Below are 144,179 nucleotides of genomic sequence, written 5' to 3' on the forward strand. Positions count from 1 at the left end.
TGACACCAGCCAAGAAGCAAATGACTGCTGTGTCGTTCCAGATTTGCAGGACATACTGGGAGCAGGGTCGTAAAATAAACCGGGCAATTACATCCTCAGAAATATTATCATTGTGTCTAGGCTTGGGTTCCAAAGTACACCTTTTGTACATCCTAACTGGAAATCGCATTCAATTTGTATTTTAATTAAATATAGTTTACTAAAAAGCTCATATTTGAGGAAACTGATGATGATTTCACATTTTCCTCCAAACAATAGCTGGTAGCTTTAGGGATGATTTCTTCTCATTTAGACCACTATGCACTGTTTTAGCAATATACATTTTTAAAGAAATATTGCCTGGATATGCTACCTCACAGTTGAGACAGACAGGAAATATGAGTAAAGACTGAGGGAAGGGGGTCCCCGAACAACAAAGGTCCCCTGCTGGACCTGAACCAGGGACACTGTGACCATATGGCACGAGCCCCAGACCACAGGTCCACAGGGATGCCTTTAAATTTGTGTCTTTCAAGTCGAGTGTCAGTTTATATTTTGCCTGTAACTGGGATGTGATGAGAAAGACCTACAGTAAGCTGGATAAAGAGTATATTTTCCCTCTCCAGGTGAATCCCCTGACCCGAACAGCTCCCTTCCTTTATATCCATGTATGAATAAGTGAAAACAACATCAGAATCCTCTTTTCTCTTTTCAACTTGGCCATTTTGCTGCTCTGCTGGAACTGCACACAAGACATCCACACGGAGAAGACACGTTTTCATTTTCTTGCAGCTGAGAGTGAAAGGGCGATGTTGATGTAATAAGTAGCCTAATAGGAGCTTTTCCTGAATTATGCCTTCGCCATCAAAGTAGAAAAATAAGAGACTGCTTGTTCTTTGTGTGTGTGTGTGTGTGTGTGTGTCTGTGTGTGTGTGTGAGAAAGAGCTGGCTGCATATTCTCCTATACGTTTGCACTGAAAAACACAAGTACAATTGCACAGTCAGTGCTATCTCTCAAACCCAGTGTAGTGTTTGTGTCTCTGGTTGAGAAAGCTTTAAAAGAAGAAAAAATGTCCTGCTCATTACTAATAAAATACTATAATAGCACATTGTTTTTATTATTTCATGTGTTTACAGTGCCAGCCAGTGGTTCAGATTTCATCAGATATCATGCAGCAGGCATGTTCTGTCTCATTCTAAACCTGAACCTTAATGTTCTGTTATTCTGTGTTATTCTATGCTAATTAACTACTGCAGGTCATGGAGAAAATACAATAAAAAGCCACTAACAGATCTAAATACTACTTGGAATCATCAAATCAAACCACCCACATACATGCATCTTGAATAGCAGCCACCTTAATTCATAGAGCCAGTTCGCTCTTACAATAGATGACAAGAGTGCTGCATAATATGAGGTAGCTCCCTGAAAGGACTATACCAGTATTATTGTACACATATGTTTTCCACTGTTTTTCATATTTATGCTGTACAGTTTAAAAAGTCTGGTTGTGTTTTCCCACTAGTTTGCATTCATTTCAATATGGTAGGACATTTATGAGCAGAAACTGGAGTCTTGGTAGCCCTGATTCAGGACCATCAGACTGCAACCCTGAATCCAAAAAGGTCAGAACGTTGTGTAAAACATAAATAAAAACAGAATGTGATAGTTTGCTAATCCTTTTTGAGATATACGCCATTGAAAATGATACAAACAGACAATATATTTAATGTTTGACCTCATCAACTTCATTGATTTTTGTAAATATCTGCTTATTCTGAATTTGATGCAGCAACACGTATCAAATTAGTTGGGACAGGAGCAACAAAAGACTGGGAAAGTTGTGGAACGCTTCAAAAACACCTGTTTGGATCATTCCACAGGTAAACAGGCTGATTGGTAGCAGGTGATAGGATCATGATTGGGAATGAAAGGAGCATCCTGGAAAGGCTCAGTGGTTCACAAGCTAGGATGGAGCGAGGTTCACCACTTTGTGAACACATGATTGGATAAAGAAGATTACTGCATAGACTCAGGAACACTTTGTAAAACCTTTATCGGTAAACACATGTGATTGCATTCTGTTTTTATTATGTTTTACATAGCATCCCAACAGAATCAGTGTTGTATTTATCACAGTCCCAGATCACCACCTCACAAGTGGGACATTTTAGTTACTCAGCAGCTCAAAAAATGTGTTTGAAGAAAATACAAAAAATACCAAATGGTTGCAATCTCCTTAGCAACTTGCAAGATGTGAAAATACAATGTCAAGAGGTGAAAAGGGCCAAAAACACGATTAACTCCTATGAAGAAAGGTTGCTTCCTTTAAAGTCAGTACAAACCACTGCCACAAACTGCCAGTGATGACCTGAAGCTGTATCACTGTAGCCTGATTTTTCTTCACTGGTTAAGAGCCTGTTTTCTTTATCATGTGGATATATGAATGGAAACAAAGGATTGTGTGGAATGGTCTGAAACACATCAGCATGGTTTGCGAAATGGCAGCTGTAAAGCACAACTAGAAAATTCCCCCTGGGAAATTTTGAAAGGGACACGGGGTGCGTTCGAGCCGACAAAATTATCTACGTTTTAAAGTTTGAATGAAGTCTCTAGGAGAAACTATGGCGAAGCAGCGGACAATTGAAAAAGGCTGCAATGTGAGAAAACGGCAGATATCAGAGGCAGTCAGTCCCTGATTAATGAATTGCTCTCAGCTGTGTTTCTGTGGCTTTCTCCTTGTCTGTCTCTGTTGATCACCTCAGCTGTCTGTGTCTGCTTCTCTCCTCTGCTTTATGTCTCTGTTAACATGAATTAATGAACTGAATCAATAAACATGAATGGAGCTAATGCTAACGGAGCTAACAGAGCTAACACTAATGGAGCGAACAGCTAACGGTGCGAATAGAGCAAACGGCGCTAGCGCAACCAGAGCTAACTGTGCTAACAGAGCTAATAGAGCTAGCGGCGTTTACAAGGGGGCGGGGGGATGGGGTTTTCATTATGCATTTGTCTGTGTGTGTGTGTTTATGTATCTGTCGTTGTGTGTGACTGCGTATGTGTGTGTCTTCGTCTGTTTCTGTGGCTTTCTCCTTGTCTGTCTCTGTTGATCACCTCAGCTGTCTGTGTCTGCTTCTCTCCTCTGCTTCATGTCTCTGTTAACATGAATTAATGAACTGAATCAATAAGCATGAATGGAGTTAATGCTAACAGAGCTAACAGAGCTAACACTAACGGAGCTAACACCAACGGAGCGAACAGCTAACGGCGCGAATAGAGCTAACGGCGCTAACGCTAACAGAGCTAACTGTGCTAACAGAGCTAATAGAGCTTACGGTGTTAACAAGGGGGCGGGGGGATGGGGTTTTCATTATGCATTTGTCTGTGTATGTGTGTTTATGTATCTGTCATTGTGTGTGACTGTGTATGTGTGTGTCTTCGTCTGTTTGTGTGTGTGTGTCTGCTTGAACTACACAAGCAGCCCAACCAGCTCCTACATGGAGATGTGTATAGTATATATGTGTCTGAATGTGTGTGTGTGTGTGTGTGTGCGTGTGTGCCTGTGTAACTTCTGCCCCACCTGCTGATAATTACCTCTCTACCTCTCCCACTTTTTACCTGTTCCTGTTCAGTTTTGACGTGCTTGTTTTTAATCACTTTTTAGCTGTTGGTTAGCCCTTTTTGTGTGTGTGTTTGTGTGACTACTGTCTCAACCTTTTTGGCAAAGCGCTTGGTGAAGCTGAGTTTAACTGTTTGTTGGATGGAGATTGTTTTCAAACAATGCCCTTGTTTTGACTGAGCTCGTTAAGATAATCATTCTCAGGCTTGTTGTCCTGCAGATGTGTGTGCGTGGGTTATTGACCGGTGTGTGTGTAAATGACAGTTGCACCTGTTAACTGAAAAGCGGCTTTTTCGCTGTCGGTTTCTTCCGAACAACTTGCGATTGTGTCAAAACCGTAGCTGCTATCAAAAAACCGATTACACTGTGAGATGCGGACAAGTCTGGGCCAGATGTACGTGTGTTTTATGTCCAGATATTCTTTAGAAAAATGACAAAATGGTCGACTTAAAAAGACTCTGCCACTCAGAGAACAGGAGTTTGTATTGTATGCAGTGAGATTTGGGTTCGGCGAACCTCCTGAACTAAATCCTCTGGTGAGAGAACCGTACCTCGTATCAGAGTGTACTATAGATCATCGGACTCCCGAGAACTTCCTGAGTCCGACCATCATCTCGTTTTATTCCTGACACAACAACTTTTCGTTTTATGGCGATCTAAAGACAGGAGGCATTTCTGCTTTGCTCACAAAACAGCTCTGAATTTTAACATGGGACTTAATGGGAGAACAGGAGGGCGCTGGCTGCACAAAACGTCTCACTATTTAAATTCAGTAAGTCTCTCGGCTTTTTCGAGGACATCACACGAAAGAGGACAAGTTTGTCTACAAACTGATCCCAAAATTATGCGTGTAGAGTGTAATTTGTGGCCGTAGCGACGAGAAAAAGAGAAGATTTTCAGATCGTTTTTAGACTCTGTGCCACTCTAGCACGCACTCTAGCACGAACATTCCGCGCAATACACACCCATTATAATCTCAAAATTTCCCGCCAAACGATCACTGTCATTGAACAGTGACTGATCAAAAACTATAGGACCAATCAAAATGTGGATGAACACACCAATAGACCAGACTTGGGTCTACATTTTAAAGTTGAAATGAAGTCTCTCGGTGAATGTATGCCTGAGCTACAGATGTTTGAAAAACTCCAATTTCAATCTTGTTTTTTTCGCCCGTCTCATTCATTTCTTATGGGAAATTTATCGCAGTTTTTCGCGTCTTACGACGCGAAAAACTGCGATAAATTTGAGAAAAGTAATAGCACACCGATCCCGAACAATACGCACATTTTGATATATAATTTGCGAGGGTTTTCTCAAAGCTGCGGGGTGAGTTTGAGGACGAAAACTTGGAGGAAGATGAAAAATAATAATAATAACTAGAAAATTCCCCCTGGGAAATTTTGAAAGGGACACGGGGTGTGTTCGAGCCGACAAAATTATCTACGTTTTAAAGTTTGAATGAAGTCTCTAGGACAAAGTATGGCCGAGCAGCGGACAATTGAAAAAGGCTGAAATTTGAGGAAATTTCCCCATTCATTTCTTATGGGAAATTTATCGCAGTTGTTCGCGTCTTACGTCGGCCTTCGATGGTCATAGCTCGAAAACCGTAAGAGATATCAAAATGTGCCGAGGGTCATTTGGAGCCGACAAAATTATCTACGTTTTAAAGTTTGAATGAAGTCTCTAGGAGAAACTATGGCGAAGCAGCGGACAATTGAAAAAGGCTGCAATGTGAGAAAACGGCAGATATCAGAGGCAGTCAGTCCCTGATTAATGAATTGCTCTCAGCTGTGTTTCTGTGGCTTTCTCCTTGTCTGTCTCTGTTGATCACCTCAGCTGTCTGTGTCTGCTTCTCTCCTCTGCTTCATGTCTCTGTTAACATGAATTAATGAACTGAATCAATAAACATGAATGGAGCTAATGCTAACGGAGCTAACAGAGCTAACACTAATGGAGCGAACAGCTAACGGTGCGAATAGAGCTAACGGCGCTAACGCAAACAGAGCTAACTGTGCTAACAGAGCTAATAGAGCTAGCGGCGTTAACAAGGGGGCGGGGGGATGGGGTTTTCATTATGCATTTGTCTGTGTGTGTGTGTTTATGTATCTGTCGTTGTGTGTGACTGCGTATGTGTGTGTCTTCGTCTGTTTCTGTGGCTTTCTCCTTGTCTGTCTCTGTTGATCACCTCAGCTGTCTGTGTCTGCTTCTCTCCTCTGCTTCATGTCTCTGTTAACATGAATTAATGAACTGAATCAATAAGCATGAATGGAGTTAATGCTAACAGAGCTAACAGAGCTAACACTAACGGAGCTAACACTAACGGAGCTAACAGCTAACGGCGCGAATAGAGCTAACGGCGCTAACGCTAACAGAGCTAACTGTGCTAACAGAGCTAATAGAGCTAACGGTGTTAACAAGGGGGCGGGGGGATGGGGTTTTCATTATGCATTTGTCTGTGTATGTGTGTTTATGTATCTGTCATTGTGTGTGACTGCGTATGTGTGTGTCTTCGTCTGTTTGTGTGTGTGTGTCTGCTTGAACTACACAAGCAGCCCAACCAGCTCCTACATGGAGATGTGTATAGTATATATGTGTCTGAATGTGTGTGTGTGTGTGTGTGTGCGTGTGTGCCTGTGTAACTTCTGCCCCACCTGCTGATAATTACCTCTCTACCTCTCCCACTTTTTACCTGTTCCTGTTCAGTTTTGACGTGCTGTTTTTAATCACTTTTTAGCTGTTGGTTAGCCCTGCTTGTGTGTGTGTTTGTGTGACTACTGTCTCAACCTTTTTGGCAAAGCGCTTGGTGAAGCTGAGTTTAACTGTTTGTTGGATGGAGATTGTTTTCAAACAATGCCCTTGTTTTGACTGAGCTCGTTAAGATAATCATTCTCAGGCTTGTTGTCCTGCAGATGTGTGTGCGTGGGTTATTGACCGGTGTGTGTGTAAATGACAGTTGCACCTGTTAAACTCCTCCCTTGAAAAGCGGCTTTTTCGCTGTCGGTTTCTTCCGAACAACTTGCGATTGTGTCAAAACCGTAGCTGCTATCAAAAAACCGATTACACTGTGAGATGCGGACAAGTCTGGGCCAGATGTACGTGTGTTTTATGTCCAGATATTCTTTAGAAAAATGACAAAATGGTCGACTTAAAAAGACTCTGCCACTCAGAGAACAGGAGTTTGTATTGTATGCAGTGAGATTTGGGTTCGGCGAACCTCCTGAACTAAATCCTCTGGTGAGAGAACCGTACCTCGTATCAGAGTGTACTATAGATCATCGGACTCCCGAGAACTTCCTGAGTCCGGCCATCTCCTCGTTTTATTCCTGACACAACAACTTTTCGTTTTATGGCGATGTAAAGACAGGAGGCATTTCTGCTTTGCTCACAAAACAGCTCTGAATTTTAACATGGGACTTAATGGGAGAACAGGAGGGCGCTGGCTGCACAAAACGTCTCACTATTTAAATTCAGTAAGTCTCTCGGCTTTTTCGAGGACATCACACGAAAGAGGACAAGTTTGTCTACAAAATGAGCCCAAAATTATGCGTGTAGAGTGTAATTTGTGGCCGTAGCGACGAGAAAAAGAGAAGATTTTCAGATCGTTTTTAGACTCTGTGCCACTCTAGCACGCACTCTAGCGCGAACATTCCGCGCAATACACACCCATTATAATCTCAAAATTTCCCGCCAAACGATCACTGTCATTGAACAGTGACTGATCAAAAACTATAGGACCAATCAAAATGTGGATGAACACACCAATAGACCAGACTTGGGTCTACACTTTAAAGTTGAAATGAAGTCTCTCGGTGAATGTATGCCTGAGCTACAGATGTTTGAAAAACTCCAATTTCAATCTTGTTTTTTTCGCCCGTCCCATTCATTTCTTATGGGAAATTTATCGCAGTTTTTCGCGTCTTACGACGCGAAAAACTGCGATAAATTTGAGAAAAGTAATAGCACACCGATCCCGAACAATACGCACGTTTTGATATATAATTTGCGAGGGTTTTCTCAAAGCTGCGGGGCGAGTTTGAGGACGAAAACTTGGAGGAAGATGAAAAATAACTAGAAAATTCCCCCTGGGAAATTTTGAAAGGGACACGGGGTGTGTTCGAGCCGACAAAATTATCTACGTTTTAAAGTTTGAATGAAGTCTCTAGGAGAAACTATGGCGAAGCAGCGGACAATTGAAAAAGGCTGCAATGTGAGAAAACTGCAGATATCAGAGGTAGTCAGTCCCTGATTAATGAATTGCTCTCAGCTGTGTTTCTGTGGCTTTCTCCTTGTCTGTCTCTGTTGATCACCTCAGCTGTCTGTGTCTGCTTCTCTCCTCTGCTTCATGTCTCTGTTAACATGAATTAATGAACTGAATCAAGAAACATGAATGGAGCTAATGCTAACGGAGCTAACAGAGCTAACACTAACGGAGCTAACAGCTAGCGGTGCGAATAGAGCTAACGGCGCTAACGCTAACAGAGCTAACTGTGCTAACAGAGCTAATAACGGCGTTAACAAGGGGGCGGGGGGATGGGGTTTTCATTATGCATTTGTCTGTGTGTGTGTGTTTATGTATCTGTCATTGTGTGTGACTGCGTATGTGTGTGTCTTCGTCTGTTTGTGTGTGTGTGTCTGCTTGAACTACACAAGCAGCCCAACCTGCTCCTACATGGAGATGTGTCTGGTATATGTGTGTCTTAGGGCTGGGCGATAAATCGATTTTATCGATTAATTCGAATTTGTACTTAATCTCGATTTGTTTTCATGAAAATCGATTTTCTTATCAACATCCGCCACCAACGCCTGCCTGCTGGACTCCCGTAGTTCAGAGTGCGCGCGCCCCCGCCCCCCGTGCTTGATACACAAACAACATGGCGGCGAGCGGTGCAGATCTCACCCCGAAGAAAGGAAAGATAACTTCTATGATTTGGAATTGGTTCGGCTTTGTGGCGTCAGACACTGAACAAACAGCACCTCGCTGCAAAGTCTGTTTAAAGGCTGTCGCTACAAAAGGTAGCAGTACGACCACTTTACTGCAGCACCACAAACAGAAGCATGCTGCCGAGTGGGAGAGGTGTTGCTCCATACGAATGGATCAAGACCGCGGCAGCCCAAGCACCGTCACCAAAATAACAAACTACCGTATTGGAAACATTGACAAACTGTATCCCGTATGATAAGAAAGGAGCCCGGTGGAAAGCTGTCACGGATGCAGTCGCGATGTATATTACGAGAGATATGGTGCCCATATACACCGTGGAAAAGCCGCGATTTATTCACCTGCTGAAGGTTTTGGACCCCAGGTACGTGCTACCAGGCCGCAAACATTTTTCTGAAGTTGCCTTGCCTCAGCTGTATAACAGTACATGCCAAAGGATCGCTACAGAGCTGGAAGAAGTTCCTTTCTACTCCGCGACAACCGATCTGCAGTCCAGCAGAGTGATGCAGTTTAACGGTGCACTTCATAAGCTGAGAGTTTTGTTTGCACTTTATTTTATGTTTTATTTTTTCAAGTTGGTTTTAGAGTGCATTGTGTCATTTTGAAACTAGATAAAGCTCACTGAAAAGTTACATTGTCACTGTTTACGATGGTAGGAGGGCTTGCCATCTCTTTATTGTGGCTTGTTTATGTAACTTAAACCCCAGAAGGGAGACTTTAAACAAAATAAAATTGAAACTTGTTTTGAACTATTTCTTTGTCATCTGCAAATTGATTTTAGGTAGGGGGTGAAAAAAAAATCGATTTAAATCGTGAATCGGGATTTTTTGTGAAAAAATCAGAGATTTTTTTTTTAGGCCATATCGCCCAGCCCTAGTGTGTCTGAATGTGTGTGTGTGTGTGTGTTTGTTTGTGTGCGTGTGTAACTTCTGCCCCACCTGCTGATAATTACCTCTCTACCTCTCCCACTTTTTACCTGTTCCTGTTCAGTTTTGACGTGCTTGTTTTTAATCACTTTTTAGCTGTTGGTTAGCCCTGCTTGTGTGTGTGTTTGTGTGACTACTTTCTCAACCTTTTTGGCAAAGCGCTTGGTGAAGCTGAGTTTAACTGTTTGTTGGATGGAGATTGTTTTCAAACAATGCCCTTGTTTTGACTGAGCTCGTTAAGATAATCATTCTCAGGCTGGTTGTCCTGCAGATGTGTGTGCGTGGGTTATTGACCGGTGTGTGTGTAAATGACAGTTGCACCTGTTAAACTCCTCCCTTGAAAAGTGGCTTTTTCGCTGTCGGTTTCTTCCGAACAACTTGCGATTGTGTCAAAACCGTAGCTGCTATCAAAAAACCGATTACACTGTGAGATGCGGACAAGTCTGGGCCAGATGTACGTGTGTTTTATGTCCAGATATTCTTTAGAAAAATGACAAAATGGTCGACTTAAAAAGACTCTGCGACTCAGAGAACAGGAGTTTGTATTGTATGCAGTGAGATTTGGGTTCGGCGAACCTCCTGAACTAAATCCTCTGGTGAGAGAACCGTACCTCGTATCAGAGTGTACTATAGATCATCGGACTCCCGAGAACTTCCTGAGTCCGGCCATCTCCTCGTTTTATTCCTGACACAACAACTTTTCGTTTTATGGCGATCTAAAGACAGGAGGCATTTCTGCTTTGCTCACAAAACAGCTCTGAATTTTAACATGGGACTTAATGGGAGAACAGGAGGGCGCTGGCTGCACAAAACGTCTCACTATTTAAATTCAGTAAGTCTCTCGGCTTTTTCGAGGACATCACACGAAAGAGGACAAGTTTGTCTACAAAATGAGCCCAAAATTATGCGTGTAGAGTGTAATTTGTGGCCGTAGCGACGAGAAAAAGAGAAGATTTTCAGATCGTTTTTAGACTCTGTGCCACTCTAGCACGCACTCTAGCACGAACATTCCGCGCAATACACACCCATTATAATCTCAAAATTTCCCGCCAAACGATCACTGTCATTGAACAGTGACTGATCAAAAACTATAGGACCAATCAAAATGTGGATGAACACACCAATAGACCAGACTTGGGTCTACATTTTAAAGTTGAAATGAAGTCTCTCGGTGAATGTATGCCTGAGCTACAGATGTTTGAAAAACTCCAATTTCAATCTTGTTTTTTTCACCGGTCCCATTCATTTCTTATGGGAAATTTATCGCAGTTTTTCGCGTCTTACGACGCGAAAAACTGCGATAAATTTGAGAAAAGTAATAGCACACCGATCCCGAACAATACGCACGTTTTGATATATAATTTGCGAGGGTTTTCTCAAAGCTGCGGGGCGAGTTTGAGGACGAAAACTTGGAGGAAGATGAAAAATAATAAGAAGAAGAAGAAGAAGAAACGCGCGGGATAGTAATAAGTGACTCGGGGCTACGCCCCGAGTCACTGGCTCCTGCAGCTATGAAATAGCTGTAGGAGCCAGTGACTCGGGACGTTGCCCCGTGTCCCTAATAAGAAGAAGAAGAAGAAGAAACGCGCGGGATAGTAATAAGTGACTCGGGGCTACGCCCCGAGTCACTGGCTCCTGCAGCTATGAAATAGCTGTAGGAGCCAGTGACTCGGGACGTTGCCCCGTGTCCCTAATAAGAAGAAGAAGAAGAAGAAACGCGCGGGATAGTAATAAGTGACTCGGGGCTACGCCCCGAGTCACTGGCTCCTGCAGCAGAGCTGCAGGAGCCAGTGCCTCGGAGCGTGCCCCGTGTCCCTAATAAGGGAGATTCAGGAGAGCACACCCCGGCATTTTCCCCCATGACACTGACATTGCTTTTTTTTAAAAACAAGCCCCTTCATTCACCCTGCAGCCATTAAATCTTGTTGTGTGTGACAAATTGTGCTGTGTCATGGCCACGGCTGGTAATGGCTGAGACCTTCCTCTCCGCTGTTCAAGATGGCTGCCCTCCAAGATGATGAGGGAGGGGGAAAATGGGAGCGGGGGGATCGAGGAAAGGTCATCAAGCCGTAGATACAGAAGGACGAATTATCTGAAAGGTAACTGCAGTTCATAGTTTTAGTTGTAAAGTTACAGCTAGTCGGTACAGCATAGTACTACAAATCTTTATATCATTCTCCTTCTTCCTCTCTCTCTCTGTGTTTGTCTGTTATAATTGCTGCACACACACAGACTTTTTGCCTGAGCCCCCCTGCAGACTCATGAAATTCAGATGAGTTGAGTCTTCCTTTAACTCAGCTGTCAGATCAGAGGCTACAGCTGTGTGGAAGGCAGCTCCCACACCCTGATCTCTCTCTTTGTCTCATCTCTTTGTCTCAACATGTTGCTTTTTACTTCATACTTATTTTTCACATCTCATTGTCATTGCCCTTGATGTTTCACATTTTATTGTGTTGTTTTAAGTGTGCACCTTGTGCACACTCAAACATCCCGTTGGTGGTGGGGGAGTCCCTTTTTGCATATGTTAGCTGATAATGTCTTTCTCTCTGTGTGTGTGTCTCTCTCTGTCTGTCTCTGACTGAAATGATTACTGAGAGTTTCTCTCGTCTTCACTGAAGTTGGTGAGGTAGGCAGTTTTGGTAGACCTGTATGTCCTTGTTTGTGTATTGTATTACATATTTGGATTTTCTGAACAGCAGCTAAGGAGTTTATATTATAGGAAGTTATATTTCACAAGGCTTATTTTTTATGGAAAATACTGTTGGAAAACATTTTAGGTAAAGCATAAATCCGACCTTGGTGTCACTTGTCCTAATAAGTTCTCTAGTATTTTCTAGTACTAGGGGGTGTTTTTCCTCCAATGGCAACAATGGCAGAGGAAAGCCAAGATATTTTTTAATTTGCACCACTGTTATCTTATTTTGTCATTACATTAAAATTTTGATGCATTTTATTTAAAAATAATACAGCTATTGCCAAGGGGGAAATGTTCTCAATATGACCAAACCAGCAATGGTATTAACACAAACAAAAATATCAGTGGCGGTTTGTCATTAGCCTTGTCATTTTGAACATTTACTTTATATCTAATATATTTAGATAAAAATACAGCTAAATTAATCAACTGTTGGTGAGTAGCTAGCTAGCTAGCTATCAAGCTTGGGCTAGCCTGCTATCTTTCTGACATTTGATTTTCTTGGCTAACTTTATACTTTAACTTAGCACCGTCAGCTGAGCTTGGTAAGTGTGTTTAATACTGCGCTTTGTCCCTACTTGGTAACAGTGTTACCACAGATACAGGCTATGGCTACCACTGAAAAAGTATTAGATGCTATGCTAGCTGCTTAGCACCCATAACCACAGCACTGGCAGCTCTGTCATTAATCACATATTAACGGTTTGCATACTCACACAGGTCATTTCAGTTAGTAATGCAGGCCGGATCAGCTGTTCTTAAATTCAAAATTAGCCATAATGTAGTCTCAGTGTTCAGCTACTAAACTGACATTCATGCTCAACACTTTGTCAAAGCTAGCATTAGCCTGTTGAGTAACAATGACACATTTCTACTGAAGAGTCTAAAAGGTCGTGGAAAATGATCGACATATCTGATGCCTGATTAAAATGTTGTTTATGTACAAATTAAATACATGGTGCAACCAAAGTCTGCATAGTTTTATTTAAACATTGTGTACCTTCCTTGTTGTGTATTTTGTTTATATGTCTATATATTGTGTATATTTTAATCTTATGAGCCTGTTTTCTTATCCTGCTTCTTGTGGTGATGATGATCCAGGTAATAAAAAGAACTAAACAACATTATGTATAATGTTTTTGAACTAAAAGTACTCTTGAAGCTGAATTGCTAAAAGCACAAAATTACTAAGTGTTTAAAATTGATGGTGGCAGAGAGACAAAAAAAAAAGAAGCTCTACTGTGCCTGTGATGTGCATGTTGCAACAATACACCTTGATTAAACCACAAATGGTCAGAACGACGAACACAGAAAAAATTGATAGGTCATCTGTCAATAGTCTCCAATCTAACTCTTCTTTATTCTGTCTTCTGGGCTCATAAGGAGAAATGGGAGGTCAGGCTAATAAAAGCCTCTTCCTAAGAGGGATTGACGTGCTTTCCTTCCCAGTAATTGGCTGCGGAAATCGTGAAAGCGTAGAGTAATTGCATGTTGCTGTGTTTTAATTAGTGCTGAGGCTTATTGCACGCTGCTTCCCCAGGTGGCCTGCAAATTCGCCACATACAAAACCAAACAGCCACCACTGGTCTGTGGAGCAGAGCTGTGCATCACCTTACACTGAACAAATGATCGCTGGATAAAACATTTTGCATCCACAACCCATAAAACCGAAACCTGCACACGGCCATCTGTGGCCTGCAGAGAGGAAAGTGAAGAAGCTAAATGTCCGGTGATGTATTTTTCATGCATGCATCGCAGTACATATCTTTTCTTTGTGTGTCCTTCACTTTACATTTCTCTGATGTCTGCACCAGCCATTTAAGGCACATTTAATGTAGTGGAAAAATGACCAGAGTAATTATCTACTCATATGTGGTCAAGCAGATGTTCATGCTGTAGAAATTCTCTGTGATTAGTGTTTGAATGATGATGCAGTTTCTTGTGGCTATATTTTCATGTTTTATGCATACCCATCAGAATAGCACTGTGCCAAAAACTCCCTGCTAATAAGTTGTGGCAAAATGTATTACATTCAATCACAAGTGCACAGCTGTTGTCCAGCAACCAAATCCCAACATACTGGAACAATGATAGACTAGACATTGACTGCACACGAGCAGTTATAGTTAAGATAATGATAATCTTTATTATAATCTGTTTTCATGTCAAAATAATAATAATATGGTTTCATATTGTCAGAAATTAGATGTTTTGGACAAAACAAGGCAGTTGAGAAGCTATTTTTGACTATTTTCAGACATTTCACAGACTACAAGTTAAAATTGATGAATTGATTGTGAAAATAATCATTAGTTATGGCTCTATTTTGTATGTTAAAATTAGTATTTATTCAAGTAATTACATTTTTTGTACCATGCAGATAGCAGATGCAACAAAGAAACTTAGCAGAGATTTCATAAGATTTCAGCACCTGTATTGATAGTACTCAATACTGTAGTTGAAGCTCACACCCTTTCAGCATGATCTTTGCATTGATCATCTGAGCACAAACAAACACACAAGTTCATCTTTTCCAAGTTCAAAGCTCCTTTATTTGACCAGAGAACTGAAGGATAATAAAAAATGCAGCAAGCAATTTACAGCAAATGCTTCTGGCCCTAAATAACATTCCAGCGAGGACAAACGAGGTCTGCTCAGAAAGCCGTATTAGGCACTCGTCAACATGCTTTGTAGTGTTGAAATCAGAAAGAAAAAATGAAAAACTCATGTAGTCTTCAACTAAATGGGTGTCAAGTAAGGCCTAAAGAATGTGCTTTTATAATTCAGATTTATTCATTCAAATTTGGTCTCTCCACCGTTGCCCGTTGCTTGGCGTTGTGCCGGGAAAGCGATGTGTGGATCTGCCTGCCAGATTATTTCTTGCCGAATCTCTGGGGTACAGCCATGCTCCAGATCTGACCGGGGGCAGCCTCCCAGTCACGGGATTGAATCTGATCCTCCGACACCACCTGCCCTCTGGAGCCGCGGCCAAACCTGCCAGGGAGGAGAAGCTGATGTGACTCAAAGTAAAATATAGAGAGCCTATTAATTTTTTTGGATCTTTGCAGGAACAACCACACAGAATCATGGTTTCAATAAGGGAAAGACACGGACACATACAGTTCATAAGCTGCAGATAAAACAGAATCATGTCTGTCTTACTCTTGTGTTTGTCAAACCTGAACTGTATTTAACTGGTCAGGTAAAAAGTTAAGCGATGTGATGTATTCAGCCCTCAAGACTGAGACCGCTAATTAGTTAGGAAGGGGGTGATTGGCTCCTGAACCTCTTTCACTAACAAGCTCAAGTACATGATATTAAAAAATGGTCCGTATAGTACTTGTGTCATTTTAAAATTCAGATATGGAAAACAGCTGCAAACGGGAACATGGATTGTCATTGTATCTGCATTCAGAGCTGCAAGGATTCAAGCCAAAATGGCAAAAAAAACAAACAAACAAAAAAAAAAAAAACGTCTGAGTCTAGCTTTAAAAAACTACATTTGATGACGTCACTTTGACTTATAAGAAACTGGGATGAGCTTTTTTCACTGCTTTTTTTATGTTTTATAGGCCAAACAATTGATCGATGATGAAAATAATCACTAAACCCTTAGATTCCCCTAAGATTAATTACTGGTGACAACAGTCATCACTGCGTCTTGGATGAAAAGGTTGGGTGGGTTTCTCTAATAAGCCAGAGAGGCATTGGTTTCCATTTATATATAAAGCCCTTAAAGGCAACATGCTGTCATACTTCCCTTATTGAACTGGTCTCATATTCATCATTTCAACACAAAAGCACCTATATGTCCCCTTGAAACCGTCATTACAAACTAATGCTCTTGATTGTAACTGTTTTTAACTGTGTTCCAGTGTTGTTTGTTTGTTTACTAGTTTATTACTTTCGTGAACAACTGAATGATTTATTGGTTGCAGGGCTCTGTCAGTGAAACATGCATCGATAGTTTCAGACATCAGCGTTACTACAAAGTATTAAAGGTTTGTTTTTTCCTGACACTGGGCTATGCAGCAAATGTTATTTTTACCCAAACTGAGTGAGCCTATAGTACTTGCATTTAATGTCACATGTTTCTGAAGGAAAACTGGAAAATACTTGGTTTTAAATGAGTGCTGATAAGAAACTGCTGGTTTAAATTTCTTGTGGGAAGGTTTTTATGTATCTGTGTGTGCGTGTGTGCTAAACCCAGGCTCTGTAATGGTACTGACCTCTGTGGCTGATGGAGGACAGAGTTCCTGGTTTCTCTCTGAGACCCGAGCAGCAGCGCTCTCAGCACTGCGGTCAGCAGGCGATCATCGATGCTGTTATCTATGTTTTCACTCTCCTGGAGCACAACAGCATACGCACAAACACACACACGCAAAGCCTTGGATCAAAAAGCTTGCATTCTGTTTTTAGATTTAAAAAAACAACCCACGAAGTGTCTCGGGAACAACAGGCGCCGTAACTGCGTTCAATTTTCGGTTGCAACCGAAACCCTGGGGGTTGTAACTCCAGCCAGTCAGTCCTGCTGTGGCAAGAGACCTTGAAATGTGGATATCAGTGTACAGCGGAAAAGGACTGCCGCTCATGCACAGCCAAGTATCCATCCCATCTTTTCTTTATGCAAAATAAAACTCAGATCTGTCTGTCTCTGCACGCCACAATGGGACAACATTACATTTTTACCTGTGATCTGAATCCTCCTCCTCTATCTTGCCCTGACTGTCTGTTGACCCCAGAATATATTACAGTGTATTTCACACTCTTGCATGAAGAGGAGCACTATCTGCAATCTAAATGGATTGTGTGATTTAGCTTGTCTCACTTGATAAAAGGGCTCATATCCAATTTACATACTTCATCACATGGAGTGACAGACTTCTCTGGAAATGTTGGCAGGGCTTCTGGTTGTGCACAGAATTTTTCATTCAGTCTAACGTGGCACAGACAGTCCATATTTATATCCTGCCCTGAGACAGACAGTATATTTTAACACATAGCCATGTGTGCCTGAGATATGTTTCATAATTAGATTTTTATTTTCAGATGCCAGAATTATTTTGGCAGGTTGGATGCAGCATGGATGATGTGGTAAAACAGCATTATTCTACTCATATATTTTCATGCCACAGCTACAGACACATCAAAGCGTTAAGACGATAATTAAATATTAAATTAAAAATCTGCAGTTCAAGTTTGTGAGTAGTTCTCTGTCTCACCAGCCCCAGCAAGTGGTCGGCCATGTTCTCCTCTGAGCCTGGCAGGATGTCATTTCTGTCCAGACTGCCTTGGATGTGAAGAGCCCGACTGACGCCAGCCATCGTCATAATCAGAGCCAGGAGAGTCACCACCGCAGCTGTGTCCATGATCTCAAACTGGGGAGGGGGTCAGATGAATGCTGATGACAAAGGGGAGCTTTGGGTTGTCCGGTCACACCTGTTGAGTTCAGAGGCTCGGCTCCTGGAGGACAGAGGAAAGACTCGTCCCGCTCAGGGTTCAGCGTCCTCTTTGCGCAGCTTCCTGGGTAACTTTGGTGGTGGCGACATCCTCGCCTGGTCTTTTATACACCTCACGATCCCCGGCTGGAAACCCCCAGGAGAGCTGGAGAAGGATGCTTCTGAGCAAAGGGGAACAGGGGACAGGATAGAAGAAGAGCCATCCACTAATATGAGACTTAACCAGGTCCATTTAGCGGGATCAGGACATTAGTGATGACTGAGCGCCAGAGTGCGTTATTATGTGGCCCTTAGGGTCGTGAAACACAACTCTCCCAGTTATTAAACAGATAAATCCCTGCAAATGGACTCTGATCCACCAGTCCCTGTTGTCCAGCAGTCCACAGCTCATGTACATACAAACAATATGTGAGAACACTCATTACCCACTTAATTACGCACCAAAATTAAACAGATTAGTCTGGACAACTCAAGTGATCTATAGGCAGAGTAATGAATCGAAAAACAAAGCAGAAACAAAAAAAAGGAAAAGACCAAGAGTGTGAGACATTCACTGCCTGTTCGTTTTTTCATATTTTACTAAACCAGAGAACGCCTCCGGTTTACAGTAATGTTACTGGTTCACTCATCAGTGAAGGATTCACCTCAGAGTTTGCGTCTTGTATCTCAGGTTGCAGTTCAGGTTGAATTGTCCTCGATGATGCTGAAGAGAGCGTACGTACTTTTAATTGTCTGTTGTGTCTTTCTTTTTTTTAATGCATTATCAGGACTATAAAGGTTTCACTGAAAATACTTCACACGTGCTCTCGCCAGATGATTACTGTCACACATGCAAAGCACAGAAGCATTATGGGGGTCATCAAAACCTTTGCTTACACAGTGAAAGAGACTCTTTGAGCGTGTTGATGAAGGGATTTCAGAGAGAAGCTTCTCCCGAAGGAAAGAAAAACCTTCATTTGTCAAACGACATCTTCCATCATTTTGTTAATTTCAAACGAAGACAACTTCAGGCTTGATTTGTGAGAGTGACACTGGCTTTATTAGGACCACTGTGTGTTCACTTTGTCTCTGTCTTTGACTCTGTGTGTGTGTGTGTGTGTGTGTGTGTGTGTGTGTGTGTGTGTGTGTGTGTGTGTGTGTGTGTGTGTGTGTGTGTGTTTGTGTGTGCGTTTGTGTGTGTGGTGTAATAATTAGTCACTTCTTCAATACTGGATGAGACATCAACAGATTTAGCTCATCAAAGTGCCTAATGGGTGACAATCCGCTTAAACTGCAACAGACACACACACACAAACACACACACACACACACACACACACACACACACACACACACACACAGTCTAACTGTCCCGGTTTAACTGCCATGGCAACAGGATGACATCTTAAGGATTCTGAGGGGAATTAGTTTTCATTACTATAATAAGATCATAAAACACGCGCTTTTGGATTAGACAAAAATCTAATTCACTCACTCTGACATGATTGAAAAAAACACATTCATGTTTAGTCCATCGTGCTCAACATGAAGTTACTTTTTGACATGAATACACACTGACTGTCCTTTATGAGGTCCACCTGTGTCCTGCCATAATGGATCATCTTTTGATGGCTGTGATGTGTGTGAGGACGTTTTTGTGGACACCGTCATACAGGTGTATGTTGAATTGCATTGAGGATCATAGCATTATATTGAGAAGTGCTTGTAATATTCTGCCCCTGTCAAGTAAATAGGACAAAAAAACAAAACTAAACAAAAAAAAAAACACAGAATAACCTCTCAATGTAATGTAGTCCAGTGGTTAATACACACATTTCCAACAATATCAACAAAAACTGAACAGATTATTAGCAAATTATTAGCAAAGCTATTGTACTGAATTTCAATGGATTGTAGTTAATTAAGTACAGGTGAGCCAAAGCCAACAGTACAAATGCAATTACAGGCCACATAATTACCATCAGTGATGTCTTTTCTTTTTTTTTTTTTGAAGACCTCACTTGTATATCAACACAACAACCATGCCATGATATGAGACTAAAAAAAAAAACTTCAGCAAGTCGAAGAAACGCACTTATTGGATTTCTTGCCGAGAGTAAGAAAAATGGACTGATACCATTGTAATATCTGTCCGTTCAATATAAAGCTACAGCTGTTTATCTTAGCTTAAAGACGAGGAGCAGTGGGAACCAGTTAGCCTGGCTCTGTCCAGAGATAAACACAAGCTGCCTGCCTGGGCCTCTAATAATAATACATTTTATTTGTTAAAACACACTCAAGGACACTTTACAACACAATGAATATCAAACAACAATACGGTAAAACACAATAAAATAAAGAAGTGATAAAATAAATTAGCGTAAAATTTGACTGACCAGTTAACCTCAAGTAGGATAAGCGATTCTAAACAGGTGTGTTTTGAGTGTGGATTTAAAATGGGACAATGAATCAATGTTTCTGAAGCTCACAAATCAACACTTTATATCTCATTAATTTAATCTGTACAGAAACTGAAAACTGTAAAAATGTTGTTTCTACGCTGTGATTTCTGTCCTAGCTGTTTCCCCCTCTTTATGCTAAGCTAAGCTAAGCAGCTGCTGACTGACGAGTCATATAGAGAAGACAGACACAAGAGTGATATAAATCTTCTAATGTAAAGTATTAATAAAATGTTAAACTATGGAACTGTGGAATGAACAGTTCAGGTTTTTGTCCAATCAGGCACATTTCTTTTCTTCAGACGATCTCATGCAGCCCTCGTTTAGATCATTTGTCTGAAAATGATGCCTAAAATATCATTAGTGTATCAACAGCAAGGTATTGAGTCAAAAATAAAATAAAAAATGTCTCTCTCTCTAAACATCTGAATAATCCAACATCTTCACAAATGACGCTGGGTGCAAGACACCCAGTTTCATATTCTTCCATTGTACAGCTGAGAGATGCATTCAGTCCTCCCCCTCGTTTCTTTTTTTTTTCTTTCTTTATTTCTTTCCTGTGCTGCAACACTCATTCAAAGTCAAACATCTCTCCCACACACCATTCCCGCTGGTTCACATGTTTGTGGCTACGAGGATTTTAACTGGACCTCAAGGAAAACACCATGAATGACCAGTTTAATCAAGTCCCTGCTGGCAGCCAGTTAGAACAGGGAATGAGCTGAGGATTTAAAGGTCATGTCTGACCTGTAGGTTTTGTTTAGTGAACCAGAGCACAGAGTGAGGTCCATGACTCTTTCATACCCTGATGATGATGATGATTGTTCTTGAACCACTGTCAGTTTCCTATTCACTTGTTGTTGTTTCATTTTAGTGACAAGCTCAAACACAAGATCGATATATTACATCCACAGACACAAAACAAAATACATTTAGTTCTTCGTCTTCCAGAGGATTTACATCCAGAAGTAAAGTGTTTGCAAAATGCAGCAAACCCTTTCATTTATGTGCCATTGATTTCTGTCCTTGTGGCGTAATATGTCTCGCCTCCTGTTGACAAATTGAAGTCACGCTGCAAGGTTATGGGCAACATCAACATGAAATTAATGCAGATTCATTCCATACAAGTGCTGCTATTGTAATTATTTCTGCTCAACACTTACGATGGAGATATTTACATGTTTTATCTTTTTAATTTCTCTAGTTTCACATAGAAAAAAATCTCAGTATTATAGAGGCGAAAGACGTATTTCCGTTTCCAGCGCTTTGCTTCCATCTAGTGTTCTCCGAGTGAACTGCAGGTTTAACAACTCAAGCTGGTACAACCGGCTAAAATTTAGCTTAGAATGACACGACTCATGTTATCTTACGGGTTTATTTTGTTTCCTTTTACTTTATTTACAGTGTTAAAACAGTGCAGCCAAACATAAAATAAATAAAACAACTGAGTCATGGAAAAAAAAAAAAACATGGGGGAACAGCAACAGGAGCTTCATGCAGCAAATACAAGATTGTCCAGCAATACCTCAAAAACAAGCTGACTCTTCATGCTTTATAGCCACTTCATCCATCCAAAAAAAGTGTGTCCGGTTCCTTGCCAACATATTCTGCTCTTCTGGAAATCTTCTCTCCTCTCTTCATGTTGTCTAAGCGTTGGAGGGCTGTTTGTCCACAGGTGTCCAACAGATGCTTCAGGGCAGCATGATCTCATTTGCAAGTTGCCTCCTGTTCTTTACCAGCTGCTCACAGTCTGCCACTATTACCATAAGGCACTTGTATGCAGTTAGAAGTGTCAGTACTGAAATTAATGTACTATCCTCGCCCGGCTGGTACGACTGGAGCGCTCTACCAGGAACAGTGTGAGAAGCAGGTTTATATAATGTGAATGAAAAGTCTGAAAACTGTTTATGCAAAGGTCATGATGTGTCCTGCTGAAATATGTTTTACATCTCAGTGAAAAACAGACAGGTGGTGTTGCTTGAAAGTCCCTTAATTTAAATTTACCTAATTCAGTCAGTTTTCTAGGTTTTAATTTGAGACCATGTTTTTACATGTAATCCTTTTAGAAAGTGGGAGAAATTAGCCCTAATGAGTCTGGAAATCCATTTAAAACTCAGTTTTTGGTTCAGTAATTGAATTGCTTGCACTTCCATATGGGCAGATCATATTTTAAATATTGCTTCCTTTTTCAGACTTATGTGGATTCATGCAACAGCAGTTCTATGGCCGTGGCTCACATAGGCTGTACGGTGGTTTTGTTGCTCTTATTCAAGTTCACTCAGGCAATAAACTGTTGATGTACAGTACATTTGACTGACGTATTAACAAAAAACGAAAAAGATATTGACACAAAAAAGTCTCTCCTTGAATAAGGATGTACAAAAACCATCAGGTGAACTTGAATGGCTTTTTCAAGCCAGCCCAGAGCAATCAGCAAGTCCAGAGAACAACACATTAAGTGTTACTTACTTTACTTATCATACATACACTGACATTTTCCCAATGTTTTACCAGTGCTACTAAAGAAAAATCCCAAAACATCGTTTATATAAAAAAATGCATTTTTTCATTGCCCATATCAGTCGTCAGTCTCACAGTAGTTAAGGCAAAAAGTAGTCTTTGTCGCGGACAGTGGCTTCTTCATCAACAGCGTCCAGTGTGTCTGTATGCGTCTAACATTAAACTGTATGTTTGTGCATTCATGCATGTAGTTGAGTTGTGATTGTTTGTCCTCCTTTGTTCTGCCAAACTGATGACAGACAGTGAAGTCCATGTGAGCATCAGCGCTCCTTCTGCAGGCTGTAAAACACATTGAGCAACTACACTGGTTCTAATTATTGTTGCTGGCCTTCAGCATTTACTGTAAAACACTGATATAGATGCACAGTAGAAATAGACTATCCAAGGCCAGCCATCAGCGGGCTACAGTATGGGAGACGATAGATCCAGTCACAGTGTAACAGGCCACCAATGTGGAAGTACTGACACAGTACAGAGCGCACAAGATGTCATGATCTCAGTCTATGTGCACTTTTTTAGTCTGTTAGCTCCAAAGCAAAGACAGAATGAGTGCCACACGTGGTGATTTGAATTAATTCAGTCAGTCAGTGCTCCAAGGGGAGTTACGAGGTCCCGTCGCTCCAGTGTGTGGCCCATTCCTTTTTATGGACAACTCCTGACTTCTCAGTCTGGAACTGTGGCCGGTCCTCGCGAGGAATCTTCACCGCGTGGTACTGAGGCAGTTTGTCTTTGTAGTGGGCCCGCTGGAAGAAACCGCACTGTCGGCGGGAAAAAAGAGGAAGGCAGGTAGGAGTGCAGACAGAGGAAGAAAGGGAGGGAGGAATGGAGGGGCAGAAAGGAAGGAAATGAATCAAAGAATTAGCTGATGGCATATATAAGAAACTATCTGCATTTCCCCACCATTTTTTCAGAAGATAAATTGGTCTACTTTCTAATAACACGCCTTGCAAGACATGTATAAAATGCCATTTATCTTGTAGTTCATCTCAGACAGTTGAGAGGAAAAAGTGATTACCTGATGACCTTGTGCAGTCAAGGTGACTTTTCAATAAAGAGGCACATCAACACAAAAAGCACATGCGCATGCTCGGCATTTTTAGTTCAGCATCAGTCTAAAGTGCCCTTTATCAACACACCAACACGCTGCCAAAGTGCCATTATAAAAAACTGCACACATCAATACGAACCACAGCACCGACTTATATTAATGAAAAGTTGGTTCTGGCACCGGAAAAGTCCACTCTGTCATGTGATGCAAGTCAACTAGGCGTGTTAATAGATTGAAAAGTGCGTGACAACTTCATCATGAAAATGAATAGTTGTCATAGACTAGTGCCAGAATGAACAAGCGTAGATCATTAAATGGTAACGTCGAGAGCAGAGGCACAACACACAGCACAGCAGGCATCTGAAAGCCCTGAAGGAGAGAAGGCTTGATGGTGTTCAATATGCATGGATAAAAAAGAGAAACAATGCTAAATAAAGGAATCAGTTTGGAATTCATTTATACAATAAACAGCACATTTTCGCTATTCATTACGTAATAACAGAAAGCACCACAGTGGTACAGTGTACAGGCTGTTTCAGCAAGTGCCTGAAAGGTTAAAGAGACTTTGTAAACAGTATGAATGAGCACAGCTGGATGAATTGACACCATAAACATAAATGACCATTCGCTAAACCCCTCCCACAAACAGTGATTGTCCAATCATAGCTTAGCAACCATAACTAAGCACAGCGGTCAGTCAAACTTTGAATTTTCCGCAGATAGTTGAGGTATTTTAGCCTTTCCAAAACAAAAAGACAGGCGAAAGTATAAAAAATTGACTTAACAGCGTCTTTGTCTGCGGTGAGCTGCAAACTCTTGCATGCCTGGCTAACTGGCTTCAAATGAAGACATCGTTAACACTAACTAATTCTTGTTACCTACATTTTGTAAACACAAACCAAAACAAAAAAAGGCCAGTCCGAGACTAGCACATTCACTGTATATTTCCTCACTGTGTGCTAAGTATTCCTTGATGCTATCAGTGTTGAAGCTAACGCTAGCAGCTCTGTTTGCTCCTTGTTACTTTTCAAGTTTACACTCCAGCAACCCCGGCCAAACGTTACCTGGGATAGAGTAACATACACCAAACACACTGGTTAGTTCTCATCCGAAACATACTTAACACTACTACATTTCTTCTGGAACATCGACTGGGAAACTCATTTTCAAACCAACTCTTAGAGCTAGTGTTAGCTTAATTGGCGAGTCAGTTAGAACTGATGACATCTGTTAGCATGTTGTCATTTTAGCCAGCAAAATCGATAGACACCAACTAGAAATGAAAAGCTTTCTTTTGTCTACCTCTGTTTGCAATCAAGGACCAATTCTTTCCAAAATAACTAAGAATTCCAAACAACTATGAGGCAAAATCTGCCAACTTCTCACTGCACATGTGTAGTGCCAGAACTGAGTGTTTGCCAAGCATGGCAACAGTAACTAAGGGGGGGCGGGGCTTAACAAATGGTCAATTATCTACCATCCACTGCTACTCTGTGTGTTTTTGTTATTTAGAGTGGCAAAATGTGCCAATATCTCATGCTATAATGAACACCACCAGACACATCAGAGTGGTTCAAGGAACAAAGGGATTGTGGTTGAGTATTTTTACCGCTTGGAGGGAGAGGAGGAGGGGAGAGCAGGCCAGAGTGAAATATTCTTTATATTATAGTTCTGACGCCTGCTTCTCCGCCTCCGAGGGTTGGACCCCCAAATGGGCACGGTAGTACTCCGTCTCATAGTGTCGGCGCCGCTCACTGCGTTTGAAGAACCCAAACTGGGCCACGAGGAAGTGGGGGGGGGTAAAACAGCGGAAAACAATGGGAAATGAAATAGAACAGGGAGTTAGGGATAGAGAGTCCCCAGATGGAATCGAGAGGAGACAAAACACAAGGGATGACACACAGAGGGCAAACACAAGTACAACAGAGGAAAGGAGCAGATGAGAGTGAGCTGGAAGGAATAAAATGATTATAGGACAGAACAGAACAAAGGGAACAGAAATAATTGGACTACCATGGAAAATGATGAGAAAATGCCACAGTAATAATGGCCAGTGAGGTGATCAGGGATGAAGTCAATGAAACTATACGGACATGCTATATTTAGGCCATTGAACCGTATTTATCAATACTTTTATTAAAATAAATGTTAATGAGGCACAAGTGTTCATGTTACTAGTCCAGCTGGAAGATTTTCAAAATGTTTTAAAGACAAAATTTACTGTTTTGGGACTTTGCAACACAGAACAGAAGGTGTGTAGAGCACAAGCACAGCTACAATTCGATATCCTCCGTGTATGTGTGTGTGTGTGTGTGTGTGTGTGTGTGTGTGTGTGTGTGTGTGTGTGGGTGGGTGGGTGTGTGTGTGTTTGTGCGTGTGTGTTACCTTCCACAGTATGCAGACCAGTAGAGTCAGCAGCAGGATGCCTGCCAGGACAGCTATGAGGATAATCCACCAGGGGATCCAGTACTGGTCAGCAAGACCAGGCTCAGGATAGATCATCACTGGAACCTGGGGGGAGGGGAGGATGCAATTGAAATGGAAAAAGAGGAGATATATATACATATCACTGCTGGAGCGAGTCGAGCCACAGTCACACATGCCTGTAATCATAACATTCAAAAAGAGTTTATGTAAAGACATTTGAGTACCTGACAGTAATACAGATTTAGTGAACGAACTTGTGAAGTGTGCTGAGTACCTGTGCAGCTGCATCCTTGAGGACCAGATGTTTGATGCTGGACTTCACAGTGATGTTGGCTCTGACCAGCAGCTCCAGAGCACTGACTGCCGGAAACTCCTGCGAGACAGAGAGACGAACAATGATGACAATGATGCAGCATGAACGTTTCAGCCAATAACATGTGATCATAGATTTTAAGTGAACCCATCACATCTTATAAAACCTTTGCACTTGAAGGGGAAATTCTGTTCTATGACCTGGTCTTATTTCAGTAGTTTTCACTGACATCTGAAGACCGCATTATTGGATGTTCAAGGACAAAGCAAACACTGTGTCTGTTGGATATTTTTTGTTGAATGTGAAACTTGCAGCTGCAGGTGACTCAGTGGTTGAAGCTGACAGCTGTATTCACAGTTTCTGGCTGCCTCAACTTCAAAGCTTCCTTCTGTAAATGCACTGCAACAGTTATCATTCATTCACTTGCTGTAGATCAGTGTGAGCAATGTGTAGTTTTGTTTTTTTTTACCTCTATGAAACTGCTGTTCCACAGCCTGGCGTGGATCTTGAGGACAGCCTGACCCGAGAAGCTGTGGAGGGGACACTGAAACAGGACGCAGCGTGCTGATCCCAGGAGACAATCCTGGAGGAAAAAAATGACAGCTGAGCACTCTGGGGATTTTTTCTTTTTTTCAGATAAACTGGAGACAGACGCAGCTATAAAAGTAGTGAAAAGCAAATGTAATTAAGTATTTTTTTGGTGCATCTATATTTGAGGTGCGTTCAGTAGCCTCACCACGCAGTAGCCAGAAATCATTAAAACTATATTCCTCCTTACCAGTTTACGTGACTTGCGTCTCTCTGACGCTGCCACAGCTGGGGTGGTTTGTCCCATGCTGCCTTTTGTCATCACTTGACCTTCATCCTCCGGGTGGGAGCGCCGCGTTCGCCCCGCCTGGTGGAAGAGGCACATTCATGCAGGCAGAGATTAATCAGTCTATAAAAATGGTCTACTCATGCTCAAAAAAACATTGAATTGCTAGTATAGACATGATGTTGCAACGAAAAAATAAAGAACAGGAGGATGATGTCAAAGTCTTGATCAATTACATGCTGCTGCATTCAAAAATGAAATAAAAAAGACATCGGCTCTCCTTTTCCAGCCACTTTTCCATGATCTGGATGGAAAATGAGACAAATTTAATGAGAAAAGGAGTGTTTTTGTCATCTGACTTTAGTATTCCAGCATGAATACTTTAATTCTCTCCAGACTGTGAATAAGAGATTGTAGGCCTAATGAAGAGATTTTCTATTGCATTGTATGTGTGTGTTCTTTATTGGTTGTGTTGACAGATGATTTCTTACCAGAGTCTGGTATGAACTCAGCTCTGCTTACCATGTGACTGACGCGCTGTGGAAGCTCTGCAGGTGAGGTGCTGTGCAGCTTCAGGGGATTCAAGGCTCCTGATGGGGTGCACTGCGTGTCCGGGTGACCCTCGAACTTCAAGCTGGAGGGATACAGGAGCCATTTCTCATTGGGCAGCTCGTACGGCCACATGATGTTGAGGAAGGCCGAGCCGAGCGTCTGCAGAGCCTGCCCGGGATTCGCAACCTGATGGAGAAAAGAAGCATGACCTGTGATGGCGGACGGTTTTCTTAAGTGAACTTCAGCACGCACGCACACACACACCGGTTCCTCACCACAAACTCAAAATCCACAGGGCTGCCGATGTCCTCCAGACTGGTCATGGCACTCTCTCCCTTCACCGCCCCGCTGAAGAACAGCTGGTGAGGACGAGCAAGCCTGCAGCAAAAGCAGGATGACATCAGTGGGCTGCACAGCTGCACACACGCTCACACAGCTTCAAACAGCTGTGTGAGTACAGTAGCTGTGCTTCTTAAACCCTCAAGCAAACCTGGGATTGTAGCATGAGTCATAACTTCCAGGGAGCAAGATGACTTGATTTAGTGAAAAAAAAAATTATCTTTATTAGATACGCAAAGTTTAAAACACCTTAAACACACGGTAGCCATATATACCAAATACGCCAGGCTAGATTTCGGGGAAATGTGTTTAAAAAATGCATATGATATCTAGAACATGTGTTTTACACTCATAGGGATGCTCCTAACAACTAATTTCGTAGACGTGTAAACAGAAGTTTAAACTTTAAACTAAAAGTAGCAAAATACTCACAAAACAGCTAAAATTGAACACAATCTCATAAGAGCCTGCAGAAAAAAATATAAACTGTTAATCACATTCTTCTGCAACCAAACTGTGCTGTAAATGTCTGGCACTTTGCTTTACGAGTATTTTATCCTGTAATTTAAATGTGTACAATGATCAAATAATAATAAAAAGTTTTTAAAAAAAGAGTTGAAAAGTGGGAACAGGCTGCTACAGAATATGTGTGACACTGTCAGGCTAACATGGAATAAAATGTTCATGTTTAGGTAAGATAAAGATAAAACAGGAGTTCTGAGTCACATCCACTTCTAATCATCGATGGTGAAGGTGTCACTCACCCGCTGACAGACAGAGGGAGCTCTATCACAACTTTAGCAAAAGCTGTGACCGGCGTCAGGTCAGGCTGCTCACTGATACTGAGGACAAAACCATGAACAAACACTGCAATCAGAGACGTATTAAATCTGAACTAGTCAATTATCTGCAGTTAAATATCTGCAGTCCATCCTGGTGTCAAAGTAGGGGGCTTACGTTGTCAGTAAGAGATCTGCTGTCAAGTCAGTGGTCTCAATTGTGATGTTAGATGTGCTCAAGTTGATGGAGAACTTCAGCTGAAAAAAGTAACATTTGATATTTCAGACGCAATAAGTGAAAAGACAAAATCATTACACATAATTCTGCATAATGCTGATGAAGGCATGACTAGTGGCAAATTATGCTGACGTTTTTTCACACTGTGGGAAAGAAACATCAAAAGTTGTGAAAGTATAAGAAATGATTTAACAATTCTGTAATCTTTATGGCAACAAGTTTCATCTTTAATCCTGACAGTCCTCCGCTGCCGTGTTTCCTTACCTTAGTATCTCGTTTCACTGGGTTCCCCAGGTCACATTCGACTTGGGAGCCATTCTGGTTCGCTTGGCATCTCATCTACAACCAATCAGAATATCAAACAAATACTATCAGCAAAAAAACAGAAATCCAAAATCTTGCCAAAAAAGATTTTTCCTGTCGCATACCTGTGGCGGGACCCTGGAGCCGGCATACGACAGAGTGTTCGGAAGGGAGATGAGCAGCTGAGCGGCATGGGCGTCATCCCCGTCCTCATCAGGGCGCAGCGGGTCAGAGGGCGTGTTGGTGACGGTGATCTCCAACACCACCAACCGCTGGTCTGACAGGGAGAACACCTGCACGTCATCCTCATCTCTGCATGGGGGGGAAGAAGAGGGAAAACACACATTTAGGGAAATATCATAGCAGTGGTTGTATTACCACTGCATACACATAATCGTTTGTGTTGAGGTATGGGTTGCTAGGCGACTGTCCCACAGGAAACAGTTTACATCATCGAGGCCACCAGCTTATGCAGATCGGGCTCTCATACTAACTTTGGCAAAGGGGTGAAGAGGTCAGAGGTCAGAGGTCGTGTTCCAAACTGGTAGCTCAGCTTCAGGTTGCTCTGGCAGATTTTGTCATTGCCGCATCCTTCTCGCAGGAAGTTCACCTTCGCAGGGAAAATGAGACGACATGAGGACTTGAGGAATCAACTTAACATCAATTAGCAACTAAATTATTTTTTTATGCAAAAGTGCCACAAATTCACTGGTTCCAGTTTCTCATGTCTGGACATTTTCTTAAAAGTGTCACCTTGGTAACAGGCACTTTTCTTTAATTTTTAGACATTTTAGTAAGTAATCAAGAAAATAATGAACAGATTATGAAAGACAACTATTGCAGCCCTAGTTGTGTCGCACTTTCCTACATCTGAGGAAACTTCTCAGTTAACTGTGCTTTCTGTGCAGCAGTACTGTATCTAACTGAGGTGCATGTGAAGTAACCATCTTTTAATAGCAGAGTCAAACCCAGAAATTCAGAGGTGACACCAGTTTGAACCCCCATATTTCTACAATAATCTCTGTCTGTACGTTTATCCATGTTTATGCTGTTAACCGAAATTCATGCTTTCTATGGCATATCTTTGGCTTTAACTAGCCCTGACAGGCCTAAATGTGTCTCTTAAAGCTCCATGCGTTTGTACAGTGATCTGCGGGCAAGTGGAGTCAATTAAAATCAATCCCGAACATAAAATTCTTGTGCTTCCTTTTAGTTACAGACCTCAGAGTGCAGTGTATTAGAGGGCGAAACATTCAGCACAGGCGCCAGCTTCTCCAGCCTCTTGGCACCTGAGTGTCTGCGTGGTGGCACGGGCTTGATTGTGTGGGTGATGGCCAATGAGATGGGACGCAGTTTGTCCCGGATGCTCTCCTGCATGGACAAAGATGGGTGGACAGAAGAAAGGGTCAAAGAGTTTGTTCATGGTGCAAAAGAGTGAGGAATTATTGCAGCATTTTGCCTGCTATATCATCACTGTCATAAAAGACAAGAAACAAGATCAAGAACCAACAATCATTTTTTACAAATTGAGCAAAAAATGAAAGATTTATGATTTTAACAACACAATAAAAACTGCAGTTGGATCTGGGCAATCTGAACAAATCGCAGTTACTGACGTGGAGCTGGAAGACAGCAGTGGTGCACTCAGGGTGGCGCTGCCGATGCAGCTCCACCTCTTCTGTCTGAGTGTACTCCGGCTCCAGGGAGCTGCGGCCCAGGAAGGTGACGCGGTGCGGGAGGCCCAACTTCCTGCGCTCAGTGTCGGCTTCAAAGTGCACCACCAGGGCTTGAAGGGAGTGAAACGGGAGCGATGCGTGAAGAGAGGCGGAGGGATTAAAAAAACGAGATGTCAGAACATACACAGAAAGAGCACTTAAAGAACCCACCAGGGGCAGAGCACATATGAAACCTCCATCTAAGGGAATACAGTATTACGCAGCTGTGATTTAATCAAAACAAAGCCTCCTGTTCAACCACAGATAAGGTTTCTTTCCACTGTAAATAGAAATAACTGCTGTCACTAACGGGGTGAGCTGAAGTCCCACATGAGAGAAGAACAAAAATGGCTGTGACTTACTAATGTGTGGTGAGTAGTGTTCTGGGTGGGCTATGAAGGTGAAGCAGGCCTTGACCTCCACGCTAAAAACAGCAGACGGTGGAAAGTGAAAAACAGTACGTGTGTTATGGTTCTTACATCAGTCTCATTGATTGACGTGTTTTTTTTTCTTTCTTAAATCTGGCTTTAGTTCAGTGATCCTGAGCGTTTGTCCGATTATCGATCTTACCAGACTCCCTCTCTGCCCTTGCAGTTGTGCTGCTCCAGATCAATGTATTGAGGGCCGATAGATATTTCCCTGATCACATGGATGACTGGACGAGACCTTAGGGATGCACAAAAACACAGAGAGATGTGTAGGCAGAAGAAATCACGACTAAATCATGCTGAAAATCAGACTGTGGACGTGCATTATTTATGATAAGGCTGTTTCAATTTGGAATTTTCTAACAATAAAAATCTGAATACCAGGTCTTTATGGTTCCTGTCAAATGTACCTCATTTGGATTTTTAAACACTTTATATTAAGGTATATATATTCATTATTAACTAGTTGCTCATTAGCATTCATATTAATAGCATATTGGCTCTTTATTAGTTATTATAAAGCACTTATTAATGCCTTATTCGGGGGGTTAGGGTTCGTAAGGGTTAGGAGAGGTTATTAAAATCGTACTTCATGTACAGCAATGTCTTTACTTACTGCTAATAAGCAGTAATTAGGATGCCATTGAGGGAAAATTCTGGTCAAGTAGTTGCAGAATATGGTTATGCAGAAAAGGGCATTAATAAGTGCTTTATAATGACTAATAAAGAGGCAATATGCTGCTAATATGCATGCTAATAAGTGACTAGTTAACGGTAAATATATGTACCTAATAAAGTGTTACCAATAAGTTTTTTCTCACCTGAAGAGAACCACTGAATCATTAAGAGAGCCCACTGCAAGGTCTGGATACTGGTTATTATCAATATCCAGACCACCTGAGATGGAGTATCCAAAACGCTTCACATCAAAGTCACGACCATCGAGCACCTGATCAGATAAGAGACAGCCATCAGTCATCATTCAAGCGGTCAGTCGCTCTTGTGTTTTTATTCCTTTCCTTCAGTTCTTTTCATCTTTGCTTCCCTCTGTTCGCTCAGTCCTGAGCTGCTGTGTGAAACACGTGACTCACCTGAGCAGGTTTAGTTTCAATGCCAGCATCTGAGCCCCTGTAGATGAAGACTTTGCCGTCTCCGTCAAATGGTGCCCCCACAGCAATATCTGCACAGATGATTGAAAACATTAGACATGCAACTGCTTTAGTAATTATCATACAGATATTCCATTATACTTAATATCAGACTGATGGCGTCAAGCTTTTAGTGTATCCACGAGGTCATGCCTTTGTGTGAAAAAACACTGTTCTCACCTCCGTATCCGTCCTGGTCCAGATCTCCGATGTTGCTGACCGTCATCCCAAACATGGAGTCATAGGTCCCGTTGAGACGGATGGGCCGAGCCTGATCGTCCCAGTGGCCGAAGGGGTTCAGGTACACATACACGGCTCCACCAATCTCTGCTTTACGGTCAAAGAAATTAGGAGCTCCAACAATCAGATCCATCCAGCTGGGGACAGGAAGAGAGACACAGAGTTTAAAAATGCATAAAGAAATTTTTGAAAACTCAGAAGTGAGTTATGGGAGCCCCCCAGCTATACTTTATTTCAGTTTTTCTTCTTTATGATGCAGTGGTAAATGTTGCACTTTTAATTTTCTCCACAGCTGGATTTAATAGTTACACTTCAGATTTTCCAAATATAAAATATCTGATCAATTCATAAAATCTGATGCACTCAGTAAAGCACAGTAATATGTTAATTGATCTATAATGACTGTCAGTAATAAAGATATATAACAGGGCCCACTGTGCCTAACAAGCACTTTTAGTTTTGATATTTTTAATAAAATATTCAATATACTTTTACTAAAAATTAAGTAAAATTGTGAATGCAGGACTTTTTCTGTTGAGTGTTTTATATATTTATATGAATGATCCGAATACTTCTTCCACCCCATTTATCTTCTCATCCGGCGTTTCCTCACCCGTCCCTGTTCAGATCCGTCGTCGCCACTGAGTAGCCGAACGAAGACGCCAGCTCCTCCCCCCAGAAAATGTGCTGTGGCACCAGCCGGTACACATTGTCCTTCCTCAGCAGCACCACCGCCCCCGTGTGATTGGCCCGAGGCGCACCCGCCACGAAGGTCAGCTCCCCGAGGCTCATTATCCCCATGGCGGAGTCCACAGAAAACCCTGTGAGACAGAGACGGCAGGACGGAGGGGAAGACGGGGGCAGGAGGAGGAAAGGTCCTGGGTTTAGTATTGACCGTGAGGCTCAGAGGTTCATCTCCTCTCAGTGTAGCATGTCCTGCTCATCTTCTTACTAATGAAATGTGTGCCTTAAGTGACTATTGATTTTATGTCAAACTCATGATGGGTGTAAATGTCCTGCGTGCCGTGTTCGCTGGTGGAGGCTGGCGAGCTAAAGGAGATGTATGGGGCTTCACCTAATGTCTCATGAGATTCATGATGCTGCTGCTCTGTATCAGTCGCCTCAAGAGAAGGCAGAATGTAAACACAGTGGGTGGATGTTAATCAGATTTATAACCTAAAGCAACTCCTCTTGTGTGTGTGTGTGTGTGTGTGTGTGTAGGAATGTGAGGATGCATATAAATCAGGTAGAGGAAAGGGGTGAACAAGTGGAAGGGGGAGGGGTGTGTGCGTGTTTGCTTCGTAACAAGATTGAAATTTTGGTATCAGGCTGTGAAAAACAGCACATCATATCAAACATTTCACCTGATCGGAAGCAACCACATGCATTTGCTTCACCAGGTTTAAAACATGCAGAGGGTGTGAAGAGGAGGGGAATCGATCAGGACACGGGAGGAGAAGAGGAGGGGGTTTGTTAGACCTGAGTAAACATGCAGAGGGAGACCACAACGAGACAAACAGTGGACAGCTCCATGGTGGCAGGTGTGGAATGTAACAGTCTGAATGGCAGGTCCTGTAAAAACCAACGGTCGGAGACAAAGGTGCTACTTTCTCCGCACTGGGTGGTTTTTAACACTCAGGCTGCTACAAGGTCGTTTCCATTAAACTAAATAAGGAAGCTTGAAGTAGCAAAATGTTTCCAAAGAGGCCCTCAGTCCAGCTACTACTTCAGGTCTTTGCACTGTAAACATTACCTTAAATATCTACTGAGTTTTCATGTAACTTACAATTATTTATTTCACTCCACATTCTATCGTCATGATGTTCTCTAAGCTCTTAAATATTATTTGTATTACCTTATGCCACAGGGTATACAGCTTGATATAATTGATATAAATTTGGTTAAGGTTTGCTAAGTCATCACTTTAAACACTTTATTATTTACTCCTCTTATTTCCTATTTTTCAGAATTTCTTTTTTTGACTTTTCCATTTTTTGGTTTTTGTGTGTTTTATCCCATCAACTACATTTATAAATTACTTTTACACACTCCTATGAGCAATTAAAACAAAAAAATGTTTAAAAAAAGGCCTTTTTTTGGTTCTTGTTATAGCATTTCTTTTTACCTAAGCAGCATGTGAACCAAATCAACCAATCTCACATTTGTTTTTTTTTTTGTTTGTTTTTTTAATGACAACCTGAACAGCCTTTACAATGGCTGCTCCTTCACTTGGCCTTGATGGAGGAAAAAAGATGTAGGCTTTAATCAGCAAGAGCTCCTCCTTAAAATGTAATTTCTGTATCTAACCACAACACAGGAGACAACTTGAATCCTGTGACATATCAGATCGAATGACAGTTTCAGAAAAAAAATAATCCGAAGCAGCTACAACACTGTCTCACTGTCATTTTTAGTAAGCATGCATAGGTGTGGCATATCATCTGGTTAGGATCAATGGAAGCATGTGAGTAATAAATGAAGGCTAAAAGGTCATGTGGGAATTAGTGTTGTCAAGGAGACGGCTCAATATGGAGAGCGGGAGGGTAAGCAGGCTTGGAGGTATGTGAATAAAGAGATTTACGGAAAAGCCACACGCTTAGTGAAAAGTAATGACCGAAACCCCACAATAACAGTAACTACATCCTGTTAAGCAGGTGATGGGTTGGTACACATGGAAACTAAACACTAACAGATTCATAACAGCACTTCAGATTTCCTTAAAATAAGAAGACAAAAAAAGAGCAAATTTTAGTCCAACACTCATCTAGACTGCAGCGTCTCAACTATCTGATGATTGTAAAGACATTCATGGTCCCCAGAGGATCAGTCCTGTTGCCTGATCTCCAGACTTTTCCAGCAGGTCAAAGTTGTCACTGATTCAGTGAAATATCTCTACGTGTAAGAGATGGATTGAAACGGACGCTCATGGTTCCCAGATAATGCATCCCGATGACAGTGGCGATCCTCTGACTTTTCCACTAGCGCCACCCTGATGTGGTTTTGAATGAAATATGTCCACAGCTATTACACAGATTGCCATGAAATTCTGTACAGACATTATAATAACTTTCATGGTTCACTAGCTGTTTATCCATCAGGAACTTTTTATTTATCCAGAACTTCGGTAAATACTTGCAAAACTAGCTACATTTCAATCAGCCTCAGCTGTACTTTGTGTTTAGTGCTAATTAACAAATGCTAGCATGCTAGGAAGCTAATCTAAGATTATTAACATGGTCAACATTACACCTGCTAAACATCAGCATGACAGCATTGTCATGTCACTGCGAGCAGGTTAGCATGCTGACATTAGCATCAAAAGCACCGCTGTGCCTCACAGAGCTGCTATCGGAGCTGCAGACGCTTGTTTGTTAGTTAAACCTTTGAAATCAGTAAAACGATTTAGTAAAACTACAACAGCTGACGAGAAAACCACCACCACCTGGAAAGCTTCATACCGACACACATGCAGACTGACTCGACACACTACAGACGACAGATATCTACAGACAGAACAGACAAACACCCTGCTGCTACTCAAAGAGACAACCATCTCCTTACCAGTGACGAATCAGCAGCTAGTACCAGAGTGGGAAAAATAATCATGTCAAAAAGTTTTATTAAATCAAGGATGGTTGCCTCTTTATAACAGTAAAGGTGATACGGTCCCACGTGGTACATAGATTACACATTAAAAATCTATATACGTAGACACGAGGTGGAATTAGCAGAAAGGATTAAGACGAAGACGAAGAAGAGGGTGGGACTACTTCCACTACAAGCCCAAGTCCGGTCCAAACAAAGACACCTCACGCCTACAAACCTAAGTAGCTATTATGAGCTACATCCTCAAACGGTGTGGGCTGGCTGGAGGGCTCCAGAGTTTTGTACAGCAGTGCATCTTCAATGGGGCTAGCCATGAACAAGAGCCCTATGGCCCAAGACAGGAAGAGAAAGACAGAGAGAGAGACAGAGTGTGGGAGGGGAGTGATGGGGTGGTGAAACGTGAGGGGAATACAAGAGTGAAAAGAGAGAAAAAAGGGGAGAGGGAGGTGCAGGTGAGACAGGCTGTGATTGATTGTTTTTTTTTTTTTCTGTCTTCGTGGTGCCACAGTGGTTTTTTGCTGTAGGACCACTGGGTACCTGGAGGAGAGACAACGTTTGAGGCTCAGACTCTACCCTGACAGGTCCTACGCCACCCTCATCAGAGTGTTGACATGTTTTCTTATGAAATGAGGAAGGAATGAGAATAACGTCATTGTTGCTGGGTTGATCTTTTTTTGGTAAATATTTCCAGGCAAAGAAAGGGAGAGGCTCCAAACCTTAGCAAATGTTGGCATCATAAGAATTCATGTCAGCCCTGGATATTTTTCACCACCCTCCACCCACAGTCACATGGGAAAGTGGAGTCATGTTCCGTGCGCATCACACACAGATCAGGAATGACCATTTGGCGGCATTTTGCCACTGCTGCTCGCTCCCGTGGTCGCGGCAGCCATGTTGGGGTACAGTCTGAGCCCTGGTGTCGCCCCTCCTCCGGCCCTCTCTTTCTCTCCTGTGCACAGGCAGCAGTGAGCAGGGAGGGCGAGTCCTACCCAGGTAACTGTGGTAGGGCACAGGGATGAGCTGGGCATTAAGCTGTTTCTGATCTGCCACCTCGTAGGGTCCGTCGTCATAGAAACCGAGGTCAAGCAGAGTCTGGTTTAGGAGCTGGACGCGCATCTCACCTGGAATGGAAACGGGTGAGGGCCACAGAAAGACAACACTGACACACTTTCACACACAGCAGATACTCATGTTACTATAACACACATGTCCCAATTCTGTCCTATATATCATAGTCTGAGCAGTTAGAATACAAAAACAATCAATATACTTGACCAGCCTTTATACTTTATACTAACAGGAAGTGATAAAATGCACATGTAATGTTGGAAGTCGTTCAGACTGAGACTTTTCAAAGACAATGCAAAATTAAACTTCGTTTCCATTTATTTTCTCAGCTACAAGCAGCTCCTCCATGTCTCTTATGCGTTGTATTGTTTGAGAGCAGCGTCCATCAGCAGCAGCACACTGAAAAATCCACCCTATAAAGCATGCATCCTGTCTGGCTTGAGTCAGTCGACAGTACACACACACACACACACTCACACTTTCCATCCATCTAAACACATGTTCTGTGTTTTGGACACAGAGGAAACAGTCTTACAGGCTTTATAAGATAACACTCAGTAACATCAGAGCAACAACAAACACATCAATCAGAGAAAATGCAGACTTCAGTGTTTTAGAATATGAATAAATTAAGACTCTCATGCAGTGCATTGATCTCAACGAACCACAGCATTGATCTCAACAATGCCAATACAACATAAATCAATCCACTGCTGGATCAGATAAATCTCAGTGCTTTCTTTGATTAATTGCTCGCCGCTGCTCTGCATAATTGTCCAATCACTAGATTGGTTTATAAATCAAGTAGATTTTCTTTAATCCCTAACAGTATTGTCCTGTTAATCATGCTGATTTAATCAGACCATTTACATGGATTGGCTCTCTTCTCCAGCTCACATTAGTTATGACAATATTTCTTTATATCCACTGTAAATTGCCATAGTACTCAATAATGAATACCCTCCTTAAATCAAAGAACAATAAACATGTTGCACATTGTAATGGTGAAGCACTACTGAAGGCAAAATGGGGGTAATCAATACAGACTAGTGAACATAATTTAAAAACAATTCCTACTTTCTTTCGTTAATCTTCACATCTGTCTGCTGGACGTCTTGGCGTGCAGTTGTTCATGAACAATTTAGTCAAAATAAAGTGGATATCAGTGCTTTAAAATGTGTGAAACACAGGACGGCCTATGTTCGAAGACCATCGATTTGGATAAAACAAACTGCGCTTGTCTGCTTGTTGCTGCACCTAGAGGCCAAAAATGATTAATTAAGCTTTAAAGCTGCATCAGCACATTGCTAAAAATACCCAACAGGAAGTAACATGTCTGTGTAGCCGCCTTTTCACAGCCATGTTTGCGTGATCCAGCCTTCTGCAGCCAAATCAGACACCTTACCTTTCCAGTTATACGTCCCCGGGGCCCCAAACAGAATGAAGTTGTTGTCCGGGGTGAAACTGACAGAAAGGCCCTGCTGACAGAAGCCAAACTGCTCATGTCCCTGCGGCCGGCCCTCGCAGAACTTCCACTCTCCTCCGTCCAGGTCATCGCGCTCAGTCAGATCCTCGCTCAGGACGTAGCAGCGTCCAATGGGGTCGCGCGTCTCTGAGGGTTGACTTACACGTTGCCTGAGCTCATACAGGTGAGCGCAAGTCTGATGAGGGACAGGAAGTGAATTTTTTAAGGGATATCTGTTGGACTTTTGAACAGCAAGATGCTCTAAACAAAGCTGTTAACAAATCATCAGAACAATGACTTTATATAAAGATGGATGACATGACTGCTCCTTAAAAGTGAAGCCAAAATTTCTAGATCGCCCCCCTGGTGGCTGGCTGCAGTATAACTCATAATCTCGCCCCCTTCATGTTAGCTGGGACAAGGGCCAAACTAAAAACAAATCAAGAAGATGCTTTCTGACATTTTAGGGTGTTCTTATCATGCTGATGTACGCTGAAGTGTTCGTTTTTCTTGTGTTCATTTGATAACTTTATTTTTGATTGGTTATTTGATGCTCTAAAAAGTGGATGCAACGCCATGATTGACAGGTAACCCTAACCTCATTCCGTGTTCTGCAGCTTCCTGCACTGATGCATTTACAGGATGCGTTTACTTACCACCACTTTCCCTCCGATCCCCTGACTCTTCACAGTGACTCCCAGCCACTGGTTGTCTTTGCTTTCTCTGTTCAGACTCACTGAGGGAGAACAAGGAAGGAAATGGCAATCATAACAGTTTCCATATTGTAAAACAATTAGGCTCTGAGCCACAGTAAGAAAGCAGCACTTTGTTATTGAATTGAACTCAAATTCATATCATAGTTTACTTTTTTCTAATGCAATGCCGAGTTTTTGCGAAGGATAAGTATAATTTTGAGTATGTACATTTTAATGCTAACATTAGTTAGAAGCCTTTGAATGCAAAGGAATAATTCACAACCAAATTAATCTAGAAAGGCTTATTCCCCTGTTACAAATTAGTCAGAGATGGAGCACAAAGCTGATGATAATCTCTGTGGAAAATTCAAAAAAGAAAAAACAAGCAGTCCAAGTGACTAAAAATATATCTGGTGTCAACAAATCTATTGTTTCAGCTCTCCTACAGTGCACTCACCATCTCCATCAATATCCACCCTCTCACAGTCGTACTCCTCTGGCGTGATCGGACACCTGAACAAGGCTCCTGGCCGACTGCCCCTCAACAGGCCCTGCCCTGCTGCCTGCGGCGCCCCCACAAGGATCCTGAAGGAACATCAGTGACATTTATCTGGAATGGTGCATCATTGTACATCACCTGTTCACATTGTTTCACACGTCACTGGTGGCTAATTTCACACAATAGCCTCAGCTAACCTAAGCCACCAAAACTGTTAAGTACAAACCCCTGCAGCCTCAAGCAAAACTATCCAAATCCTGCCGAGACCACCTACAGTTCAACATGTTATCTTGACTTGAGATACCGTAGCTATCACCAGTCATCCCACACTATCAAGGCAAGGAAAAAGTTTTATTCTCAGTGAGGTGGTTGCTGATATTTTGGGGCCAGTGTCACTGCCCTCTGCCTTATTAGGAGCGGCCGATTCAGGCTAGGATGCTATTTAAAAACCGAACGTTGAGCCACATTCCACCCAACACCGTCAGCCATGGCATATGCATGGAAGCGAGACACGGGGAAACAGAGGCAGAGGAGGAAGATCGGGGAATAAAGTGATTGAAAGAGGAGAGGAAGGCAAAAGTGACAGGGATCAACATTAAACAGGTGCCACAACAATAGCAATATTGCTGCTGCTTACATATAATTATAGCAATAATGTTGGAAAAGGAAATGCTCGGCTCAAATGGCTGACAACTAGCAGCTTTGCCTGTGTGAAAAGCTCCCGTCACCAGCCCCCCTCATATCTACTTTGTTATGTACACACTTAAATTAGAGCTATCTCTGTGGAAGTATTTTGCCTATAAATACAGTGTAGCAAGCTGATAGCAAACAGACAGAGAAGTAAGCGTCTGAGTGGTCACAGACACCAGCCAGCCATAATAAGAGCGCTGGTGCACAGCAACTCATACTAATTTTCTCTTGTGCCAGATAACTGAGACTGTTGCTGGATACAGCACATCATGTACGTTTTATAATACTGGCTCTGTTCCTGGAAAAGGGTCAAACGTGCTGTATGTGCCTCCTTTATTACTAATCTTCATCTTTTATAGCTTTGCCAAGTTTTTAGCAGCTCTGGGAAAAGCTATGTCGGTTAGTCGGACAGTCGGGTGAAGGACTTGGCCCAGTGTAAAAAATCTCACTGTTGAACTGATACTGAGATCCCTGAGATCCCCAGAGGACCAGATCACCTGAATCTATCGCTAACGTCAGCGGCACCAGTTAAACTTTTCACTCGTCCAAGATTGTCATGCCGAGATATCTTAAACACTGCTGACCAAACTGCTACTTGCATGGTAGCATCAGCATTTAACATAGCTAACAAACATGGGCATGTAGCTACACATGTACAAATACAATACAAATGCAAATTTAAGTTAGCATGCTTACTGTATGCAGCATACAACATAACATGCTAAACATTAGCATGTGCTAACGTAGCCCTGTTCGTCAGCTCAGCCGCTAGTACATTACTCTGTGATTTGTTTGCATGGTGTTTCCTACACAAGAGATTTTACCTCTCATCCTGCAACAGGTCACATCCTCAAATGCATTTTTGGGATTCACAGATAGACGGATTATTGTGGGCAGACAGATACCTTTAAAATCTGCTGTAATAAATTTGGTCTGCGAGGCAGGGCCATCGCAGTCTGTGGAAATATTGGTTTTAAATGGTTTTCACCCAGAACTCATTCCTAGCAGACTGCAGGCGTCCGTGTTATTGTGAAAGTCTTTGAGGATGCACCTTCGAGAATTGTGGCACTTGGTTAGGATTGTGCCTCATTTACATGTTGCTTTGGACAAAAGAGTTCGAGTCATCTTACTAATTTTACACCGTGACAACAGCTGCCACCGTGACTCAACATCTTTTCTTCCAGTAAAAGAAAAAGCGTTCCATCTTAGCCGTCATAACGCCACACAGCCAGAAAGTACCGCTGATATCGCCCAGACTGCCTGACAACTCCACTTTCTATTTTCTACTTCTGGCCTCTCTTCCCTGACAACCGCTTCTGTCGAAGTGCAGCCGTGCATGCCTCAGGAATGATCCCCCCTCACCTTAATGAGCCAGGAGCCCAAACAGCCACCCAAAGTCGAGACATCTCATGAGAAGTAGTGACTGCCACACATCACTGGTGGTCCACATGAGAAGCCCGACCAAACAGTGTTGAGCTCAAGCAAACACGTGTTAAACAAAAGGGATTTGATAAAGAGGAAGAACATATCAGTGAAGAAACCCGATGAGACCTGATCCCTCTTATAGCTCCACATTCCAGGGAGCTCTGGTTTATGTTTAGGAGTTAAGGTGATACCTATTTTCCCTCCCGCACGTGCAGACACACAGGCAGGTGTCAGGGTGTAAGGTGGGAGGTCTGTTAAACTATCACACTGCCAGTATTTGGAGGAGAGGGTTGGATGCCCCCATGTGCCTAGACTCTATAATCAGTCAACACTGACTGATTCAAATGATTCTTTATTGAGAAAAGCCCTCAGAAGACACTGAGTATCCAGCAATGAAACAAAATGATTTGACCTGAGCCACCTCTCACCAAAAAGTCTCATAAAATCACTGACATGACAGGATATGCATGCATTTGAAATGGAATATAAGAGATGTACTGGTATTATCAGACTCAGTTAATATAGATGGTGCATAGTACTTCATTATCATTTAAACAAGGGGTGAAACCAACATTTAAGGTATTAATTAATGGGAGAAGAGAGTGAAAGTTTAGACTGTGCAATAGTACTAATCATTACTTTTTACTAGCATAATACTTGATTAGCTACAATTAGATAAAATGACTGGCAACTATATTATTAATTAATTATATTAAGATTTTCAATTATTTTTCAGGCAAATATGGCAACCATTCACTATCTGCAGCTTTTTTCTTCTTTCTCTCATGTTAATAGTTAGTTGAATATCTTTTTATTTTAGACTATTGGACAAAACAAGACATTTGAAGATGTAACTTTGGGCTTTCAGAAACCATGACTGGGTTTTCGCTGCTTTCTAAGATTTTAGGTCAAACAATCGATTCATAAAGACATAGTGAAAACAAGTGAGTTGCAGCCCTGTTTGAGACGATTCGTCCCCTTATTCTCCTAAAATGAAAAACATCTTTGTATGGAAATGGAAAGAGTCATTTAAAAATAGATTTAAGGAAACAAGGACATGTTGTTTGTGGGTCCCCAACAATCAGCACAGCCCTGAATGTTATGTGTGAATCTTTTTGTATGAAGTTAGTGATTGAATTAGAGTGGAATAAGGCCTGCACACACAGACAAAAAAACGTAAAACGTCATGGCTGAGTAATACTTTCATTTGTTTGCCCTTTACCACTTCTGAGCTGACTTCATTGTTCAGGACTGAGTCAGAACAGCATGATCGTGATCTCCGCTACCAAGCTCATCTTTCAGTAAACCCACATTTGACATGGTGTGTGTGTGGGTGGGCGTGTGTGTAATATGAGTGGCTGTATTTATGTTTTTGCCACTGCACACCGGGCCAGGAGGAGATATCAGGGTGCTGAACGTGACGGTGATGATGTTTAGTGAAATGCCTGCGTAAACCCAGACGCCACAGCCGGCACCAGCATAACTTAAGTGTGTGTGTGTGTGTGTGTGTGTGTGTGTGTAATGTACATTGCTGGGTTGCATACACAGATTAGATAATGCACCTGGACAACACCTGCATCAGCCACCCCCCCAACAATCTGATTAAAGCAAGACTAAGAGTTTACTAAGAGGCCGTGCTTAGACACCGCAGTGCTATTGAGCTAAATGCTAATATCATGCAAACATGCTCACAATGACAAGGCTAAAATGCTAATGTGTTTACCATGTACACCATCCTAATTCAGTCTGTTAGCATGCAAACATTGGCGAAGTAGCATTAAACAGAGCTGAGGCTGATGTTATGTCCAGTAGTTAGAGCCACAGATACTGCTGCTCATCGAACCATGGCACTATTAGCGCTGCTAAATATATAGAACATAGTCAAATTCAGAATGTAAGCATGAAAAACATGAACTGATAACAAATATAGACATCTTGCATTACCTGTTACAAATTAGTAATGTCATGTCTTTCCTGGTTAAATAAGGTCACATTGTTATGTTATTATTATTATTCTGTCTTTTTAGGTGTGCTGTATTTTCATTGTGTGTGGTTTTGATTACCTAGGGACTGTGAGTATCGTATACATGCTTCAGGATACATTTATGAGCCACTGTCGCTGAAACAGTAACAGTGTTTTACTCCACATCTCCAAACCCCCTGAAATATGCCTCCGCTTATGTCATAGTGATTTATAAGCCCACCCTCCAGTGTTATAAAATCATCCTTGTTGTTCCAGCTAATCATCACAGACCAAGTCACACACAGGACCTCATTACGCTACACTCATACCCATGTGCTCATTGAGGGGAGCATGTGCAGTGACCCCAAGACTCATGCTCCACACGATCCTGACCACCCCTCCCCCATCAACCCCCCCCCGTCAGACACACACACACAATCCCATTCTCCTTCACTCCTCCCCCACTGTCAGGAGTCACATCCCTGCATGCTGCTTCCCATACAGGCAGCGAGACACAGACCGGACAACAATACATCACACATGTACCAATATTCAGGCCGGAAATCGTTCACTTCAGACGATACTGCAAAAAGAAAAAGAACCTCCAAGAGAGTTGATCCACCGGATCACCTGACAACCTTAAAACATGTGATCAAGTCATCTTCACCCTGTCCTCATACACTTGCACTTGCAGTTTGTAAAGTCCCATGTAATCAGTTTTCATGTTTTCTATTGTGGACTGCATGCTGCTCGATGGGTTGACTAAATTCCCAAACTCTTGTGTGCTATAAAAGTTTTTAAAATGTTTATATGCATATTAATATTCTAAAGTCCACTGACAATAAGCTAAAAAAAAGACTGCTTTTTCTTTGTTACTGAAAAACTTGCCCACATGTGAACACACAATCAAACAAGAAACACAACATCTGCAGAGAGGTATTTTGCAATCAAACGATAATTCCTGAGGTCCGGTTTTGTTTGTTTATGGAAGGAGAGGAGTTGAACTCCATAAAAAGGCATAAAAAGTAGAATAATCAGAGATAAATGATGTATGAGAGAGAGAAAATACTGGACGTTAATGTGACGCCCACATAAGCCTGTTTTGTAAAGGGCCTCAATGAGCCCACATCGACCAAACAATACAGTATGCTCAAGGGGACAGGAGCTGTTTCACACTTGAAAGTTTACAGAGCAACTGCAACTTTTAACAGATGAAACTTTTTTATATACCCATCCCTTCCCTGGAATTTTCCAGGCGTGGACCTTCGAAGGCTAATAAAGTTTCTGAAATGTTGAATCACATTTACCCTAAACCTTTTCCAATATTCAGTTTCTGGACCATTTCAGCTCATCCCTCCTAATCTGTCTGCTCACACCCTTTAACATCTGCCCATCGGACAGCAGCGTGAGGCTGCCGCTCTATAGACGGTGGCTCTACAGGATCAGCATGGGGGCCACAGGGTCTTTAGGCCTTCTGTTATCCTGAGGCAAGACTGTGACCTCTGACCTGGACACACAAACACGCACACACAAACATACACACACATATACATGCAAAGGAAAACATGTGCAAGCATGCAGACATTAATAGAGGCATGAGTGTACAAATGGAGCAGAGTATTTGTTCATAAACACAACACGTGCAGCTATGCACCAGACAACAGAAGGCTGTTGAACAACTGTGTAAACTACAGCTCAGCACACTGCAGCCTGTCGAACCACGTCGACTGTGACCATCAGTCCCATAAAACAAAGCTAAAGGGCCTGTTTCAGAAAGTGCCGGATTCACACCTGACTCCAGTGTCTCCTTTCAGTTTTGCTGATGGAAAAATGACAGCTGAGAGGTGACCGAGCTGTGAATCATCATGTTTTTACCATCTCGGCTCTCTCCCCTTTCCGGGCAGAGGAGAGGACGGGTTGGGCAATGCTCAATAAAGGGCAGAAAGAAAGACAGAAGCAGCTGCCAGGCCACGCACAAACCCCTTTGGGATATTGTGGTCCACTGCCCACGGATGTGACTCAGCTTCCTGCTTAAACGCGTTGTTCAAGGAGATCACGAGGGCAGTTTAAAATCAATTTCAGAAACAAACAAACAAAAGCAAAACACTTCAAATTTCTATTCAACACCTAAAAGTATATATTTCAGGAAGAAGAAGAGTACAAACACTTTGCTTTTGGAGGAAAACTGTAACCCCATCCTCACTTCACATGCATCTTTAACAACCCCTAAGCTCACCACCTGCCCCACTACTGATCAATAAGTAAATGGCCATTTCCAGACAGAGAAGAGGTAATGATTGGCCCTCAGGTCCAAAGTGTAAAGAGGAGATAACCCCTATACAATGCCTCCCCTGTCCCATTTTATTTCCTCCTTGTCTTCTCCTCCCTTATCCACTCATCCATCTATTGATCTGTCTATCTAGATACACTATTATTCTGCCTCCATCTCAATTGCTCTTTCTTTCCTTTTATTGTTTTCTTTCTTCATAGTACGACATTTGTAATTCTGTACAATTTGTTGGCAGTTAAGATGATGCACATGAGCTGTCATCCATCCATCCAGGCACATTCATTAAGTCAAACCCAGGTTCAATTCAGAGTTTCCAGGTTACATGACCTGCATCTTTCCTGGAGGGAACAAATCGTGTGTGTGTGTACGTGTGTGTGTGTGTGTGTTTGTGTGATCATGTGATACGACAAGACAGACACAGAAAGACAGAGAGCGAGAGAGAGAGAGAGAGAGAGAGAGAGAGAGAGAGAGAGAGGAAAAACAGAAGGAGTAAAGGAAACAGAAACCTGAAAAAATCACTGAAGCAAAGAAAAGAGGAGATTAATTAACAAAAACATTAAGAAAAGACACAAGTGAGTCGCTGCTAATTGTTTCCTTTCAATTCTAGTCATATGAGCTCCTGTTCGGCTCTCTTTCCGCATTAGTAAGATTAAAGAAATGGTGAAAACAATCATTATAACGAATGACTGCCAGCCATGTTGACAAGCCCTGTAAACAGCCATATTACCTTTATTATAATTCAAATGTGATCTTACGGCGTGATGTATAACTAGAACGTCACTTTAAAGGTCATTTCACGTGTCATGGCTCTGCATTTTAATCTTTTCGATGAGTGAGTTTTTAATGTGCAGGAAAGGATGAAGTCATGTTGCTGGTCATAGTCAGGTGACCTTCCAAAGTGCGACCCAATTACTAACGACTCACAAGTTTCAAATGAGTGATTCACTAAAACGGCACCATTAAGAAATGTTGAGGTGGAGACTTGTGTAAAGTCGATGTAGCATCGCAAGATAAGCAAGTGACAATGATGACTCAAAGGGCATCAGTTTAAAAAATGTTTAAATGTTCAATCAATAAGAATGCTTCAAAGACTTTTCTCTGTAACCAATCAGCAAATCTCTTCTAATAAATACAAACAAAAACTCTCTCCTGTAATTTCCTGTTTCACGGCTTCTTTCCGATCTCAGTTCCGTATCAGCTTCTGTAGCGCTGCCATCAGCTGATTAAACTGCGTCCTTACCAGAGTCAACCCAATTGCCTGCAAATGGACACACACACGTAAGCATGGACACACACACACATATATAATCAAAGGGGAGACCTTCCATGATTTATTCATCCTTGCAGCTCCCATCCCCATCACAGCCTCAACCCCTCCCCCACAGACTGATCATATGATATTCGCTTTCAAGTCAAGGTAATGCTTTAGCCGCTGAGTTTTTATCAAATACCCGGCAAAGCAAACGCAAGTCATTAACACCAAAGACGATAATCGTGTGTATCGTTAATGCAACAAAATGCGAGAAAACTTGATCCTCTCAGGACTTTATCTGCCAACTATCTCTTTAGAGCAGATGCAGAATCAGCTCCTGCCCCCTCTGCACTGCCAAACTGTGCATTTTTTCTGCACCTCCGTCAGATCTAAGTTGTATGTTTCCCCCTGACTCTGCAGATTGTCCCTCTCCCTCCAGTGAGCACGTGGTCCGCAGAGTAATATTCCTGAAAGCTCTCTGCCGGGCAGCGCCGCGTCCCACCGAGCTTTTGTCGAGGCCCCGACAGCCCGGTGTGGAGGAATGGAGCAATGCTAAATAGACAGAGAGTAAGTGGGAGCAAGTGAAGAGCATTAATTGTGTGTGTGTGTGTGTGTGTGTGCATGCCAGATTGTATAGCCCATGCTATATACCCTTTGCTCCTTCTGATCACTCATATAAATAAGCTCTGCAACAGTTCCTACATTTTATGAGGCTTTCACATGAATGGCATCTAGGAGATTTAGCAAAGAGAGAAGGAACAACAGAAAAATCAGGAATTGAATGAAGGATGGAAAAGGGGGAAGGTTCATTCTCAACTCTTAAGCTGCGGGTGAAAAAGCAGCTTTTATTTGGCTATTTTAATGCAAATTAGCTCATAGAAGTTCTTCATTGTGTTATGAATGTGTGAAGCAGTTATGCTGGGCCCCATTTACACACACATATGTGTAATCAACAAAAGAAATGGCCCTGGAGGGTACAGAGGATATTTTGTTTGACTCATGGAGGCAAAAACCAAAATGTACTGATGAGTTTCACAATTTAACCTCATAGTAAAAGTTATCAACTATATTTAAAAAAAAAAAGACTTTTGGAATATATGCAGATTTGCTTTCTTGCAGAGAGTTAGATAGCTAGCAGCCAGTTAGCTTATCTTAGCAAAAAGACTGGAAATGGGGGGGACTGCTCGCCTGGCTCTGTCCAAACCAGTGGCTAAAGCTGAGCAAATAACATGTTTTACCACATTTATTTAAAAGGAAGTTACTCTGACCGGCCAACTTTTAGTTTGGCACATGAATGTGGATTTTGTTAGCTTTGAAAAGAGCCAGGCTAGCAGCATCTTCGTTGATGTTACTAGACCTAGCGTTATCGATCGTAATCGGTGAGCTGCTTCCCGACAATCTCATCTTTCTAACGGTGTGCAATATGAGTTCAAACGTGAACGTGTCCAACGCGTCCAGTGCAAGAGCTTGAGGGGAAATTACACAAAGATGAAGTTATTTTAAACAACAAACTATTCAGGGCTGGAGCCGAAGACCACTTCTCTTGCAAACCCAAAATCCCTTCCACGCTCCATTCGTGTTTTTTAAACTCTGTTAATCAAGCCTCCAGTCCAATGAGAGGATTTGTTCAGCTTCAGAAAGCCCTGTTTTAGATTCTTAGTCAGCCAGTGAAACCAAACTCCAGACTAGATGTCTGGGATTATATCGGCTACCTGTGCCCCCGCTGGCATTGAGGCTGAGGACCTCTCCTCAGAAAGGAACCATGGATAAGACCACGATAAACATGAACCTTGCTGCAACCTGACACCTTCTGCTTTCCCTGTGACAGCAATGCAGCACAGCCGACTCCACGTCTACTGACATCAACAGCCCGACCGTCTGATAAATCACAGCCTAATAATGTCGTCAGTGTGTGGCTGTGCTGCACACAACAAACAAAATGTCACAATTAAAAACGACATTACGTCTTATTAATTTGCCAAGAAAAGAAATGTCCAGAAAGAGGAAATTACTGCCATGATTCAAAACATAACACAAAAGGAAGAGTAACAATTGGATCAGAATAGAGGACAAACACAATGGATGTCTTTCAAGGCCAAATAGAGATCCTTCAAAAGGGAAACAATAACAGATGATTTGTGATCCAAATCAGAACTGCCGTGCCCTATCTTTGTCAAAAGACTCCAAAACAGCAACATTCAATCACGTGGCTGGGATCGATATAAAGAAATTAAACTGTAGGGCTCAAGGTTTTCCTGCATGTTGAATTCAGTATGATTTACAAGCCTTTGGCAGTGAGCTAAACATTTATATATGCAGTACACTTGCTACATCATGCTGTCATGGGTTTGTACTAAGTATATTGATGCATGACACTAAAAGCTTGCAGTATATAGAATCAGCCGATCCTGAATATAGACTATCAGCACTGCGGCTTGGTGTTTTTATTAGCTCTGCTAGCAGTGGCTCTAGGAATGGCAGTGAGGGTCTGTCAGTTGATCCACCACTTTGGTCCAGACTGACAGTGTCTCAACTACTGGATTGCCATGAAACTCTGTGCAGACATTCATGGTCCCCAGAGGATGAGCTGTAATAACTTTAGCGATCCCCCTCACTTTTAATTAGCTCCACCATCATTAATTTGCCCTTGCATATTCGCACTTTTGCCACATACACAGCCACATACCCTCAAACCTAATGACATTCCCATCAGCCTCAGCTGTGCCTTATTTTTAGTGCTAATTAGCAAGTATTAGCATGCTAATAAGCTAAAGTAAGATGAACGTGGTAAACATTTAACCTGCAATACATCTGCATGTTAGCATTGTCATGGTGTACATGATAGCATACTGACATTAGCATTACATTAGAAGAATAAAGCTATAAAGTCCCTTTTATGCACCTTTAGAGCGTTTAGTACTGTCTCGTAGGTATGTAATAATATGATAATAGTACAATATTTAATGTAAAGATCATACCATAAGGTTGGGTTTTGTTTTTCTGGAGTTTATGTTATTGCATGTAAAAACAAGCAGTAGCTAAATTAAGGGAGATTGGCAGTGGTGGGATTAAGCTCAGGGGCTTCCTGTCTTCACCAGGCAGTGAACTATTAGCGGAAGCACTTCTCATAGGAGTATATATAGCAGACACACACATAACTCAGACTGAAATACTCTCATCTCATCCTCTGTCTGGCATCAGCAGAGCAGCAGGAGAAGCCCCCTAAGTTCAGCTTGGGGCCTCTGCTTCAGGACAACAACAACCAAGACAGATCATACGGAAAGTTTACAGAAGTTCAGGAAGCCAGATTCAGAGTCTTATCCCCATCTGAGCATGGCATACTCTTACTTCCTCCCATCATGTCACCGAATCAGCTCATCAGTCAGTATGAGGTCATTGTGTCACATGGGTTGACCTTTGCCTTGGCCTTTGCTGCCATACTGAAAAGGAGCAGTAGGTTTGCAGGAGCCATACGTCTGTACTGAAGAGATACTGTAAGACTGAACAAAGAGACATTCATCCCATAAACCTGCCAGCTGTATCTGAAGCTGAGTGTCTGAACCCGACATTATATCGTCCTGCTTTTGAAGAAATCCACATAGCTCCTCTGATGCTTTTGAATTTTGTCCAGAGCCTCCAACAAACGGTGCAACTCCAAAACCAGAGAGGATGAAACTGTGTGACACTATGACTAAGCTGATTTCTGTTAGCACTTAAACAATATGGGCTGTGTGATGCAGCCGTGAGTACGCACAGAACAGAGCATCAAAGCACTAATATCAGTTTCACCACTGAATCCAGTGGCATAAAACACAATGAGAGCAACACAGTACGGCCACAGGCGACAGTAACCCAAATCTTCACGATATAAAGAGAAAATGAGTCAGTAGCATCTAATTACAATAAGTCTGAGGCAACTTGTTTCAAGACAGAGGGACAGAGATGACAATGGAAACTAAACTCCCAAATCTGAACTGCAATAACCAGAGAGGGCACGATCATAAAGCTTAATGGAAATGTATTATTCAGACTGGAAAGATAATTGCTGTGTTGCTATCTGAATAATACATTTCTCTAACTGAAAGTGCAATAACATCAAGTCATCTCATGCACATCTGTGCATTTGAGTTCATGATCTCTGCATATTTTTTTTTTTTTTAGAATTTGTGGATTTGAGGAACCAGCAAATTTACATTCTACATACATATCCTTGTTTTTTACACTCAGCATATTCAATATATATATATTTTATCTCAGTAATTACATAGATCAATTAACTTTGCATACATAATCAATATTTTTATGATAACAATACATCAAAATACAAAAACAAAGTGTCAATGTGAGAGAGGTCATTCATAGTGATGAACCTACAGAGATTTATAATCTGAATCTGCAGCTCGTCTTGGCTTATTTGGCTTTATAGCAACTTTTGGCCCATTGTTTAGTTGCCCAGCTCACAACTTTCCTGTCTAGGTTCACTCCCATCACACAGGAGCTCGTTTTCGCGGCTGTTTTCTGCAAAAAGTCACTAAAAACACACTGAACACCACTTACACACGACGAAACAGCAGCCAGACACAGTTAGCGACTAGCTGACTGATGATGTTGTTCTATAACTGCTGGATGTGTGAATATTTTTTGTGCTCAAAAATGTATCACATCAAACCAAACACTGCTTAAAAGAGCACCAGTAATGTTTTTCAGACAAATCCCTCATGAGGACAAATCAAATTTGACAGTATAAGTAAGCAGTTAGATGAATTAATGAAATGTTGGTGTGCTGATCCTGACTACAGCTCTGCAAGTCATTTAAAGATACAGTACATGTTGTCATTATGAAGTCATCTATGCATACAGCGGGTGTGAAGTCACAGCAAACTGGCAACAGCATTATTCATTGCACTCTCTTCCAGGAGGTGCATCACATCAGCGCATCAGGTTATCTTACTGACTGTCTCCTCCTGGCTCTAACTCCACTGCAGGAGTATTTTCAGGAGTGCTCCCTCTGTTACAGTTTTAAATGCTTTCAGCTCATCCTCAGTTATTGAAATAAGCTGCAGGAATGCTGCTGGACAGTGAGCATGTTTCAGAGGGGCGACATGACTCTCGCTCTGACTGTCTATGTATCTGTGCTGATGTCACTGGTCTCACCAGGCGACAGGTTGACTCCGGCCCGGGTAAACTGAGGAGCCAACAGTTAAATATGGAGCTCCAAAACAGGAACCTGTAGTAAATTAATTCCTCTATTTAAAAGTGTTTGAATTCATTTTAAATGGTGCACATTACAGACATGTTGCATTTGTTATATTCAGGAGTGGAAAGTAGGTAAATACAGTATTTAGGTTTCAGCTACCTGTACTTTACTCATGTAGTTCCATTTTACACAACTTTATACTTCGACGTCACTATCTTTTATGGGGGAATACAGTACTTTTTTACTCAGCTACATTTAGTTAGTCAGTTACTAGTTGCATTGCAGATTAAAATATTATGCAAACCAACTACAGTAGCAAAATGATAATTATAGTATATACAATTTTTTTATCAATTTAACATTCTGAAATGTAATAAAGTACAATGTAACACTCAAGGGGACCATTTTTCTGCACAACAAATACGTTTGATACTTTAGTTCTTTTAAGTAGAATTGTCCATGTAATAACTGTACTTTTTACTTGTAACGGAGTATTTTTACAGGGTCCGAATACTCCTTCCACCACTGGTTATATTCATTCATGACCTTTCTGTACACTGTGTTTATGTCTTACTCCTGGTATGTCTTAAAATGTTATGTTAAGTAAAATATTTTGAAGTTGAACGTATAGGAATGTTTGGGATGGCTGTACATAATTGTCATGGAAAACACAGAACAGACGTCTGGGCTAATGGGAAAAAAAATCTTTAAAATCCTGTGAATATATTACAAAACTGTTGTCTCTGGCACCTCATCAGATGAAACACTAATCACAAACCTTCGGGAGAGGAAAAGATTTCCAGGCAGACCTGTTGTTATAATTTATTCATGATTGCCGAAGGACAGGAAAAGAGCTCATGAGTGTTCCAGTCACACCAAAAGACACATCAAAACAGCTGTTGGCAAACAGCCGACCAGAGAACAAACACATGGACAAGCAAGCACATCCGTGAGCACAGACTGCATACACACAGCCCTACACACTACAGGACATGTTAGTACCTCCACTCTACTAGCATGAAGTCTGTATCAGACCTGAACTACTCTGGAAAAATCACTTAAAAACCCTTTTTCCCATCCTCAGAAATCACAGCCTGCCTGCTGATTCAGCAAAACCTACTCTCATCCACTCTCAACTTACAGTAAATCATCATCTATTCACTCTGAGTTCAGGCGGCTCACGCTGTACATGCTAAATCTCCCGCATCCAGCTCAGAGTTATGGCTCTTACAATGATTTAGCAAATCCGAGCACTGCTGCAGTATAGAAATGCTGACTGTAGCAGCCACACAACTCTTATTTCAGCTTTTAACTGCCCTGGGAATGAAAATTCACGTTCTAGTGAACATTTTGCACAAACAGCAGGTGCAGATCAAACATACAAGGCATCTACAGTGAGTGTGTAAGGTGCAACAAAAAGTCAAAACCACACAGGACACACAGGACACGCTCACCGCCGCATTCACCCACTCACCAGCTCTGAGGCTCTGGGGTAAGCTGCTGGTGAAGTGCAAGAGAGAAGCCAAAAAAGGTGCCACGGTCTCCCAACTTGTGCAGCGTGTGGGTCGTATCCAGGTTAAAGCCCCACACTGGGCTCAAAAGGGTCAACAGAGCCCAGAGGAGGGTAGTCCACGGATGAGAGGAAGGAGATGAGAGGGAGACGGTGTTGGCTGCCATAGCAAGGTGCAGAGCAAGTTCAGTTCAAGAAGAGAGCAGGGCAGATTCCTTTTATGGCTCCCAGAGAGCTAATAGAGGCAAAAGAAAGAAAGAAAGGAAAAAGAAATGGGGCAAATCCTGAGAAGTCTCCTCTCCTCTGTGGATGCCTCCAACCCTGTTTCCCGTCCTCCCTCGCTGGCTCTCAACTCCGTTTGCTGCTGTCAGTCTGAAGAGCAGGCTGTGAAAATGTGGCCGCCACCAGTGTATGTGTGTGTGTGAGTGTGTTTCTCTCAATGCATGTGCGCCTCCCCCTCCTCTAAGCTCCGAGGGAGACAGAGGACAAGTGCCTTGAATAGCCCGCTCACTCCTCCCCCCTCCCTCTCTCTCTCTCTCTCTCTTTCTCTCTCTCTCTCTCTCTTTCAGTCCCTCCACCGCCCTCCCTCCCCTCTCTCAGCTGACATCAACACTCAAGGGACTGCTGCCAAAATACCAGGCAAGGTTGTCAAGATACTTGGAGGCTGTTGAATAGAGAGTGAGAGAGGGTGAAAGGACAGCAGACTGTTTTATCTGAGTTCACACGGTCCGAAATGCCCCTTTCTGTGGCCACTCGTTGGTGGTGCAGGTGCTTGTAGATCCGAGGGGCGTGAAAGGGAAAAATCTGAGGTACAATCGTGGGAGTTAAAAAGGTAGACAGATGAAAAATCTCCTTTTTCCAGCCTAAGCTCGACAGCCCTGACGTCTGACTTCTGGTGGCAGCGATGTGGATGAATCCTGGAGACAAAAGGGGCTGAAATGTGCACAGTGACCCAGGAAACTTTATTACTGACCTTTAGCTCTACTAGACAGGGAGGGTGGGAGAAGTGTATGTGTTGTGACAGAGAAATGCTAACAGAGACGTAATCATGACAAGTGCAGGAAAAGCATATCATGTGTGGTTTTTACTTATTCGCTGGGTTTAATTTTATTTTATGAGCTTCTGCACATTTACAAGCATCCAGACAAACATCATGCCAGCAGTTGTGCCCCCCCTCACCCACAGCTGCTGTTTTAACCAGCTGATTTCTGTTTCTCTTGAGTCAAATCTGTGCGCAGCTGTCAGTGTGTCACCTCAACTGTTGCACACAATAAACCTCACACACAACAGTTGCATACCCGCGGCACGAGGAGGTAAAATACGTCATTTTGAGGGCACGTCCCAGCAGTTTTTAGGATGTCGCCTTCCCAGTTAGGATGGGAAGATGAAAAGGGACGTGACTCTAGAGGTTTTATAGGCGAGGTTTCGTATTTGCGATCAAGTGTTTAAGCATTTTCTTGCAGCTAAAAGTGCAAGATGAACATATTTCTTTCTGAAGTTATCCCTCAGCTCGACCTGTGCTGAGAACAAACGAGGTGAGGTTATGAGAATATCAAAATGAAGACACGTTTTCTGGCTTTATATTGATTACAGAGGTTTGACAAGCTGCTTCTGCTTTCCACCACAAACAAAGACATCTCAGAGTTCCTTATTTGGAGCTTTTCTGGTGTGTAATATACACAGAGTTGCCACTTATTTAGGCACACCTGTACAGTCTAATGCAGCCCAATACAGCAGCCCTGCCATAACATCTGTCTTTATGCAGTTTGTGATGCTCAGTTTTTGCGTAGCAGTATCTGTGTTTGGCAGCAGCCCCTCTAGAAAGTTTTTATATATCTAGAGCATAACATTTAATAGACCATTAACCACGTACTGGAGGTGGTTGGTGTGAGAAGGCAGCTTTGAGCGTTGACAAAAAGGCAACAAAGTTCCTTAAAAAAAGTGTCTCTGGTCACTTTCATCAATGTCTACACACACACACACACACACACACACACACACACACACACACAGCTACAGGGATGAATTGCTCTCCTGTGATCTGGCTGGCATCATGAAAAAGCTTCTCATGTCAAACACTCTGCCCCCTGCTGCCCTTATGTGGTATTAGGAAAAGAGCTTGTAAACTTTTGCATTACACAGTTGCCAGTTTATTGGTTGCATCCAGCTAAAACAAATGCAGTCTAGTGCAGCAGTCCAGTAACACATCCTACCTTCATGAGAAGTATAACAGTTGTGTTTCAATTGTTGTAGAGAGGTGCTGATTCAACTTCATGTTTATTTTGGGGGGATGTAGTTTGTGGTGTTGCTATACTGACAGGTGTTTCTGTTATTTTGTCCACCCCGTTTATATCAGTGCTGGTAAGCTAAATAACAGTATTTTGCATTGAACAAAACAATATTTTGACTTAATGATGGTGCTGGATAACAAGTCATGGGATCACCAAAATAATCCTAATTCATCCTGAAGGCACTACGAGTGTCTTGAGTAAACATAATATAATAATATAATACAATTAATTGAGCCAAAAGCTGTCAAGACATTTTATTTCAATAGGAAAGTGTCAACCTGCAGGTGGCACCAAAGTCCTCTGGGGACCAAGAATGCCTGTACAAGATTTTATGCCAATCCATCCAATATTTGATGAAATTGAATGCGTGGATAAGATATTGCAGTATGGACCAGTTGACCAACCAGTCTCAGAGCCCATCTGCTGTCGTCCACCAATGATTTAGCTCCGCCAAAGTTTCAGGGCTTGCAATGTAGCCAGCAGATTTCCGGACAATGGATAATGGATATCCAGACCAACACTTCCTCTTCTGTGCGCCAGTCATTGTTGACAGTCTGATTAGCATTAGACTTTCGACAACAACTTGCCATTTTGTATAATCTTTAAAACACATATACAGTACATATACACTTGTCCTTGCCTCCAGATTCTGCATTCATATGCAGATATCTGTTAATCGAAATTATTGACCAACCATCCCTACAACCACACAGCTGGCATGGGTAATAACAATGATAATTGGTTCTGTATTTTGAACCATAACCGGACATTTGCTAACACTTATCTTTAGTAACAGAAAAGATGTAAAAGTATCCAAATATAAATAATGCTGGAATGTTCTTATCACTTGTGCTTGGTGATTGAACAGATTTAAAAAGAACAAGAAATAAATAATGCCGTCAAGTCTGTTTGTGTTTCCAAGCATGTGGGAGGGGAGAGTTCAGCATACATGTATCTCCTTGGAGCATCTTGGCTGAGCGAGAGCATGCATGGGGCAGTTTGTGCTCTTGGCAGCAGCTGCTCCCACACACAGCTCCCTGGCTCAGCGCAGAGTCCTGAATAGCCATCTAAAACCTAATCAAAAGGCTGACTTTTGATTTCCAGTACCACAGTGTGACCTCCCGCTCCTTGACATGTGCTATAAATACCAGAAGGATTCCACAGAGCAGAAGAAAAGGAAGAAGAAGAAAGGAATGGTGTGGGATGTCGAGAAAATGCTGAAAACATCTTAATTGCGGCTCGGGCAGTGGGCCAGGCAAGAATGCCTTCAGACAGAACAAAGCACGGTCAGAGGGATGGATGGAAGGCAGGGAAAGGAGAAGAAGAAAGGGATGGAGAGGAAGAGGACAGTACTGTTGGCTGGCTGCAAAGATTATCTGCCACAGCGTCCATGACACTGGCCCCCCTACGCAAGAGCTCATTAGCAGTCGGAGCCACGCTTCAAGGAGGGATCTTATTTTAGATGGCAAGCAGGGAGCAGTATGTAGCACCAGGGTCAGTTTTCCTGTTATAGCCCCCCGTCACATTGATGACTGAGATAGCCACAGTCAGCACTATTACTGTATTGATTAATGGACAGTGCGGGATGCTATAAGGGGAAGCGGTGCTGGTTATTATGGGATTAAATATAAGCACACCCACTCTGGCTATTTAACTGCACATGATCCCACAGGAAGAGGACTCAGTGTAGGTAATGGCACTTAGTTACAACATTATGGATTTTATAACACTGTAAGAGGGTTTAAGAAGCAAGCTAGTAACCGTCTCCATTGGCTTGATGCATTGCTAGAGACAAAACTGCAGAACATTGCATTACATGTCCAATCTTGAGCCGAACTAGCAAAATAATTGCACCTCATAGTGTCTGGAGATGCATGTTCCACAGTGTGGTTAGTCTTAACACACCTATGTGACATACTTTAGTACTGTGTCACTGTAGCTTCACAAAAGGCAAGCACTCTTTATTTTTCAAAAAATACTGAGTAGCACCAGCATGCGGTCCCCACTGTTTCCCCTTTCTACACAAAATAAAAGTGCGGCAGAGGCGACCTCTAGTGGCAGTTGGGGTTTGTTAAGAAATAAACATTTTTAATGGGGGGTTCATCGTATTTTCTACTGTTCCAACTCTTTTAAGGTGGAGCAAAATCCGAGAACTCTATAATTATCAAAACATAAACCAAAAATGAGCACAAGCAATATTTGCTGGGAGAATGTGAATGAATCTGAATAGTTTTAAATAAAGAAAAATAATTCTCAGACTCAATATTGTCTTTATTTGTTGTGCTCATGCTTTCGGTGGTTGTCGTTTTTTTATTCATATAATCGTTTTTTCGTGCTCTCCTGACCTGTAATGTGTGTTTTGGTTCTTGTATTTTTCTTCAGAATTTTTCAACAATCAGCACTTTTAAAACTGGTCACATTTTAAATTTGGATACTGCTAAACAAGTGCCCATTATCGAAGCTATTGTTCATAAAGGTTTATCCATAAAAAACAGCACCAGCAATATAAAACTGAGTTTTAGTAGTTCAATTTATGAATACACTACTGTAGAAAATCTAGATGTCCCAACACATATGTCATTTAAATTCGACATCCTTCAAATGGGGTTTCAACAATGTAATCCACACATTCGACATTCCCATCAGAGCAGTGGTGCAAGCACAGTTCTTAAACATGCAGCCATCAGGTTTAGGGGTTTGGGCCATAAGAGGGGTTGTAGGGCGGCTGTTCACATTCATCTAAATGTGGTGGCGGCCCATAAGGCTGGCCGGGGAGGGGGTACATTGGCTGGCCCGAACTGAATGCCGCTGGAGAACGAGCTGGATCAGCTGAAAAGACAAAAACAAATAATTGGACTGTCGCTACTGAAAACTTTGAGGTCTTTCCCAATTTTTCATTTTTTCTGACTAACATGTAGGGCCTGACTAAGGCCTGTAACAACAATCATGGTGTGACATTGGTGTTATTCTATTTTTATTTGTTTTTTCAACAAAGCCTGTTCTTTCCTACTGATGATATAAATCTTTAAAAACACATGAAAAAGATATCGTTTAATGATTTTTAGAATGTCTCAATAATAACCTAAAGTGCCTGAGCAGTGCAGTTCTTAGCAAGCGTTACTCTATGAGCAGTAAATTGTTATAATCTGCACTGTTTATTATGCATCAGTGTTACCCAGTGCAAAGCTGTGGCTCATTCATTGTTTTAAAAGTGTTTCTCCCCATTCTGTGCAACCATTTAAAGTTTTTCTTTTAACGAAACGCTCAGTGTTACTAATACAATACACTCTCCTGGATCATGTAATGAGCCAATATATTTTTTCAGCAAACTTTCTGAGAAATTAGGTTTTGTCTGTTAATTTGGCACGGAGGTCAGGTCTAAATACCACAATACACAAGAGCCTTGGACACCATTGCCATAGAGAAGAAGCCAGTCAGAGGCATGAACCAGTCGATACCAGCAGCAGAATTCACCTAAAATTGACCCAGAATTGAAAAAGTGCATTCTGTGGCAGAATGTTAAGTTCAGTGTGATTGGATGTTTCTCGCCAAAATGCACCTTGGGAGTTGTAGTTAACTTGTACCACTCTGACTTGTACTTTTGATTTTTTGTCAAATAACCAGATATTTTCTAACGCAGCTGTTTATGATTATTAATGTGACTTTAATCATGGGTATAAAAATACTATGGAAAAAATCAAGAGGACTTTTATTTCTGGAACCAGGTGCTCCAGAAATAACTCCTCCAACTTCACAGCTCTATCAACCTGTCTGTCATAAACCTAGCCTGCTACACCTGTACAGCCAAGTTGAATTAGTCTAAACACACCAGCCAGCTTTTCAGAATTTAAAATGCATAAATGCCATGAAATAACTCACTCGCTTCCAAGTACGAGGGTGGTGGTGCTGTAGGGAAGGGTGGGCCTCCGTAGCCGGGCTGGACAGGTACAGGCTGGTAGCCTGGCTGATACCCCGAGGGGGAGAGTGGCTGCATGGGTACGTTGACTACAGTTGTGGTGTTTGTCACACCTATAGTTAAAATCATAGAGTAGGTTTGGTTTAAAAATAAGTCACATATACTCAAGGATGCGAAAGATCACCTTCCTTTTCAAAGGAAAAGCTTTGAGGTTTTGGGAAATATGTTTCATGCTCTTTGTTTTTGACTCCCTCAATACCACATTGGAGCTACGTTTCGTTACTGGTCCTGCTGGTTGCCTGGCAACAGGTACTGACCAATAAATATCTCATGATTGTCCTTATCATTGTACAAATTAAACAACGTGTTCATTAGTGAGCTTCAGAGGAGCTGGTGGGTGGATTTGTTTCCTTTGGACAGGACCAGGCTAGCTGTTTCCCTCTGTTCCCAGTCTTTGTGCTAAGCTAAGTTACTTAGCTTAGCATACTGAGAGTGCTATCAGTCTCGTCTAACTCTCAGCAAGACAGCAAATAAGCATATTTCCAAAACTTTTCCTTTAACTGTAACTGTAACACATGTCACGGTTGCACATACAGTACATAGACCGACTGTAGCTGCCTGCACAAAGTGAAGTCCAACCAAAATGTGGCCTACTTTGGTGCCTTCGGTTGCGTCCTTTTCGACACTTCTTGTAGAACAAGCAGCAAGGAGCCACACAGCAGATGATGAGAGCCACGCAGAGGATGATGGGAAAAACAGAACCTAAAATGCTTCCGAGGAGTATGACAATGCTGCTTTGTCTCTCATAGCTAGTCACAGGGAAGAAGACACAGATATGGCCATTGAAAGAAGTTAAATCATTTTATTCTTTTTTTTTTAAATATACTGATGATTTTTCACATCGTGTAACTGTGTCTTTTAGTAAAGCCAGGGGCCACCGCTGCCTTTCAGTGGTCCCCCCTATGAACACACTATGATTGCAGCAGTGCTTTTGGTTGCAGTTTCCAGAGCATTTAGTGACACGTTGCTGAGTGTCATGGTATTGACCATTCATGTCCCAGCAGCTGCTACAGTCAACAGCTGTATGGTATAGACTAGTGAGAATGAGAGATATAAAACATTAACTCTATAAGATTAACAGCTAGAAAACTTTCAGTTGTCTCTTTTATGTAAGTCAAACATAAATGAATGCAGAGCACAAGCACAAAACAAGCGGCATGGCCAATGGTCCCACTGAGAAGCCGAATCTATGAGCCACAGTTTCACGGCTTGTTTGACCGACATCAAAAACACCTGAATAAAACTCACCCCATACTGCTGGCACCAGGGTCACACACAAAACACACACACAAGACCGGACAAGACAGCTGGAAAGGTAGCTGCTGTGATGTAGTGTAATGAGGAAGTGACTGTGCAGCAGGACAACTGTTTCAACCTGTCTGTCTGCCCCAAACCACAGCAGGTAGCACGGCAGCATTCCTCACTTCATGTGAAAGACTTGCCTTTGGATGATTAATGAGAGATTTTTTGCATAAGAAAGTGCTCCATTCAAACAATATTGGATTTTGTTGTGACTCTTACTGCTGCTGTTTGTTTTTTCATGTATTTCATTTAACCAAATAAAAGCCTAATAAAGACTGAAACCCTTTTAAGTCTAGAAAACATCTTAAAACACCATAAACTCAATGTATTTTTTGCACGCTGACTGACTATGCTTCATCTTCACACAAATCTGCCTCCACCCACTCTCCCTTGAACTTTGACACTTTAGCACTTACGACTTCCCCATTCATCAGCACCCCCTAATGTACATGTGACACAAGCACACTTTGAGTTATCGTCTTCTATTCTGAAAATTCAATAAACAAAATTGGGGAAAAACAGAAAATATATACTTTATTGAACTCTGCAGAATAAGAGGTGGGTTTTTTTTTTAAACAAAATAAAAGCACGTATGCCTACATATATTCTCAAAGTAGCAACAATGTCAATTATTCTTGGATGAGAAACACAGATGAAACAATAATAAATCTTTGCTGGTATATCTTCCATAACGAAAACAAATGGCTATAATCCACACACACAAATGAAAACCATGAGGAACCAACACTGGCCGAAGGACTGAAATCACAGGCAGAACATATTTATGAGGACAAATTGCAGACAAAAGGCAAGCCTACAATGATGTACATACAGATCGTTTGGTCGGTGTAATAGACACATGCACATTCCCCACAAATAACCGTTTTGCAAATTACAGATATGCAAGGACATTAGACCCTGTTCAGTGATTTCTCCTTAATGTCAGCTGGTAAAATAAAATAAGCCACAATAGTACCAGAGACACTCGCATATGATGAAATATTAGCTACTGTATTCTTTGACCACAACCGTCATCTAAGAAAGGAAGTTGAAAAGGTGGGGCTTGCAATCAGGATCTCTCAAAAGATCAATGTCCAGTTTGTCACATGAGCTGTGAATGTACTTTAGCTGGATCATAAGAAAAAGGTCACTTCAGTAAAACTAGTCAAGTTATTTCAGTCAGCAGAAAGCAGAAGAGATGCCTTTGTGGGAGAAAAACAGAAGTGAAAAAGGAGAACAAGGAGGGTTTATTAGTTTAGTACTTACATAAAAACTACAATAGACTACTTATTTAAATGTGACTGTTATAACAGTGCAGTCTATGAAAGGCAATGGAAAGGCAAATTCCAGAAAACAGAAAATTATTGTGATCTGAGAAGGCAAATAACATCAATCTGAGTAAAAAACTGATGACCATCACCAACGGGTGCCACTCGGAAAATGAGATTTGAAACTGCTGCACATGACCTGCACGCGTTTGATGGATAAAAGTAATATGGCTAAGAAGGCACAGTCGTTGTTTGCATTTTGTAAGTGTAACATTTGTATTCATGCCTGAATGTTTGGTTTATTGGAGAAAAATCTCCTTTGGTTATTTCATTCAAAGCTGCTGATGCATTTCAGCTCAGTTACACATGCTGTAAGATGAACATATAAAAACAATAAATGAAAACAACCTTAATAAAAAAAAAAGAAGCCTTGGTGTGGACATAAAACTCTAATGTGAAGAAAGCTTTCTGTGCGTGCAAGGCTTGTTTTGTGAAGCGATAAGATGAACGTTCCCTTTTGTCGGAGGCTTTTTCAATGTTACCCTCTGCATATCAGTAGTCGAATGACAATAACATTTATCGTTTGCATCATAAATCCTCTTGTGAGAATAAATATACACTTTGGACTGGATTTTGTTCTCAAGTCACACGTATAAAGCATGAACTGCCTTCCAAAATACCAGCGACAAAGGACTGTGAGAAAGCAGGCTACATGAAAAAGGGATCAAAGCACTTTATCGGTCTGAAATATACTGGCGTAAAACAATTATGGCCACGACCACCAAAACTCCTCCAAAGTTTGACCACTGAGTCTGACTACAATCTCTGTATGTGGTGACTTAAGAGGTCAGGCAGGTTCGGCCAGTGCACAGTATAGACAGGGACTAGGAGGGAGATGTTGAGGCATGTTCAGAAGGCTGGAAAATGTCAAAGCACTTCATATTCTCTTTAAAACCAGACTTAGTGGTTTTGTGTGTAATTTACCACCAAGATGACTAAGATGGACCCACAAAGAAATAGTAAAAAATAAAAAAAACAACGTCACCACTTGTATATTGTAAGTCCATGCAATATGAGCCAAGAGGTATCAACATGTTCACTTGGCAACTCTTCAACAGAACAGATGCACGACAAGAACTACAAACGTGTCACAACTTTCCCATACTTAACCACCAAAACACATGAATCAAGACACTCACAATTGTCATCTTGATTCATCTTGATTACACATTTCCAGTTCTGCCAAGTTCGAAAATGCTGCAGCACGTTTAAAGTGGCTGATGGTGTGGTACTGTTGCCCATTATCCAGTCTTGGGTGGCGGCGCAACATAATCCGGGTTGTACGCTGGCTGGGCTAGGTAGTCTGTGTGAGAGGGTGAGGCTCCAGGCTGTGCCTGGGCAGGAGGCTGCAGGGGGTACGCCGGCTGCCCGGGGGTGAATGCAGCCTGGCTGTAAGGCATCGGGTTAGGAGGGTAGCAAGGGCCGGCTGGACACACAAAGCAAACACAGAAAGAGGATTAAGGGCTGAAAAGAGTTACACAAGTTACCATATACCATAAATGGTTCATTTCCTATCTTACAAAATCCAGACATGACCCAACTTTATAACAGCGGCGGTTATTCCACCTCCACTGCAGCTTTTTTGAAGCACAAAAATTGCATAATGTGTTTTAAAGTCACACTGTAACGTGTCATTACCCCACATTAAAGCTTGCTTTCTATAGTATGCTGGGTGTTTCTAAAAAAAAACACCATGTAATCATCAACTCTGAGTAATAATGATGTTTATCCTAAAAAGCCCACAACATTCTTTTCTGTCCATTTCCCGCACATTCATTTGAGAAATGCAGCCTCCTAAAATCTGTATGAAGCTCACAGACGCATAACTAATTTTCACTGTAGGCATTTAGATGGTTATCTGGGGATAAAGGCTGTTTGAGCAAATTCAGGCTGTGCATCATCTACCACATCAGAAAGTTGTACATCCTCTTGAAGATGGTTATCTTTAAAGGGCTTTGTCTTCTGCTGTGTTCAATTCCACATCTGATTTTTATTTCTTTTTAGCTGTTTGACAAAATGTTTATTAGTTTTCATCAAATTTGAGACATTCAGTCAACAAAAACTTTTCATTTTTTTCATTTCAGTCTAGTTTTCTCTCCCTTATCAGTTTGCTGCATCAAGCTCTATTCCTTCACTTATTCAACACTGTTCACTGCCGCTGTGCAACTTGAGGTGAACATTTTAAAACACTGGATTTGCAAACATCTCGAGGAACATTTACAGTACACAATGAAAGCTGGCTGACAGCAGAGCTACATTCACATCCGTGTTTCTGTGGTTTGTCTCAGCTGCTTTGTTGCAGCGTTAATTTTGAGTCTTTGTCGCCTCCTGAAACCTGCAGTTGGTTTAAAGTCAAATTTCTGTCTTTTTGTTCTGTTTTTGTCAAGATTTAGTCAGTGGAATGCAGTTGTAATTTAAGTCTAATTTCAGTCAACCTTTTAGTTGTTTCTCAGTTCAATGACGGTGGAATGGATTTCGCTGGAGGACATTTCTCCTGGTTGTCAAAATACAAAGAGAAGTAAGCATATCGTAAACTCTGTGTTTAGTCATCTACGCTGAGAATGTGTTACTGACTTCCTACTATTGCACTACTTCTAACCATGATTAATGGCAGTGCCTCATTATTGGATATCAGACACTGGTAATGTTTATTAGCTGATAAAGTTATAAAAATGTGTTAAGATGAGCATTATCTGGAAAGCATCACATTTATTCACTTTACATGGAGCTAAAATTAATACTGAATTACTAAATGTTCGCCAAATGAGTTTGTGTGTTTTCTTTGTAGGTGAATTTAGCCTATAAATTTGTTACTTTTTTTCCATTTAAGAACTGATATGTTAGATAACAATACAGACAGAGAAATTCTGTCACTGAAGAGATGCTGCCTTTTAGTGTCACAGATTGACCAACTCAAGCGACTTCTGAAGAAGAGATATTTTGGGGAGGTGGAGGATGCTTTTAGCCAACCGGGACCTTCACAGTGTTAGTTTAGTTTGAATGTGCTTTAATTCTACATACGCATGCAGGTTGTAGAATAAAACTTTTCATTGTAACAGTAATTTGTTCATTTGTCCACTCATCGACCTTTCCCTTTATTGTTTAGTTTTCATGTGCTGGTGAAAAATGTGATGCATTTCATTATAAATGTTCTTTTCAAAGGTTATTTTATATTTTGTTTCAGTCTAGTCAACAAATATTTTTGTCCTTGATTTTGTTGACAGAGTGAATACAGGTAGTTTTTACAAAAGGGAAGCTGTCCATTCACCTGTAAGTCTTTGTCTAGACTAACAAAAATCCACACTCACTGGCTTCCTGATATGTTGGTGGTGGTCCTGCAGTGAACTGTTGTCCATGGTAGGGCAGTGTTGGCATGGGCTGGGCTCCGTAACCCGGCTGCACTGGTACAGGCTGGTAGGGTGGATAATGGGCCCCCTGGTAGGACTGAGGCTGTGCGGGTGTGGCAACTGCCTGCTGGGGGTATTGCTGAGCAGGGGTGGTGACCACGGTGGTGTGGGTAGTGGTTGCTATCACAGCTGTAAGCAAATGCAACACAGAAACAGATAAGAAACAGCGCTAATATAAAAAATACCACTAAGCAATGAAAAATAAAGGACAAACTAAAAGTAGCTTTGACCAACATAAACAGCTCTGGTCTGGCTTGACTGTTTGGCAAACTGGCAAAACATAATCTAATGCTGGTTAAAAGCTGACATACCAAGTAACAGCAGAACAAAACAGCCCCAAATATATGCTAAGCATCAAGTCATGAGGTTACCCAACATTTATCTTCACCCAGACTAAGAATTATACTTCTATAATGGTAAGTAGAAAGCATAAAAACATATAAACAAAAGAGACGTTCAAACTTCATACAGAGAAGTGACTTCCACAAGACTTAAGGCATACCATCACAACGCCAGGCATTTCTCCGAGTGCACAAGCCTGCCAGTGACAAGAAAACTGAGCCAAAACTAATACTATTAAATATATATATATATATATATATATATATATATATATATATATATATATATATATATATATATATATATATCCAGGTAGTGGTTATGGTAAGTGAGGAATCTGAATTAAGTCTATGTAATGTCCCCACAAGTGACCTAAGTAAACGTGTGTGTGTGTGTGTGTGTGTGTGTGCGCGCGTGTGTGTGCGCGCGTGTGTGTGCGTGAGACTTCCCCACCATGTGTTTTTTTTCCTAACAGAGAGGGAGTCATCATGACCACTTCCTGTAAATGACATGGGATGGTCTTGAGTTTTCCCCCACTGTGGTCGTCGTGGAAACAGTGAGTCATACGAGGTGGAGCTCTGTCATTCCTGGATACGATCCCAACATGCAACAGCCCTATCAAGGAATCCAAATTCTTGCTTGTGCTTAAGCCTACCGCTCTCTTCCAGAGCTTAGTCGCTGCATGGCACAAGCTGAACGAGCTGGCTAAGAGACCGAGCCGACAGGAAGTGCAAGAGTGCAGAGCGTTTCCAACAGCGTACATGCTCGCGTCTCAACACCAACACACACAGACACACACACAACTCAGGGGCTTTCCTCCACTGTGGGGATTTGATTACAAGAAGTGGGTTAAATGGTGGACATGAATCCATAGGTAATATCCAGTCTAAGTACTGGAAAGACAACAAAACAAAAGAAGAAATCTGGCAGCAGAAATAATGGGATGCAGGCGAGGAGGACCACAGAGACATATAATGGAATTATATCCACCCTCTTGTAATGGAGAGAACAGAGGATGAAGGCTGTCTGTTGCACAAAGATCATAAAAAATAAGGCGTGGAAATCCAATTTGTGTTTGTATCTCTTTGTGTTTTTGCTTTCCTTCCTTCCGATATGCTTTTCTCAGCCAAACACACAGGGCCTCAGGCAAGCACCTCTTGTACAGGCAGATTCATTCTTAAGTGGCACGTAGGGGTGACGGAGGAGAATTTATGGTTTTCAGCAAGTTTCTCATACTTTCTTCAAAACAGATTTAAAATTCAATAAAACTTATAATAAAATTGTAATAAAAAATTGTAATACATTTTATTTATTACAATGACAAACTTAATGCAAATATTCTGTCCACCATATCATCATCATGGTTTGCCAATTTATAGTTTTATAATTTCTACTGCAATATTTTGGCACAGCGACTTATACAATTCAGGGTCTTAATGCAGGTCAGGTCCAGCGTGATTGATCCCCTATTGTAGGCTATAATATTCTCGCGCTATATCTCTGTGACTGTCACATCCATTTTGATCACCTCCCATATAAATCATGGACAGCTTTGCTTTAAAAAGATGTTGTTTTTTTTTAATTAAACTTTTCCAGGTCCTCAAACAGCACCACTGACTCCTCTAAACTCTAAAGACTGTTAAATCTAAATTGCTTTTTGCCTGCTTATTTCTGACAGCAGGACATGAAAGCCTTTGGTGTGAAATAGTACTTTTTACTCTTCATGTCAATTAAACTTCCCCTCATACAGAGTGTGACCGGCAGCCTTGGTGGTGATGGTGAAATCGTGCACAAGCAAGAGATGTTTAGAATATGAAAATGTCCCATTACATTTGTTTGTCAGTGCAATGCAAGATTACTAAAGCTCCTAGTAATTAATTAAATTTGGTGGTTAAAGGCCAAGGCCATTACAGTTTATGATCTGAGATGCTGGAGTGTTTCCAGGGTCATAAAAAACTACTGTAAGCCTACTTCCGGAGGCAAGCCTGCATATCGGACAGAAAGGCCACTGACCACACCTCTGTGGCAGCAGCATGAAAACAGAGACCGCGTGTGATGTATCGACACATTTATTTGTTTACTTTGATTTTAATGGAAATGGTATGACGTTAGAGACAACAAAAAAGATGCATTCATGTAAAATATATTATGATCTCTAGGGTAAGGCTGGCGATATTCTCTAAGTTTTGTTATTGTCAACAAATCCAGGTTTGTCTTTGGCACTCAGCTGCAAGCCCACAGAAAATGTATTTATCATATCCAGGCTCTGATTCATAGCATTGCACATAATTAGGCCTTCACTTGGAACAGCAGCATAAACTAAGGGCAAACTCTTTCCAGCAATAGAACTATAGGAATCCTCAAGTTTGCCATAAACTCTAAAAACTCCAAACAGCAATTATCAGTGACGACTAAACTGAGTCATCAACCTGTGGGATGCGCTGCTCACCACGGTAGATCATCAAAGAGCCCTGGTGAACCCTTGCACAACATACCAAATTATGACAGACACAAGTATAACCTCTATCTAACTGCCATCAGTGTCACATATCTGTTGCATATCACTGGTTTGGGGAATATTGGACCGGTGTGCTTTGTGTCTCCATGTCTGCGTTATTAGTAAGGCCCAGCCATTGCAGTAATGAAGGTCATGTGGTGGGTGGGCCAACAGACTTCAAATGAGTCTCCTCATGTTCTGCTTTGAAAACTAGACAAATACTCCAACACACTGGAAACCAAGAGTGATTTCTTCATTAAAACAAGCCAGACACTGAATATTATGTAGGCTGAGAAGCTATCAGCAGCAAGTCAGCAAGGGTTGGTTGCTGGTTGTGTGCAGGAAACCAACACATGTGCAGCTACATGTTGCAGAAGCAGCATCACATGGCTGCGTGTCGTTGCTTGGTCCTTGTAAAAAATAGCACCCAACTAAAACCGATACCTGGTCACTGCTCAGAGCTCATGTGTGTCCGCTAGTCTAACAACTATTCACTTGACTGATCTGATGAATCTATTGGTCCATATGAAAATATTACAGTTGCAATAATTTGTAGAATTTGTAGTGAATTTATGGCATTTTTGTGTAACACTGTGGTCATACTCCATTTGGCAACAGGTAACAGCTGTGGGGAAGCAGGAGCTGGGAAACTCTAGTTTTTGCTTGTGGGTCTTTGTGTTTGGGTGATGATGTGTTGTTGTTGTTTCATATGAGCTCGTTTTTTTTCCATCTATTCAGTTCATCCAGCTTTTAATCTCGATATAAATTAAGTGTTTTTTGCACCACAATTTTTGTTGTTCGATTGCCACTACAGATGGCTACAGCTTTTTGTCAACTGGTTTCACTCGTTCTTGTCTGACAAGGTGCCAGCTGTTTACGATTAAAATAACCTGATGGGAATGTCTGTTTACATTAATTAAATGCCTTACAGATAAAAGTACTTCATCTTTCCCTGTCTTTTAGCACCTATATAAGTTTCTGTTTATCTTAAACACCTGTTCTGCCCCTTCTGTGGGTAACCTGCTGCTCAGGTAGAACAAGGATGTGGGCTTATCAAGATTTGGCAGATGAACTTGTAAACAATACAACTAGACATACTTAAGAGATAGATGTGGTGTACACAGTGTAGCAAGATCTCTGGTGGCAGGCAAAACTTGTATCATCAGCCCTGCTTCCAGTGAGTAACTCATTGCACCATCATTACAAAAAGCTACCCCTCTGGGTTGATTTTTATAGCCTAGTAGTTCCTTTAGTAGCTTCGTTGAACTGTCCACATATTGTAAGAAAACAAAAGCATACTGCGATTATTCCGACCAATACTGCAATATGAGTCACAATTTTAGTGGGAATGGTAATTTTTGCATTTCATTTTCCCTTTATGTGTGGATAATATGATTTGTGGCCCAGGGCATCTGTGTAGCATCACAATGTTTCATTTATATTGTTGTCACACATTTTACCCTTATCAAAAAAATGTCGTTCCAGCAATTTTGATTTTGCACTTTGCCATATTGCAAATTCAATAATAGTTTTGACTGACTGTTCAGCTGTACTATAAGGTGGCACCAAAATTAGTTTTCCTCATGACAACCTACAGAAGAGGAAGATGAGGCTTTCCTAACGTCTCTTCACAAGAAGTCATGCTGAGGAAATTTCTGATGCTAACGTTAAGGCTACTTAATATAGAGACTATTGAGAGAAATTCCACACAAACTTCTTCTTTAAGTCAAATAATAATAATAAAAAAAAAACACTGCCTGTTTTGAGCTCCTGAAACATCGGCTGTTGTAAATATGAAGGCAGTCGAACTAGCCAAAGAACTAGCTGACAGTTCTGCAACTAAAAACATCACCAACAACAAAAAAAAAAAGCATTAATCGTTGTAGAAGTAGAAGGCTACTTACGTCTTGGCTTGCGGCACATCTTGTAGAGGCAGCAGCAGGGACAGACACAGCAGCAGATGAAGATGATGAAAGCGGTGACAACACTACCAATGCCAAAGACCAATGGAAGTGGTGAACGATGGAATTCCTGACTAAAAGACACACAGAAATAATCATGCAAAACAATATTTCTGTTGCTATTACCTTACTAGTACAAAAAATGAATCAAGTATCTATTTGTAAAAATCCCTTCACTTCCTTTGTTGATTAGACATGCAAGTGAAACATATTTTACGAAGTTGCAAGATGCAGCTGATATACAAATTAGCTTCATGCTGGTGGTCGTGCACAGGAAGACACCGCTTCCTGTTGCATGACTGCACAACCATTGCATAGCAGGCTGCAACAGGACATCTCTGCCACAGTTACACAGGGACAAGGCAACCAACCCAAAAGGAAACCACTTCAATCTCACACGCTTACATTTCAGATTTCTTACATTCAGAGGTAATTCACCATATATTAGAGATTTAAAGAGAATAGGATACCATTCCTCTTGTTGGTCCTCAGGTAAACGCCAGAAACTATCCGAACAGCAGTATCTGTTTAAGCAGGTACCACAGCAAAATCCTTTCCTGCAGTGCTGGGATGAGTGGTACTGGTTGCTTATATCTACGTAGGACTGGCAGTCGCGGCTTCCAGCTGTAACAGAGCAGAGACAGAAAGCAGAGAGGAGCAGGAAAGGTTAGGCTTGCTGCCACTGAAGACAGAGCAGTAGAGGTGATTTTACCGTCAGACAGGTACAAAAGGAGTAAAGCACAAACAAAAAATAAGATAAATGATACACACAAGCACTTTCATCACCGCTTTTACGATTTTATATATTCTCTTAATGGTCTAGAACAAGCCAATCAAGCTGAAACAATAAGGCGCTTGATTGATTTGTTAATGGACAGAAAATGCACTTCAGTTTCAGTAATTTTCCACGCAAAAACAGTCTCTACGTCTGTCTCCTCCGATGTGAGAATCTGCTTTTCTTAATCAAACATGCAGATGAACTGATATCTTTGGGTTTTGGACTGACAATAACAAACAACAGGGGAATCTTGTCAGGCAGTATGCGTTCTTTTGTAGACATGAAAACAGAAACTCTCCAGAACATTAATATCTACAGCTGAAAGTAATGCAGTGTAACGCAACAGTCCTCAAAAATCCTACAGTCATGAACGTCATAATGTTCAGGTTGTATGTTGAGATACTGAACTTTACGTTCTTTGCGTTATACTGAGGGTTGTTTTACATATTGTGTCCATTCTCATTTATTTAGCTAGAGCTGTTAATCTTACTGCGACAGAACATGGATTTTTCTGATTATTTAGAAAACGTTATTCCTACTTAGAGTGATCACATTATTTTGGTCAACAGCTACAGAGTAGAGGAAACAGCAAAGCAGGGAAAACAGCGACTAAGTTGGTTAGCTGTGTCAATCCTTCAACGTTAAAGGTGTTGCTGTGAGTCTTTGTGTTTGCTGTGTTAACACATGTCGAGCTTAAAATTTTTTTAAAAAAGAAGAAGTGGATTCGGTCGGTTCCTTAAACTAACGTTAAAACAATGTCGGGAAAACTAACGTTAGTGGCATCGCCCTGAATTCGGTGTGTCCGAGCGCCGGTGACTAGCTAAAGCGAGCTAACATCAAAACGCGCAGTAAATTAAACAACGCCAGCGACAAGGCGAGAGAGAAAGACGGTTACAGTTATAAAAATATAAAAACAATCTCACCGGCTACACAAGGGACCAGGGTGACACACAGAGCCAACACAACGATACTGGTCAGGCCTGACGCCATGGCTGCTTCAGGATTCCCGGATTCAGGCAGAGAGCTGGGAGCCTCCTCGTTTAGGAACAGCAGCTCTGATCTGATGCGACGGGCAGCTGCAAAGATCGTCTAAACGCGCTGCTGCCTCACTCAGCCGAAATCCGCCCATCCTTCCGTCACGTTTTTTTCCTTTCTGCCATTTGTCCAGAGAGCTACCGAAGACAATAAAAGAATTAACGCCACTGACGTTATCCCACTGGAGTTGTTTATTTTAATCAGGACAGACAAAATAAATAAATACAATAATAAATAAAGCCTGCCAGGATGGATCAGCCTGCTCAGGGACCCTGTGAATACCAGGCCATGCAGCTCTCCCTGAAGTAACTAACAGTGGTGGAGTGATTCAGTTCACTTACTCAAGACTTTACTGAAGTACAGTTTTGAGGTACTTGAGGAAAATGTTGGACTTGTTACTTGCACAGCGTTTGTTTGACTGATTACTTTGCAGACTCATATTACTAATATAAATTATAACCAACTTTTAGATTATGATGTATTATTATAGATTAAGATAATACTTTATTAATACCAAGGGGGAAATTCACAAGATATCCCTCCAGATATAAAGTAATTAAAATTCAACTTTGCATTTACCAGCTGGAACACTAAAGTGACATAAACATTATCAGTAATTATCATTTAATAATATAATAGACATCTAAACAATGAGTATTTTTACTTTTGGTACTTTAAGTATACTTTGATGTAAATACTGGTGCTTTTTTTAATAAAGTAACATTTTGGTTGCAGAACTTTTACTTGGAACTGAGTATTTCTACACTGTAGTTTTGCTGTTTTTACTTCATTAAGGTCTGAGTACTTCTTCCACCTTTGGTAACTAAGTACATTTACTCAAGTACTGTAAATTTGTAGGTACAACATTAGCAGCTACAAAATTAAATGCTTCTTATATGTTAATTAACCAGTTATTATTATTAAAAAGTGTATTATGTACATACAGTATTTAGAAAGGAGCCGTTCTACATAATGATTAATTTTGCTTATTTTTTAAGGATTCTGCTGATATTACTGCTGTACTTTCACTGAAGTAGATTTTGAGTGGAAGACTAAACAGAGTGTTTTCACATTACCATATTTCCACTCATTCCAGATTTAATTAAAGATTCATGTTTTGCCCAATTATTCATGCTTTAAAATTATTAAAGCTGAACTGATCATCCGGCCTGTATAGAATAAATAGAAGATTTGTGAAAACTTTCCACCACAACTTCCAGGGGCCCGAGTCAAGGCTCGATTCAACCTTTAGGTGGCCCCAGAGCAAACATGAGCTGTGGACCCCTACTGACCCCCTGTTTGTGGTGTCTTGATGATCTATTTCTTTAGGATCATGCACCATGTTAGCACAAGATAAACTGAAGTAATAAATGCATTAAAACGATTTTAATTCTGGGCTTCTCTTCAGCTCGGGTCTCAGTTGCTGTTCTCAGTGAATTTGCTCTCCATTGATTAGCCAGTTTAATATGATGGAGTGAAAACAAAATGGCAAATCAGTGTGATTATCAGGCAAGAGCAGACGCTACGGCGCAACAAAGTTTGTGGCAACAGGAAATGGTGAGGGTAAGACATCTTAGTTTTTCATACTCTCAACTAGACTCCAGACACAGGACTAGCCCACCATATCTTTTTCTTGAGTGGGCGCTGTGAGTTGAGCCCACTGATGTGTGTGGTTGGTAAACAGCCTGCAAGCCATAGATAGACCAGGAGTGCATCCGGCTGCTGAGGGCAGTCTGGTGTATTTGTGGCTAAGAGAGCAAAAGCTGTTCCCTAACTCTGACAAAGCCTAACATTTCTGTTTCAGACATAAAGCTTGTGTGTAAGTGTAACTAATCTGAATGGTGATTATTATGCTCGATCTCTCATGGCTCCCAGCGATACCTTTTGGTTTCCCCTACTGATCTATTACAAGGATGGCTAAGAGAAAATTAGTGGGTGAGGAATTACTTGGTACCCGAGCCATTAGAGGAGGTGGCAGATGCCATTGTTGTTTTCATGCTATACGGAGCTACGGCTGATGCACATTTATGATCTCATTCCTGTCTGATCTCTTGTGGGTAGTGGTGGAAGAACTAATCACTTGAGAAAAAATAGCACTATCACGAGGTGAAAATAAAAGTAAAGATCCTACATTCAAAATGTTGCTTGAGTAAAAGTATTCAAGTGTTATGGGCAAAAGACCAAAAGTAAAAGTACCCATTACCTACTGTTACTGTTATGTTAATATTTATTTAAATTTTGAATATTATTACTGATGCATTAAAGTGTGAATAGGATTTTCATATTGTATCTGATCAACCTGGAGACAATTTTGACAATTTACTGTTGGGTACCAGCCACTCACATACAGCAGATTCCCCTTCGGGAGCCAGTTAAAACACATACACACTGGACTTAAACTGCTGAAAAATGACAAATCTTTCATTTCTGATACTAATAAAAAAAACTAAAGACTTGGGTAGGAATTGACAAGGAAGCAGGCAAACCAATAAAATTAAATAACAAAATAAATTTAAGTGTATATATACTATATACTGTTCCTATGACCCTGTCACCTAACGCCCCTCTGGTTGATTAACTTTGACACTAATCTCAAAAAAGCTTATTGTACACTAATTGTAAACTCACATAACAAATTAATTCAGTGTCAGTGTATCTACCGTATAAACTAGTGTCCATTAGTTTTTCCACTGTGGTTTTATAACATTGATTTTTTTAAATTACGTCTCAAAAACACAAATAAAAAAGTAAATAAAACAACTAAACCAATATGTATTGGTTTCCTCCAATACAGTGTACGACAAATCATATATTTTGAATTACCTTGTTCTCAAGGATAGAAACTCCATTCTGGATGTCTGCTAGCTGTTCTGGTTGATTTAAATCAAACCAAGCATGTCAAAAGTCTTGCAGGTAAAACTTTTTATCAAACAGAGCCAGAGCCTAAAGAGATCTGTAGAGGGCAGAAAAACCCCATGTCTTTCCAGGCTGAGGAGGCGACATAAACAGATTCAAATGTCACAGATAGATCAGATATGCAGTCAAGCTTATTTGCCTCCTTATCTCAGAAGACAATTTGGAGATCATCTTTCGAGGTGTGTGAAATTCTCAACTCTGCTTTGCGGAGGGCAGTTGCCGAGCAAATGTCAAAGCATTTTAATCCACTGTCGGCTTATGTTTGTTAGGCATGCACTGTCATAGTTCAGAGCACTGGTAAAGCTACAGCTGTCCCACTATCCATTAAACAATGGCAAAGTGACTATGCAAAAGTGTGTTGTAACCTTTACAATTTAAGGATTACTATTTCATTGTTATTGCATGTTTATGTTTTATTTCCCACCATTTATATAAGTGAGAATAGACCACTGACTGTATGAAAATAACAAACAATGTCAACAAAAACTAAGCTTTTTTTTTTTAGACTGTTGACGGGCAGGTGTAGAGTATATAAAAAAAACATGCAACAGCATGTGTACTGTTTATGAATATTAAGATTAAAATCAGCTTTTATGGTGTGGTTTGAATCTACTCTAGGTCTACAGTGAATAGGTAGAAAATTCACATTTTGGTCTTACATTTCAAATTGTTTTTAAGTCTTTCTTCCACAGTCACACAAGCACACAGATTGATTTCGGAGCAACCACCAGCTCTGGTTCAATGTGTCTTTTTCAACACCAGGGGTCACATGTGCACAAAAAATCTCTCACTCCAAACCACCAACCGATCCATGGAGTCTTGAGCTGAAATTAGAGTTCATGGTATGTATGACAAGAACTGTATACATAAAAACACAGCTCTGTATCAAAGTTAAGGCATACAATACTTGAAGGAGCAGTTTGAGATGCCACTTTTGACATTAAGTTGACAGTCACGCATCAATGTCCTTGTGAATTTGCAGTTCCTGGAAAATGTCAACACTGTCCATAGACTTAGATTGATTTATATGCAATTTATGTAATATAAAGCCAAAAGTTTATGCATACGTTCAAACGCATATAGAGAAAATACTCTACTTTAGATGAGTGTTTGATTATGCGTGACTCAAACATACCTAATTGACTGAAATGACCTTAAGCACACACATAGAAGATCTCGCGAGACTTCCGGTCGCCATCGGCCATGGCGTAAGCTCTTATAAGCAGTTGCGCGTCCTCGCCCTTTTCGTTCGTCCTCAGTGCAGGATAACGGAGCAGTCACCTCCTTCGGCTTCTCAAAACAACGAGAAATTTTGACCGAGTGTCGCGTTAGATTGGCCTCGCTGTTGTTGTCCTGTCCACTACACGCCTGATAAAGAGCATTACTCCGTCAAGTGGGATTTTTTTAAGAGGTAAGTGTCTTATTTCGTCATCATCAGCCCCACTTGTAGTTGTTGCTCTTTAGCTAATGTTAGCATCTTAGCTAACGTTAAGCTCGGTCAACCGGCAAAGAGCACGAGCGGTAGTACCAACGTTAAAACTCAGGTAGTAAAGTAAGACTTATCTTAGTTTTCAATTTTTTTCCTGTAACGCTATAATCGTGACCGATTTTGTTCATATCAGCGATCGAGACAGATAAGTCGTGACTCTCGCTCTCTTAATGTTTAGAAAGCGCTGTTACATACCTCGCGAGTCATCACGTAACGCCACTTGGAAGGGCTCGTGAGCGCTTGCCAACGATTGAGAGCATGTGGAATTGTCACGCTTGTAACGTAAGTAATAGTAGCTAGAGGCTCGTGCCAACGCAGCAGTGTTTGTGACCTGATGGCAAGAGTGCAATCAAGGATACCGGCATGTCCAATCAGGATATGAAATCTGAGGGCATACAGTTTAACAACAGTTCAACACCAGCGGAGCTTCCGCGTGCATAGCAAGACTCACGGATTGATTATCGGAGGGAAAAAAAGCACAAAATTTGATCAACACTCTCATCACGACAGGCTGTTTAGGTAGCTCGTTGCCTTAATTTATAAATAAAAGTAGTTAGACTTCAGTTGTCTCACCCTGAGCCCCCTTTCCCGAACTTAAAGGGTGGAAAGTGAAATGATCACTCTCTCCTGGAATGTTTAGAGCTGGCTTCAGCTGGGGGATGGGTATGACGTAAAACAGGTTTATCTCATTCAGATGTTTGTAACATGTTTATTACAATGACCTCATCAAACATCTGTTGTGGTGAGTCCAGCAGCTCAGTCAGTCCAAGAAGTAAGATGGTACAGCTCTTTTGGGGAGGATGAGTGACACTAACCTCAAAAACTAATGTACACAAACATGTTTCAGGTTTCAGGGAGCTATTCACAAAACCTTCATATATGTGGACCTTGTGCTAGAACAGCATAGCTTGAAGGTCCATTATTGACCTTGTAAAAAGTAAATTGTATCTTGTGTCAAAAGTGTCTTTTGTACCATGCTTTGCCTTTTAAGCAAACACGATTCAAAACAGGGTTTTGCAGCATAGGGACGTTTCAGTTAAGTTTCAATTGTCTCCTTTAGACCCCTGGACAATCATCATCACAGCTGCTGACTATGGATCTGATGTTGCGCCGCTGTCCATTCGTGGCTCGTGTGCCCCAAGCCTTCCTCCAGCAGACCAAAAAGTCCCTGTTGGCGTACGCCCAGCGATGCCCCATCATGATGGAGTTGGCCTCTAAACCCATGGCTCCATCAATGGCCCGGGCCCTCTGCTCCTACTCCTCTTCTTCCTCCCACCAGAAGACTGAGGACAGTGTGTCTGCCGTTGAAGGTGAGGCTAATAAAGAAGTAAATAATTTTTTTTAGCCTAGTTAACACTGTAGCTGCATTTTATCATGTCAAATATCCCAGTTAATGTAACGACTGAATTATTGCTGTTTATGATATTGGTTATAGGTTTACAATGATATATCTTAAAACCATAAACTTATGTCCACTTGCAGGCCCCAAACAGGAAGGGGAGCCCAAGCTGCCTACTGGTCACCCTATGCCACCCTCAGGCCAGGCAGTGGCCTCCAAATGCCCTTTCCTGGCTGCTGAGATGGGCCAGAAGAACAGCAGTGTGGTCCGCCAGGTTTGCATGGATTTCCAAGAGGATGTCCAGGAAGTCCGCACTGTCCAGAAAGGTAGCAGTTGTTTAAGGTTTTGTTCGAGAATTGTTTTGGCCCATCATTTTGTACATGATTTGGTACTATTTTTTTTTTGTCCTTTTGATCTTTTTTAGAGGTGTCCCCTGCCCAGTTGAACAAGCCACCCTTGGTCAGTGCCATGAAGGGAAGCGGCGATGAGCAAACTAATCTAATGAAGACTCTCCTGAAACAGCGACCTAAAAGGGTGTCCCACTTGCTGCAGGATAACTTGCCAGGAAGTAGTACGTTTTATCTAGCTCTCTGACAAATCTTTCACTGAAACACTGACACATTGGCATGCTAATTTAAATGCAGTTATTTGGTTACTGAATAGTCATTTTGAAGTCGGTATGTTTTGGTCTTCTTGAGTAAGATGAGCCGAGACTTTCATCATGTTAGCCATTTCTTCATCCGTCACTATGCGAGCAACATTAAGTAAGTGTTGTCTTCCTCCTCTGTTACAGTGTCCTCCTTCCACTACGATGACTTTCTTGACAAGAAGATAGTGGAGAAAAAGAGTGACCACACATACCGTGTGTTTAAGACGGTGAATCGTCTGGCCAGTGAGTTCCCCATGGCCACCGACTTCACGGGCACTTCAGAGGAAAAGAGGGAGGTGTCCGTTTGGTGCAGCAATGACTACCTGGGCATGAGTCGACACCCACGGGTCATGCAATCCATTATGTGAGTATTGCAGGAGTTGTTTATGTGAGTGTAGTGTAGGAAAAAAACACTTTATCCAGTCCCTTGGGTCTAGACGTGTTTACTTGTAATAAGAAAAATATTTTTCTTGGCTGCCCACGTCTCCTGTTGACGTGAGAGAGAAAGAAACTGAGAAAAGCTGAGTTACAGCACATAATTGAATACAACCTGACACCCATGAGTGTTCCATTTCATTGTTTGTGCGGGTGTGGAGTGTTAGTTGGTCATAGTTTACATCTAAACCTCAGTGGGGCCCAGTGAGACAGGATGTTTGTCTTCTTTTCCGTAAGCAGGTTTGAGCTTGCCCATGTAGCTCTCTTATTCCCTGTGCAGCAGTAACACCTCGAAACACAGAGATTAAAGCTCTTCCTTGTTACGATAGATTTTTGTCAGTCGGAATCCACAGAGGCCATGTATGCCATCAGTGTGGTGACCGACTGACCATCCGGAGCACTGGGAGATTTCCTGGTGGGCTGCTTGTTAATCGGAGATGATGCAACCCAAAATGCACATGTTTTTAAATAACTCCAGCCTCCGCTTAAATAAAAAAGCTCGTTTGTGTATGTACAATCTACTTGGATGTAGACTACCATTCCATCTACTAATATAGCACGCCATTATTGATGATACACCACATTGCTTTTGCTGCACTGATGATAACATAGAAAATGCCCATTTTAGGCTTTAATGAACTGTGCAGCTTAAAAAAAAAACAGGCAAGATAAAACTCTGTTTTTGTCTCTCTCATCCTCCAGCGATACTTTACGAAAGCATGGCTCAGGGGCAGGAGGTACCAGGAACATCTCTGGGACCAGCAAATTCCATGTGGAACTGGAGCACGAACTGGCTGACCTTCACAACAAGGATGCTGCCCTGCTCTTCACCTCCTGCTTTGTTGCCAATGACTCCACCCTTTTCACCCTCGCCAAGATGCTGCCTGGTATACAAAAAACTTCCATGCGTTTACAATAAATCCAACGTTTATGATGTTCTAGTCAGTCATTGACATTCATGCATTCAGTGGCGTAACGTTAATGCAAAAATCTGCTTTAAACACCTCTTATTCTCACTTCCTCTCGTTCTGTTTTAGGTTGTGAGATCTACTCTGATGCCGGCAACCACGCCTCAATGATTCAGGGTATCAGGAACAGCGGTGTGAAGAAGTTCATTTTCCGCCACAATGACGTCGCTCATCTCCGAGAGCTTCTACAGAAGGGAGATCCCACAAAACCAAAGATCGTGGCCTTTGAGACTGTCCATTCCATGGATGGTTAGTTTAGGATGATTCCTGTTATTGTTTTTCATTTAAGCATTTAGAAATGGTTGCTCATTAATTGTCATGGCAATGTTATAACTCACTGAGCTCGTAATGCCAGTTCATTCACTACAGCACAGTCTGCTTGCATAAGAACAAGCACTTGATCATATTTAGATATTTAACAGTAGTCTAGCAATGGACATGTTGTTAATACATGTTTGGTTTGACTAAAAGAACTGATTTTGTGCCTGTACTCTGCCTAATGGCTAAACCTTTCTTTCCACCTATTTTCTGTTACACAGGTGCTGTGTGTCCGCTGGAGGAAATGTGCGACGTGGCCCACGAGTTTGGTGCCATCACCTTTGTAGATGAGGTTCACGCTGTGGGTCTCTATGGCGCCAGAGGAGGGGGCATCGGAGACAGGGATGGCGTCATGCACAAGATGGATATCATCTCAGGGACACTAGGTCAGTATATAACCTCAACCAGAACACATTACTGATAATATTCTCGGAAGCGTTTTGACTTTGATGCCTTGTCAATATGTGAACCATTAATAGATCACATAAAAGCCTACTTGTGTCATTGTACTTATCTTTCCATTTATAGTCTGCTGTATTTTTCTATTATTTATTTTTATGAAACAACTCCCAGCTAGTGGGAAACTCGTAGCTTTCTGTTTTGTTGTTATGCTCAGGATCAGGCCTCATCTGTGTCACACAATATGCCAGAGGGCTGAAAGAAGCTTGAGTAGCTCTGTTGTTGCTAGGAGACTGTGGGCTCTTGTTGCGCTCTTATTGAATTACTCCCTCTGTGTGTGTGTCACTCTCAAGCTGAGGGGCCAATTATTTCTATCTCAGAGCTCAGCTCAGCTACAGCCCCCGTACCCATGCAGCTGCCAATTCAGGATAATCTGGTTTGTGAGATTACAGTGGGAGGATTTGCGTCGATCACTGTAGCGACTGTTTTGAAAACAAAAATTTATGTTAAAAGGCGCCAATCGAACAATCACCTATGCGTCATGTCCTCCTTCAGGCAAGGCCTTCGGTTGTGTGGGCGGCTACATCGCGAGCACCGCTGCCCTGGTGGACACGGTGCGTTCCTTCGCTGCTGGATTCATCTTCACCACATCTCTGCCGCCAATGCTGCTGGCCGGAGCCAGGCAGTCGATCCAGGTTCTGAAAGGTGAAGAGGGCCGTACGCTGAGGCTAAAGCACCAGCGCAACGTCAAGCTGCTCAGACAAATGCTGATGAACTCTGGGCTGCCCGTGGTGCACTGCCCCAGCCACATCATCCCAGTCCGGGTAATTAAGAGTTTAATTTATGGCCTAATTACACGCAATATGATACACACCATCCAGCCACATTACAATTAACATCATACTAAGTAGTCCATAGTCCATCTCCCCAGTGCCTCCATTCTAATGGCTGTGTATGTCTCTTTATTGTTTCTAGGTATCAGACGCGTTGAAAAACACAGAGGTGTGTGACATCATGATGAGTCGCCATAACATCTACGTGCAGGCCATCAACTACCCCACTGTTGCCAGGGGAGATGAGCTTCTGCGTATCGCCCCGACGCCTCACCACACCCCTGAGATGATGAAATACTTTGTTGGTAAGAAAATCTAGTAGTCTTGTCATATCATAGTATACTATAAATTCAGTTAGAATGGAAAGTCACTCTGTTGGAGGTTAAACTTCCCCCTCATTTGAGATTTCTAAAAGTTAACTCGACCTCCACTCTTTCCTGTTTTCCCTCTACAGAGAGGCTGGTGCACACATGGAAGGAGGTGGGCCTGGAGCTGAAGCCCCACTCATCAGCGGAGTGCACCTTCTGCCAGCAGCCGCTGCACTTTGAGGTCATGAGCGATAGGGAAAAGTCTTACTTCCATGGCCTCAGCCACCCGATCTCGGCCTGCGCATAACACTACTCACTACAGCTGGCTGAAGACGGCACATACTCGCTCAATGCCCATTCCTCTGTCACTATCATAGAATGTATTAATTATCTTTAAGTTCTCCTACATATATTATTTAAAGTTCTCTATGTTCAGATGTTCTATATGCTCACAATAAAAAAGAAAGAAAGAAAGAAAATTTGTGTTTGTCTGGTATTTCCTTTGTGAGTTTTATAAAGCAGAGCCTAAATCTGCTCATTTCATAAGGAACCATGAATAAGAAGGGAAAACACACTTTCATACACATAAAACTCTCCTTACACAAACAAGACTGCTTTTATTCAGCACTGTTGTCCTGTAGTAGCACATACAAAGAAACAAAACTACTGAAGCAAGTACATTTTCTGAAATAGTCTTGTGATACTACAACAGGGCAAAACATACTTTGCGTGACTTAGGTTAACTGATACATTATTTTGTTGTCCTGGGAAGGCAGATGACTGACATTTCATCGTGGTGCTCCTGATGCTCAGAGGCAGAATGCTCACTGAGTGCTTTCGTAAGGCTACGAAATGGGTGTCAGTCGACCTGAATCTGTAAATGAAAAGGTTAAATCTCTGTACCACTGGCAGGTGTGTGTGAGTAACCCAGTTATTCTGATCCCCTGGCCTACTTATGCTTATTAAGAATGAAAGACTGAAAAAGATAATTGCGTTTGATCCTGACAACCGTCTGGAAGAGACAATGCTACGACTGAAACTTGTTACGCATGTATAACAAAACTAGGTAGCTTATTAGCTGCATGTATTACTGCGTCTGATTAGTTGTTAAGTTTGTCGGCAAGTGTTCTGTATTTGAACAAATGATTATGCACTAGATGTCCTGTATATTTGAAAAACGAAATATTAATGCAGTCTTGTGGATTTTATAATTACTGAAAACACAGTATAATTTAATGATAACAGGATAACGGATTGAACCATTTTATCAGGCGACATCTGTGTGTGTCTTAGGGAGACCTACTAACCCACTGTCCTGTAAATTCAGATGGAGATTACATCAAGTGTTGCTGTGAGACGACACAGAATCACAAAATCAAAGTGGTCACACTGACAATGGTCAGAACACGTAACCGAGCACGCTCAGCTTCCACATAAGCCTCAGACTGCACCGCACCACAGGCGGCTCATGTTCACCGTGGTCGTGGATTTGACGTGACACTGCTTCAGCCTCATGCACACAGGCTGGACCACACTGACATCATTCATCATGAGTTGTTTTAATGCCTCTATGTTCATCAGTTTGAACCGTTTCTCCATTGTTCAGGTGTTGTAAAAGCCACTGTTGCCACACAGGAGGCAGGGCTACTCTGAAAATGGAAGTGAGGAATATTTTTAGCTGTTAAGAAGAATCGGTGTTGCCACTGCTTTGTGCAAAAAAACATACTTCCACTTTTGATTTGACTTCACACCACGCATGATTAATCGATAACATCAGACACAAACGTATTTAAACTGAATTCATATCACTGCATAATCACAAACAGACATCATTGTGTTGTGTTTTTTTATTATTATACTGCATATTAGCTCTCTGAAATCTGTTTTATAGAGGATTTTGTTGATGGGGAAAACATGTTGCAAAACACGATAAAGTGCCCTCTATGGTACAGTTCACCACTATATTTACACTTCCTCTCACTGTCTGCCTAAGAACATCTGTAGACATACTGTATAATAGTGCAATGTTTGGTACACTAATTTAAGAGAAGAGTTTATCTGGGGCTAGGAGGAAAGAGAAATGGGGTTTAAAATGGCCAACTCAGATCTTCAGGGTCAGGTATTTTGTCATGATGAGAGTGTGCATTGAGAGTTTTTTAAATTCAGACGTAAAATATACATCGTTCATAAGAGTATCGCATAATAAATAACCCCCCCCTCTCTCTCTCTGTCTCTCTGTCTCGCTCTCTCTCTCTCACACACACACACAAAAACAAGTAAACCCACATGTACAAATGGTGGCATTTTGAACTTGACCTGTTGTCTCTATCACACTCCACTACCACCAAAACTCCAAACACCAAAATTTTGCAGTCCATTTTGCACGCTTACATACTCCTCTGAAAACTGTTAAATTTATGGTCAAGACTAAAAACAAAATTACTGTAAATTAGACTGATTTGCTACGTTCTGCTACTTCCTGCACAAAATAAAAAAATGCATAAATTCTTAATTTGGACATTTAACACTGGCCTCTGTGAAGGACATGTGCTATTCCTTCAACCCATAGAGGAATCATTTTCCTCATCAAGGTAGAACATTCGTGATCACCGTCCACATGATCCCTCTAGGATGGAATGAGTGCTGGATGTCTGGATGTATTTGCAGGAAGATTGCCAGGGAAGCTAAGTGAAAAAAATACAAAATATAAAAAATATATATATTGTAATACCAGTTGTTAAAATTTGATATGGATAAACTTGTACTAGAGAGAGAGAGTAACTCAATGAAAGAATGACTCATTGAGCCTCAGTTGTCCTTATTTGGATAAAAACTTTATTACAACACAAATCTGACGTCACAGAAGATCTTGGTACAGCATTTCTCCATGTTAGTTTAACTGCTGGGCAGGGCTGCATACTGGTGAAGAGAGCTGTCTGAATAGTTTTAAATCAACAGGAATGATGATTAGCTCTGAGGTGCACAAGTCTTCTGAGCTTGATACATTGTGTGTGTGTGTGTGTGAGAGAGAGAGAGAGAGAGAGAGAGAGAGAGACAGACAGAGAGAGTTGTTTGCTTCAAGGTGATCTCCCTGACCCCACTGCTTCACCCGTATCCACCATTTCCATGACAACTTATTCCTGCATGGCTGCCAAACTCTCCGGGTCCAGACAAATGCAAGGAGCCCGTGAAACCTAGAGCAGGCTCACGGTGGAGGTTTAAAGAGTCAGATGCTTTCCACATCGAATGATTCATCTTATCAGCATGGTAACAATACTCTGGAAATCCCACAGTGGGAAACCAGGCTGTTAACCTATCCGTCATGGTTATAGGAAATATTCAGGGTCTGTTTGGAAACTTAATCAGTTCAGTCAACATTTTTAGTAAGTAATTAGAGTTGCCTGAGGTTTCAGACACTCAGTTTAATTGTTTTGACTGCAGGGTAAGATCAAGTCAGAGACAGTTTCACCAGTCACAAAGTTCAAAATTAGCATAGTCATAATGTAAATGTTTAATGAGTCGAGACCCAGACATCAGTAAATTTAAATGAATTTACTCTATAATGCAGACTCTATGCAGAGAGTGGTTATTACTAAATATTTACATACAGGTGCTAACTGCCAGGCTAACTGTTGCTAGCTAACTGGACCAAGTGACAAAGCTAGCCTTAGCAAGCTAAAATAGAATGAGTCGTTTAGATTGACGAGGAAAAGAGGAAATGGAACAATACATCTGACCGGACGCTTGATCAAAATGCTTGTTAATAAGAACCTAAACGGAGACTTTAAATCAACATTTCCACAAATAACACAATATACTTCAGACAGCAAATCAAATGGCTAAATGACGTTAGCCTAATTGGGTATTTTCAACTCAGTCTAAACTGCTAACTCCGAAATACACACATTCCTTCATGTATGGAGATTTTTTTAAACTTTATTTTTATAGAATTAATTGTTTTACAATATGTGTAGAAAAAAACATATAAAACAAAAAGGCACAGGTGCAAATTTCTCTTGGAGATGAATAAAGTATCTATCTATCTATCTAGATGAGAAAAGAGGGGAGTCATGGTGACAACATATACGTAGTAAGAGGTAGGGCCAAGGTCCAGGGCCAGATGGGGGATAAATGAATATGATAATCATTTCTTTCAGCTCCCTCATAGCACAGACTCTTCTCCCCCTCGAAGTGAAGTAAAAGTCTTCCTACTAAGGCGTTCAACCAGCGCCAGAAAAGTATATCAAGCAGAGCATGGGGTTAGTCCTACCCAGCAACTGTGAACCACTTCCTGTTGTGATGAGGGGGCAGTCACTTGAGATGAGCTCTCCATTTGCTCCAGTACGTGTTGAATTTGTCCTTGCACAGGTTCAGGGAGAAAGTCAGTCTTTCCATATCGTATATTTCGTTGACAATTCCACTCCACTCCTCTCTAGGGGGTTCCTTTAATAACCATCTTCGCGTAATAGCCTTTTTACTGGCTGCTAACATTATTTTAACCAAATATTTGTCAGTAACACTGAATGTAGGGGAGATAAACTGTGCAAAAATCATGTTTTATCTCAAAGCCTATAATCGATTTCATTTCCTCTACTACATCCCTCCAATATGATCGTATAATCGGACAGTCCCAAAGAACGTGGAAGTGATCTGCTTGAATGTTTCCACACTCTCTCCAGCATCTTCCATAACTGATATTCTTCCACGAGATTTCCCTCCAGTAACCTGAGGTGGAAGTGCTCATTTGAACTTTACAAATGTTTAGCCATTCATCTTCTGAAATTGTTATTTGTGCTTCTCTTTCCCATTTGGATTTAAAGTAGAGAGTGGAGGAGTCATTAAATGATTGTAAACAGGAGTAGATCCGAGTAATCAGTTTCCGGTTTAATCATGTATGGAGATATATCTAAAACAAGTCATACCTGAATTCACAAAGGATTGGCTGTTTAATATGAGTTTAATATATAATTTGGCCTCCTAAAATTGCTACTTTTGGAAGTTCTGGAAGTGGAGTGTAATATAGCTGAGCGGTGAAAGACAAGAACGGTATATTAAAAGGCAGACTGTGCCTGTCTCAGTAATTTTTTTCCGGGTTGCTTAAGTGATCTTCCTAGTAGCCGGGGGGGACTGAAGGCCAGTGTGTGTTAGAGCTTTATCTCTTTCAGAAAGGTCACTTCCTCATTACATAGAGGGTGAGGTGTGCAGGGACAAACACATCAAGACAGTCAACAGGTTAAACAGCCAGAGTCTGTGTGTGTATGTCACATACATCCTGCAGATACACGTGAACGCACGACACTGTGGTTTGTAATTATGAAAATCTCCATGACCTTGTCACCAGGTGTCTGCGTGGCTGTCTGACATGAGACTGATTACAACAGCATTAGATTTCAAAGTTTTGAACATTCCCCAGCGTTTTCAGGGAGATGCCCTTGTTGCAGCTGGCTTTGGGAAACAATGCATCCCTTTAGATTTAGAATTGCAGCGTCATCTTCCCTGATTCATTTTTCTTTGAAATGAAACACGATCATTTCATCCCTCTGTGTTCTACCTGCTTTCAGAGAATTAGAACAGACGCAGGTGTCACTTTATTGGGCTCACTGTCCTTTGCTCTAAAATGTTTAAAGATAGCATCTTTTTATTTTGTAAAAAAAAAACAAACAAAAAAAAACAGGATGTACTTGTTCCCAACGTCAACTCAAGTAAAAAAAAAAAGATGCACAAAATGAGCTGAGAGTATCACTTCTGCTTTCCAGGATTCAAAGACAGACTCTGAAATTGCATTGCCAAAGTGGCTGAGGATCCTGTCTCAGTATAATAATAGCTAATAAAAACAGCTTAATGAAAATACCTATTGAAATTGGAATGGTTGTTTTATCCTCATGTTCGGTTGTCTGTGGCACTGACCTTACTATTTGCCTTGCTGCTGCCATCAGGGTCCAGATAACCGCACGTCCTTGGGGGCCTCCTGGAATGTTACCATGTGACTGTTTCAGCTAGTCTACACAGTGAGCAGTGCATGTGTCTGCGTGAGGTGCATGCAAACATAGACAGATCTCTTGAGGACAGGTGAATCATTGCTGGGACAATAACAGTAAAATTACCATGACTGCTGTGCAGCAGTTATAATATTGTATATTGTATTAATGGAGGCCCATTCTGTGGCATTGTACTTACAAGAGAAACTCCATCTATACTTTAAAATGCTCAGTATTGCACACTGTTCAAGTGTAAAGAAGCTCATTATGATGACATGCACAGTAATTATGAGTGATATGAAGCATTTAACTCCGGAGGTCCATTCAGTCCCAGTATGTTTAGAACTCATCACCTGTACACAGTATAAAGCAGTACAATGAATAAAACAAATCACAAATAAGAAGAAATGCAGCAAACTCTGTAACTTTATCAGATTTATTAATGGATGCCACAGACTCTGAAGACACTGAAGGATTCCTCCCTGTATAAATGCTTCGACCACCAAGGACCATCAGTTACTGCACTGGCTATTGCGCTTCTGCTGTGGTGACAGAAGATCACAAGAGAAGAGACACGTCTGTTCTTGCGACAGAGCAACAGAAAATGACAAAACATTAAAAAAAAAATCCCTAGAGAACCATAATTAAGACTTCCCATCTCAGCTAAAGTAACCAAAGTGACAAATGTGTTGGGAAATCCCTCCAGAGTTTGACCCGGTACAGCGGATTGGACGTACGGTGGCATCAGTTTCTATACTAGTATGTGCCAATAATGGATTTATTGCAATGTGGAGACTTTAACATTTCAATATTTTTATTATTACAAATCTTCTGTACTTGTTTTTGACTGTATACCCTGAGTGGTTGTATAATTAATTGCTTGATAAGACACTAGGAAACGAACCTCTTTATTCTCAACTCTTTATCTAATCTTTCTTTTGTTTGCTCACTTTTAAAGGAAATACTACTTACTAACTAACTGCGGTCTTTATTGGGTGCAGCATACAGGGAACTACATTCACAAGCTTCATTCATTTACCGTAAGATTTTTTTTATGACTGGAGTTTCCTCTTTGGCTTTCTGGAGCTTGAGATCAGACAGGAATGACACACTGGTGCTGCAAAATGACGCCCACCATGACTGAATGAGGAGCAATTCTCTGCCTGCTTCACATACTATCACTATCACATACTAGTGATAAGTGATGGCAGTCATATTGTAAGAAGCTTTTTGTAAAATAGCTGCTCCTGTTAGGAAGCCATCTCCAGATCCTGCAGCATGAAGCAGGATAAATAAAATACTCTTGTCTTTGGGGTCATTCATGTTAAAGAAAGATTATCTGGTAACTCTTTATTTAACAGGTCCATAATTACCAATCAGGTTTCCTGGGAAGTGTCCTAGAAAGAACTGTAATTTGGTGCTAATTATAGAGAAATTAGAAACGCCCTGATAAGAAAAGCTTAAACCAAAGTAAATATTCATTCATTATTTGAAACACAAATAAAATATGTTGAATTCTATGCTTGCATTTCGACAGATTTCACACTTTTTCCTGTCCGTTGATCTACTGTGAGCTAACTAAACACCCCTGGGTTATTGTAACTGTTGTAATTAATGAGCATGAAGTGCAACAATTGCACACTACTCCCCCCATAATTAGTACCAAATTTGTAGTTCTACTGAGGACACTTCCTGGGAGCCATTAAGGGATTATTCAGAAATCACACAGCCATAAAAACAAGTATTAGGAGTCATCTTGACAGTTCAGTGTGTGTAACCCAGTGGATCTGAATATTGATCACAGTGCGTGAGCAGCTTGCTGGCTCTGATCGGCCTTTGTACTCTCTCGCAGACACAGACATGACTGGCCAGCGTCCAAGCTCACCAGCTGGACATTCCTCTCCCGTCATGGCCTTTCATCCTGTCTTTGGTTAGAAACCTCTACAAGGTGATATTACAGATTAGGACAAAACAGCAAAGCAGAATTATTATTGTATTACTAATGAGAGTATAATAGCGCTCACCATAGGTAGGGGAAATACATGTTTATCCTGATTTTCTGGAAAAGTGACCTGGATATTTCAGTCAGTCAAGATTGAGTCTGTGTCATTTTTCTTATGGTGGTAGTGGTGTTCTTGTGAAAATGACCCCTGTCTTCTAAATGTGTTTGTTGCCTGTTGCAACCTTCAGTCTAGTAAAAGCAGAGTCAGACTTTGTCCACACCCACCCGAAGCCACACCAGAAAGTATGTGTAAAGGTAACATGCCATCACTGAATGCCACTATTCCCGTCGCAGACGTCGTCGTACCAGATTGCTGTAAAGCTTACCTGTTTGTTTTCATTCTATTCTGGCAAACGAAGCAAGCAATTACCAAAACAAGTTCCAACCATAAAAAGGAAATGAAACTTTTCATTACAATTTTAGCTTTGAAACCTACATAAACTGATTTTTACAGAAACAATTGGTGTTTTAATCGGTTGCACATTAGCAATGAAGTATAATACATATCAATGATGTGCTGTGTTGTGTGTCCGATTGAATGTTTCCACTGAGAGAGAGAGAGCACTGCTGTTTTTGCAGTACGTACCTATGTGCGTGACAACAAAGGCTGATAAAAGGATAACAGCCACAGCGGCAGACTTTTCCTTTTTCCGCGCTGCAGGCCAAGCAACACAAAAGCCTTCCTTTTTTACAGCAAGCCTGCCGATAACAAGACGCTTCATTAAACAAAACCATCACGCAATACAAACATCGTAATAACCCATAAGAGGACAGCTTGCCATGCATGCATGCACACGTTTGATTTCACAGTCAGGAAAAACACCTGTACAGTAGTTTCAGAAGACTTGTTACACTTGTGCAGCTTGTGATAAACTTTGCGCTCTGAGTTCTTTTATAACATTCTGGGTGAGAAGGTATCACAAACTGCAGCAGCATCATGAGTGATGCAATGCCACCTTTACCCTCGTTTGGGTAAAGGTGACATTACACCAGTTGGACGAGTGGACATATTGCACAATACCTTCATTTATCAATGTATCAAAGTGTAAATGACTTGCTGAATTCCCTTTTAAAGTTCAGCATCTGTGTGGGGAGTTATCTTGATCCTGATTCACAAAAATGTTTTTCCTACATTCCTTCATAGATATCATCACAAAAACATGACAGCCTTCTTCTTGTCTGCAGCAGAAAGAGCCCAGTGCACCTGCACTTACTGCCAAAGTTATCTGAGGTCAAACAAATTTATACTCTTAATATAGAGAATAGGATTATTCCCTGAACTTTGCCTAAATTAACTTTAATACACAAACCACAACTAAAAACATGTACCATCAAAGCTGACAATTACTTTTACATTAGCATGCTGTATCAAAGAAAAATCTAGTTCAAGAATATTTTGCAGTATTATACTTTTAGTTGAAGAAAGTGTGAACAGAGAGTAATCCTAAAAGGGGATGAGTCAGCAGATTTGCACTGTGGTCAGACTTGCTTCTTTTTATTTTTTTTTTAATCCACAGGGTTTGATTTGTGTAAAAAAAAAAAAGAAAAGACTTATGTATACAAACCAGAGCAGGTTTCATTCAGTGTTTTGTTGTGTAATTCACCTTGTTATATTTGAACTGTGACTTGTGAGGCTACGTGCAACACTTTTTTTTTTTTTTTTTTTGGATATTATCCTGCAAAACAAAACATATTAAAGTATATGACCTTATTTTCTTACTTTCAATCCAGTGTGAAGACATTATTAATCCAAATAAATACACAGCGGTTTGGAATTCAACCCATGAGGCTTCCTTTTACATATTTAGCGTGATCACTGCTATTACATAAGGTGACAATAGCTACTTAACATCGAAGGCGAGGCTCAGACAATGTTCTCTTTTAAGTGCATCAGCGTTAAAAAAGCAAAAGAGCAACAACACCTCACCAAAGGATGACAATAAAAACAGTTTTTGACTCTGTAACTACAAGTATAGAAAAGATCCTCAAAGGTTAGGCACTGAGCAGATATTACATAATGCCCTCTTTTGTATTGAGCAACCATTCAGGCAAACCGTGTTGTAACAAGCAACAATGTAATGATGCAGATCTGCGTACGCAATGGAAGCAATCATAAACAGTTCAGTGGATCCCTGAATGTTCACATTTCCTCATTCATGACCTACATAATTTAATCACTTTTGTCTCGAAAAATAAACCGCAGCTTGTCAGACATTGTTAGTTTTGCATAGCACTCATACCTTTAAGCTGTATGGAAATGCAGCCGAATGTTCCGGCTTAAAACGAGTTCCCATTGCAAAGGTGTGTCTTTAAAGCCCAGAGCAAGAGGCCGGTCGTGGAATGTTTCTCTCACAAAACTAATCCATTCCACAAAAAAATCTATCCTCAGCTGCAACAAACTACAAGCACATGAAAGGAAGGCTCTGACATTGTTTGAAATTCCCTTCATTTGTGTCTTTCTGAAAGTTAGATCGGAGGTAAATGTAAATTATTTTTCTGTATTTTCAATACAGAGATAGTGGCATAACGTAGTTTAGCTTATTTTAACAAGACTGGAAGCTAGCCACAGTCAAAAGTTAGTGAAGAACATTCAACAGGCCCACACTGTAGCTAAACCTAACTTAGCCCAGCAACAGGACTGGAAGCACAGGGAGGCAACTAGCCACATTCGATTGTAAAGAAATATTACAATTAAAAATAAGTAAATAAATAAACATCTTCCAGTAACTCCAAACTCCCTTCTTTTTGTTGTACGTCCAAGTGAATTTTGACATTGTTCAGTTCTCATTATGGGGAATTCTGAGATCCTGTTTGCAGCCACTTGACACATAACTTTAGCCTCATTCAGCCGAAGGTCTCATTTTCAGTGTAAATCTCGCCCACAGGAGTTGTTGAAACGGGCAGTTTGCTGGAGACCAGCTGTTCGCTCCCCAGCCTCTGGGCCCGACTTGACACATGACATAGCTTCCTCTCCACTGAAGTGAACTGAGTATTTCTAATGCATTATAGCAAACAAAATAACAATACAATGACAGTAATACCAAGCTACTGAAGATCACGTGGATCCTGGTGAAAGTTTACCGTAAGGGGCATAAGATTGCAGCAGTCATAAATGACGCGAATACTCAAGCAGATAAAGAAAATAACAATAAAAACATCCCCTCTTCTTGAAAAGGAAACAGCGTGTCTGCGCACCAAGCCCAGGTTTATTTTCAGTGAAGTATGTCCTACTTCCCTTGGCAATAAACACAAAGGTGACTAGATAAGTGACGTGTTTGTGTGTGTGTGTGTGTGTGTGTGTGTGTGTGTGTGTAAAACACATCGGTGTGTTTGTTGCAGCCCTTAAACAGTTACTGAATATGAATATGATTAAAAGGATTCTTCTTCATTGGTCTGTTTGTCTTCCTCCTTCCTTCTCCTCGTATCCATTTTACTGGAAGTGACCATGAAGAGGAAGTGTTTACACCGATGTCAAGTATGAACTGCTCCCATCAAATAATCCTATTCTTCAAAACAAAAATAGCATGATGGGTTGCACTGCATGGCCTTACTTTAGTGCACAGACAGTGTGCAGTGTGTACTGTGTAGTTCTGTATATTTGCAACCATTCACAAGAGGATATAAACCCATGGGTGTCTCATACAGCATATATCAGGCAGAAAAGACAGTTAAATCAATCTAATCAACTGCCTGCTTTTATCCCTGTATATACAATATGTGAAATTACTGACACTCCTCTTATGTTGGACAAGACTTATCTGAACAAGTTTACTCTGCTTTGTAAATTTGCTAAAAGCCTCACACATACTGTCAACGTCTGGGGGCATTTTCTCAGCGTCTCCTGGGTCACCAGGTCAAGTGCAGCCTGTTTTTGCATCCTCACACAGAAACATGACTACATGGCGTGAAAATAACACGAAAACAACATAATTACAGCCAGTCATACTACAGCTGTGGGTTAAGGAAAGGATATTATGATAGTATTTGTGGTGTGAATTGTTGGCTATGTAACACAGCAACCGTCCAGCTGGAACAGCCCACAGGGGGATTTGGTTAAAGAAAGGGTTTGTGTTGACACCGAACAGGTCAACACAATGGATTATTTCTTGAGTGAATGATCCTTGAAATACCGCACTTGAATACTTACATCAGTATTTGTACGTTTTTGTTTCCTCTTCCACCTGTTGTACATTTATGTACACACACAATACTACACTGGTTAAATGGGCCGTTTTGACTGTTATTACATGAGATAATCTATGTTTTTATAATGCTTACTACATGCTTAACATTTGCATATACACAAGGCTGGATTACCAGCCAGGGAGACCAGACAAGTGGCATGATGCCCAAAAGCTTCAAAGTGTTTCCACTGGTTTGTGCCACTGAATATATGGGAATCTGCACCAGTAAAGCACTTTATCAGCTGACATGATAAAGGATTTAAATTGGGTCCTGCTTTAATACCTGAACATGAAGCCCTGTCTTGATGAGGCAACCTGTTACAAATTCAGTTTTAAGTCCTTCATAACTTCCCATAAATGCACAAGCAAAGTTTAAGTGCTTCAAATTTGTACTATATTCCATGAGTAAAAATGCACGAATTTTCTATCACTGGCTGATAAACCCATCACATTCTGCTTATTCTATTTGCACAGTTTACATTGAAGACAAGGTTTATAGCTGTAAGCTACTACTAATAATGTCACGTTTAAAATCAATATTTTTCCACTCCCTTGACACATCTACTTTCACAACGCTAAAGATTTCCAACGGTGTAACACTGCTGACACCTGGTGGTTATAGCGCGTCACTACAATTAAAAATGAAAAAATAATCACTGTAATATCTACAATGATACAACGATTTCATATTAACTATTTACTCGTGTTTGCTTAACTGTATGACATTTTACTGTAACATACTCGCACAATTCTATCTCTGCGACATGGAAGTTTACACATAAACAGTTTTAAATGGTACAACTTTCCCTTTAAGAAGTCTGACCAGATGCTCAGCGCCCAATCGCGGCGCGTAAACTGAATTTTGTTGTTGTCAGCAACCAGCAGCTAGTTGTAAGCTAGCGTTAGCCGGTGAGCTAACAGTACAGTATCGTTTGTCTCATTTACTGTGATTAAGAAGTAGAGTGGCCAACAGGAACAGCTGTAACGGCCAGAGCAGTTTCTGTCACCGGCTGTGTGTCTCCGATATCAGGAAAGATGACTTCTGCACTGGTGAGTGTACGTTAGCTCGAACTGTTACTGCACCTGTTAACTTTAGCCTCAGATGTGAAGTTCGTTTCTTGTTTGTAACGCTAGCTTCACATTCGATGCTTAACTACAAGTAAAAGTGGATACGATAATTACTTTTACACGACGAACATAATGTATCTAAGACTTCGTCATAAATTAGGCTAACTTACCCATCTGGTTTGTGACACATGAGTAACGTCTCGTAGTTATTACAGGCACGTTTTGAGGTAACGCTGAATTCGGGAATCTGTAGCTAATTGATCTGTCTGTGGTCGAAATAGGTCACACACTGAAAATGTGAAACTGGAACAAAATGGAAATTATGTCCCAAACAGGCATATTTCAGGAAATGTTTCCTACAGTTAACACTTCCTGTGGGGTTTTTTGCAATTTGTTGTGTCACATTATGTCAAAATTAATCACTATTAATTAATACTACCATGCCTTTACTGCAATCTACATATTTACGACTGTGTTATACACAAAGTATGTAGTCATTAAACCCACGAAGACTGTGTGTTAAATAATTTCAAAGTAACATTAAGATGAACAATACATTGTCTCACTGCAGTAACTTGTCGTAGGCACAGATTTGATGTGTTATTTGCCCTTCAAACTTGCTGCATATCTGCTTTTGTAGCAAACAAACACCCAAAACATGAATTCCTCGATGCACATGAAACTGTTCCTATCACTACAAATGTTGGGCGAGATTTTTGAAAAATATTTGGATTACTGATTTAAAAGTGAAAGTATGTGTGTTTACCAGATGTTTGGAGAGAAATAAACTTCATGTGCCAAGGAGACTTGCACTGAAAACCATCTAATCACATGTTAAAATCCCGTTTGCCCATGTAAATGATTTTTGTAGAACATGTTGGATGCATTCAGCACCTTGAATCAGTTTACTATCAAGTTTTGGATCAATTAAACAACTATAGTGCAGTTTTGTTCTTATTGCACCCTGATTTATACCAAGCTAGCTGGCCACTTCCTTCATCTATGTTCATCCTCTGTTTATGTGTCAAGGAGTATCAGGGTAAAAACTTAAATTTAGATCTGGAAAAATACTTATTAACCTGCCTGGACCCACTTACCCACTGTGGGTACCAAGAGGTTTGCTGGAGAATGTCAATCAGGGTCAGAAAAGTGCAGAAAATATAATACTAATTAAAAAAGCAAATAAAATATGAGTTAAGAGCAGTGTAATGTTGTTGCAGGGATCCAGGTCTTGTTAATTGGCGAAGACAATTTGAATATTACATGGTCAGAACTTTCTTGGTAATAATGTAGGATGAAAATAGATATGAGGCAAAACTGTGATCTGGTTACTGGTACAGGGCTGGAGTGGTCTGATAATGTTCTGCTATGGAAAAAATAACATCAAAAAGGAACCAACTTCGATGATACGATCATTTATTTACATAGATCTATATAAAAACGCAAATGCGATTTAGAAAAAATGTACAAAAGTTTACTAAAAACAAGCAACCAGACCTCCGCCTGCAACACATATTTAGAGAATCCATAACAACTTCCCAAAGTACTTTTCATTTCACTGTGTCAACACTCGACGCCATATTTGTCGAAGTGTCTCATGATAATGCCAAGTTCCAGCTCCACAGTCCCCATGGCTTCGGTGTGCAGTCTGTATCTATCCGCCCCGCTGTATATGAAATCCGTGCTGCGGAGCTGGGGACCTCCGCCGACAAACATTTGCGCCAATTGCTCTTGCCAGGAGCCGAGCGGCCTCCAGGTCACACAGCTTATCCGGTGATGTCCGGGGCTGGAGGGGACATGGCAGTACCCGTAACCGTACAACTGGCAGCGTCCGAAAGAGTCCTGGTGCCACACCTGAAGATGAAGCTTTGGCCAGCCTTGCAGTCCTTTGGTCGCGTAGTGCAGATCAATCGGGTGACTCCAGTACGCCATGTCTCCTGTTTGGGGGATATCCACCTGGGTCTGACCCTCCTTCAGCCCAGACAGAAGCCGCCATGCTCCTCCCGTATGAACTCCCCATTTGCAAAACAGGCTGTTTTGCGGGAAACCACTGCCCCCGACGATCTGGCCTATAATATGCAGCTCTGCCATGTTACAAACAAGCCCTTACACAAAAACATGCGGCTGCGAAAGTGCTCTCTGCTCTTCCTCCGACTTTAACGGCTAGCAGTTACTAGCACCACAGCTCACGTCTCCTTGGTAACTCAGCGCCCCGGGCGTGTTTTACCCTCAACTGTGCTTTTCGGGCACACCACTTCCTGTCACGATGCTTACAGATACTGCATTTTCAAATATGGGGTCCAAAACTAAACCTTTCCCGCGTTAATGTTTGTTTTTCCAACAAAATAACTGAAAAATAGCTAATCTTACTGGTGGAGATTGTTGGCGATGGCACAAATTCGGATCTGCTGCCTGACAGGCTAAGCACAGGGCTGTACATCCGGGGTATCGCTGTATTTGACGCGTTTCTTTTTTAGGCATCGCTTATAAAATAACATCTGTGGACTTCAGACAGACACCATTACGTGTTAATGTGTTAATTTCATCAACCAATGATGAAGATTGAACTCAGCCTCACCGCTAGCCTCAGAACAAATGTTAATTTGATGGTTTGTCTGGATGTGTCTCGTTTGGGAACAAGTACACTGTGAAACAGCGCCGCTCCGTGGCTGTCGTCCACATTCATGTCGCTTTCTTTTGGTCTGAGTCTGTTTTTCATGGACATCAGTTCGAAACCTTGTGGAAGCCTTTCTCAGAGGAGTCTGGTCTGTTATGTTAGCGTATCAATGCCCATGATTTAGAAGTTAGATTTATAATAGTCAGATATAGGCGTAATGGCAAAAAGACATTTTGACTTGTTACATTATAAAACTACAGGTGTCACATACAACATTGCAGTGACTGAAGTGTCCCAGTAAGGCTTGACAGTGAGCTAGCATGCACAATACAAGGACCCTGAAACTGAAGCAGCTAAGTGGGATTCAGCCATCCATCCATCCATTATCTATACACCGCTGAATCCTTTGCAGGGTCACGGGGGGGCTGGAGCCTATCCCAGCCGTCTCTCGGGTGAAGGCAGGGGACACCCTGGGCAGGTCGCCAGCCTACCACAGGGCTACATATACAGACAAACAACCACGGACAATTTTGAGTTATCAATTAACCTCCACATGTTTTTGGACTGTGGGAGGAAGCCGGAGAACCCGGTGAAAACCCACGCTGCACAGGGAGAACATGCAAACTCCACACAGAAAGACCTCGAACCGGGGATCTTCTAGCTGTGAGGCGACGCTGCTAACCACTGAGCCACTGTGCAGCCCGGATTCAGCCATCATTAATATTATTAATTACACCTCAGCTGTTCATACTGTGATGTGTCAAACCCTTCAGTGTTTACTGTGTTTTAGTGAACCTACACTTTGCTCCAGGGTCCTAATACTAGACTACAACTACTTACTAGCTAGATTCTCAGTATTATATAGTATTATTTGACAATTGTCAGTATTTTACAGGCTTTACTTGCCTTCAGTTGTATTTGAATGAGTACAGACAGCTGTACAAACTTTCAAACTCATTGCAGAGAATATCATCAGTTTCTAGCTTTGTATGACAATTATGGGGTTGATTGCTATGTTGCCAGGCCACTGTCAATCATATCACACACACATATCCTGATGATGCAGTTTCAGAGTGTGAAACCAAAAGATGATTTTTTTTTATTGTATTTTTTTTTTATTTTGAACTTTGTTGCTTATTTAGTCAGAACTATTTATTGTTATTTAGAAATGCTAAGAACGTTGTCACAGGCATGAATATGGTTGCTGCAATTTGTCTCTGTCTCTTTCTCCATGTAGTCTGATCCAACTCTGGAGAGACATTTCAAGGGTCACAGGGACACTGTGACAAGTGTGGACTTCAGCTGCAACATGAAACAGATTGGTAATGGCCACTTCATTTAGCATTTTGTCTTTTCATTTTATTTTATGTGTGGTATGTTTTCTGTGGTCATACACAATGTGTTCACTCACCTTTGCTCCCGTCCTCTCACAGCCACAGGCTCAATGGACTCATGTGTGATGATCTGGAACATGAAACCTCAGATGCGAGCATATCGTTTTGATGGACACAAAGATGCTGTCATTTCAGTTCAGTTTTCTCCCTCTGGCCACCTGGTAGCCTCTGCCTCCAGAGACAAGACTGTACGCCTGTGGGTGCCCAGCATGTGAGTTTTGAAGTATTTGTTTTTCAGTCCATCTCTATCATTTTTCAAGACAAAGCTAACTCAAAGGGCAATGATGCTGACTCATAAAAACAACAAAACTAGACATTTACGCCGAGTCACCTGCTTCTGCCAGCACAGTAGAAGGCACACATTTCTGAACACCCACTGGTTTTTGGCAGTTTTTTTTTTTTAACTTTAGTTTTGTCCTGGTGTGTGTTTGTTTGTACAGGAAGGCTGAGTCAACAGCATTCAAGGCTCACACTGCCACCGTGCGCAGCGTTAACTTTTCAGGTGATGGGCAGACCCTTGTCACAGCCTCAGACGACAAGACCATCAAAGTGTGGACTGTCCACAGGCAAAAGTTTCTCTTCTCTCTCAACCAACACATCAACTGGGTCCGCTGTGCCAAGTACGCTGCATACACACATGCACAAATGTAGACTTTTCACACCTAGATGGTATTGGCTACTGCAGATATTTCTACTTATTCTATTGTTTGTTACCTATAAAAAATTCTATACATTTCTGATTTGTCGTTACTGAAAATTGAAGCTGAACTTAAATTCAAGCCAGTTTTTGATCTAGAATGTATCTCTTGCAGATTCTCTCCAGATGATCGTTTGATTGTGTCGTCCAGTGATGATAAGACTATAAAGCTGTGGGACAAGAACAGCAGAGAGTGTATTCATTCTTTCTATGAACATGCTGGGTGAGGACCTGAGGCCAGAACGATGCATGGCAAAAATGTGGATAAGAAATGTTCTGATGCGTGTAGCTAAATTTGTGTGGGGCAAAGATTTGCAGTGAGAGAACAGTCAGTGTTTCTAAAGACCTAATTTCCCCTAATGAAATGTTTTCTTTCTCCCAAGCTATGCAAACCATGTGGACTTCCATCCGAGTGGAACATGCATCGCTGCGGCTAGTACTGACAACTCTGTCAAGGTGTGGGACATCAGATCCCATAAGATGCTACAGCACTACCAAGGTAAAGACACCTCAAAAGCTGTTTAAAGGACGTGTTTAGTTTACAGTGACACCGTTGGAAGATCAGGGGCAATTACTACAGCAAAACTATTTATTGAATCATTTACAACATATTTTTGCTCCAAGGCTCTCGGTTCAGCTGCTCTTGGTGCCTTATAGCTGTTAGATAAAAATCTTTTATACTGAAATAACACAGGCGAGTTGTATATCTTATTCATATATGTTTTAAGTTGCTCTCAGTGTCCTGACACACAGTTCCAGGAAGAATTTACAGGACAGTAGAAATAGACGACAAGGACAGCAAAGCTGAACAAAGATGCTCCCTGCAAATCACTGAAATAACTCCAAGATAAAATTAAGCTTTTAAGCTCACGATTAAAGTGGTAATCAAGATTCATGATTTCTTGCATATTCAATAAACCAAAAGTTGATGCCTTTCGTCAGCCTGCCAGTCAGTCCGATTGTTCTCATCAGCTCTCTTAAATGGATTTGAGTTGTGAGATCTAATAATGGATAATCACATCTGTCTGAGGAGTGATGGCATGAAGATAAAAGCTTTTTCTCTCCCCTCCTCTTGTTTCTTCTCCTTTCGGCTGTGCTTCTCTTCACACACTGTAGTTAATTACCAATTGTGCTTTATGCCTTCAGTGTTGCGATTAAAATGTGATGTGGTTACTGTTAGATACCCATAAGAATTATTGGTGATTGGTAGTTTGTTTAGTCATCCTTTATTCTTTTGGTGTTGGGTGGATAATTCCTCTGCTTTTAAATTTACCTTGCTCGCTATCCTTGCATGAACCTGGGCCATATCAAACAGTATGTTCCCCCTGCTGTCAGTGTAGTTGGATGCAGCTTTTTGGCATCTTTTTGCAGCTACAGGTATCAGTATGTGTGTCATAGCGTCTTGCAGCCAGCAGAGGGAATATGTCGCTTGTCGAATGTCTGCTGTCCTCATTTTATTTCGTCATGAACCCAGTCACCACATGGTACAATCATTTCAGGTCCAAGAAAGTTTTGATTAGTTGCCATTGGCTACTGATGTTACTGTACTCTATGAAATGTGCTAATGTAAACCTGATGTTAAGCCACTGTCAAGTTACACAGCAACTGAGGCATTGTGATGTACAGTAGCAGTGTACTTCACTGGGATCCTGGCAACCACGTTAGCAAGCATCTGTCTGGCTGAAGTGTCCTTCAGCAAGACGCTGAACTCTTAAATGCCCAATAGGAGCTCATATTTTACTGCTGTGGTTGCCTGACTTCCTATTTAGAGAGATTTTAAGAGTATTAATGTATGGAATTTCTTTGGATTAACTTTGGCCAACAGTGTCTTTGTTGTTCTTTTTATCTGCTATTTATAATATAATATATTGTCTCTGTCACAAAACGTTGTTGCAGCATCACCTCAATGAGAATATCTTTAAATTGAGCTCAAGTCACTGTTATCCTCATCATGATTTTGATCTTAATGTTAAATCATTCCATACTACAACAGGCCGAACAGGTGAATAAAGATGCAAACTGCAATGAAAGGTTTTACTTCAGGATGCAAGTCAGTTTGAATAACAGTATCAAAATATCGGTATATTAATCCTGTCATAAACTGTCTGTCTGTCTGTCTGTCTGTCTGTCTTTGTGTTTTCCAGTCCACAGTGGTGTGGTGAACAGCTTGTCTTTCCACCCAGCTGGTAATTTCCTCATCACTGCATCCAGCGATTCCACAATGAAGATACTGGACCTTGTAGAGGGCAAACTACTCTATACACTGCACGGACATCAGGTAGACACATGTGCATGCACGCACGCACACACACACACACACAGAATACAGTTCAGATATCCTACAGGCCTAAATCTGTAGTGTACGTAGTCACGATCACCATGGGTCATGTCTGTAGTCTGCTCCGCTGTCCCTGAGTGTGCGTATTACTGTGTGTGTCTATTACTGAAGGTTTGGTGTGGACAGTTATGTGTGAGTGTGTTTGACATCTCCTTTGTACATGTTTGATTGTCTGAAGTGTGTATTAGTGTGAGTGTGTGCGTATGATGCCTTTTTTTGTATGTGGTGTATTTTAGTTCTTGCCAGGCGAGCAGGCAGCCCACTCATGATGACTCGTCTCAGGGCTGTTGGAAGGAAACAGAACTGCGTTTCTGCCTCCGTTCCTCTGGATCCTCTCCTCCTCTTCTTGTCTTCCTCCTCCTCTTTGTTTCCGTCCCATCCTTTTTTCTCTGACTTTAACACTCCTGTCCGTGTGTTCTGGGGATGAATCGCCACCGTCATTGTCATCCTCATTTTCCTCCTTGTCCTTTTCTATTTGCTCTCACCTCCTCCCCTCCTTGGCTCTCGTGTTCTCACATTTTGGCCGGCTAGTTGGCCGGACGGCTCGCTGACTGTATCTGTTTGTTTGAACAGCTGATGGATTGGCTTGCTGGCTAGTTGTGGAAATCAGTGGCTTGCCAGTACCACATGTGGTCCATCTGTTTATCTATCCCTCTGTACACGTTGCCTGTCTCTTTTTTGTGGGCGTCACCTGTGCTTCTCTTCAACTGGTTGCCAAGACTCTTCTCTTTTTCAAGATAAAAAAGCACTTTTCCCCCGTCTCTCTTCACACCTCCAAATTTGTCATCTCTTGCACTCTGTCTCCGTTTCTGTTGTTGTTCCTTTTGGCTCAGTGGTGACTCCGCCAATCTGTTGGTGCTGGGAGCGCTCTGGGTGTTAATTGTCTCTCCAGTCGCATAACTAGAGATGGAAGAGACCCCCATCTGTTCGTTGTGGGAGTGTAGGTTTATGTGTGTTTATATGTCTGCTTGCATGTGTTCTGTATATGTGTGCAGACCTATGTGCATGTACTGTGTGTGAAAACACATGAGGGAGTGTTTTTTCTGGTGGATCTGACGAACGTGTTGTTTACCTCGCTTCAGCGGGACCATACCTGGCTGGGTTATAACATTCTAATTTAAGTTGATTTGTCTCTTTGCTCCTCTGTCTGACAACTGAGTTTCACTGTGTGATCCAAATGTTTTATGTTGAATGTCTTTGACTTAATACATGAGTACGTTCTGCTTTTTAAGACCTCATAAGATGCTAATGTCCTCCTAACCGGTTATGCATGTCGGCCTATAGGTTACTTTTTGTTATGTTTGCATACACATACACATACACACACACACACACACACACACACTCCGCTAATGGCTTTTTTTTAGCCTGGTGCTATAAGTGCAGTGTGAAAAGCCTGTGAGTGCACTAAATGAGGCTCTGTGTGGGAACATTTCTTCCAGAAAGTCAGCAAAGTCAAACGTAAATTGTGTGATGCTACTACACTTTGGTACTATGCTGTGCCACTTTAAGAACAAGCAGCTGGCTGTTTGCAGCCCAAGATCACATTGCTGCTAGCCGGGGGGGAAAGCGTGATGTTTGCCAGTCTGAGGCCATCACCCAATTGGTGTGCCGAACGATTGAGACACATATGCTGCCAATCCGTGTGGTAGAGGACGAGCGATTCAAAGTGCTAGTTTGGTACCTGGTTCCTGGGTGCGTTATGCCGATGAGAGGTACTGTGACTAAACACATTGAAAAAGCTGAAAAGATGAGCTAGAAGTAAGACCAGGGCTGATAAGCTAGCTCTGACCACCGACTGCTGTCACGTCATCTGTACTGACCCCTGAAAACAGCATTAACCAAAACTGGCATTCCTGGTCAGGTGAGAGTTGATTGTAGAGGTTAGAAAGCAGTTATCATGCCATTTTATTAAAGGTCCTCCTGTGGTGTTTTTGGCCAATATGGGCACTGTGAGCAATGTTTTATAAGAGTACATCCCTGTTTTGTTTGTATCTCGTGCATGTGCACTAGGGGGCACATGTGCACATGGTGCATGCCTATGATGTGAGGCAAGTAAGAAGAAGACAGCTGTCACCACCTGTGAGTTCAACTTTAGCCACTAATAAATCACCTTGATCACCCCTATTAAGGAAGAGTTGGAGTAGGACGAAGAGAGGATAAACACGATTTTACTGTTTGTGCTCATGCCAAGTAATTTGTCCAGGATCCTGTAGAGCTGGTTATATGTTGAAAATATATGCAGTAAATGCCATTTACAGGACTATTATAGTCTATAACCTAAACTTTTAACAGAGGGTTGGATGCCCTCTCATGCTGTCATCAGCTACACCAACAACAAACAGAAAGTAAAAGCCACAAGCCTCCACTCCAAGATATCTACCTACCTAAATCTCCATTATTATTAAACCCTCATGTTTCGATCGCATTTTGAGCGGCTTGCTGAAAGAGGGCCAACCAGGGGCCGCTAAAGGACAAGTGGTCTGCTGACATTGTTGATGATGAGCCACTTCACCGCTCATCCCTGTTAGCTTGTTATTATGTAGATCCACTTTTGCAGTATCATGTGTAGTTTTTTTTTTAAATAAATGATGGATTCCTCCTCACCACAATGCAAGAAGAACTGGAGTTTGATGACTTTTAATCATAAGGTTGCAAAGTCCTGCTAGGGTTAATTTGCTACTCCACACTGCACTCTAACATTTAACCTTTGGAAGGCAGACACAAGCGGTACCTCCCTGTTCTTTTGTCCCTGTGTCATAAGCAATTTCACATGAGTGTTTTGAGGCTGAATAACTTTCACGTTAACACAGACCGCCTTTATCTGTCGGAGGGGACGACTGCTGGCCGTGATTAACCCGAACATCTCTGCTTCCACCGCCAGCATATATGTGTTCAGTTCCACCATGCCACCACAGTAATCAACACATAAATCAACCGCTCGGTTAGTGCGTGTAGTGTGTCCGAACCTTTGTCAGCACACACACAATTAGTGATTTGTTTTTGCAAACTGATGCGTGAGTATAGACCTTCAACACATTACTGGTGCTAACGCTAGAGGACAAATGTAGACCAGCAGATTTTACTCCAAACAACATAATATCTGATCAGATTTTATTGGTATGAATCTTAATATGCTCCTCAGTCCAATTTGTGTCATATATGTGCTTACAGAAGGAGAAGAGGGCAGAAGTTTGAACTAAAATGTGTATTTGGACCAGACGTGTTGTGATGCAATTATTCCCGTTGATACTGAGTAGCAATCTCAAACTAGTTCTCTTTGTTTTTTAATTAAGGTACTTGTAATGGCTCTTAGAGGTATATTTTAATAACAGCATACACAATACAGCCAGTATAAACATGTAATTGTTTTTGGTAGTCATAACTTAATGGACAGCACCGTGTGGGGCCTGTCTGCCTTTACAACCCCTGTTCATTTATCAGGACATAAAATGTGCCAGTTAGGTTCATTGCCCTGTCAGACTCTTACTGTGTGTGTGTGTGTGTGTGTGTGTGTGTGTGTGTGTGTGTGTGTGTGTGTGTGTGTGTGTGTTTGTGTGTGTGTGCGCGCGTGTGTGTGTTTGTCTGCCCATGGCAAGTGCCAGCCTGGCAGCAGGCATTAGTCAGAGCAGAGACAGAACATGCTGTCTGTCAGGCCGTCGCGTTGCCATAGTGACACTGTCTGCTTCTCTCAGGTGCTTCTGGGAAACCATTCCTCACCCAAACCAGCCTGTCTGGGTGCCAGCCACAGGACACAGCTCCTTTTTTTCCTTCTTAGCAGCCTCCCTGTGTGTTTCTTTTCCCGTCTTTTGTTTGTTCTCTCCTTCATCCTCTCTTTGAACACAGTCAGAGGGCTCAAGCTGTAATCGTTGACCCCATTCTGCACTGTGAGGTAGAGAAAAGAATAAACTGAGAGAGAGAGATTTATGAGTTTTTGAAGCTGGAGTCACACACACACACACACACACACACACACGTAGCATGCCAAAGTCCTGACATACCCAGGTGATGCTTTTTGGCACTGACCATGTGTGACCTCACCCCACCTGAGTCTTTGCTTTCTGTTATTGATTGCTCTGCTACAAGCCCATCCGCTCCTCCACACACACATGCAGATCTGTACTGAGCATAGTTTTGTATCCTCTGATGGTTTAAAAAAGAAAAGAGTATCCTAAATGCTATGAGCAGCAGATACACAGAAAAACACTAAATCCTCTCCAGCACTTGTCTTTTCACTGTATGTTATATAAAACTTTCAAAGTGCTTTTTGTTGTGCATTTTGTTGAATTATGTGGTGTTTACTTTCCCCCATATTTCACATCAACACCTACACTTTCACAGCAGCTATATTACTTGGCAGAAGAAAAAAATTAATTATTCATGTAATTCAAAGATATGAATGAATGGGCTGACTGCAACACAAAGGCAGCTCCATTTTCACAGGGAATTCTTCATTTTATTTAAAGGCCACAACTGAGAATTAGTTTAGTTTTTGATTAATCTGACTTCTCTTCTATATGAGTCATTTTGTCTATAAATTGATTAAAAAATATGCCCATCTCTCTTCTAAAGCTCAAGGTTGCGTCTTTATATTGGTCATTATTTTATGAGCAAAACCTTAAATAGGCAGCAAATGCTTACAATTGACAACTTGTTGTATATTTTAGTTCATCTGGTTTTTGGAGCACAGCACCTCACAGCGACAGTTACATGGCAAACAGTTGATTTCACTGTGTTATCACCTCCGTTTTCCAGCTCTCTCTTTCTCTTCCCCTCACTCCAGGGTCCAGTGACTTGTGTGGCCTTCTCCAAGACAGGAGAGTACTTTGCCTGTGGAGGTTCTGATGAACAGGTGATGACAGAAAGCAAGATAAACTGCTTATTGATTGACCTGCTTGTTTTTTTTTTGGTATCTAGAGGTCCATATCATGTGCCCTCCTTATACTATTGATGTTGATACCAAATAATATATTGATAATTTATGAAACAACGCTTATAAAAATTAAGACCTTGTAAAAGAGAAAACTGTATTATGTAGCACATTTAATTCTTTGAACATTGTGTTCACCTTGCAGGTAATGGTGTGGAAGAGCAACTTTGACTGTGCTGAATGCAGTGATGGCGTCAGGCTGCAGCATAAATCTACTCCCAGCTTGCAGCCACCACCAGCCAGCTCCACGGCTCACCCCCCCTTTAACTCACATCCATCTGTGCTCCGCAGCCAGGTAGGTTCAGACAGCTGGAGACAAGCACTGCGAACTGACAGCAAATCGACTTTGATGTCCCATTTAGATCCGGCATTTCATGCATTCCCCTTTGCTACTTTACTCAAATTACTTTTTCCATCTCCTCCCCTCTCCCTAACACGCCTGCCCCTTTGGTACATGCACACACCACTATTGTCCTCAGGACGCAGGACACATTGTCCTTATTCTCGTAATAAATAAGTACCTGTTCAGACTTCACCAGGAAATTTTTACATTATGTGTCAGCTTTTTGGCAAGCTAGGTTTTGATTGTTAGCTAATGTAAGAATGAGGTTTGTCTGGCTTAAAGGTTTGAAGAGCAGCACTGCTTGTTTTTCTGTAGATTCTTTAAATTCATTTTTTGCATTTTCTGCTTTATTGGATACTTCGACAGAAAAGATACAGACAAGAGGTTGTTGTCCCATATTTCAGTTGGTTTTAATGTTTCAAGATGTTAAAGATTGTTGTATGTCATATCACTGTGGGATCATCTGAAAATTGATGATTTAGAGTCCAAGGATTTCCATAACTGTAGCAATACCTGTTGGTGCCAGAGGCTACAGTTTACAATGAAGAAACGTTTTGGAGATAATGGACAAGATACTGATGATTTCGATATTCGTAGAGCTTTACCAGTAGTGCGGTTATGTCCTGAGGGTTGCGCAAGTAAAGCTCTCACGAAGACTTCAAAATGATTTAAAAGCACACACGCACACACAGAGATACGCACACACACAGATATGTCTAAGTATGTACTAAGTTAGCCCAAAAAAAAGCCTAACTGAAACAAGAGTGCATGTAGAGTTGCATGCATGTGTGCTGCCTGTCTCAAAAAGAAACATAAAGGAACACATGCACAGATGCCCCTCACTATTTCATGCTGTCAGTGCGGCTGGCTTATTTCCTCTCTGCATATCCTTCCTTTGAAGTCTGCAGTGTGGCCCAAAGCTACATTCATATCTCACAAGCAGGGCGAGAAATACCTACTTATTCCTGCAAATACACTTTGATTTGGGGGAAGGTTTTTTTTGTTATCTGTCTGACCACATGACATAGATTAAATATTAATATTTGCTAATTTCATGACAACATTCTGTAATTTAAAAAATATAGATTCTTTTTGGCTGTACTACAGGTGAGTTTTGAAAATGTAGATGACGATAAATTACCAAAATTGAAAACAGCAATAAGAAGTAATGAAGTATGATTGTGTTTAATGTGCTTACTACAGCTTATAATGATTATTGTATCTTATAAGTTAGCAATAGTGCTGAAATAAGCCACTGAGAAAGTGCTATGCTAAGTTACTCCTCATTTGTCATTTCCCAAAAGTCCTATTTGAGTGTCTTTATATTAGACATTTGTAACTTAATAACACATTAATGGCATTATTCCTAATGCCATTGCAATACATGTGATACTGCACTATCCTGATTCTTAGTGCTTTTATTTAATTTGACAGTTAAGTGGTTTGGACAATATTATGAGTCAATAAATGCCAAAGTCAGTTATATTATAAAAAATATTCAGATGGAAATCAAGCCTTCCAGACTTTAAAAGCATATTTTGTGGCAGTGTCTCCTCCATTTTCATGACAGTAATTTAATAGAACATCATTCTCTGTATTTTAGTAGGAGTCTCTTCTTGCGCTGATTCACCCACACCCTTTCTGACTGCTGTGTAAATCTACAGTAGAAATCTGTCCAAGAAGAAAGTATAGTTTAGAGTGATCGCACAGTTTCAAAAACATGGGTAGGAAACTTTTTTTTGGCCTACTGAAGCTTGTACCCTTCATGAAACCTAATATTCAGTTTATCTGTGAATGCACAGGCACTACAGTAGGTAGCTTGTCAGCTGTTGCAAGAGTTCAGTCTGATGTATTAAATAAACACAAACAGTCAAATTTCTAATGGGACTTTCAGTTTCTTCCCTGTTTGTGCTAAAACTGATTGTTTAAGTGCACTAGTTATGCATTGACCTACTGTCTATGAATATTTTTGAAAACTGATATTTCCCCCCTCCTTTTAAAGTTTGTTTGGACGTCAAAGGCTTATTTTCCTTTATTGGTAGTAACTTAAAAACCAAGAATAGTAGCTAGTTGTTAAATTGTTAAATGTTTGTGTGTGGACGAGAGGCCCAAACAGAGGAAAAGAGGAAAATGCAAAATATCTGTTTATGTTGGGTAAGACCGTAGTGACTCTCTATATCTCCGTGGGACAGCTTGTTAGAGGTATATACACCTACGCAGGAGCTGATTACTTGTTTTGAAAGTGACTAATGCTCATGTCATATAGTGAAAGTACATTGTTATTATTATTAAAGGCATCATTCAGGTGTTTTTGACATAAGGAGGCACGAGGGAGTGATACAATCTGCGTGTGATAGGCTTGCTGCTTGCTTTGTCTCAGAACAAGAGGAGCACTTGGTTTTATCAGGAAGTCATCTGAACACAGCTGTTTAATAAGTTAGATTGTTTGTTTAATTGTGAGTGACAAGTACAGAGAAACACTGACAGTTGCAGCAGCAGTCTTCTGGTGTACTGTATATATAGCCCATCAGTCCCCTGATGGGCATTGATTGTTCAAGAAATCATTAAAACTGCATGTTAGAGTTTAGAACATGAAAATCAGAACATATAATAGTCAAAAACAAGAACATCAACCATCCATGACAACACATAAACATATGAACAAACAAATAAAACACACAAAAAGCAAAACATTTTTAGCATTAACTTAATAATGACTAGTTGTCATGATTACAGTTCTGGCCAAGTTTGAACCAGGACTCAACTGTTTCAAATGTTTTAGCTAAGTGTTTGTAATATTACATGTTTTAAAATCCTCAATCTGCTTTCAACGGGTCAGACTGTTGTGCTACCAAATGAGAATGCAGTGTGTACATCGCCAACTTTAAATTTTAATCCAATATTAACTTTAAACTTAGGTTTAACTTTTAAGTTAAGAGAGCATTGAGTTTTACATGCTGCTGAATTTCTCTCAATGTACCAGTTCAGCTCCAACTGTTATGGAGCCGAACAGGGACCAGCTGTCAATGAATAAAGTGACTCATTGGATTCAATTAGTTTAGACATTTTTCATTAAATCAACTTCCTTTAAATAATATAACTCATCAGTCACAGAAAAAAACACAATAATCTGATACAACCACCTCTCTCTGTCTGTAGTCACCAGTCTGTGGTGTCACTAAATGGAGCGGTAAGGCAGCAAATGTAGCTGAAGTTGCAATAAACATCATGATTTGTCGACTGTTAATTTAGAATTTGAATGTCAACATTATGAATGAAGTTTCGAAGCTTCAAATTGTGTGTGTGTGTTTGTTTGTGTGTGTGTTTGTGTTAAACTACCAAAAAGTAGTTTAAAAAAACACAGAGGTGACCTAGAGAGATAAACCATCAGAAACAAACAGAAAGTGAGAGAGTAGTTCAGCCATTAGCAATGTTTAAATATTAAAAGACCTTGTCAGATGTCACACACACACACACACACACACACACACACAAAGAGGACAGGGTGTCACAGGCTGGCAGGGGAACCTCAGGGTATGGTTTGGATTTCAACCCCTTTGACTGCTACTGTGTTACTTACATCAACAAGGGCATAGCCAAGGTCTCACTCTCTGTCTCTCTCTCTCAGTCTGTCTCTCTCAGTCTCTCTCTCTCTCTCTCTCTCTCTCTCTCTCTCTCTCTCTCTCTCTCTCTCTCTTCAGAAACACCCTCCCTGCCTCTGCTTTCTTTTATTGATTGCTCTGCTAGAAGTTAATATCCACCAACAGTGACGCTGCCTTGCCTTTACACTTTATTTGAAATCCACAATAGCATAAGAAATAAGATCATGAACAATGTGTGTAACAAGTGGAAAAAATGACATGGTGTGATATTAAACCAGTACTAGCAGTACTGAGTTAGTTAATGCTTTGAAAGGCAAAATTGATGACTCATTAGCAAATCTTAAATAGCTGAGCATACAACAGTTAGGTGGGATTGATGGATAAAATACAATGGTAAGGAACACTTGCATATTTCTTATAATGCGCTGTTATTGCCATGTTAAGTGTGTTTTCTATCCTTTTAATGGCAAACAAATGAACTTTTTCATGTTTGCCAGTAATATCTTGTCACATGGGGACTTAATTACAAAAGACTGAGGTAAATGTTCCCACTACAACCAACGGTATTGGTAACGGAAAACGACAGAATCAGATGTGTCTCTGCTTTTTATTAATCTGATGTCATTATTATTCAACATTATTTTGAAGCAAGTGTTTAAGATGCATTAGCTATGTGAGGGTGATTATTTCTAACAGCTCCTTCACATTAAATTCAACAGTGTAACTGCATAGCTTTTAATGTCCTTTAAACACCCGTTTTCTTTATGCCATCCACCAACCTTTCAGGCCTATTTTTCTTCCTCTCTGTGTGACTGTGCCGTTCTCTCTCGCTGCTGTGATACAGGATGGTAAATGGATTTTAATAGCTCTTCCACTCAACAGCCATTATTACAGACGTGCCTCAAAGGGTGATTAGAAAATGGGCAGTTGGACCATGAGGAGAGAGATGATTAGTGCAATGTATGAAACGTATTCTCTTCTTCTGAGAACCACTGTTCTTGTAAAACCCCACTGAACCCTTTCATTGGGAATGATGGTTTTTCTTTTACAGCTGCCTGAAGCTTCAGCGGTTTACTTTACATCTGCATGATTAAGAAACAAGGTGCAAGACAGTTCAAGTGAGGTTTCGCTCTCTATCATCTAAATAAACACAAGTTGACAAGAAGCATTTTTTAAATGATGGTACATGTATTTGTTCTGTATTTGATGATAGCCAAGATGATTTAGAAGGGTGCTGGTGGCTTTCTGGTCAGCTTAGTCCAGCTAGGGAGGGGGGCTCGATAGTCAAAATTCGTTTGAATCCCTCACTGAATCATTCTAGGTAGATTGTATGGTGGGAAATGACATCTTTGTTAAAATAACGTGTGCTGTTTTTATTTCTCTCAGTATCAGACCTAGACCACTGAGATTCTGCTGTGCTGAGTGGGTGTAGGGCTGTCACATATTTGGTCAGTGACTTTCATCAACCCTGTCCTGACTAATTTTTCCCTTTTGCTGTGAGAGATAACAGCCTTTTCAAACAGCAACATTAATTCCTTTTTATCATTCAGAAAATCTAAGATGAGATTTGCTGTTAAAAATCCACTAACCGCTTAATATTTTACAACTACATATCTAAAACAATATTGCTGGAAAGGTAAAAAAAAAGAACATTTTGATTGAAGTTGGAACCTGGGTTTTGAACACTGGCAAAACAATATATGTTGAGGCTTCCTAAAGCTCTCCAAACACATTTCAATTTTAGATAAACTGTTTCAGATGTTGTCTCTGAGTCTAACCAACAGTAAACCCACAAAGTAGTAAATTATATGATATGATAGTATCAGTTCTGTTGTTGGTCAGAAAGTTCTGTATCTGCGACTTTAACTGGCAGAGTCAGGATGGCCAATTAGACATATGAGAATAAGACTTCTTTTTTTTTTCAGTTACAAAGTTCATGTCATGTATTATTTCCGTCATCTCCTTCTACAAGGAATGACGTTATCTTACTTCATTGGCAGAATTTTTTTTTTCTTTTAAGAGAACTTAAATTTAATTGAATCTGGGATTAAATTAATTATTAATAATTAAAATAATTTTTTTATAGTTTTTAAGCACTGGCAGTATAAACAAAGGCAGCTCCTACTTGTTTTTTTGCAACCACCTGGTTCATTTTGTGCTTATTACTTTCACAATGAGGGTTAAACAGGGGAAATTGTGTTGTGTATAGCATAATGTTTATTGCATATGCACAGTCAGCTTCATAATAATCCTGATAGACACTGCAACATTTCAATTACAGTTTCTCATGAAATAGGTCTCACACCTGTGATGATAATATTCAATTTTTTAACATGTGGATGAAGTGCATACAGAGTATTTCAATGGCTGATTCAAAACACAGAGCTATGAATGCAAAACCCATGCATAAATTAAATGTTCTGTTCCAGCATTTCCAAATGAGATTCATCAAGTTTCTGCAAGTGGACCCGGTTGTATTGATGATGTTGGCTACATATTAGATTTGACTGATGGAGGAAACAGAGTCAGAGCCAGCCCTGGTGGAGTTAGACTTAATCTTATGCTGTCTACTACATCTTAAACATGTCACTTGTGTTCCTGTTAGCATGAAAGCTTATTATTCAGTGGCAGACATCATGTCCACAGGGGTCACTCAGCTTTCACAGAAACATCAAGTCATAAAAAATACATGTTTAAACTGACTGAAACAATAACTCTGCTTTGGTATTTGACTTCACATTCACTAATTCCTGCTAACAGCCATTGAATATTTTGACTGCTACAAGCACCACTCAAATAATGTTCTAATAATATTGACACATAGAATGTATGCACATACACACACACACACATACACACACTGACCTAATTAACCCGAGTTAGTTTCCACCAATGACATTTCTTTCATCTTATCTGAATTGTCATCTGCCAGTTGTTACAGATGAAGTAATGGTAGTAGCTGCACCTGGAAATGCCAGCTTCCTAGATTTTCCTTTTCATGTATAATTTAGCCATTCATAATTTATTATTAATACAGGCCCTTTCATCTCTCATAAACTGCCGCAAGTCCCAGACACGTGTTGCCGGAGAGGAAGCAGAGAGGAGAAAAATGTCACCAGATTGCCTAAATGTGTTCGTTTTCTTCTCTCTTAGAAAGAGTTTTCAAAGGGTTTATGAGTTTAAAGGGAGAGTATAAAATAGAAAGAGGTACTCTGATACAGGATAAGTGGCTCTAATGCGATGTTATGAATTGACATATTTTCAGAGCTGCAGAATATAGTAAACATGTGCTTTCTGAAAGCAGCTTGGAACACTACTGCCGCTTGCTAAGCCTGACTGCAAACTAATTAAAGTGAAGCACAAAATGTGAATATTATCAGCCTGTTTACACTCAAGATTACACTTCATATGCAAAAATTGGAAATTGAGAGTTGCAGAATGTCATAAACCCCATACACTGCTCACTTTGATGCCGTTGGCAACCAGCAGGCAAAAACAGCTTAAGCAGAGGTCAGTGGATGAGTGGGTGCACCTTTCCCACCTTTCACCCGTTCTGAGCATGACGCCAGGAGGGCTTCCGAGCGTGCGAACACCAAGAAAGCAGCAGGACCAGACAGTACTATATCACCGTATCACTGGGCGAGTCCCCAAAATATGTGCCAACCAGCTAGCGCCAGTGTTCAGTGATAGTCAATCTGTCCCTGGCTCAGTCTGTTGTACCCACATGCTTCAAGAAGTCCAGCATCATTCCTGTGCCCGAGAAAATAAGACCAGCCTGAATGAAAACCTTCGATTACATCTGCTCATCACTACCCAGCACACTGGACACACTAGTGTTTGCCTACTATACAGGCCACTATGATCCTAAACGAAGTCACCGCCAAAGACTCTATCAAGCTAGTAACAGGCTGTACGTTATTATCCACTCATTTGTCAGTTTATGCTAAAACTAAACAGTCCACCAATAAATCCGACCTTCATTAAGGTTATGATGTTCGGTTTGTTGCAGTTGTATCAAGGTGTTCAATCAGTGTGTAATCACTTTGGAGGATGTAGTTTGCAGTGCTGTTAAACTGTGTTGAGTTTACAGAGAGATTTCTGTTATTTAGCCTAGCCTTATTGATATTATTGGGGTGGACAAAATAATAGAAACACCTGTCATTATAATGACAAGGTGTTTTTTTCAGTCAGTACTGTACAGGAAATAGAAACCACAGGTCTGACTTTTAAAACAGACCAAGAAGCTCTGTATGAGATAATTCATAATTGAGGCTGGCATGGAAAGCGGGCTGGACTGCAGTCCTCTAGTGTCTTTCAAAATCAGCTAATGTGACCTAGGTGTTAAAATTGTCCCTCCTTGCTATGTCGAACATCCAGTATTACACACAACCGGCTATAATTCATTTCACCAGGAAGAAATTGACTAATGAGACAGTAATGCTGTGTTTATTCATACGGAGGCAAAGGGCACCCATGGCTGCTGCCCTCTCAGAATCAAATCCACAGGGATTTCATAACTAAGCTAATTTGATATGCTGATCCTTTAATGTACTTGGATGCGAAGCTCCCTGGTAATTTGCCAGCGATGGGCACTACACCAGGAACATGTAGGCCTATTTGTTATACACAATAAGCCAGCTTTAAAATGAGGTCTCTCCAGCTAAAGATTGAGAGTGTGTGTGGTTCAGTCAGGCTCTCTGTGCACAACACAGCTGAGCAAATCTTTATGTGTCGCTGTTTCGGTGTGTGAGAATGGATGCATCAATGTGTGTGTGTGTGTGTGTGGGTGTGTGCGTGAGCGCCAACCATTGCTGACAGGCAGATCAGCTCTCTCTGATCACATCCGCCCTAATCCCTCCATCCACCCTCCCTCCCCCCTTCCTGTCTCTAGCTTCACATCTGGGTCTTTCTCCCCACTCACGTGTGCAGGCAGACGAGCTGCACGCTCACAGCAGGCTTCCCTTCACAGCTCAACACACACACACACACACACACACTGCACTGCACATCACTGCACTGCTCAGCTCAGCTTTAGGATGTGGATTGGAGAGCGGGGAGGGGGTTCTGAGACTGCAGTAGCTGTATGAACTTCTGTCTTCACCATTTTTATTCATTTGCAAGGGCTAATAGGCTGCTGTTGCTGTGCTATAGCAGGCCAAACTTCACTGGCACTCTCCTTGATTAAAGACTCGACAACAGTGGAAGCAGTGAAACCATCTATGAGGCACGGATGTATTTAAGACCTCAGAGCATTGCGCTGGAGACTGCGGATTCTGATGCATTTGTGGTTGTGTACGTGCATCTTTAAGGTGCTGGTATGGAAAGGCAGGTGGTCTTGTTCTGTCAGCGTGAGTTGAATGCATTTGACAGCAGGGGACAGAGAGCGAGCGAGAGAGGGAAAGGCAGGGGGTGTGACAAGGAAGTGTGGAAGACAAGATAGCAGTGGAGTTAAAGAGAGCCTAATGGTCCAGTGGAGCGAGAGAACATCAGTGAGGGACAAGGAGAGGGAAAGGTAGGAAAGTGGGAAAAAAGGGTGAGCACGTGAGTGAGCTAGACAATATTAGCACACTGGAGAGAAAAAAAAACAAAAACAACACTGAGGTGCAAAAGCATGAAAATAATGAAAAGAGAGAATTTGTGAGCCATTAACAGACCTTTGTTCATCCTTGTTACACTAAAGACAGAGCTAGACATTAAAAGAAATGGGGATCAGGAGAAATTGGAAGAAAGAGAAAAATGGAGGCAGACAACAGGAGGAGCAGGGAGAGAAAGATTGTGGTTAGAAAAAGCGGTGCAGGAAGAATGAGTGAGAGAGGCATTCAGGGAGAAATGGAAAATGAGAGTGAGAAGTTGACTAAGTAGCATTAATAAAAGGGTTCAGTGACAAACACCCTCCCTTGTCAGTTTTGTAAGCTATAACCAGGTCCAGAAGCATAAGTCAGAGCTGAGTCACATCACAGGCTTCATCCATCAAACAGCATCACTAGCAGTTTGTCATATAATGTTTGCTCCTGCTGTGTAATGAACTGAGATGTCAGTTGGTGAAAAGATTTGTCTACATGTTATATTATGACACACACACCCTCCAGCCTTACCTATTCAAAGGGAGACATACTGTTTATTCTGTTTTTTTAATTTGTAATTGTGATTAAGCCTCAGAAGGGAGGTATGATGGATTGTCTTTGCTTAAAAAATATTCACGTCTGTGGAGGTTTTTTTTCTAGGCTATGCAAAAATGTACAAAATAAAGCTTCTTCCACAGCAGAACAGCAAGATCTATTATCACCAGCTATGCCATCTGTGCTCGGAGTAATGTAGAAGGAAAAGGCGGGCCTGGATGATTGGCGTGAATTTAAAGCAGAACATAGACATTATCTTTCAATTGTCCGTTAAAACTCCAAGGCCTGTTAATTAGCAACAGGTGGTAGCAACATGCATTGTACTCCTCGGTCCATATTGTTGTTATGCATGGTTTTTGTCTTTACATTGAAACGTTTGTAGTGATGCTACAGTTTAGTCTAAAAGGGGCTATCCTCTGAACAATTCAAATCATCAGCCCTTTTTAAACGTTACAAACCGAGTTTTGCTTCACAATTACCTACAAAACAGACTAAAGAAAGAGAGGGCAGCAAGACCCTCTCCGGTTCTGAATGCAGTGTTGTCATCTCAGCTTGCCTGGTCAATAACATTCAGAAGTTGCATTCATCTAATGTATCCAATTCTAACAGCTGCATAGTTTCTCAGTTATGTAATAGTGACAAACTGCTGGTAAATTACATCTGACAGTGTTTTGACATCAAACTCACGACCCTGATGCTAATGTTGACGGCTCTGCGCTGTAAATGCTCGAGCCAACGTAAGCCTCAGACTGACAGGAGCGACTAAGTCTCAGCTCTGAATGCCAAAGGTGCCAATTCAGAGCTTTTAAGATGATAAGCTTAAAAAAACAATGATGCTGTGTGACTACAAGTTTAGTGGGAGTTTCCGCCAACTCAGTTCACCAGCTGTCTGTCTTTTACATTAAACATCTGCCAAGCTACCTGTCTGAAGCTGACGTGAGGCGGCCTCTTAGATTGTTTATGTAGAAAGAGACTTGACCTTTTTTTTGGTCTTTTCTCCCACAAAACCATTTTTGAATGAAACTTACAAACACAGGAATGCATTATTATTATTGTCCTTTTTTTCAACAGACATTTTGACTGTTAATAGTAGGAAAAGCAGAGGTGTTACTGATAACGTTAACGATCGCTCTGTTTTATTCAAGTGTCCCAGTAAATTGTGACAGTCACTCAGGGCCCTGAAACAGAACCAGCTAAATTCAGCCATTTTTCATTTTATTTCTGATACACGATGTTCCTACTGTGTCGTGTCAGTAGATCTCCTGTGAAAAAGGCCTGTTAACCAAACGACAGCTTTTTTGCTGTTGTTTTGCCAACTCACCTGAAATCAACAGTCGCCACCTTAAGCTTTCACTTGCTACAGTTTTGAGTTACAATAATAAGTTATTACCAAAGAACTCATCTTGAAATTCAAAGCACACTCTTTCAAAACATGATTTCTATGTTAAAATGATTAACCATTCAGGCTTAAGGGGCACATTTTCACTACTAATAAAGCACCACTGTTTGGTGTAAGTTCCTCTTACCTAGCAGTTTGTGCCAATGTTGAAATCATAAGAAAAAATCCTGTGAAAGTGTAGGAGATTCTATTTTCTCAGTGAACACTATCCTCAATAGACCTTTCTAATTGCAGACATTTTGATTTGTCAAGCACAGGTGTAACTAATAACATTAATGATGGCTCTGTTAGATGTGCCAGTAAGCCGTGCCAGTGAGCCAGCATTCATAACACCAGAGCTCTGGCACTGGTGCTCATACATAAAATGTAGCCATGATTAGTGTTATTAGTTACACCTGTGCTTGACAAGTCCAGTTGTCCGCAGAGAGAAAGGTCTGTTACCCATAATCCAGCTGAATACATAGCACACGCTGAGTAAATGGCATGACTCGTGCTCTTTCTCAACTGGAAACTCTTACTGTTGCTGTTGCAGTCATCGCCGCTGTTCACACATAGAATCCAGCTGAATCGTACAGGGTCAGATATACATCAGCATCCATGGAGCTATAAGGGTTTCAAGATTGAAATGGTCAAATTTGGTCCTGCAACTGTCAGTACATCACCCTGCTTCACCTGTATTATGAGAGTTTAAAGAATGAACTTTTCATTTCATATCACGTTAATTGAAGACAGTCATACTTTTAAATGTCTTTAAGTTATCTGGGCATCCTTTGTTGACTCGACCCCTTTTGCCCACATATCACCCTATTGAGACTAAAACTGATTGAAGAACCAGCTGCTGAGGCATAAGCATGTTTTCACCTGTTATAAAATTTCAGGTGGGTAACCTACTGTGTGTGCGCGTAGCATGATGAATGGTTTTGTGCGCAGCTTGCAGGGTGTATTGATGGCTCTCTGTGTCAGAAGAGTTTAATTTGGGCCGCAGGAAATTTTCCACTGTTGGTTTTTCCACTCCAGGTGATTCATTAGGAGGGTGGTTACTGTGTGTGCTGTGTTTGCATGTGCGCGTATGCTTACACTTGTGCGAATCAGGGTTTTCCCTGGCCCCCACGTAAGACTACGATGGTACAGGACGTGTTAAGTTTGCAGAACAATATATTGCTTTACCGTCAGTCTCGCTATAAACACGTCACATTGGAAAGAATGGTATGTTATAAGGTAAATGAAACTCACAATAGTACACTGCATAAACCATTTTACTGCTTGATTGCAAATGACAGCTAAATTTGCTTTTTCATGACTAATCTGAAAGACAAGCAGTTTAGTCATAATTAGTCTGATTTGGTAGCATTTTGATAAGCCGGAAAAAAAAACAAAGAAGAGATGCCCTGATCGCCTATTTTTGCTGCCTATACTGATTGCGATGCTCTATGAGTCATAGTCACAGCCGATACAGATTGATAAAGTTGACTATGTTGTAGTGTATTTGGTCTCCACCAGGTGGCAGTGTAATCTGGAAAATAAATGCTGTGTGACATTGCAGTATGAAGTGAAGAACCACAAAAAGTCAGTCTTGTTCAGTGGTGATTTGTTAATTGTACAAGTTCTGGCGTGCACCTTTGATGCACACATGGGTGCAGGCATATGGTTGAGTTGTGGCTCATTTTGATGGTTGCGTAACCACCGTTCCTGCGATGGCATGTTTACCTACATTAGTCAACTATAACTGACAATACGAGAAAATGTAAGACTGACTTTATGAGTAGTTTCATCATGTTGAAAATATTATGTGCCAGTCAGCCAAACATCTAGCTGAGTAATATTAGGCCGTACCATGAATCTAATAAGTGTGGCATTAAGCAATACCAGCCAATGAACACTGGTAGTTTGTGTTTTGAATGATTTAATTTACTTCATTTTGAGGAAAAGTTGCAGTGCAGGCAGAGATCGAGCTCATCTAATGGGCTCTGCTATGAAAATGTAGCTGAGCAAGCTTTCATTTCCTGCAGGCATTGTGAATCCAGCACAGTGCTGGATTAGGAGTTACAGTTCTATAATGGAGAAATGAAAGTAGATAGAAATACTTTAGTACGTGTTGAGAGAAGCAAACTGGGTTGGTATCAGGCTATTTTATGTTTTAACAAAATGAATGACACTGTGCAACGAAGACTAGTGATTAACATATTCTCTGTCCATTGATTTCCAACTTCCTTGTGTCATCAATCGAGTCTTCAATTTCCCAGGGGGTCGTACCCGGTGCCAGACCGAATCACATAGTGAAAATGAGGCATATAAGGAACCAATCTAAACATATATGGTGTCATTATTCTATAGCCATTACTTTGTGCAATCAACATTGTCCATTGCCAGTTTGACTTTGTAATGCGTGTAGAAGATGAAAAACCTGTCAAAAGATGTGAAAGATTTAAGCATTTTTTGCTCAGGATTTTTTTTGTTTGTTTTAAAAACGATAATGCGAACGTCTTTCTTCTTTTCTTCAACAGCACATTTTCGCCACAATGTTTTAGTGTTGTTTTCTGTTTCACTCAGCTTCAGATTTGGCGGTCAAAAACCCTGCGTATATGACTGTGCGTGTGTGTGACCAGCGCTTGCTGTGTGTTTAAGCAGCTGCTTCAATACAAAGTTATAAGTCGTACTCTCAACAAGAGTTAATCCAGTCTTGGTGGAGCTTGTACGCTCAGCAGAACTGCTCTATTGTCTCTTCTCTCCCTCCCTCCCGCCCTCCCTCTCTTTCTTTCTCTTCCTCTCTTTCCTCCTGTTTTTGCGCTGCCACCAGCAGAACATCAGGACATTAGAGTGGCAGAGGAATCAAGCACCGTAGTAAAAGACAAAATAAGGAAATCCACTGCTGTTGTGTTTTATTTCTTCTTCAGGATTACAAGTTAATTATGGTGTGGCACTTCTATAAAATGATTAATGTTGATGATATAGTTCACACTTAAATGTTAATTACTTATCAGCAGGACTGTGCAGTAATTCAATATAACTATTTAGCATCTTTCAATTGAATCATTTCTGTGATGATATGACAGTATTTTGATTTTGTGGCCAGGAATTGTATGCTGATACTGAAAACAGCAAAATTGGCTTGTGTCTGTGGCAGATTATAGACCGATACAGCTGTCGCCACACCAGTGACTTTACTTGTCCGATCTGTTTTCTCTGGAAAGTGTGGCCTGTACTGTTTGAGTCTGTTATATATGGCAGTGAAGGAAATATCTATCAACTCTTATTAACTTATTAAATCGTCTGCATAGTATTTCTTCACAAATGCTTTGTTCACTTAACCCTTTTTTTTTTTTACTTTGCCACGCAGCTAAACTGCAAACCCTTGTAGCGTGAAAGCTGTGGGATGGCTGATAGACAGGTACAAACACACATGTGCTGGAGGATGTCAGGTACATTTTGATTTTGAGCGAAAGGTAAAAAAAAACATGCTGAGTTTCTTTGCTCTGTGCTAGAAATAATCCCTCTGTTGCTCAGCCTAGGCGTGCACTGCGCAGTGTATTGAGATCACATTGAGGGCTCAACCAATTGCAAGTTGGTGGCAAGCGCTGAAGGGCATTGAGTTCCTCTTCTTCCATTTTCTTCCTCAGCATGCAATTGATTCTGGCTGCGTGATCTCATTTTCATATATTAAACTTTCTTGCAGAGCTGGCAGCTAACCTCTTTTATATTGTCTTTCTCTTTTATACAATATCTAAAAGGCTACAGTTTTAGACTTTGTAGGAATGTCACCTTTAGTGAGATGTCTTCTATATTGTACGATTGTTGTTTTGTGTCGTCAGAACTTACACAGGGTGACAAAGGAACAGATGAAAAATCATATCAAGGAGCATCTCATAGCCCATTGTACATGACTGCAGGGAATCACTGAACATTTCACTGTGGTATGTATTACCCCTGTCTGTGGCAAACATGCAGAGCCAGGTGACAGCTGACAGCTCCGCTCATCTGGCTTCATTTAGGAACAGCACAGTTTGACACTGCGCTCTTAAACTTGTTTAGTTGAGTGTGAATAGATTTCCTGCTGCATGGTGATGAGTACAACAGTCGTCTGACTCGCTGGGATGGAGAAGAGATGTCTTGGGACAGATCCACACACACACACACACACACACACACACACACACACACACACACCATTCTTCACAACCAGACTGAGGTCTACAGAGACAGACAGAAGTTTGAAAAAAAAACTATAGATGTGTGCACACAGTTTTTAGTCACATAGGCATGGTGATGGAGCGATGTGGTCACTGACCTTCATGTGTTTATGTCTCATTGAATTAATCACAACACAGGAGGCAGACTGACTGGCAGTTTGTGTGTGTGCGAGTGTGTGTGTGTGTGTGTGTGTGTGAGAGAGAGAGAGAGAGAGAGAAAGAGAGAGTCAGCAGTTTCCCTCTTTTGACTCCACAGCCCTTCTGAAGTCTGTGTAAAAGGCTCCTTCACTGAAACAAAGCTCATTTAAGCAAAGTCATCGTCAATTGGTTTCCAATTTCAAGCTGCATTTTAAGTTCTTACTGTTCTACATTCTGTGGTAAAATATAGGATGAGACGTGCTAATAGGAAAATCACAATATGGAAAATTAGGATGGAAAATAGATGGTAAAAATAAGACTGAAAACATAAGACATGATGAAAAAGAAAAAGATTTGCACACAGTGTGTAGAGTTGAGCGGAGCAAGAGTTGGTGGTGACTGCAGGATGTAGTCAGAAAAACATTTGAGTCACAAATGTTTGTGGTCTCGACCACACACACAGCAAATGAAGAGAGCCTGATGGACATCTGAGCAAAATATGTTGCTCATACCAGAGATGAAACAAGATTGTTGATGATATATACGTTGTGCAGGCTGAGTAAGTCTCTGGAGATCTAATATTAACTACAACTGCCGCAACAAGGTACTAATACTATTACTGATATGATGACCCTTCAGTCAGTCAGTTTGTGATTCATCAATGGTCTAATTCAGCACTTTGTTCTGTCCTTATTTAACAGTTATTTGGAGCCAATCTTGTGGTTTAAACAAATAACAACCTTGTGTCATTGTTCCATCCATCTCTATGTCAATAGTAGATTCAAGAGCACTAAACACATAATTTCAGTCTCTGAAATGTGCACTAAACTATACAATATGTTAATGATGCCCCCCTTCAACTGCGAGGTTCTCATATTTCTACCATATCGTCTGTGAAGCACCATCTGAGATTCTAACAACTCTCACCCTCTTTCCTCACTGTTTTTAGGCTTCTGAACCAGAACATTTTAACGGACAGGACTCCCACACTGCTGCCCACACTCAGAGCGGCAGTCGCAGCGGCAGCCACAGCAGAGCGACTCATTCCCACACCTACAGAAACCCCAGCACCACCTCCTCCTCCACCCACCAGGCGCAGACCCAGGGCCCACCACTGCATTCACCCCAGGTTCAAGCACAGTCCTCCGATGGAGGCGTACCCCCCGGTCTAGCCAGCACTCTGGAACACATAATAGGTCAACTGGATATTCTCACTCAGGTAAGCAGAATATGTGTTAATCTTTCATGACAAACAGCATGCATTGTACTTTGTCTGTGCTACCCACGCACACTGTTCAGAACAAAAGCTTCCTTTACTTTTCAACCTGCAGGCCAGAGATGATTTGAGCAGCTCAGACACAAAAGTATTAAAAAAGAACAACCTCTTCCAAGCTGTTTGGTACTGCATTAAACTGGCACACTTACTCTACACACACGTGTGAAAATGTGGTCGGTTTTATTCCTCACATTCATAGTTACATTTGAGTTTTTCATCAGCAACCAGGAAAACACAGATACTGTCAGGACAATAAACAACACAAACGTGATGTTTTGACCATGGACAGCAAAATGCTGTTCAACGGTTCAACCAGACTGACAACTAAAAGGACAGAAAGGGACAAAGAAGCCTCTGAGCACTGGTAGGAGGAATCGGAAACTTAACATCAAATTCTGTGCAGATTTGAATAGGAACAGTCCTGTTTCAGTGTCAAGTGCACAATAATGCTGATTACAAGCAGGGATTAACAGAGTTGTTGCTTCAAAGCAAAGCAATTCTTCAAACTTCAAAATAGAAACAGAGTGTTAGTCCAGGGTTAAAACCATCAGAACTGGATGACGTACTATCAGCTCAACATACTGTCGACTGACAAATCATAGTTTAAAGCTATTTAATCTAACTACAGAGTAGACTTTCCAGGGCCTGGAGGAAGACGGGTTTCAAAAATATTTAGAGCTCAGTTGCACCGTTGTGGTTCAATCAGGATCTAGGGCACATATGTCAAAGTCAAGGCCCGCGGGCCGAATGCGGCCCGCAAATGATTTATATGCGGCCCCTCGGATGATATTCGATTAGTATTAGAACTGGCCGCAGCCGCCCGCTGGTGTTTTGCATGCACCAATACTACATTCCCCACAATGCAATGGTAGCCCACAAACTCACTGCAGCGCAGCAAACGGGCCTCGGCTTCATTATTCATCAGCAGCCAGAACAGATAACTAACTTTCAGTTACCCACTCCCCAAAAAGGAAAGTATTGTTTTGTCTGTGTCCTATAGATTTTCGTATTTTAATTTATTTAGATTTATTTTTCAGTTGAACTCAACTTGCCTGTTGAAAATGTTTTCCCTTAATTACTGACGGAGCCATAAGAAAATATTGCTTTATTCATTTAATGCACAGGACTTTTTTTCTTTGAAGGAAGTTTGTTTTTGTTGAAAAATGTTTACACTTGAAATGACTGACAGAGCCATAAAAGAATATTGGATTGTTCATTTAATCATTAAGTAATATACATTGTGTTAGATCTTAGTTTAATAGGCTATGTGCAATTATTAAAATATGTTTTAATAAACATTGAACCAGTCCGGCCCTCGGCTTGTAGCAGATCTGTTTCTTTGGCCCTCTGTGTATTTTGACTTTGACATCCCTGATCTAGGGTCATTTATGCTTTTCTGGAATGGAAAACAAAGTCAAAATCAAAGGGTGCTGGAGGGGGGAAATGGTTACAACAGTATTCTCCTCTGTTATTCAGCACTGTGGGGACATTTAATGGAAGTTTTAATCATTTAATTCTTATTTTGTGGCCCAAACTATTTCAAATGCAATTATTACGTTTGGTATCTAAACTCCAAAACAAGTGCTGCTGTTGATTTTGCAACTTGCATTAATGAGGGTTGTGAATATTGAGTGCAATGTTGCTGTTAAGAGTTTTGTTTAGCTGACCCAACTCCCTGGCAGTTCCTGAGGCTGCAGCCAGTGGCCACGCTTCAAGGTGTTCCTAACACCTATCACATTTATTCATATATCTACTCGGCTGTTTTTTCCTTTCGCTGTTGAGATGCTGTAAATGAAGACTCTGCAGATGATTAAAACCCTTAATTTCATAGAGGGCTTTTATTGTGAATCATATGCAGCTGTGGATGTCAGATATTGGAAAGAATCACCCATTAGTTTTAAGATCGGTGCATTCCTGATATAATTGCATTAAACTTTTATTTCGTATGCTGATCCAAATGTGTCCGCAGGCCAGGGAGTGTTTCATTTCAATTGTTTATTTACATTTTTTACCATTATCCTGTAACTGCTGCGCATTTTCTCCCAAGTGTTTAGTTTGAGCTGTTGACCAAAAGAATCACCAAATAATGAATCAGCAGAAGAGCGGTGTTGCCCCAAAAACAGATTTTATTTTCAGGCATCCAATCTTAGGGCAGCATCTAAGACCCAATGTTTTACCGCTGGATAATGCTGCGGTGAAGGACTTGGACACAAAGACATCCATATTTTTTTATTTATTTGCCTAGGTATAGCAAATAATTTATTTACTGTGAGAACTGAACTAAGGAAAATGGTTGGAGGGTTGAAAAGAGAGAAACAAGAGCACCCTGAGGAGCCCAAGAGTCAGGTGAGGAGGAAGAGGGAGAGAGACAGGCAACAAGGGGACAGAAGGATAGAGACATGGGAGGAGCTGAATGACAGAGCACAGGGGTGTGTGTTTGTATGTGTGTGTGTTTGTGAGTGTGAGTGTGTGTGTGTGTGTGTGTGTGCACGTTTGTGTGTGCATGCATGCGTGTATGTGTGTGTGCACAGGGTTTTAGCCAGAGGCTGTGAACGTGCCCCGAGGAAACTACATCATTCTTATATGAGTGCTGGCAGCACTCTGCCTCACTCACTGATAGTAAGTGTAAATGCTTAATGGCCATGCAGAGATGCAGAAACACTTCTTGTACGTGTGTGTTTCTGTCAAAGGTTGCTCTCTGCCCCCCCCCCCCCCCCCCCCCCCCCTTCTTTCTTTCTTTCTTGCTTATCCTTTCAAGCTGCAGTCCAGCATGTGGGAGCATTTAATACTGGCCTAGGGCAGCCAGGCAGCTAACTAACCCCTCCCAGGGGGATGGTGTCAACCTTTTTCCTTTCAAGCCCACTGTACCCCAACCCTGATACCAGATGGATTGTCTGCATCTGGGTTTATCCCTCAGCTCTTTTGTTGTTCGGTTTGAATTCTTCAGGAGTGGAAACATGGATGATGTCTTTTCTAGGTTCGCTCAATAGACTGACTGGTCAGAAATCATGTGTGGTGGTCTATGTAGAGCAGTCTTTATATATACAGCATTTACTGTAAAAGCAAATATCTAACCATCTAACCATCTTACGGCTGTCATTGAAAAACCATTGTTCTCCCCATGTGGCTTTTCAGTGACTTCCAGCAGTGTCAGTGCAGTAAGGGACTTTGTCGTTATACCGCATGTGGCTTGTAATCTGTGTTTTAATAGGCTTTTTTTTTACTATGGGAATGTGTTTCAAACTTCTGTTTCCAACTAATTTAAAAACTACTAAAATAAAAAAGGCACATAATCAATTAGGAAGAACAATTACAAAGCAAAGAAAAACTGTAAAATGTGTAAAGGTACCCTGTAGAGTGGAGAGCTTTTGTTCTTTAGTAGCGCTATGCGTGAGTGGACTTTTTGCTTGTCTCATGTGTGACACCATTCACAGTCCTGCCAATGGCTTCACATTAATCCACTGACCTATGTGTGCCGATAGTGTTTGAAGAAAAGCAGCCACAGCAAAGGCAAATGAGAAGACTGCAAGACAATAAATATCGTCTTTATAGTATAGTTAGGCTTCAAGGACACACACAGTGAGTTTTACTAGCATAATGTTAAATGTAAATGAGGGGCACCTTTAAGTTACAGCAGGTGTTCAATGGGACATGAAACTGAAGAATCTCAGACTGGTGTGAGAGTCCACACAGTGAATTATACGAGCAGACTTGTGTAGAAGCCTGCATAAAAATCAATATGAATGCTGCAAATACCTCGGTGGTACAGGCCTCAACATGCTATGTTCCACCCATACAGATGTTAACACTGGCAGACCAGTGACCTGAGCCTCACCTGCTGTTTTATACGCAGCTTGTTGATGAGAGTTTAAAAAAGTGGTTTCTGCAGAACACAGTGCAGCTCAGACAACCACCAGTTGCATTATGTTGTAATTTCATTCAGACCACTAAAACTTTAAATAGTTATGTCGGAAACAGTGGTTTGAGAAGCACAAAAATGACTCCACCATGCAGAAGCCCGTCTTGAACCGAAAGTCAGATTTGCTTAATATAGATCAAAAAATTTGCCGGTTGATGTAGTTTAGTTTGTAGCCCATGAGGCTGTTAAACCTCTTAACTACAGACTAAGCATACAAGGCATGTTACCCACTCTAAAGTATTCCTGAGACAGGCTCAACCCATTTTTATGACAGTTAACCTCCAAAATGCTGTCATTCTGTTTTATAATGCACAACAAGTCGTGAGTAGTAATAATCTCTTCTTCTAATTTCTCTTCGACTTATTCGACTAATATGACAGTTTCAATTACTGCCCCCATCATCTGAAGATTAGGCTGACAAAGTGACAATATTTATTTCTGCCCTGTATCGCTGCTCCTGCATAAGTCTTTTCCCCAGCATTGTTTTTCACTGTTACTGCTCTTTGTAACTCTAATAGTCGAGGAGACTGAGCGGGAAGATGATGAATTATTCAACATTAGACTGAAGCTTCCAAAGCCACAGTTTGCTGCGTTAGCTGCTTTTCACTCGCCTGCGCCCCTCATCCCCAATCCTCAACCCCCATACCCCTTTCTGCTTTCTCTGCCTCTGTCTCATACATGTCCTCTCACACTAAGCCTGCTGTACCCACGCTTATCCCCTTCTTTCACGCTCTCCCTCTTAATTATTAAGAATATTGAATGAAGAGTTGTTCTCTCTCTCAATTTCATTTTCCAAGTCAAGTGCAGTAGCATCCCTTTCTTGCTCAACAGACTGTTGTTTTGTGAACTTGTTCTTGGATATGTCTCATGGGGTTAAAAACTATAAAAGACATTCTTTTATGAACACTTGTTACTTTCAAAGGACATTTTTTCCGTTCTGCAATTCCCCGAAACTACCAGAGTAGCTAGCTTTTTCCTGCTTAACCCATGTGTGTCAGAATAGAGACACATAGACATGGACCAGTCGACTGAATTCATATTCCTGTTAAAGCAGCTACTAGTGGAGCTGTGAGGAAAATTACGACAAAGTTAAAGAAACATGTCCCTGTACTTTCCTCACAAGTGTTCCTTAGAAAGGTTTTAAAACGATCCTGTGACTAAAGTGTATGTTGTGGACTTTTAAGAAAGCACCAAACGCTCTTTGGAGGAATTGCAGAAGTTTTCACCACAGTGTTTGAGATTCTAAGCATTTGGAAGCAATGTTTATAGCTGCGCTCTGGGAGAATGAAACCATTTCTTGTAAAATTGCAGCCAGGACAGTTCATGTACTTTTTGTTTGAGCTGGAGTGAAAGAAAGAATTCCCCAAGATACGTTACCACAATTCTCAGAAATGTGGAAACTTAAGAGAGATTTAAAAGCATCACAACTTCTGAAAGTATAAAATTGCTTTGGAAAAAGGCTTCATGTCTGTCTTTGTATTTGGTACAAGTGCAAACATGGTGGTATTTTTTTTTCCAGTCCGTTAACTACAAATATGGAAAAGAGAGGCTGGGATGGTTTATAAGCCAGTTTTTGCAAATAGATACTGATAGAAAATATATCAGTATCGATGTGTGTACGCATGCCGGCTGATAAGCAATAACAAATTGCATCACAGATATTACAAAGATACTGAATGATGGAAGTAGAGCAGAAACAATTAGACAGAAAATCAATCAAAATCGAAAATCAAAAGCTATTTTAATTATCAGTCAGTTGAGTCTTTTTGTAAGCATTTTTAGCATTTGGCACGATGGACTAGGAAATTATGATGGGTATTTTTCACTTTTTTCTGGACTAAATCATTGATTAACCAAAAAAAAAAAAAAAGTTAAGATAAAAAAAGATAACGAGCAGAATCGCAGATGAACTACCGCTGTCTACATAATTGTCAGATGAAGATAATCACGAGAAGCAGCCCTAGTTAGAAGTGTTTTAGAAAATGTCTTTACAAAGTAAATTTAAGTGGTTCTTATAGTTTATCTTCAGCTAACATATCACTATTAGTTTTTTAAAGCTGTTCAGTATCAATACCAGTATTGGCCTTAAAAACAGTGTCAGTCAGGTTGTGATGGATAATTTAGTTTGAAGTTTACAGTCACCTCATGACTTGGTGAACCTCTTGCTGTGCTCAAAATTTCAAGTTGTCTGAAACTTCAATTAATCACGAGATAGCTTGAAAACAAACTGCCCTTTTAAGCTGAATGCTGTCATAGCATGCTAGCAGGCTAATATTAGCATTTAAATGATTTAAATTTTTGCTTTTGACAGATAACCGTTTGGCTTCTGGTCATGGATATTAATGGTGTTGGTTTCCCCACACCTGCAGTTTATTACTATTGGACTTATTCACAACATCCGTCTATCAGTTCTGTTGTGTTGTAGTTTTTCTCGTTTTTCACTGTAATTTTATCGGCTCAGTCTCTGTTATAGTCTTACTCCTCTTTGTTCGTCCCTGTAACTCAGTTCAGTTATGTCATAGTTAATAACACACATCAGTTAGCCACACTGAGAGAAAAGAACTGACTTTGCCACCTATCACCGGCACCAGTTTGTCTTTCTTTGACTTTCAGACTATTGTAGCGTGGGTCATACCAAAGCGATGAGACTTTGTAACAGAGGCCAGTAATGCTCAGGGCGATGGAGAGTATAATGTGTTCTGGAGAGAAAAGAAAAACAGCCCGCTCTATTTTTAGGAGCATAGAGATTTGGTTTCTACTCCAGATGATAACTATATGCCCGTATAATGTTGCCACTGCCTGGGGACACGTGCAGAATCACACACACAAACATTGATAGCTGGCCGAGCTGAGGACTGGATGGCCGGATCAGGTTGGGAAGATAAACAGGGTAGTATTGATCTAGAAAACGGAGACAGGCAGAGAGAGGGAGAGAAAGAGGAAATACAAGCCCTTTCTCTCCTATGATGCATGAAATAGCAGGAGATGTTATCTACTTTGATGACCCAAAAGAAAACACCACTCGCCCACACATTGTTGAACTCATCGCCGTGTGTGCTGTGTGTGTTGGAGGATGAGATTATCTAAGGGATTTGAACAATCTGTCAATACCTCCGTGTGTGATTATTCCTGCCTGGTTGTGTGTGTTGGATTGTGTGGTGCTGTGGGGTCAACGCAGGACCTCGGCGGGTAATTAGCAAACACATCTGGATTGCTGGGCGCAGCCTGCAGAACATGCCGCACGTGGTGTCTTGGATATTTAGGTTTTAAGCGGTTTGCAGTAATTTCTCAGATAGCCTGAGTTTACAGTTTGCTTGATTATATATAAAGAGCCGAAGTGAAACCGGAAACGACGAGAAAAGAAATTAACGGACAGTTTCAGTGTTTTTGCTGTTGATGAATTTGGTCCAACAATCAAATACACTGTAAATATTACAATTATTATATGAAGTCTGTGCTTATGATGGTAACGCATTGACATGAGTGTAGAAAGAGTATATAATTAATTTGAGTATTGAGTGTGTGTCCTGTCCGTCTTACTGAAAACTGTCTCTGGATTTCTTGCTTTTGAATTTTTGTCCTCTTTTGCGTTTCTTCTTTTTTTCAAATCAGACTCCAAAGCTTAGATAGATGCTTCAGGATGTGGTCAATTCTTTCATTAGAATTAAATGATTAAATTATCAAGAAAGAGAGACCTTCCCGGAACAGTAATGAAATAAGAGATCTTACTGAGACCCCGCATTTGAAGTGCACATCACATAATAGTGTTGAGTTACTCGCTGTAGAGTTTTAACCACTTTTTAGGTAAATTAAATTTGTTTGTTTTTTCATGTCTGTCTTTCTATCCAGCAAATCCAATGTCTCATACACAGCTGGTTATATTTTGATCAATGACTCATCGCTGCACTGCTTTCTAGCAATTTTCAAAAGTACACTCGCCAGCACAAGGAGAGACAGAATTACAGGTCAAGACATGCTGACATATCTTTCACTCAGTGGCTGAAATCTAGAGAGCCTCATCTGTCTGTGCATGACATGTTTACTGAATGATTGTTTCTGCCCTGAGCCAAATTTCTGTTGCCGAGCACTACTATCCAACTGCTTACTAGCTGGGATTGTGTTTGTCACCAGGCAACATTCGCCAAGTAAACAATTATGTCAGAGATTCAGACGAAAACTGTCGCCACTTTAGTGTTTCCAGGAGAAAATTCATTCAAGTTCCTGTCATCTTTTTGCAGAACACATTGTAGATTTCTTTGGTTTGGATTAGCACAACCCTCATTCATGTTTTACTTCCCAGTCACCTCACAGATTTTGAAAAATCACGTCCTTAACTATCGAAGTAATTGCAAAGCAAGGTAGGTTTGTCTGTACAGCACCTTTCAAACACATAACGTGAAGAGAAAAAGAAAAAACAAGTAATGTCGGATAAAATGAAATAGAAGGAATGATGTTTGACAGTTTACATAACACATAATAGATACCGACACATAATAGACAAATACAAGTTTAGGAAATAAAAGTGCAGTAGAAGGAATAAATCAGCCGATGGCTCAGAAAAAAGTTTTCAATTTAGATCTGGAAGTGCATTTATCATCCAGAGGCTGTTAACAGCTCTTGGCAATATAAACTAAACAGTGATTTGTGCATTTTTTCCTCCATTTGTCTTCTTTAAAACTTCCACAATCACAATGCCAATATAATGCTTTAATAATTGAAGTACAGTGTTCAGTTCTCCTGGTTCTTGTTTGTCCGGACATGAATCCTCTAATTCTTACTCTTTGAGATGACAAAAGGCTGATTTAGTTATTGCCTTAATGTGGCTGCTGAAGCTTGGATACAATAAGAGATGGAAGAGCCAGCTCTATCCTCAGTAATCCGTTCATTCAGATGGCAGCACCCCTGGAAATTTCACCTGGAGGCTCCTCTGATAAACAGTCTCAGATGACACAGTGCTCAAATGTACAACACAAACATACAACAAATGCTGTCACTGTTTGGAGGATGCTGAGAGGAAAAGTATGTCGCGCTGTGATCTCACTACCCACACATGCCCATCCTGTTTCGGATAGTGACTTTCTTGTTTTCTCTGTGTGCGTAAGTGTGTTTATGCAACTGTGTGAGAGGAAGAACAAGAGAGAGTGCGTGCCAGACACAGAAACTCTGGTGTTTTCGGCTCAGGCAGCAGATCTCTCGACGATAATCAGCTGGATTGTCTTGCACGCACAACATCTGTCCCAAACACACACAAACTGCCTCTTTCACACACACAAACACAGCCATTATACAGTCATTACTGTCGGGCTGATGCTGTACGGCCCTCTCTAACATGCTTTTTCTCTCTTATCCATCTCCTTCCTTCCCTCCTCTTTCTTTCTTTGTCTTGCTCCTCTCCCCGCTCTGCCTCCATCCAGACGGTTTCGATCTTGGAGCAGCGGCTGACGCTGACGGAGGACAAGCTCAAAGAGTGTTTGGAGAACCAGATGGAGATCGGTCTACGTCTCCAGGGACAAGAGGAGGACTAAAGATGGCGGCGTCAGAGAAAGGTTGAGCTGCGGTGTGAGGGAAATGGGGTCACATCGACACTATTAGCAGAAACACACATAGAGTGCCCTCTCGCTGTTGTTGGATCCCACTTAAAAAGTGCGAGCTTACACACAGTGACCCGCTCACACGTTTAGCGAGGAGTTGACCTGGACCGCTTTCCCTGCTGGACTTTAAAAGCACGCTGAGCCTCACTGCCGATGTGCTGTGTCTGCCTATTTTACAAAGAGATATCAGAAGTGAAGGAGTTGAATATTAGAGAAGTTGCTCCTCTACAACAGTGCTGAGAGCGCAGTCCCTTTTATGCTGACGAAGGACCTGCTACTAGTCACTGTGTGTGTGTGTGTGTGCGTGTGTGTGCGCGCGTGCGAGCACAATGCCTGCAAAAGTGTCGACACGTGCAAGAGACTTTCATACTTGTCTGTGCACCGCTCATGGATGTTTTAACTCTACTCAATGTTTGTGCAAAATGGAGTCCATTAAAATGCTCTTTTTCGTTGAATAACAGCCAAAAAGCACAGAAGGCACCGTGACTGTTTTTACAGGCAAACTGGAGAAAGCTATTCAATGAAAAAGTCATGAGTCACTGCTCAGAGAGTGACAACCACATTATTAGTGGACAACAAGGAATTGATCCTCATCATGATATTGTTTGTGTAGCTAAAGCTAAAGCTAAATACTGATATATGTGTGCGCCATTGCTCAAATACTGTTAAAAACACACCAATGAGCCACACCGTTGCTCTGAGGTAAATACTACCACAGATTGATACGCTGGATTGGTGTTTGCACCAATTCTGGCCTTATTAAGCGGCTGGGGTATCAGCTGTGACGACTGATCACAATAAGTGCAGTTTCTTTGTCGGCATGGTTATAAGGATTACGTGTTTCCACCATCAGTTACGTTCATTCAGTCATGGCAACCTCCCAGCTCAGGTTGTTGGTACCACAGCAATCCCTGGCCTCATGTTACCGTAACATGAAAACGATTTGAACGAGTCCCGCGCAGTGACTTGTCCGGATTTAAAATGATAAAAATGAGAGTGCTGGTATTGGATCTGCACTCTGTACCAGCTTGAGGAAAGTAGGATTGCTGCATCCTTAAATACTCACTTGTGCTGCGAATGAGTATTAATTCTGATAGCAGCCTTCATCAAATGCAGTAGTTTCTTCGGTTTAAGAAGTCTTTGCTGCTATTCCTGTTTTATATTTGAGTCTCATTTTTAAAGATTTACACTTGGAACAAATGGGCTTAAGGCTGAGAGCTACAGTCAGGGTGGGGAAGTCATGTAAAGTAATGGCAGACTTACACTTTAAGTTACAATGATGGTGCTATATTGGATTTTCTGTTCTGTGAGTGCAAAGCGGCTGATTGTAATTACTGCAGTTTAAAAGCGTCTTGTTCCGTCCCTTTATACCTGTTGTCTGAAACTTAAAATACACTGAAAGTAACTTATTGTGTACCTTTTAAATAAAAGTTTTTTTCACTCTTACAGTATCTTTAACTTGAAATCAGCTCTTAAAACGATTCCCGTCGCTCTTTATGCTCTTTTTGTGTTTGTGTATCGAGAGAAGTTTGTTTTCATAATCGTTGCCAAGTCCATGATGTCACCGGCTACTTTTAAGGGACTGCTTCCTGCTCTGATTGGTCCACCGAGGCCGAGCAGTCGCCCGAGAAATGATGGCTTCTCCGTCTTTATTGTCCTCGGCAGAGATGTAAAGACCATGAGCTGTGAGCTGTGTCATCTATTGCTCGAGGTGATACATTGTCAACCCTTTCTTTGCCAGATTTCGAGTGATGATTTATCACAAAAGCACGGGGGTGAGAGCCAAATTGGCCTGTCCAAAATCTTTATGTTTCGCCTGCCGAGTAATTTACGTAACCTGACCACTGATGCTGGATCAGTACTTTTTATTTTTAGAAGCCTCGGTGAAAATGAGCCTGAGGCTATGTTCAGACGCACGCTGTGTTTTCTCGAGGAACAGATTCATCCGAGCCATAAAGGAGCTATTCATTCAGATGAGTTTTTTTTACTAACAAACCGGTAATGTGTTTACACACTACAGTCATGTATCAGACTGAGTCCTATTGTGGAGGTCTCGCTCAGAGAACAGCGTGGCGTCATTAAGAGGGGAAAATATTAATGACTGTTTCTTTAAGACCCGGCTCTGCACTGATGGAAAAAGAAGAAAAACAAAACCGGAATTCTGGAGCTGTGCTGCCGGGCCCACTCTCTTCCTTCCTGTCTGGGGCCCGAGGACACACACACACACACACACACACACACCAGAGAAAACGACTCCCTTTACTATGGGCCTCAACCAGACGGCCTGCCAGGAGCTCTAGTGGAGGAGAGGAGGGGCTGAAAGAGTGGGTTCAATAACTGCAAGTCTTGACTCTGTCTGTGTGTCTGTGTGTGTGTGTGTGTGTGTCTGTGTGTCTGTGTGTGCGCGCGCACTCTGCATAATTGTTTGTGGGGACCAAGTTTAGCTTTAAACCTTGGGTGAGGACATTTCTGCATTTTGGCCTGTCCACACTGAAGGCCAGACATTCAAAGAGTTGTTTGAGCCTTAAAATTTGTTTTAAAGGTTAGGACAGACACACACACACACACACACACAGAGCTGAAACAGCTAGTCAGCTGATCAATTAGTTGATTGATGGAAAATTAATTGAAAAACACTGACATTATTTGGGTTTGGTGCTGTTGTTCAGACCAAAGAGGAAAAAGTCACGTAAGACTCTGAGAGGATGCGATTTTAGCGTTTTGCACTATTTTCTGGCATTTTGTAGATCAAACCGTCAATCGAGGAGGTAACTGGCTGATGCATCATTAATGAAAATCATTTTTAGATGCAGCCGTCATTCAGTTTAGGGCCAGGCTGCGTTCAGGCTTCTCATTCATTTGAATGAGTCCAGTTTGTTTGACGCAGCGGGTGTGCCAAGTCGAACCAGATGCATTGGCCAGTAAACATTCCTAGTAGATTACTTTGCAACGTGTGTGCTGTATCTCTGCCGTTTACCTGTTGATTTTGGTTATGGCTGCGATTAAAGATACAATTATTGTTCCTGTGATAACTTTTCATATTTCTAAAATTAGTCTCACAGGATTATATTTCATGTCTCACCTATACATGAAGCAATACGCCCCCACCAGAGTCGTCTTAGGGATGTAGTTGTGATGGTTAAGGTTAGGGGCTTTAGAGAAAGCATTATGTCAAAAAGAGCCCTTACAAATATAGCTGGAAAAGTGTGTGCGTGTGTGTGTGCATGAGAAAGAAGTGGAGAAAAGAAAAGTTGGAGAGCAAGCCTCTGTAATATGTAGCCCATGTGTGGCCCACGTGTGTGTGTATGTGTGTGTGTGGGTGGGTGGGTGTGGGAGGGGGTTGGTGAGCCTATGAGGAGAACATCTGGATATGTTTTTCCTGGTGTGCTGTGGTTGCTGCCACTGCTTGCCTGAGAGTGTGTCAGTGTGTGTGTGTCTCAGTGCTTTACTGGTTCAGTGTGTCAGGTTTTTGTACTCTCCTCTCTGCTCCTCTTGCCTTTTTTTGTCTCAAACGTTGGGCTCTATTTTGACAAATTCGCGGGGCTGAAATCAGACCTGGCCACTCTCACTGCCAGACTGCTGCGTCCTGTTACAGCAGGTGGAGGCTACGCAGCCACACACAGTTTCACTGTGACTGCAGAATGAAAAATAACCGGTTTCCCCAAAACATCTCCTGCCTGTGCGTATTCTTAGAACTGCAAGTTGTAGTACTGTCGCCCGCGTTATATTTTGTCTGTGTTGGCCATCGCTGAAACCATCGTAATAGTGTGGTAGCCGCCGCTCAGTGAGCCGAAGGGGAACTGGACATTTTGTAGTTCTAGGAAAGAAATGAGAGGCGTTTTTGAGGATACAAAATACACAGAACAGTTTTGAGGAACCACAGTAGAAAAACATAGAATAACCATGTACAAGAGTTTCCAGTGAGTCACGGCAAAGCAGGTGCACTATATGTTTTTTCAAGCCCGAAGAGACAGAGCCATATACACGGGGTAGACAAAATAACGGCAAACACCCACTGCAAAAGGACTTGAACTGTGCCTGGAGTTAATCACATTTACAAACGGCTACAAAAGTGGCTCATATCAGTCTGAGTGTCATAAAAGTCCTGGTGATCACGTGAGTTTTCACACCGACATGAGCTCACAAATAAAGCCTTGAGGAAGTTTGTGTGCAAACCGCAGGTGCATTGTCCTAAAAATACTTTGTTAACATCCTCGTCCTGCTGGCACGGCGTCAAATGTGACGAGGCTTCACTGCAGATTTTCGAGTGGCTTTTACCTGCAAAATATAGACTCAACTAAATGCTGCTAAACATTCACACCTGACCTGTGTGAGCTGAAGTTTGCCTTCTGGCCTTTCTGCCAGACAGCCGCTGTTTGTGTCCCATGTGGAACACAGAGTCAACACTGATGATCTTTTCTTACCAGGTGGTTTTGGTGCCTAAACCTAATCAAACTGGTTTTCTGGCACAAAGCCCTGACGTCAGACGTCTCCTGTAGCATACCTTACAAGCCAGTCAGTTGCCACATACATAGGTGTGAGACGAAATACACGCATTATGGGAAAAGAATGTAAACAATATAAAGATTTTATGGAGTCCCACACCAGGTTCAAGGATATCTGATCAAATGGTGTTTGCATGGTGCTGTAGCCCGCGGGTTGGAGGTTACCAGCAGGCTATTTATCATGACATAAGATGCATAAGGATCTGGGCGGCGTGCCATCGTCCCCAAACCCCCAACATTATTTTGTCCACAGCCTGTATGTAGGTAACAAATGTTAAATTTGGGTGTCATGAACAAATAGACGTGTGTATAGAAACAATAAAATGTTGTGAGGGAAAAGCCCTCATGAAACAGTCGTATGAAAGGGAAGTTTACTGAAAGTAGTTGTGTCACGTTTGAAAGGGGAGAAACTTGTCGGAGCTTCGGTCCTGCCATGTCGTCTCTGACCGCTGCTGGATTTGGCAAAACTCCCCAGTGCCTCATTTCCTGCTTCACCCCTCCTCCCCCCCTTTCTCTCCCCTCATCGCCTCCTACTCCTTCCCCCTCTGAGACTGAGCCGTGCTTGTCGGCAGGCGCTGAGGTTTGGCGCCCTGCTCCTCCGACCCACGCTTCGGCCTCGGCTCCAAAACCATCTTTTTTCCATTCGATCCCAATGGGAGTGAATGGACGGAGGCAGCGAGGTTCCATTTTTTTCTTCCTTCTGTTGTACGACACAAGAAAAACGGGGTTTTAATCTTGTTGACCAACTAGCCTGTTGCGGCAACCTGAAAAAGGAGCTGGACTTCTTCTACAAAAGACTTTCTGCTGCCGTCTTATCATACCTGGAGTCACGTCTGTGGACTGAACTTTGTTCACATCTGCTGCTCAGAAAAGAGGTTCATTCTCTACACAGCTATAATTTAAATTCACTAAATATACAGTCGGTGCTCTTCAGCTCTGACAGGTCCTTACAGTAAAATATGAACGTGCGGTGTCTGCAGTGTAACCTAAATGCCAGCGTCAGCTCTAAATGGTGCCACCGCTCTGTTAACACAAACACAATCAGCTCAGCGACGCCTCAAGGTGTGTCGACGTGTGCTGAGGGTTTAGAATCGATGACCTACTTTACGACAGGCCAGCCCATAAAACAAACCTGGTGATAACTCAGAGAACACCCGCCCCCTTCTCACAGCCCCACCTTAACATCACCTGCCTATGTGAAGCACACGCACACGCACACACACACACACACACACACACCTGTGATTTAAGGAAGCCTTTCAACACAAATGTAGCTCAGTCATGTATGGAAAAGCAGGTTGCCATGTTTCTTACAGCTTTTGTTCCTTTGTAGGGTAACATTTATTTGAAGAGGTGTGCATTAAGATTTCACAAAACAATATTAAAAAAATAATATTTGAGCAGAAACTAATAATCATTTCAGTTTTGTTTTGTTTGTTTTTTCTGAATGGATTAATCTTTCTGTCTTAAAAATGTCCTGATTCCCAAACCCGAAAGCTAATTTTTATGTCAATTACAGTGATATGAAACACAGAAAACCTGCAATTTTTCATTTGTTACAAACAAGAACAAGCTTTTTTTTTTTTTTTTTTGCAATTAATCGACAAAACGTATCAGCACTGAATCATATGAAAACTGACGTGAGCATGAGCTCAATTTCAGAAACATGAATTGCTGTTTTTCATTGAAAAAGCACACACACAGCCAAGATGTCCACAGTGATTGTGGTAAATAATGGTTTTAGCACTAAACCAGAACAAATAAACAGGCATAAATTAAGACTGAACATTAACGGCTCATTAAGTGGCTGTAGGTTATGTGGGTCAGTGTCAGTGCAGATTGGTCAGTGCTGTAGAGATCTCTGTCATGACAACTTGACATCAGCCAAGAGGACATGAACGTGCTAATATGCTGTGAAATGATCTTCTGACAGTGTCATGAATCATTTACTCGACCTCAGGTTTAGTGTCTGTAACTGCAGTATAGTGCCACATAATTAAACGCATCATTTAGTTTGTTATCTGGACTGGTGATCTTAAGTGTACGTGACCTGTGAGGGGGAACCAACTTTCCGAATCATCTCAGAGACAGTGTCTGCCTATGCACTTTAAGTGAAAATATGTTGGAAGGCATTTCCACACTTGATCCTGTATCGTATCTGCTTGCTGTTGCATACTAAGAATATGTAAAAATTCAATTAATCAGCTCTCTGTTGAAAAAATGTTTGCTTTACAAATCTTCTAATTCGACAAAATCATTTTCTCAGCAGCCAAAAAGGCTTTTCTGTTCTTTTTGGACCTGAGCTGCGCAGCCCTTAACCCCAGCCAGCAAACAACAGGACATGGAGAGAGGCTCCTATTCATGATTACTGATATTGAATGAAACACTTCTGTCCGGAAGGACTCTGCTGCGTGGCAGGACCACAGCATGGAGGAGTTAGAGTCTTTTTAAAAGTGGTCACATTAACAGTGTTATAACATGCTCCAATTACAGTATAATAACTGTGAAGCTCTTAAAACTTTAGTATCTGTGTAGTCAGCATTGTGACAGTTAGCTCAATGTAATTATGTTTCAATGCATTTGACAGTATAATAAGTGTTTATTATTTGCAGCCTGCTCTGTGATGTTTATGCTAAGCTAACGATAAGCTGTGACACAGATCAATAGAGCATTTGCATTGAAAGTGACTGGAGCTGTTAGTCAAAATCTAACTGGATTAATCAGTCACCAGAAAATGAAATATGATTTTAATGTAATTTAACTTTCATCGTCGTTTTTCTAAGCACATTTCAGCTTTTCAGATGTGATCATTCTGAGCTGGCAGTTGGACGAAACAATGTGAAGACATTTTTGACTATTTTGTGGACCAAACCGTTGCAGATAAATTGAGCAAATAATCAGATTAATTGATAATGAGTGTAATCGTTAGTTGGATCCCTAAAAGTGACATTTACACACGATCTCATCAGTCAGAAACATTATTCTTTCTCCAAGACTTTGTACGCTACATATATCAGCTTTTGTGACCCGTTAAAGTAAAAACTTGTTTCAAAATGTCTGTCGCTGTGTGCTGTAGCTGTGTTATCGTGGGCTGTGTGCCAACTCACATCCAAACTGATTCACAGACTGATTTTTCACACCCACATATAGCAATTATATCCCTGGATCTTGGCATTCAGATCTTTTCTTATATTTATGTAACAGCGGTAGTTATGAGGTCACTCGTACATGCTTTAAAATTGCTGGATTGATGTCGTGTTGACGTTGCTGTGAGTCAACTCCCGCCGGTCTGGAGCAAACAGCGAGGAGGAAAGTGAAGCTCTTCGTGAGATGGAACAGATCGCTGGAGTGTTATTTGGCCACCTTTGACCATCTGTCTTTATGACCCTGCTTCTCAGCTGTCATACTAATATAATGGGGTGACTCTGAAGATATATGTGTGTGTGTGTGTAAGAGGGACTGACACGATGACTCACCTCGGTGTTTTACAGTCTGGTCTACGTCGGTACGGTGTATTTGCTCTGCAGGTTGATTAGATACAGTTGGTGGGCTGAAGTTACAGGTGGTTTTAAAAAAGATTCAGATGATCAGATAAAGAGTCAAACTGAATTAATGTTTGATGATTTATTAAATGATCACTCAAACTGGGGACAAAACCAGTCAATGTGTCTTTTGGATCTGCTCCAAACAAAAGCAGAGTGGTTTTGAGGACAGGATTGGCGACTCAGTTTTAGGGTGGATTCCCACCATTAAGTCTATGACGGACGCTGGGTCTACATGCTTCATTAAGGTTGGTAGACTGGGAGCACCTTGGCAACGTGGCTGGTTCAGTTTCAGCCAGCAACCTTTGTTATGGCCCTCATGTCCCGTCTCTGCTGTCCAATAAAGGCAAAAAAAAGGATGTTTGATCATAAACCAATGTTTTAAAGTTTTTCAATTCGATGAAAAATCACCAAAGTTGTTAGGATTCATCATCTGGGGACTGTGAATGTCTGTACAAAGTGTCATGAAAACTCATCCAACAGTTACTGAGATACTTCAACGGTGGACCAACCGACCATGGAGCGGCTAAAAATGTAACCAAACGATGTTCTGAGTTCAACACGGAGCTTTAATACAGCAGCGACTTGCAGGACGCCAGACACAAAGCCTGGTTCCTGTTGTCTAAGTCCTGTTCTTTATCAGCCCAAAGTCCTCGGTATGCTTCCCACAAAGTGCCTGTCAGAGCGCCTAACAGTGTCGGAAACTCCCCCACGCACATTCTTCCATTTGAATTCATAAGATTGGTTACATCTCGCTCAGATACGGTTTATATTAACTTTAACGTGGTTGTGTGAACTAGTTCATTTTAGGCGTACTGGGACTTTAAGGATTTCACACTTTCACATACCAGGATTGGACAAGAACATTGCCAATGGACGTGATACAGGCAGGAATAATTACACTGCCTCCAAAATAAGTGGTAAATCAGATTTGCCAAACGGGACGATGTGTTCATGCATAAAGCCCTCACAGTCATTAATGTTTTATTTCATTGTTGTTTGTTTTGTTTTTGAGGGGATTCAATTCAGATGAACATTTGTATGAACTGATTTCCATCATTTTTGTCTTCATCTCACTCTCTCTCCTTTTCTCTGTGTTATGTCAGTGTCTCTCTCTCTCTCTTTCTCCGTCTTTCCCGTTTGGTCTTTCATAATGAATTGAACTGAGGGACTTCTCTATGGCTCACAGACTGCTC

At 41.3% G+C, this 144,179-nt stretch overlaps 6 protein-coding genes across 8 annotated transcripts; 2 read left to right on the forward strand and 4 right to left on the reverse strand.

Annotated features, from left to right (window-relative positions):
• Positions 1-15,035: 15,035 nt before the first annotated feature.
• Positions 15,036-17,531, reverse strand: npffl (neuropeptide FF-amide peptide precursor like). The gene is made up of 3 exons (XM_041961896.1): positions 17,385-17,531; positions 16,392-16,507; positions 15,036-15,156 (listed from the first exon to the last, which is right to left on the reverse strand). Exons 1-3 carry the CDS (start codon positions 17,529-17,531, stop codon positions 15,036-15,038), a joined length of 384 nt encoding a protein of 127 aa, XP_041817830.1.
• Positions 17,532-21,524: 3,993 nt separating this feature from the next.
• itga7 (integrin, alpha 7) lies at positions 21,525-54,982 on the reverse strand. 3 transcript variants are annotated; one of them, XR_006007547.1, is made up of 26 exons: positions 54,548-54,982; positions 40,215-40,342; positions 39,719-39,798; positions 39,003-39,258; positions 37,519-37,650; positions 33,537-33,744; positions 32,864-33,060; positions 32,627-32,715; positions 32,357-32,484; positions 31,678-31,773; positions 31,470-31,531; positions 31,009-31,178; positions 30,614-30,763; positions 29,887-30,002; positions 29,518-29,704; positions 29,354-29,428; positions 29,030-29,109; positions 28,837-28,914; positions 28,009-28,111; positions 27,704-27,919; positions 27,146-27,262; positions 26,837-26,950; positions 26,329-26,427; positions 26,013-26,138; positions 25,237-25,401; positions 23,259-23,337 (listed from the first exon to the last, which is right to left on the reverse strand). XR_006007547.1 is itself a non-coding variant. In XM_041955965.1 (25 exons), exons 1-25 carry the CDS (start codon positions 54,748-54,750, stop codon positions 23,182-23,184), a joined length of 3,342 nt encoding a protein of 1,113 aa, XP_041811899.1. In that variant the 5' UTR covers positions 54,751-54,982; the 3' UTR covers positions 21,525-23,181. The 3 variants fall into 3 exon arrangements, 2 of the variants coding, with proteins under 2 accessions (XP_041811899.1, XP_041811892.1); XM_041955965.1 differs by lacking the exons at positions 25,237-25,401; positions 37,519-37,650 and adding an exon at positions 36,747-36,854 and having other exon boundaries at positions 21,525-23,337; XM_041955958.1 differs by lacking the exon at positions 25,237-25,401 and having other exon boundaries at positions 21,525-23,337.
• Positions 54,983-57,113: 2,131 nt separating this feature from the next.
• On the reverse strand, positions 57,114-73,550 carry LOC121612463 (leucine-rich repeat extensin-like protein 5). Its single transcript, XM_041945358.1, has 10 exons — positions 73,389-73,550; positions 72,158-72,311; positions 71,631-71,761; positions 66,789-67,016; positions 64,741-64,906; positions 62,899-62,911; positions 62,099-62,199; positions 61,445-61,599; positions 60,754-60,903; positions 57,114-59,703 (listed from the first exon to the last, which is right to left on the reverse strand). Exons 1-10 carry the CDS (start codon positions 73,453-73,455, stop codon positions 59,564-59,566), a joined length of 1,305 nt encoding a protein of 434 aa, XP_041801292.1. The 5' UTR covers positions 73,456-73,550; the 3' UTR covers positions 57,114-59,563.
• Positions 73,551-77,648: 4,098 nt separating this feature from the next.
• On the forward strand, positions 77,649-83,627 carry alas1 (aminolevulinate, delta-, synthase 1). The gene is made up of 11 exons (XM_041948102.1): positions 77,649-77,827; positions 78,966-79,215; positions 79,388-79,570; positions 79,669-79,815; positions 80,038-80,257; positions 81,031-81,215; positions 81,366-81,545; positions 81,836-82,000; positions 82,569-82,837; positions 82,989-83,151; positions 83,301-83,627. Exons 2-11 carry the CDS (start codon positions 78,999-79,001, stop codon positions 83,459-83,461), a joined length of 1,890 nt encoding a protein of 629 aa, XP_041804036.1. The 5' UTR covers positions 77,649-77,827; positions 78,966-78,998; the 3' UTR covers positions 83,462-83,627.
• Positions 83,628-96,232: 12,605 nt separating this feature from the next.
• On the forward strand, positions 96,233-136,306 carry poc1a (POC1 centriolar protein A). Its single transcript, XM_041954788.1, has 11 exons — positions 96,233-96,368; positions 100,241-100,325; positions 100,437-100,608; positions 100,838-101,017; positions 101,210-101,317; positions 101,478-101,593; positions 103,239-103,372; positions 108,216-108,284; positions 108,508-108,657; positions 125,100-125,369; positions 134,760-136,306. Exons 1-11 carry the CDS (start codon positions 96,354-96,356, stop codon positions 134,868-134,870), a joined length of 1,410 nt encoding a protein of 469 aa, XP_041810722.1. The 5' UTR covers positions 96,233-96,353; the 3' UTR covers positions 134,871-136,306.
• b9d2 (B9 domain containing 2) lies at positions 97,792-98,660 on the reverse strand. Its single transcript, XM_041954789.1, has one exon. The coding sequence runs from the start codon at positions 98,475-98,477 to the stop codon at positions 97,950-97,952; it is 528 nt and encodes a 175-aa protein (XP_041810723.1). The 5' UTR covers positions 98,478-98,660; the 3' UTR covers positions 97,792-97,949.
• Positions 136,307-144,179: the final 7,873 nt, after the last annotated feature.

The sequence above is a fragment of the Chelmon rostratus genome, chromosome 2 (assembly GCF_017976325.1).
Source record: "Chelmon rostratus isolate fCheRos1 chromosome 2, fCheRos1.pri, whole genome shotgun sequence".
NCBI lineage: Eukaryota > Metazoa > Chordata > Actinopteri > Chaetodontiformes > Chaetodontidae > Chelmon > Chelmon rostratus.

Bases quoted from the DNA above. Each gene is read 5' to 3' on its own strand.
- npffl (XM_041961896.1), bottom strand. From the start codon at position 17,531: ATGGACACAGCTGCGGTGGTGACTCTCCTGGCTCTGATTATGACGATG. The intron at 16,508-17,384 runs GTGAGACAGAGA...GTTGTGCTCCAG, and splicing joins CCGACCACTTGCTGGGGCTG to GAGAGTGAAAACATAGATAA. The intron at 15,157-16,391 runs GTCAGTACCATT...CCTCCCTGGCAG, and splicing joins GTCCTCCATCAGCCACAGAG to GTTTGGCCGCGGCTCCAGAG.
- itga7 (XM_041955958.1), bottom strand. From the start codon at position 54,750: ATGGCAGCCAACACCGTCTCCCTCTCATCTCCTTCCTCTCATCCGTGG. The intron at 40,343-54,547 runs GTGAGTGGGTGA...ATGTTCCTTCAG, and splicing joins ACCCCAGAGCCTCAGAGCTG to GATCCTTGTGGGGGCGCCGC. The intron at 28,112-28,836 runs GTGAGTGACACC...CTTTTGCTGCAG, and splicing joins CTCCCTCTGTCTGTCAGCGG to GCTTGCTCGTCCTCACCAGC.
- LOC121612463 (XM_041945358.1), bottom strand. From the start codon at position 73,455: ATGGCGTCAGGCCTGACCAGTATCGTTGTGTTGGCTCTGTGTGTCACC. The intron at 67,017-71,630 runs GTAAGTAGCCTT...ATTTGCTTACAG, and splicing joins GATGTGCCGCAAGCCAAGAC to CTGTGATAGCAACCACTACC. The intron at 61,600-62,098 runs GTGAGTTTTATT...CCCTGTGACTAG, and splicing joins CCTGGTGCCAGCAGTATGGG to CTATGAGAGACAAAGCAGCA.
- alas1 (XM_041948102.1), top strand. From the start codon at position 78,999: ATGGATCTGATGTTGCGCCGCTGTCCATTCGTGGCTCGTGTGCCCCAA. The intron at 79,816-80,037 runs GTACGTTTTATC...CCTCTGTTACAG, and splicing joins GGATAACTTGCCAGGAAGTA to TGTCCTCCTTCCACTACGAT. The intron at 83,152-83,300 runs GTAAGAAAATCT...TTCCCTCTACAG, and splicing joins GATGATGAAATACTTTGTTG to AGAGGCTGGTGCACACATGG.
- poc1a (XM_041954788.1), top strand. The intron at 100,326-100,436 runs GTAATGGCCACT...GTCCTCTCACAG, and splicing joins CTGCAACATGAAACAGATTG to CCACAGGCTCAATGGACTCA. The intron at 125,370-134,759 runs GTAAGCAGAATA...GCCTCCATCCAG, and splicing joins AACTGGATATTCTCACTCAG to ACGGTTTCGATCTTGGAGCA.
- b9d2 (XM_041954789.1), bottom strand. From the start codon at position 98,477: ATGGCAGAGCTGCATATTATAGGCCAGATCGTCGGGGGCAGTGGTTTC.